The following is a 142,032-nucleotide window of genomic DNA, read 5'->3' on the forward strand; positions in this document are numbered from 1 at the left end:
TTAGGATGGACTGGTTTGATCTCCTTGCAGTCCAAGGAACTCCATGCAGCCAAGTAACCTCTCATAAATCTGGACATTCTCTGAAATGTCTGGGAAAGCCCCCAGGAGTCAGTGTAACATCCCAAAGGTGGGCTTGGTCCTTCCAGCCAGGCGAAGCCTGGTGTGTTCTGATTTCACCAACTGCGTCAGTCCATCCACCACCGAGCATTTGTTGAGTGCTCGCCATTCCAGGCACTGCTCTTGACACTGGAATACAGAGGGGAGCACCTTGGTCCAACATCCTGTCTTCATGGAGCTTCCTTCCCTCCTAGCTGGGAGGAGGCAGCTGCTTACACGGAATGGCCTGGGAAGGTGGCAGTTCCCAAAGTCAGTGAGGGAGCAGGGCCCATGACTATCTTGGGGAATGTGACCAAGGAGAGCAGAGGCCCTAAGAGGGGGCCAGATTTGGGGTGTTCAGAGGGGTGGGGTGTGTGTTTTGGTTTGAAGGAGGGGAGAGCTGAAGGAGAGTTAAGAGGTGTTGGGAGGGCAGTTCCTGTTGGCTCTAGTGGCAACAGAAGGGCAATAGCTCTCGTTCTGGCAGCTGTTGGGGAAGAGACCATGGGCATCAAGGAAGGGCAGAGGAGACCTTCCTGATGTCCAGTGGCAAGAGATGGACCTGGTGGTCCAGTGGTTAAGACTTCACCTTCCAATGCAGGGGGTGTGGGTTCCATCCCTGGCTGGGGAGAGAAGAGCCCAAGTGCCTCACGGCCAAAGCAACCAAAACACAAGGCAGAAACAGTGTTGTAACAAGTTCAGTAAAGACTTTTAAAATGATTCGCATAAAAAAAGAGAGAGAGCCGGACTTGGCCTTGAATACAGCTCTTCTGCTCACGGCCAGAGGAAGCCAAGCAGGTGCCTCAGCCTTTGTATGCTTCCATGTCCTGGAAAGCGGCAAGGGCCACCTCCACGATTAGGTGAGACCAAGCCCAGCACCTGGCTTGCTTAGCGTGCTCACCAGGGCGATTCCTAATTACCGTGATGATTATTAAAGCCATGAGAGGGCAAGCCCAAGGCAGCGTGTGCCTTGCCTTTCACGCTCCCTGAAAATCAAAACAGTCCGCTCTCTGCCCACAGTGCGGGCCTGCGTGTCATCGGCCATCTTCCTCACTTTCTCTGCCGTCACTGCAACTGGGAGTCAGCAGAGCGGGCAGATGATGCCCAAGGCCTTTCCACAGCAGGTGACAGGAGGCTTGGGGCTGGGGGCTGCCTGCTGCTTCTGACAGCTCGTTGTCTCAGCAAGCAAGCTGCTTTGATAAGGAGAGGGTGCTCTCTGGATTCAGACAGGCTGCTCATTGGAAAAGACCCTGATGCTGGGAAAGATTGAAGGCAGGAGGAGAAGGAGGTGACAGAGGATGAGATGGTTGGATGGTATCACCGACTCAAAGGGCATGGGTTTGAGCAAACTCTAGGAGATAGTGAAGAACAGGGAAGCCTGGTGTGCTGCAGTTCCTGGGGTCACAAAGAGTTAGACATGACTTAGCGACTGAACAACAACAAAATCCCAGCATAAGAGAGGCAGAGGTGAGTGGGAGAGATTGAAAGAGGTCACAGGAGAAAAGTGGACCTGGAGAGGTGAGCAGGGCAAACCGGATTCCTAAAGAATGGACTGAGGGGGCAGGACAGGACCTAGGGGTCCGACCAGTGAGGGGGCCCTGCAGGCCCATAGACAGTGAGAAATGATGGGTCCTGGACTAGGAGGCGGCCGTGAGGACAAAAAGGAGATTTCCAAGGTCAACTAGGCAACACTTGACTTGGAGACTGAACAAACTTGGATGGACGCAGAGGGACCCATGAAAACTGATGCCCAGGTGTGTGGCTTGGCAACTGGTAGGTGGTGCTGCCTTTACTGAGCCCCAGCACCTGGGAGGGAGGGCAGCAGAGGATGAGTTGGGTTTTGGTTGAGTGGGAAGGGCCTGAAGGCACCCTGGGGAGACTCTCAGGAGGTCTGGACCCCTGGAGGAAGGTGCAGCCCTGGGTGTGAAGGTGAGAGTCTGGAGATAAACGGAGGAGCATCCTGAGTGCTGAACTGCGTGGGCAGCACAGTGTCGGACTCTTTGCAACCCCATGGACTGTAGCCTGCCAGGTTCCTCTGTCCGTGGGATTTCCCATGCAAGAATACTGGAGTGGGTTGCCATTTCCTTCTCCAGGGGATCTTCCTGACTGAGGGATCAAATCCGAGTCTCCTGCATTGTAGGCGGAGCGACTGAGGAAGCCCAGCAGACAGTGTAGAGAGAGGAGAAAAAAGAGAGGTGTGCATATGAAGAATACCATGGGAGCCTGGGGATGGGGGCAGTGTCCTAGCTTTCCTTGGACTGATGGCTTTGGACTGGGACCTTGAAGGATGTCTGGATACGTGCAGGTGGAGGAGGGAAGTGAATGGGGTGCCAGAGATGGCCATGGCCGAGGAAGGCTGGTGGAGGAGTCTTTTGGGAGAGATTACTGAACGGGAAGTTTGGGCTCTTTATGGTGAAAGGTGTTGAATGTCTCTCTCAAGAGTTAGGGTTTTTTCCCTATGGAAGAGGGGAGCCCAGCATGATTTTGAGCACAAGAGAGACTCAGTCAGAACCGTGTTTAATAGAAAGCTCTTTCTGGCATCACTGCCCAGGCAGGTGTCCATGTGACACTGATGCTCAGTGGAGAGAGGGCTGGGGGCTGCCCTTGCCCTCTCATGTTCTAACTTAAGGAGCCTCAGCCTGGCCATTTTTGCGAAATCAGGACATATGAGCAGAACAGGAAGGCAGCTGTAGGGCTGATGCAGGGCCAGTGGCAGCCCTTCCGCTCTTCGTCCTGAGCCTGGTTGTCCAGGTTGTCACCGTAACAGCTGCTTCAACGCTTCTTCTTACTCGCATTTGGGTGTTACATACTCCTGGCCTCAAGATCATCTCTTGGGTCTGCCCCTGAGCTGGTGGGGTGTTGTCTCAGCAAGCAAGCTGCCTTGGTAGGGAGAGGGTTCTCTGGGGGAAGACACTGTTCTCTACTCTGGGAGCCCCCTTCCGTATGCTCCTACTGCCCACTGCCCTGCCCAACTGGCCTTTGTCCACTTTTTAAAAAGCTTCTGATTTAATAATATCTAATATTTATTGGACTGCTTATCATGCACCAGACTCCAAGTGAAACATATTAAATCTAGTCCTCTTCAGTCTTAGGAAGTGGGTTCTCCTGTTGTACCCATTTCACAGATAAAAATACTGAGGCTCTGAGAGGTTAACTAACTTTCCTGTGGTTTCATACACAGCCAGAGACTATACATTTGGGTTTTTAAAATTAATTATTTACTTATTTATTGGCTGCACTGGGTCTTCATTGTTGCGCAGTGCTCTAGCTTCTCATTGCTGTGGCTTCTCTTGTTGCAGAGCACAGGTTCTAGGGCTTGCTGGCTCAATAGTTGTGGCACACAGGCTAAGTTGCCTCCTGACACGCAGGATCTTCCTGGACCAGGGGTTGAACCTGTATCCCTTGCATTGGCAGGTGGATTCCCAACCACTGGACCACTAAGGAAGCCTGAGATTTTTAATGTACGCAGATAGATAATAAGTTCATCCTTTTAACTCATCACGCTACCATTACTTTCTAAGCAGACCCTGGTCTCCAGGCTCTCCCTGTAGCCCTCTGCCTACCCCATCCTCCATCAATTGAGTGCATGATGACTAAAGGCTAAGTGCCCTTTGGGAGCTGTGGCCCATCTCAGGGCGGAGCAGCTGGTGGTTTTGACCTGGGTGAGATTCCAGCCTGGGCAGTTACTTGCTGTGTGTGTTCTTGGAATCATCACTTAACACCTTCAAATCTGTTTCCTTATCTGCAAAATGGGGATCTCTGGTCCAGAGAAAATGAGATAAGGCTCTTAAGGGCTTAGCATAGTGTCAGGCACTAGGGGAAGGATCCAGTAACTGTGATCATTAGAATTTTATCATAGCCTCGTTGCCTCTTTGCATAGCGGACTCAAAAGCCACCTGGCCAGGATCAAACAGGTGCGGGTGGCGCGTGTGTGGAGCCAGAGGACAGGGAGAATGAATCACTGACTCGCAGTCCCTGAATTATTAATGTCGTTATTCTCAGATTGTAAGGAGGGCCCGGGCGGAGCCCATATATGGAAGATTCGGTTCAGCCTCTGCAGCAGGCGCCTCCCGCTTCCGAGTTGCCATGGAGTCGCGCAGGTGGCCTGGAGGCTGATGCCCGCGGCGATGCCCAGAGCACGGTCCGCGCACGGGTCCTCCGCCCGCGGCCTGAGCGCTGGCGGCGCCGGGTTCCTCCTTCACGCAGATCCTTGACTGCTCCTCTGGGACCCTGGGGGAGCGGGCGTCCTCTGGAGAGTGGGGTGCCTGTGCGGTGCTTGGTGCAGGACTTCACACCCTTCCGTTCCAAAGGCCGGACGCTCCGCGGGGCCAAAGGGACCTGACATCCAGTCCCTGCCGCTCGCCCATCAGAGCGCCCAGCGCGCGCCTGCATCCGGCCGGCTGGCAAGACACCGGGCCCGGGGCGCGCCCATCACCCCGGGCGCGGCCGCCTCAGGGGCGAGCCCCGGAAAGGAGGGGCCCGGCTAGGCGCGCCGGGTCCGGGCGGGAGGACCCCGGGCTCTCTGGCTGGGCCGGACGCCGCGCCTTCTTTCCCCAACGGGCCGGCGGGGCGGGGCGGGGCGCGGGGCGCGGGGCGGGCCCGGGAGGAGCGCGGGGAGGAGCTCGAGCTGCGGCGGCGGCCTCGTCAGACCAGTGCTCCCGCTGCCCGGCTGTTCAGTCCCGGCCCGAGCGCCGCCGAGAACACGCACCGGGACCTGCACTGGCTCGGACGCCGCGCCGGGGGCTCCTCTCGCAGGCGGGGGCTGCGCGACCATGGCGGACAAGGAGGCCGGCGGCGGCGACCCGGGGTCCCGAGGTGAGCGCGCGGCGCGGGGTCCTGGGGTGCGGCGGGGCGGGCCGGGGAGGGAGGGGGCGCGCTCGGCCCGGCGCCCCGCAGCCCCATCGCGGGTCGCGGGAAAGTAGGCGGCCCCGTGCCCGCCTTCCCCAGCCCCCTTCCCTCTTAGGGTCAGGCAGCACCGCGGCGGGGCCGGGAGTCCGGCGGGGGCGGGGGGAACTAGAAGGTGGCCCGCCGGTCACGTGCTCCGCTCCGCGCTGGGGTGCGGACACTGCGGCGAGGACCGCAGCCCCCTCCCGGACACCTCGCTGCCCCCGCTGCGGGATGTCGCTTCCTGCGGGGCCCAGTGCGCGTCTGGAAGAGCACCGTCTCCCCTGTCCATCCCCTGAATGCTCTGCGGGGGATGCCCGCGCTGGCCATTTAAACGGCCGGCCTCGGGTGATACGGTGTCCCCGGCCGCTCATTTTCGTGATTCAGCGAGGCGAGGGTGGGAACCAGCGGGAGTCAGAGATTTGGACCTGTTCTCTCACCCCGCCGAGGCCGGGAGCGGCGCGCTCCGAGTGCGGGCTGTAGTCCGGGCCCTACTGCAGCCCATTCTCAACCGCCGCCCATCCCCCGGGGATTCTCAGGGCCGAGGAGGAGCGAAGCGGCCACCTCTCGCCCGGGATTGCGGCGAGGAGACTGCGCCCGGTGGAGAGGACAGACGCTCGCATTTCGCAAATGTGCCAGGGCTGCTTTCTTGGGGGAAGCGTGGCTCGAGATCAGAAAGTGAGGGAGGGCGGGTAAGGAGAGAGACGGGACCTGAAAGCAGGGGAAAGCAGAAGGGCAGCTCTTGGAGCCCAGAGCTATAAACCAGGGCTTCGCCAGCAGAGGAGACGGACCGGTCAGGATTGCGGGTCCCAAGTGGGGAAAGTTGGGCGCAAGGAGGCTGCCGCGCGTCCCTGACCTGCAAAGCCTCAGCAGGAGCAGCTGCGGGATGGGGAGCGTAGCCCGGCGGCTGCTTCCGGAGCGACTAGGCAAGCCTCTTAGAGCGGATGAAATCGAAATGCCCGAGGCATAAGAGAAAATGCATCCAGCGGAGGAGCGCCCGGCTCTGCGGGGACCCCAGTACAGCTGGGGAAACTGAGGCAGGGGTCAGCACAACCGCCCAGAGAAGTGTCCTCCCGGCCTTGGGGTCTGTGGCGGTGTTCCCCGCCCTCTGCTGCGCTCGGAGCCGCACCTGCCCCCTCCCCAGCCCATTGTTCCTGCGGATCTGGGAGGTGCCTCCGAACTCGGCACTGCAGTGGTGGGGGAGCGCTGGGGGGAGGGAGATCCTGACACCGCTCACTCCCGGGAGGGACGTGGAGAGTCCAGGCGGGGCCCAAACGCAGCATCCCGAATCTGCCCCCCTCCCCTCCTCTTCCTGGGGAGGAGGTGACAAACGCCCGCAGTGGGCTGGAGGATGTCTTTTGTCTGAACATCACTCAGCAACTGGTTTGATTTATCTTTTCCCCACCCGTTTCCTTTAATTTGGAAAAAAAATATATAGGATGAAAGGGAGGGACATCAGAAAGGCTAAGGATTGCTAAAGCTTAAGTTAGGGAACCAGCTTCTTGCTTTTCCTGCTAGAAGAGTGAATGGCTGTACCCAATGCAAGGTGGGCCATAGGGCTTGTCAATCAGAGAGTGAGCAGAAACGTGCACTAACCTCCCCACCCCCACTCTGTCTGGTAAAAATGGAATTTAGCACACTTACCCCACACATGGGCTTCCCAAGTGGTGGTAGAGGTAAAGAGCCTACTTGCCAATGCAGAAGTAAGAGACTCAGGGTTCAATCCCCGCGTCACGAAGATCTGGAGGAGGGCATGGCCACCCACTCCAGTATTCTTGGCTGGGGAATTGTATGGACGGAGGAGCCTGGTGGGCTACAGTGCATGGGGTCACAGAGAGTTGGGACACAATTGGAGCGACTTAGCACACACCCTGCACACACACACACACACACACACACACACACACAGAGGCACTGTGTAGTTGTCTCTCCTCAGGACACAATCGAAGCGACTTAGCATACACCCTGCACACACACACACACACACAGACACACACAGGCACTGTGTAGTTGTCTCTCCTCCCCATCCAGTATGTGGATACATGCTGGGTGTGCTGGGCCACCTGCCACTGCTGCCTGCCCTTTCTAGAGTGTCTTCACTTTCAGGGCCCTGTGGTTCAAAGTGCACGGTGACAATCCCAGGCACATGGACTTGGGATACAGAAAGAGTGTCCCTGGTAGCTCCATGCTTCTCTCTGGCCTCCACCCCTTCATCTATAAAATGAGAGATATTAATAGTATCTCATAAGAGCAAGGTGGGCTGCCATCTATGGGGTCGCACAGAGTCGGACACGACTGAAGTGACTTAGCAGCAGCAGCAGCGTAAGAGCAAAGCCTGCTTAGCCACCACCTGACACACCTATTCCTAAGGCTTCCTCACTGCATATTCTGTGCTGGGCAATGAACATGTGTTATTTTATTTTTTGAAGCTGCACCAGAAACCTGTGACCAGCATTGCCCTTTTACTGGGTAGGAAATCTAAGCCTAGGTAGAATGACTTATCCAAGGTCACACATCTAATAAGTATTGATTTGGACCCAGGCTGTCTGATTCCAGGGCTCCAGCCCTTCACCACCATCCTGTATAGCCCCTGTGGGCCAGTGATTACCAGTCTGTTAGGGACATAAAGATGATTGTTCTTCAGGGGATTATTTCAAGATTTCTTTTGGTGCCAGAGGCATCAAAGTGGTTGGGACCTGTGAGCAGTGGGAGCCCTGGGTGGTGGGGTATGCTAGAAGGGCTGGCCATAAAGCTTTTACCAATAAATCAAGTGGGAATGGTGGTGGGGAGGTGCCTGTGAAACAAGTATGTCAGGTTGGTAGTAATTGAAGCTGGGTGGTGGGTACATGACCATTCATTACTATTCTGTTTGCTTTGCATGTGCTTGCAAATTTCCTTAATAGAACATTTAAATTAGTTAATTTATAAAGTCAGAAGGGCCGCCCTTTAACCCCTGGAGCTTTGGACCGAAAAGGCTGAGATGACCTTCAGTCTTGCCCCTGCCAAGAGCTGAGCTGGTTGACACCTGGAGCCCTAGAAGGATGAGATGAGATGCAGCAGGGCGGGGCTGACTGAGGCTGGACTAGCTCCTGTGGTGACCGAGTCAGGCCTAGATGTGGTCAGTGGAAACCAGGTAGTTGCTCCAGGCTCAGGGGAGGGTAAGAAAATGCAGAGTCAGCAGGGGTTTTGCCAGGGTTGAGGGTAACTCTGGAGGTGGTGCTTTGGAGTTTGGAGATGGGATTCTGACTCTTTGCAACCCCATGGACTGTAGCCTGCCAGATTCCTCTTGTCCACGGGATTTCCCAGGCAAGAACACTGGAGTGGTTACCATTCCCTTCTCCAGGGTATCTTCCTGAGCCAGGGATGGAATCTTGGTCTCCTGTATTGCAGGCAGATTCTTTACTGTCTGAGCCACCAGGGGATCCCACCATCCTGACAGGTAATCATAATATAAGTAACCATTTAAAATAATGATGTTTGCTGAGGACTTAGTTCATTCTAAAATCTAAGAGTGTCGAATTATCTTATTTAGCCCTGATCACGTTTGTTATTGCTTCCCTGGTGGCGCAGTGGTAAGGAATCTGCCTGCCAGTGTAGGAGATGCGGGAGACTCAGGTTGGATCCCTGGGTTGGGAAGATCCCCTGGAGAAGGGAATGACTATCCACTCCAGTATTCTTGTCTGGGAAATTCCATGGACAGAGGAGCCTGGTGGGTTATAGTCCATGGGGTCGTAAAGAGTCGGGCACTGTATGGAGAGAGTAACATGGAAACTTACATTACCATATGTAAAATAGGTAGCCAATGGGAATTTGCTGTATGTTCAGGAGACTCAAACAGGGGCTCTGTATCAACCTAGAGGGGTAGGATGGGGAGGAAGATGGGAGGGAGGTTCAAAAGGGAGGGGATATATGTATACCTATCTGATTCATGTTGAGGTTTGACAGAAAACAACAAAATTCTGTAAAACAATTATCCTTCAATTAAAAAATAAACTAAAAAAGAAGTCCTAACACAACTGAGCGATTGCAGATGCACACACATTTGTTCCTGGATGAATGACTCTATGAGGGGGCCTTTTCCCCCCAAATTTGCTGAGGAGAAAGCTGCCAGGTTAGCGTGGCACAGCTGGAAATGGGCTGAGTGAGGGTTAGGAGGTGGTATCCCAGCACATGCGGGGCCCTCAGGGAATTGTGCTGAGTGTCTGGGTGAGTGAGTGTTACTAATAGAGGGTGACTAGTTGCTCCACTTTCCTGTGGCCACTAAACTACAGGTGGATGTGGAAGCTGCTGGTTGTGGCTCCCAGAGGAGCCGGGAAAAGGCTGAAGTGATGCTCTGGGTATCATTAGGTAGGGCTGTAGTCATGGGATTCACATCCATGTCCATACGTGCCTGGCAGCTCTGTCCCCTGTCACTGTGATGTACCCCTTATGCACGATTGCCAAACCGCCTCCTGCGTTTCCCAGAGCCCTGTCCCCTCCTTTGGCCTTCGTGTAGTTCTGCCTGTCTGGAACATCTTCACTTTTCTCTAGCAAACTCCTGCTCATCCTTCAAAACTCAGTTCAGGTAGCACTTCTCAGGAAGCCCTCCTAGACTCCTCCTTCTGGATGAGATCCCACCCATGTGGTCCAGAGCCTTTGGTACTAACCCTTGGTGATCCCAACTCATGTTCAGTTTTACATGCGAATATTCCGCTGACTTCCCCAACAGCCCTACGTGTGCGTGCTAAGTCACTTCAGTCGTGTCCTACTCTTTGCGACACTATGGACTGTGTCCTGCCAGAGTCCTCTGTCCATGGAATTTTCCAGGCAAGAATACTGGAGTAGGTTACCATACTCTCCTCCAGGGGATCTTCCCGACCCAGGGAAGCCCAACAGCCTTATGAGGTTCAGTTCATTTCTTTTCAGTTCAGTCGCTCAGTCGTGTCCGACTCTTTGCGACTCCATGAATCGCAGCACGCCAGGCCTCCCTGTCCATCACCAACTCCCGGAGTTCACTCAGACTCACGTCCATCGAGTCTGTGATGCCATCTAGCCATCTCATCCTGGGTCGTCCCCTTCTCCTCCTGCCCCCAATCCCTTCCAGCATCAGAGTCTTTTTGTTGATGAGGCAGTTGAGGCCTTTGAGGAATGTGGTATCTTGAATGTTAGAGTTGGAGCCTAAAAGCTTGTGCTCTTTCTCTCAGTCCCTTTTCTCTCAATGCGGGCAGGCACTATGCCTTTCATTTCCATACTCTTAGGAAGGGTTCCGGTCCCATTCCTTCATGGCAGATAGATGGGGAAACAGTGGAAACAGTGGCTGACTTTATTTTGGGGGGCTCCAAAATCACTGCAGATGGTGACTGCAGCCATGAAATTAAAAGATGCTTACTCCTTGGAAGGAAACTTAGGACCAACCTAGACAGCATATTAAAAAGCAGAGACATTACTTTGCTAACAAAGGTCCCTCTAGTCAAGGCTATGGTTTTTCCAGTAGTCATTATATGGATGTGAGAGTTGGACTGTAAAGAAAGCTGAGCGCCAAAGAGTTGATGCTTTTGAACTGTGGTGTTGGAGAAGACTCTTGAGAGTCCCTTGGACTGCAAGGAGATCCAACCAGTCCATCCTAAAGGAGATCAGTCCTGAGTGTTCATTGGAAGGACTGATGTTGAAGCTGAAACTCCAATACTTTGGCCACCTGATTCGAAGAACTGACTCATTTGAAAAGACCCTGATGCTGGGAAAGATTGAAGGCAGGAGGAGAAGGGGATGACAGAGGATGAGATGGTTGGATGGCATCACTGACTCAATGGACATGAGTTTGAGTAGACTCCGGGAGTTGGTGATGGACAGGGAGGCCTGGCATGCTGCAGTCCATGGGGTCGCAAAGAGTCGGATATGACTGAGCTACTGAATTGAACTGAGGAAGGGCATACAGTAACAGTAGGCACTCAATAAATGTCCTACTGTGTGTCGAGTGCATCTCAGTCTGCAAGCTGTGAGGGAGCACCGCAGTAGGGAATGGCATCTACAGTCCTGCCCACTCGACGGGGAAGTGGGCGCTTCTAGAAACTCAGATGCTCAGCAGTGGGCGGAGGCTGGAGAGGGAGGCAGGCGGGGCTCTGTCAACCCTTGAAGAGATGCGACTTTGATTCCAACAAGGCTGTGAGTGACGACTCAATCTTGTGGGGGCGAAATGCTCTCCTCACACAAATAGGCCTCTTTGGTGAGGGAGAAAGCGTCTTTATTATCGCGGCGCATAATTAGGATGGCAGGGAGGAACCAGAGCTTTAATGAATGAGCAGCATGTGGCCGGGAGCGCTCGCCTCCCACCAGGGTCTGGGCCTCACCAGGAGAGCAGGGTGGGCCAACAAGATGATCTGGAAGAGCAAGTCCTGCTCAGAAATGACCCTGACCGCACCGCAACGGACTGGACTCTGCAAATCCTCCCACATACGTTTTATTGCAAATAAGTCCCAGTCCCCGCTCTTGGTCAGATGTACCCTAGAGGTGCAGAGGGCTGGAGGAGCAAAGTGGCTTTGGAGTCCTAAGACTCCGGGTTGGTTCCTCCTCAGCTTTCCTGTCTGGTCAGTGAAAGGGGTGCATGATGCCTGCTGGCTCTGTTGTGGAAATAGTGAAGATCATGGGTGGGCAGAAGGCTCTTTTGAATGCCTTTCAATACCTTTCTCAACTCTGCAGATTCCATTGCTGGGGAGCAAGAATGGGGGCAGCTGTCATCCAGGGTTGGTCTGGAATAGGTGGTGTCAGGAGCCACACTTTTCGGCCACTGGACACTCCCTGGTGTTAGTTACCACAGGTGGTTCTCTATCCAGGCTTCCTATTAGAAGTACTTGGAGAATGTTTTAAAATTCCTGGTGCCCTAGTCCTGATGCCCATCCCAGAAACTATTCTATCCAGACCTCTTTGGGGGAGCAGACAAGTTTGAGAATCAGTGAGTTTTCACATGTCTGCATTTCAGACTTGGGACTTCAGCACATGGTGGGAGGAGAGCAGGGAGCAGCTGACACGGTCCACTCCCCAGTGCTGGACTGTCTGAGTCAGCAGGGAGTTTTTAGCACCAGCCTCTGTTAAATACTTCACTTTTATCATCTCACTTAATCCTTATAAATTCTCCATTAAGTGGGTGGTTTTACACAAGGGGAAACTAAGGCTGAATCGAATTAAGTGCGTCCCCCTCTCTGTGACCTTCCTCTTGTGGGTGTTGCTAGAAGAGAACTCAGCCTCTCAGAAAAGCCTCCTCAGACACCTCCTATCCTCAGGGAACTGTTTCTCAGTCTTCAGTCACTTGTGTGTGTTGTTGTGAGTGTGGGCTCATTGGTGTCCAACTCTTTGCGACCCCAGGGACTGTAGCCCGCCAGGCTCCTCTGTCCGTGGGATTTCCCAGGCAAGACTACAGGAGTGGGTTGCCATTTTCTTCTCTGTCGGCCACTCTGTTCCTTGTTTGTGATTCCACCAGTGTACTGACTGCCCAAACTGTAATGTACTGTATGATTATTTAAAAAATTGACCTACTATTTTTTTAATACACTTATTATAAGAGTCTTATTTATATCACTTCCACAATAGAAAACTTGTATCACTTACCATAAACAGAAAGTAAAGGGAAAGTGAAAGTGGCTTAGTCGTGTCTGACTCTTTGTGACCCCATGGGCTATGCAGTCCATGGAATTCTCCAGGCCAGAATACTGGAGTGGGTAGCTGTTCCCTTCTCCAGGACGTCTTCCCAACCCAGGGATTGAACCCAGATCTCCTGCATTGCAGGCGGGTTCTTTACCAGCTGAGCACCAGGAAGCCCAAGAATACTGGTGTGCGTAGCCTATCCCTTCTCCAGAAGATCTTTCCAACTCAGGAAATTGAACCGGGGTCTCCCTGCATTGCAGGAGGATTCTTTACCAACTGAGCTATCAAGGAAGCCCTAACCATAGCCCAAATGGTTAGGGCTATGGAACCTACACAGAATTAATAAACTTTAGGCAGATGCTGCTGCCGGGAGGTTTTGTACTAAGACTGTGCTCTGGGGGCAGATGGAGACTAGAGAGTTTTACAAGCAGTCAAGGACATGGGATCATTAGACTCTTTCATAGAATCAGACTCACGAGGAACTTGAACAGGATGAGAAGAGCTTTAGGAATCACCTAGGGCAGGGTCATTAGAATTCTCATTCCTGGACTTTCTGAAATTAGGCCCACCAGGGAAATGGGGCCTGGGGATATGTTTGCACAGCCCATCAGTGAGTCTTATAATTGGGTGAGAATTAGTGTGAAATGTGACTTCCTGGTCCCTGGCCACCAGGGGAATTGGGGCCCTCCCTTGGAGTTGGTGTGTATGTCGAGGGGTGGGGGTGGGGGTGGGGGTGAGGGTTGTCTGCACTGGAGTGTATGGCTCTGGGTTGGCCAGGTGGGAAAGAGAGAATGTTCCAGTGGGAATTTACAGGGGAAGTCACCTTGGATTCCAATCCTAGCTTCACTGTGTACCAGTAGTGGGATGCTGGGCAAGTTCCTTACTCCCCCTCCCACCTCAGTTTCCACCTCTGTAAAATGGGAATAACCTTTGTGCCTACTCCAGAGTGGATTTTATTTACTCCTGTAACTCTTGCTAAGTGCTGAGTATACTTCCTGACTCACGGTGAGTGTTTGCTATTGTTCACTATTATGAATCCAGTGGATGGAGTCAGGCAGTTATCAGAGGCTGAGTTTCGCCCAGGAGGCTCAGAGGAAAAGGAGGGCTGAGAAGGGATACTGCTACGATCTCAGTGCTGGGAAGGAGCAGACCCAGCCTGAGCCCTAGGCAGTGTGGCTTCTTGTCCAGCAGGCCCACGACTTTGGAGGAGACTTTGGTGTCTCCACCACGACGTTGGTGTCTCAGGATGCTGGCTGTTTGGTTTCCACTTGGTCCTTTACCAAGGCTCTGAGCTCCACATGGGTTTCTGACTGGGTTACCAGTGAGGAATGAGGTCTGTTTGTATCCAGGACTCTATCCAGGGCTCCCCAGCCTCCGCCCTCAGATGGACTTCCAGACCACCATTGGACACGCTTGGCCCACTGTGCTGATGCCCCAAGTCTGGAGCTTTGCACATTCTGCTCTGGGCTTTGCCAGGACCATGCTCCTCTTCCAGCCTTGACCTAGTCTTGGTAGCTGTGATGTCAGGAAGGGTCAATGGCTGCTTCACAGCACGCCTTCTGGGGAACAGTGCTGGGGAACAGCAACTTATTTGCCTTGTTTTTAGTCTACTGATGCTTTCAATCTGTGGTGCTGGAGAAGACTCTTGAGAGTCCCCTGGACTACAAGGAGATCCAACCAGTCAATCTTAAAGGAAATCAACCCTGAATACTGTTTGAAAGGACTAATGCTGAAGCTGAAGCTCCAATACTTTGGCCACCTGATGTGGAGAACTGACTCCTTGAAAAAGACCCTGATGCTGGAAAAGACTGAAGGCAGGAGGAGAAGGGGATGACAGAGGATGAGATGGTTGGATGGATGGCATCACTGACTCGATGGGCATGAGTTTGAGCAAGCTCCGGGAGTTGGTGATGAACAGGGAAGCCCGGAGTGCTGCAGTCCATGAGGTCGTGAAGAGTCAGACATGACTTGGCAACTGAAGCAACAATAACAACAACGTCTTTAGGGTCGCTGTGTGTCCAGGTTTGCTGGGACAGTTCCTGTCTGTGCCTCTTGTCAGTGACAGTATTAATAATGACTCCATTCACTTTCTGAGTATCTCAGTTTGGAAGATGAATTATGTGGTTGTGTCACTTATCCCCGTCCTTTTCTCAGCCACCTGGACCTCAAGTGGGACGAGGAAGGCAGGAGGGTGTGTGGTTAAATCTGTGCTTTGGCCTCTGACACTCCTGGCTTCAGATGTGTTTAACATCTGGGTGTAACGTTGCTGGGCCTTAGTTTCTTCTGCTAAAAACAAGGATGATTAATAATTCTGCTCCATTGGGGTGCTATGACAATTGGGGTGCTGTGAGAGATGATATGTCCAGGGCTGGGCAGAAGCCTGGTGGGGGCTCAGGAAGTGGCTACAATTGATTATTGTTATTGTTGGTTTGACTGGGGAGATGTAATGGCTGAACATGGGATCTGGAGCCTGACCGCCTGGTTTCATCTCTGGGCTATGTCCTTTAACTCTCATGTGGCCCTAGCAAGTGGGGCTTCCCTGGTGGCTCAGATGGTAAAGAATCTGCCTTCAATGCAGGAGATTCGGGTTCAATCCCTGGGTCAGGAAGATCCCCTGTAGAAGGGAATGGATACCCACTCCAGTATTCTTGCCTGGAGAATTCCATGCACAGAGGAGGCTGGCAGGTTACAGTCCATGGGGTGACAAAGAGTCAGACACAACTGAGGGATTAACACATACAGCAAGTTACATAACCTCTTACAGGCTCAATTTTCTCATCTGTGAAATATAGATTAACTTCATATGGGTTTTATAAGGATTAAATGAGTTTATATAAGAAAAGTACTTAAAGCTAACCACAAAGTAGACACTAAATTAATATTAGCTATTATTATTAGCTGTTATTGTCATTATGAATAATAGTTTCAAGTTACATTCCTGTAGCCCAGAAGAATTATCCAATGTATTTGTTTCCTATTGCCATTGTAAAAATGATCACAAAGGCAGTGGCATAGAACAGCACAAATGTATTATCTTATAGTCTGGAGGTTGGAAGTCATTCCAAAGTGGGTCTCATTGGTCTAAAGTCAGGGTACTGTCAGAGCTGTGTTCTTGTGGAGGCTCTAGGGGAGAACACGCTTCCTTGCGTTTTTTAGCTCTAGAGGTCACCTGCATTCCTTGGCTTGTGGCCCCTTCTTCCGTCTTCAAGTGCATCATCACTCCAGTCTGCTTCCCTTGTATGTCTTCTCCTTGACTCGGCCCCTCCTGTCTCCTTCCTCCCAGGACCCCTTGTAGAGGGATCTCTTATTTAGGCCCATCTGGACAATCCAGGGTACTCCCCCTCTTCCAAGACCCTGAATTTCATTATATCTACAAAAATCCTTTTTTCCTATATTCACAGACTCCAGGGATTAGAACATAGGCATATTTGGGGGACTGTCTACCACAGTCAGAAAGATTTAGGTGCGTTAGTTAGACAGCCTTCAGCGTCACCCAGGAGCAATGTGAATGTTGCGAACTGTCCCTCCTCTGGGTTGTATATCTGTTGGGTTCCTCCTGAACCTGCTGAATGATGCCCTCCTGGGGTTTGGGTTGTTAGTCAGCCCTTGGCCTTTTTTTAAAAATTATTTTTGGCTGCCTTGGCTTTGTTGCTATGTGCAGGCTTTCCCTAGTTGCACAAGTGGAGGCTGCTCTTCAGTTCGGTGTGCAGGCTTCTCACTGCCGTGGCTTCTCTTGTTGCAGAGCATGGGCTGTAGGGTGCACAGGCTCAGTAGCTGTGGTACAGGGGCTTAGTTGTTCCACAGCATGTGTGATCTCTCTGGATAAGGGATCAAACCTGTGTCCCCTGCATTGGCAGGCAGATTCTTAACCACTGGACCACCAGGGAAGTCAAGCCCTTGGCTTCTAACAAATCCTGGTAGGGTGTTCGGAGACACTGCCATTCCGGGGGCTCAATTAGATCCTTCTCAGGAGCCTAAGGAATCACTGATACCTGAATCAAAGACTTATGCCCAAGTAGGGGAAAGTAGTAAATTAGTAACGAATTAGTGAAATGTCTGCAAAATAAGTGGCTTCCTGAGGAGTCTTATAAAATCACTTCTCCTGCATCCTAGTGCTGAAAGCAAGTGACCAGGGCAGCCAGATGCAAGGAGTGGAGAAAGAGACTCCACCTCTTAATGGGAGGTGCTGTGAAAAATTTGTGGTTGTTTTTAATCTAACAGAGTCAGCTTGACTAAAATGTTAAAAGTACAAACCTTAAATCTTGTACATTTTCAAGCAACTTGTTGGTTAGATTTTCTCACTTTGTAAGATGTTCTGTGAGTCCATGCCAATTGTCCAGAAATCAGCCCTTTGTAAATCAGATGTTCAGTTCAGTTCATTTTAGTCTCTCACTCGTGTCCAATTCTTTGCAACCTCATGGACTGCAGCACACCAGGCTTCCCTGTCCATCACTACCTCCTGGAGCCTACTCAAACTCATGTCCATTGTGTCGGTGATGCCATCCACCCATCTCATCCTCTGTCATCCCCTTCTCCTGCCTTCAATCTTTCTTAGCATCAGGGTCTTTTCCAGTGAGTCAGTTCTTCGCATCAGGTGGCCAAAGTATTGGAGTTTCAGCTTCAGCATCAGTCCTTCCAATAAATAGTTAGGCTTGATTTCCTTTAGGATAGACTGGTTGGATCTCCTTGCAGTCCAAGTGACTCTCAAGAGTCTTCTCCAACACCACAGTTCAAAAACATCAATTTTTCAGTGCTCAGCTTTCTTTATAGTCCAACTCTCACATGCATAAATCAGATGTTACTCACAGTCAAATGATCTTAAAAGCCACTTTCAATTATCTTACTCTGGAAATTGTTACAGCATGTATTTCTATGATTGACAAATGGGGAGATGATGTGGGTATAGATGCAAGTTGTGTTGGCTCATTGGCAATTTTTCCCAGTGTGTTTATATTTTGATAGATCAGGGTGGGCTTTCTCATAGTTAAAGATCAATCAGAATTAAGAAAAAAATGAAAATGTATAGAGGCACCTTCCTTTAGGGCAAGTCGTGGCCATTTTCATAGGTTTCCATCCCCTTAAGCTGTATGGGGAAGCTCAGAGAGCAGATGAAGGAGCTGGAAGACATTGTCCTTATAAGGAATCAGTGGTGCAGGTGACCTTCTGGATGGGGCTTTGCATTTTGATAAGATTTGTCTCTGTAAGAAGTGAGTGCCCCTGAGGTTCTCCATCTCAAAGGAGGAACAGGAGCCAACAACTTATTCACTAGGTGGTGTTGGGTTCAGGCCCAGTGGCTGCTGGACCAGGATGTCCCTAGAGCGCTTACTGGTCTTGGAGGGGCTCAGGTGCAAGGTTCTGTAGGTGTTAACTGGTATGCAGCAACCCTGTTTTCCCCCTGCAGCCTGTTATTTTTAGTGTGCATTTTTGTCAAATATGAAGATTTTCAAGAAAATACATGGCAGTGTAGCAGAAATGTCTGTGTTCATTTCTGCTGTGGGATGAGTATCGATTTAAAAATATTGGCCCTGTGGTGGAGAGGGGCTCAAAGGAGTCAGCTAACAGGGAGAGCCTCTGGGTACTGCTTTCATTTTCACCTCATTGCTGAGCATATTAGGTCTTCTCAGGTGGCTCAAGGGTGAGGAATCCACCTGCCAAGCAGGAAACATGGGTTCGATTCCTGGGCCGGGAAGATCCCCTAGAGAAGGAAATGGCAACCCACTCCAGTATACTTGCTTGGGAAAATTCCATGGACAGAGGAGCCTGGTGGGCTACAGTCCATGGGGTTAGAAAGAGTCAGACTTGCACATGCACGCAATGGAGACTGTTTTACTTCCTGAATGCTCTGCATACCTTTTGGGTAGTTTTGCCTGCTAAGTTCCAATATGACCATCAGGAAAACCAAGGCTCCAGGAAGGTAGTGAGTTCTGTAGGATGCAGCTCTTGTTCCTCCAGCCCACTTCCCCTCCTCCCCCCCACCCCCACCTCCCAAGACCTCCGAAGGCAGTGGGTTTTGCTGGTTCTTCTTTGATTGCTATAAACTGCCAGTAACGTGATTTCCCTTGTTGCCTTCTGCTTTTGGTAAACCAGACCCTGTGGTCTTATTGGTTTCTCAGTGACTGGGAACAGATTTCTGAACCCAGATTCTTGGTCCCGTTTGGGATACAGAAGATGTGGGCGGCGGGCTGGAGCCTTCTGATGCAGAGGCCCCAGGCTGGCCTCTGTCTGTTTCTCCCCCAGGTTTCCATGGGCTAAAGGCTGAATTCCTCTGGTCACTTCCTTCCCTTCTGTTCCTTTTCTCTTTGTCCTTGAGGAGCCATCTCTGCCAGTTGGAATAGGAAACTGTTTACGGCACAAATGTCAGGAGTCCTGTTCCCAAAGCGGAGATTAATGTTGTTGAGAAAACAGAGTTTTTAGGTGACTTCTGCAGCCTTTTGAGACCTGGGTTGTCAATGACTGGGTTGGGCCTACCCTTTCATCTTATAGGTGGGCAAAGGTCAGGGAGGGCTAAAGAGACTGCCCCCAAACACTTGGCAAGCCAGTCGAAGAATCCAGATCACTCCCTCCCTCTACACACTTCCCTGCTGAACCTAGAGGTTGCCTCATAACCCTGTTGTCAACTGAAGAATATACACACTCCTGGGCTTGAAGTCCTAAACATTTCGGCTGAATAAAACATGACTCTCTACTTTTAGGCTGTGTGTATGTTTTTCAGTCAACATTCCTCAGCACAGCAGTCCAGCCAGCCTCTCTCCATCAGTCAGAGATGGCACGCTGATCTAAACCTCTTTGCCATTAATAAATTACTCACTTGTCGCCACCCCCACAGCCTTTTCTCTTCCACTTTCTTGCATATTTTCTCAATCAACATTGGTAGTTCCCCATCCTTTGTGTCCTGGTCCTTGGCAGAGTGTTTGCTTTAAAGGAGTGTGGAGGAGGGCTTTTGGTTGCAGGTAACCAAACCTTTTCTCCCTGGAGGAAGCCGAAAAGGACATTTTATAGAAAGGATGTTAGGATGGCTCCTGGACTGCCGCCAGGTGTAAGAGTGAGAGAGCTGGGAGCCTGGAGTTCTCCCCGCTCCTTCCCCCATTTCTTCCTTCTGCTTTGCTCTGCATGGCTTCCCTCCCTGCAGGCCCACTTCTGCCCTCCCCAATCTGTCTTTCTCTCCCAAATCCAGGTTCCCAGAGGAGGTCCCTAGGTCCAGGCATGATTGCTTGTTACCCCTGGCCAGGGGACAGAGCCTCCTTTCCTGTGGGGTGAGCCGGGGAACATATCCTATGGTCAGAGAATGACCCTCCTACAGGTAGTTATGGTGCTGGTAACCAAATACGTCATCTGCAGGAGATGGTTTCTAGGTAAGGGCTATACATCCGTACAGGTGGAGAATAAATGTACGCTCTACTGGAAATTTTACTCCTTTTTCTTTCATGGAGGAAATTGCGTTCTTCCATGTAAGTACTTCATAATGAGTGGAGTAGTTGACTTCTGGGCCTCTCCCATGAAATGAAGTGCAAACTCATGGGGTGTTCTCCTGGTGCACGCTGGGCCATGGTTCAGCCATGTGGTGCTGCCCACCTGGACCCCTCTGAAGGGGCCGTGGGCATCAGGTCAAGCTGTGGTTTCCTGAGTTAGAATGTAGCAAAAGGGACACATCATTTGTCCAATGATGCCAAATACATCAACCGACGCATTTGCTTCAGCATCTGTTCTGTCTTAAGTACAAGGAGTGATGTGAGAACCCTCCAGGGAGGCCTATTACTCAGCTGTGGAAAGGCCCATCAAAGATGTATCACTAAAAAAAATTAAAAATAAAAAGGATGTATCTGGCCAAATCCACAAAGGCCCACTCGGGGGACGCTGGGGCAGACTGATGGAACAAGGCTGGGGCGTGACCTTTCCTCTCTGCCTGGGGTTCTCCTGCAGAAAAAAATGGGGACCTGGGGGATGGCAGCGATGTCTGTCCCTGCCTTGGGAACCCGGCTGGGCCTAGGCCCGTCAGAGCCAGATGTTTAGGGCTACACAGGTGCCCTTGAAAGGCCTCTCTTGGTTTCAGACCAGCCTTGGCAAGATGTCTAAAGATATTAGCAACAGGCCATCCCTTGGGGTGGGCCTCTGACAATCTTGGCCAGGACACCGGCTAGGACAGGTGCTAGGAGGATGGGTGAAGGAAGGGGAGTCACCTGGAGCCAGATAGTCCCTGAAGGGAGGGCCTAGCATGTGGAATGGGGTATGAGGGACCCCAGATGTCCCCCATGGGCAGTAAGGCAGAGGGGCTTTGGAATCAGCTTGTTTCAAAGCCTGATGTCACCTCTTGTTAGCAATATGATCTTTAGGCAAGTCATTTAGTTTCTTTTATGCATAAAAAACACCAAACATACCCTGCCTGGAGCTAGCGTGGGATGGGAAATTGGTGGAGTAAAACAGGCTTAGCTAAGTTAGGAGTTACTGATCTGAGTCCTGGTTCCACACCTTCTGGTTGTATGGCCTGGACCTGAATAGTTTATTCAGCCTCTCTGAGCTCCTGTGACCCTTTCTGTAAAGTGTGGGTAACAACCCCTTACAGGATGGTCTGGAGAATTAGATAAAAGTCAAGTACATGAAGGGTTTTCCCTGCACACAAAACATGCACATTCCGTGTGTGGCAACTTTACTATTTAAAGCACCCACCAGGTACATAGTAGGTGCTCACAAAAGTCATTTAAGGGCATGGGCCTGACGAAGCAGGTGCAACATGGTTCCCTGCTAGGGAGATTTTTTTTTTTTAAGTTGCACTTATTGAGGTGTCATTTACAAAAGGTAAAACTCACAGTTTTTTGGTATCAGTGTGATGAGTTTTGACTAGTGAGCACAGTCATGTAACCACAAGCAAATCAACACGTAGAGTATTTTCAAGTAGGGAAGATTTTGTCATCCAGAAATTGTCCACATAGGATCCTTCTGGTTTGGGATCACTTAGTTGGTGAGGACCCCAAGGCCCAGACCTTGCCCATTAAGAAAGGGACCCCCAAGGTCATCCCCCAAGACCCAAGCCTGTACCTTGGGGCTATCATCTTCTCAGGGCTGGGGTGGGGCTTCAGCAGTCCTTCCCTGCTGGTTCCTCATTGGTTTTGAGAAAGGAGGGGGGAACCTGCAGGGTACAGAGGTCGGGCCCGGGTCTAGGCACTGCTGCCAGGCGGAGGCTGGCATGAACTGAGGCAAGGGCCACATCTGTGTGAAGTGCCACGGCTGGTGTGGCTTGGCCCAAAGTGAAGGTCCCATGGTCTTGCTTGCCAGTGGCCATCTGTGCAGGGATGTGTTGGTCCGTGAGGCTCATTGGCTGGTGCATGAGAACATTAAGATTGGTCCCAGTGGTTGTGGTTTGAGGATGGAGGGAGGTTCTACACCTGACCCTGGACACAGTGCCTGGAGTTGCCGCCATCTTCCTTTGGGTTAAGCATTTCTTCTCCCAAGTTGTCTTTCAAAAGATAACTTCTCTGAAGAGAAAACCCTTAGGTGAGCGATGGAAAGCAGACTTGAATTTTGTGTGCCCTCTCTGGTCAGTTGGGAGGAATCTGGAATGCTGTGTTGGGAGGCATTCTGAGGCCACCTCTGTCTAGTTGGAAAGAAGATGGTAACTGATAGATGCTGTGTTTTCCAAATACCAGCCTTTGGGCTGGAAATGGCTCTGATGCGTGAAGCCTAATGGGTCTGTGAGGAAGTTGCACAGATGACTGTGTTGTAGGTTTCCATGAGGCTAAATCTACTCCATCCAGAAAAGAGAATTTCTGATATGCCCTTATGATATTATAGATTGTTACATTAAAGGTAACCACATTGTTGCACAGTCTCCTCCTGCTTTGACCGGGGGCTTGGCCAAGTGAATTGTTTTGGCCAAACTGACGTCCGCAAACATGAAGCCAGAAGAGATTTGATGAGCATCTGTGCGTTGGGACTCGCCCGCCTGTTACATTGCTGTGTAGGACACCTGGGCTGTCCTGCTGGAGAGGCTACATGGAGGTGAACTGAGCCTCCCCACCCAGCAGCCCGGGAGAACATCAGACACAGTGAGTGAGGCTGTCTTGGATCATTTAGCCCCAGTTAAGCCTTCAAATGACTTTCATGCATGAGTTGACCCCAGGTGGGAAAAGCCCAAATTGCAGAGTTCTGTACAAACAAGTGATTGTCATTTCGAGCCACTAAATTTTTGGAGTTAAAAAGGTTTTTTTCTTAATAGCAATAGATAACTAGTATAGTCCTATTTTCCTTTCTTTTATGGATTGAATATAATAGCAGATAATAGATTTAATAAAAAGTTTTTATGTCTGTCTTTGGCAAAATAAAAACTTAACAATACTTTATTAGGCCCAAATAGGGGGATTTTATTGCTTGGTAAATTAAGCCGTCAGGGAACCAGAATTAGTGGAGATCTCGGGGAGGAGTTGCTGGGTCCTCAGGAGCCATTAGCACTTAGTTAGTGTGACTTTGATGATCAGAGTGAGAAATGGTTAAAGCTGGAGGGTATAATAGGGCTTTCAATATCTGTGAGCCAACCCCTTCAATTTTCCTGATAAAGAAACGGAATCCTGAAAGTGGCAGTCACATGAAGAGCAGACAGTGACCTAGTGGGAGAATGTCTTTCAAGGCAAGGCAAGACTGTGCTTGTCTGGGTTGAGATATGAGCACCGGGAGGCTGAGGGTACGGACAGTGTGCTGGCAGCACCCAGCTTGGGCCCTGGAGGGGACTTGGGGGGAAGAGATGGTCTAGTCCCAAGGGGAATGGTGAACAGTGGTGCCAAAGACCCAGCAAAGACCTGATGTGCTGTGCTGTGCTTAGTCGCTCAGTAGTGTTTCTGAGTACTTCCAGACCTATCTCAGGACAGGCTGCTGGGAGTGTGTGTGTGTGTATGTGTGCACACATAAGTATGTGTGTGCATGCAGATATGGCAGGAGAGGAGGAGGGAACAACAGAGGTGGAGGAGAGGGAAGGAGAGGGACAAAGACAGAGGGAAGGAGAGACTGTAGAAGCTTCTGGTAGATCTTCCCTTGGGTTTTGTATGGTTCGTTAAACATGAACCCACAAAGACTTGGCTAGCTGTGGACACTGATTTTGCCCCGCCACTGCACTCCTTGGGTCTTCCCTGAACATTCACCAGTGAGATCCCAAATTGCTACCTGCTGGGGTCAGAGCCCGAGGTTCTCAGGAAGGAAGATGAGCCCACAGGATGGGATATATCAAGATGCAATAGGAAAGTCGGTTTCACTTTCTCCTACTTATTTTTTGATCTAAGCCTTGTGTGTTGAATGAATATTTATATGGAAAAAGCAGACTTCCTCACTGAATTATATATGTATATTACATATATATTTATCTATCTTATGAAATAGGCATGTATTCCTATAGAGTAAGACCTTAAGATAGAATACAGCATGCTGAAGAATGCAGGGGGCTCATGCTAACATTGCCCCTCAAAAATCTTAGTGGATGGGGGTGGGAAGGGTGAGACCACTTTCTAGTAAAATACTAGCAATGAGGTTGCCATAAGCAGCAAAACATAAACACAAGCCAAAAGTATAATGATCGTGGTGGAGGGGTGGCCCGGCTCATCCTATGACTCATGAGGGAGTGGTCAGGGGTTTCGTGTCCCAAGATAGCAGCACCCCCCCGACCTCCTTCTTCCAGCAAAGCGTCTCCCTCTCCATACTGCTGCCCATGCTCACAGCTAGTTTTGCCATTTACCCTGAGAAGAATTTGTGGATTGGTTTCCACCTGTGAATATGCTTACCACTCAAGGTGACCGTCTCCTGCTTCCCCCGACCCCTAGATGAACCCTCAGGGCCCAGAGCCCACGGGCAGCCGTATGGTCATCCCACGCACACTGCCAGCTCCAGGCGTGTCCCCAAATGTGACAGCTGAACAGCAGGATCCTGACGAGGATGTGACTGATTAAAGCTGAGGGCAGTGCTGGGGGGAAAGTTGGAGCCCAGAGGAGCTAGGAGCTCAGGGTGGTGCCTGGGACCCAAGCAGGATGCCTGCCCCTTCACAGAGTGGCAAGATGTCTGTCTCAGCACTGAGGATGGCCCACTTCAGGCAGGGGACATTTATTTGGGGACATGCTGGGGGTTACCTGGGCTTCCCCTGTGGCTCAGCGGTAAAGAATCTGCCTGCAGTGCAGGAACCACCGGAGACTCGGGTTCCATCCCTGGGTGAGGAAGATCCCCTGGAGGAGGGCATGGCAACCCACTCCAGTATTCTTGCCTGGAGAGTCCCATGGACAGAGGAGCCTAGTGGGCTTCAGTCCATGGGATTGCAAAGAGTCGGACGCAACTGAAGCGGCTTAGTACACACCCACGCACAGGGGATTGACTATTAGAGCCAGAGCAATACCTGTTGAAGTCCTGGGCCTGGAGGAGGCTGAAGTCAAGGCAGTTCAAGAGCTCCTTCTAGGCAGGTCCCTGAGCTGAGCCCTCAGCTGTGAGAGGAGGCAGTGCGGAATCGTGGGACCAGCTCAAGTCCTGGGCTAGCTCTGTGGCAGATGCGTTGTGAGCCTTGGGCAGGCCTAGAAACCTTCTTGAGCTTCTGTCTCCTCATCTCGAGGGTGGAGCTGGGAGATAAAGCTTACCCCATGCGGTCAATGGGGAGATTCGCCAGACAGAAAGTGGCCCCCAGAGTGTGGGAACCGGGTGGTCACTGTGAGCTGATGGAGGCTGGGGTCCTGTTGTGGGAAACAGGAGTAGGTGAGAATTCGTGCAGGAGAACTGAGTACCTTGGCTGAGCAGCAGGGCCCCCGGGGAGGCGGAAGCCAGCCTCGTACCCTGCTCACCCCCCCAACCCCACCCCCAACATCTCTGTCCTCATGATATCTTGCGGAGAAGGCAATGGCAACCCACTCCAGTACTCTTGCCTGGAAAATCCCATGGATGGAGGAGCCTGGTAGGCTGTAGTCCATGGGGTCGCTACTAGTCAGACATGACTGAGTGACTTCACTTTCACTTTCATGCATTGGAGAAGGAAATGGCAACGCACTCCAGTGTTTTTGCCTGGAGAATCCCAGGGACAGGGGGGCCTGGTGGGCTGCCGTCTATGGGGTCGCACAGGGTCAGACACAACTGAAGCGACTTAGCAGCAGCAGCAGCAGCATGATGTCTTGGACAGAGACTGGGAAAAAACTAAGATAAGTTTGGTTCTGGTAACAAAAGCATTACACGTTCATCATGGAAAATCGAATCCAAAGGATGAAAGGCGGAAACAGCCAGGACCACACGCCCACAGGCAGCCCCGGTTAACCCCTTGGAACTCAAAGCTGCCAGTTCACGCGAGACAGAGCCAATAGACGAGCTTTCACAAAACCCAGCTCCGTGGGGAAGGGGGTGTTATCCTCCTTTTATAGACGAGGACACAGAGGCTTGAAAGGATATGTTTCTTGGTTAAGACTCCATGGGAAGAGAGCGGGTGGTGGACCTGATGGTTTCTGAACTTGGATTTTTGTATTCTTCAAAAATCCTTGTCCTGGATAATTTCTCTAACACTCCCTCACGTGCTTTGCCTCCAGCCACCAGAAAACCGCTCCACAAGACCCTTGGGGTCCCTTTCACCAATCATCCAGGGAGCAAGAGGGGCTGGGCACTGCCCCAGTGCAGGCTCTGCATGGGCACGAGTGGCAAGGGTTCTGGAAAAGTGACTGAGCTCTCTGTTCTTAGAGCTCAGGGCTGTGCTGCCTGAAGGGCCTGGGCTGTGGGTGGCTCAGCAGAGCTGTCTGAACCTGGACACAGGTGACCCGGAGCCCAGATAGCAAGGTGCTGTCAGGTGGGCGTCTGGCAAAAAGGCAGACACACCTGAGAGTCCTTCTTTCTGGGAGTGCCTTAGTGGCAGGAGCAGCAGGGACCTCGGGAGTGGGGCCCCTTGTCGCGTCTGGAGTGTGTGTCCCCGTGCAGGAGGCCTCATTGCAGCAGCCTTGTGGGCCCCCTTAGGAGCAGTCAGGCCCCGTCTCATAGAAGCAGCTTTGTGTCCGTCTGGCAGTTTCCCCGCAGGTGCCCACGCCCTGTAGAGAGTTCTAGGGGATGAGGCTGCTGCTTGCTGGTGAGCCTTGAGGAGCAGGTAGGAAGGGCACAATGGCGTGTGCCACCTGTGGACAAAGGTTTGCTCATTCATTTGAATTCATCGCCTATAATTAAAATGAAGGAGAGGGACTTCCCTGGTGGTCCAGTGGTTAAGAATCCACCTGCCAATGCCGGGGACATGGGTTTGAGCCCTGGTCTGGGAAGATCCCACATGCCACGGGGCAACTAATCCTCTGTGCTACAACTATTGAGCCCGTGGAGCTCATGAGCCGCAACTGCTGATCCTGAAGCCCCCCAGGCCCTGGAACCCATGCTCCTCAACAAGAGAAGCCACCACAGTGAGAAGCCGGCACACTGCAACTTGAGAGTCGGCCCCATTCGCTGCAACTAGAGAAAGCCCGCACGCAGCAGCAAAGACCCAGCGCAAACAAAAGTAAAAAAATAAATAAAATGTTGTAGAATGCATGAGAGATTTCACCTAGCCACCTGGATTTCTGATTCTTCCGTTGGGTGGAGTTAAAGCACGGCTGACCCTCTGGACCACACTTGGGGTCCCCAGTGTGGGCCTCCCATCATCTCTACAGTCCCTATCTTGAGTTTTCTTTTCTCACCCCACTCACATGGTTTTCCTTAGGGTGGAGTTGGGGGAATGTTCTTGTACCCACATGTAAGTAAGAGGGGGTCATCAAAGGACAACCGCTCCCCTTAGTTCCACCCTCTGGATCCCTGGGTGTCTTCAGTGATCTTGGGGGGCACACAGAACTTGCATTCAAGTTGCCTTTGCCTTCTTCCAGCTGCAAGCAAAGTTTTCTATCTCCTCATGCCTCGGTTTCTGGAAAGCAGTTGATAATGCAGGGCAGGTGTGGAGATTAAGTGAGATGGTGCCGGCAATGCCATGCCCCAGATGTAACCCCCACAGCCCAGGTTACAGGTGTCCTTCTTGTATGCTGTTTATTTTCATTATTGGTATAATTTACTTACAGTAACCCTACACATGTTAAGTGTGCAGTTCATGGGTTTTTATCCACACACACACATATATATATTTATATACATACACACACACACACACACATATATATATACATACACACACCATATACTTGTGTGGTATACACAAGTAGTAGCCATGTATGGATGTGAGAGTTGGACTGTAAAGAAAGCTGAGCGCCGAAGAATTGACGCTTTTGAATTGTGGTGTTGGAGAAGACTCTTGAGAGTCCCTTGGACTGCAAGAAGATCAAAGCAGTCAATCCTAAAGGAAATCAGTCCTGAAAATTCATTGGAAGGACTGATGCTGAAGCTCCAATACTTTGGTCACCTGTTGTCAAGAACCGACTCACTGGAAAAGACCCTGATGCTGGGCAAGACTGAATGCAAGAGGAGAAGGGGATGACAACAGAGGATGAGATGGTTGGATGGCATCACCAGCTCAGTGGACATGAGTTTGAGCAAGCTCTGGGAGTTGGTGATGGACAGGGAGGCCTGGCACGCTGCAGTCCTTGGGGTCACAAACAGTCGGACACGACTGAGTGACTGAACTGAACTGGTACTCACGTGATGAGCCCAGTGATGGCCCTTCAGGATGTCCATGTCCTACTCCCCGGGACATTCACATGTGGTACCTTGCACGGCCAAAGGGACTTTGCAGGTGTGATTCCATTAAGGGGTTTGAGAAGGAGAGATTGTCCTGGATTATCAGGGTGGGCTCAGTGTAACCCCAAGGGTCCTTATACATAAAGGAGGAGGCAGGAGGGTCAGAGTCAGAGATTAGGAGGTGCTATGCTGCTGGCTTTTAAGAAGGAGCCAGGGGACACAATCCAAGGAACGCAGGTGTCCTCTAGAAGCTGGGAAAGGCAATAGAATGGATTTTCCCCTGGAACCTTCAGAAGGAGAAATGTAGTCCTATTTGATTTTGGCCTGGTGAGACCTGTGTCAGACTTCTTACCTCCAGCACTGTCTGGTTTGAAGTCACTGAGTTTGTGATAATTTTTGAAAGCAGCAGTAGGAGGCAGATACACTGCATAACTGCCATGGTAGGCAAGACAGAGGACATCTTCATCATTCTAGAAAGTTCTCTTATGCCCCATTCCAGTCTCTGTCTATCTCTGCTGTGAGTTAACCATTGTTCTAATGATGACACCTTTCACCTTACATGTGCCTGAACTTCATATGATTAGAAGCTTAGAGCCTCTGTTCTTTCATGTTCAAGGTCTTCCATTCAACACAGTGCTTCTGAGGTTTGTTCGTGTTGCTGGGTGTATTGGATTGTGCTCCCTTTTCATTGCTAAGTAGTATTTCAGTGTACAGCCACACCATACTTGGTTCATCTGTTCTGTGAATGGATGTTTGGATTGTTTCCGGGTTTTGGTAATGATGTAAAGCCTGCTGTGAACCTTCTGGAACAGATCCTTTGGTGGATGTGTACACAGACTCATTTCTCTCAGGTAGAGTCCTGGTGATGGAGTTGCTGGCTCATAGGGTGGGGATGGTCAGCTCAAGCAGAAATGCTGGGGCTGCGAAGCACAAGCGCGGCTCAGCCCGGCTGGCCACCTCGCTTGCCTGCAGTGGTTTCTGGGGTGCGCACGTGGTGCGGGAGGGCCTCCTCTGGTCCAGAGCAGGCGGCTTAGTGGCTCTCAGGTAGAGAACCTCAGCCAGCAGGTGTGTGCCCTGGCCCCAGGGATGATGGGTGTGTCTGTGCTTCTTGGGGCTTCCCAGGTGGCATTGGTGGTAAGGAACCTGTCTGCCAGTGCAGGAGACATAAGAGACATGGGTCCAGTCCCTGGGTTGGGAATGATCCCCTGGAGGAGGGCATGGCAACCCCCTCCAGTGTTCTTGCCTGGAGAATCCCATGGACAAAGGAGCCTGGCGGGCTACAGTCCATGGGGTCGCAAAGAGTCAGATAGGACTAAAGTGACTTAGCACACACACACTCCTGCTCCGCACCCAGCTTGGGGCTGGCGTTTTCTCACAGGCCTTCCCTAGTGGTCTCCACACAGCCCTGTGATGGGGAGTGGTCATTAGCCCAGCTTGCAGCTGTGGAAACAGCCCAGGGCAGAGTCCTGTCTGTGGCAGAGCTGGTGAGGGTGGAACCAGGTGTTCTTTCTCAGCCCAGCTAACTCTGTGACCTTGATCCCATTTCCCACCCCTGGAAGAGTAGCTCAAAGCTGTGCCTGGTTGGAGGTCAGCCACGAGGGTCGCTACTCCTATGGGAAGGTTAGTGGGGGTCTTTTCTCCCTGCACACGGGTGCACAATGGGGCCAGGGGGATGGCAGATGGCTTCCCAGATGGCAGAGAACACAGCCCAGCTGGTGCAGGGGTTGTCTGGGGGCTGTCATGATGGGGGAGGCAGTGATGAGGGGCTAATGGAGCTGTCTGATTGGTTAAAGAGTTAGGTCTGATACGAAGGGCGGAGGAGAGCCAGGGCAGGTGCCTGAGGCTGGGAGTAACCTGATGAGATTGGTGGTTGTGATGCAATCGGGGGGGCAGCCTGGAGGCAGGGTGCAAGGCCTCTGGGAAGCTCTCCACCGCTGTGTCATTGCTTGTGCTCTTCCTTCTGCCTAGCGCTCCCTCCCACTCAGCAAATTTGCCCCTCAAGAGGCCAGTTGAACTCACCATACTGGGCCTGCCCCCTCCGACCTCAGTCCCCCATGGCACTCACCATAGTGTCTAATAAAGAGTTTGTGAGCAAGATAGAAGTTTCCAGTGCTCTTAATTATAACATTTAAATGGAAATCACTTGCTCTGTAGTGGCCTGAAAACTCAGAGTCGGATCCTAACACATTAAATACTCCTGTGATGTGTAACCGCTGGACCAGACGAATGGCAGCCCAGAGCGGGGGGGGGGGGGGCGGGGGGGGGAGGGTGTGCACAGGCACACAGGGGCTGGGGCCCTTGTCTGCTCTGCTGAGGGACTTGCCGGGATGCTGAAGTGATGCCCTGTGGCCCCTGCCAGCTTCCCTGATGCACGGTTAATTTCTGGAAGTTTTCTCGTTCACTAGCTCAGACTGTCCCCTTCACTAGCTCAGACTGTCCCCAGGCTTGTGGCCACACCTTGGGGATCTTCCTGGATTAGGTCTGTGGAGAGAGAGGGGCAGGGAGACAAGGTGGGGGCGGGGGTGGGGAACGGGCTGTGTGGATGTCCCTGTGACCAGCTGCCACTTTCCCAGCCCCAGGCATTCCTGTGGGCCCCTCCCAGAGGTCACTACCCTGTGCTCAGACATTCCAGCTTAGTGGGTGGGGATGTGCGGGGAGTGGGAGGCACGCTGGTCACTCTGCGTCTGGACCATTCTGCTCTGAAGAGGAGGTGGCCGCTGATTAACTGAGTTCCAGACAGAGCTGTTAAAGATAACGATGAAGTCTGAAGCTGTCACGGCGTACGGTTAGACTTAATGCAGTGAGCAGATCTGGGTGCCGGGAGGGACAGAGCCTTGGTGCAGAAGCAATGGAAAGCCAAGAAACACCTCGCTGGGCTTGTGGAGGGTGGGATGGCTTATTAAGCCTGAGGTTGGGCAGCTGGCCATCCATAGGTAGGAGCCAGGGTGCAAAGTCCCATTCCTTAGCCCTCGGTTCTTGCCTGTCCAGGCGCTAGAGAGTGGAACAAGGGATCCTGGGAAGCCACGTGGCCCGAATACCAGGCGTGCACTAGGGTGTGGGCACCCGAGTTGGAGCTGAGTGTTTTGGCATCTGGGGCCCTCTGTGTGGCCTCCTCATGGCCCCTAAACATAATATGTGTATTATTTCCTGGGATTCACATGGTTTTGATGCTTGCTGTCCCCTCCTCAGCTTAGGAGAGGGTTTGGAAGGACTCACGTTTGCATTGCAGTGTGGTGGGGGTGGGCGGGGGGCAGTACGGGGATTAGCAGGGGTTTGTGGCGTGCTTCCTCCTACCCTGCTGTAGCGATTCACACCAGGAGTTTTGTTGTTTTGTTTTCATTATAATTTGACTTGCTTTAAGTTCATACGAGAAAATGGATCAAAGTTCCGTGGTCAGAACCTGCTCGGTCTGGGACAGGAGCTGGCTCTGGTGTCTTGGTGGGGAGGCTCTGCCAGGTCATCATAGCTGCTTGGCCTTATGTGGGTCTTGGGGTGCTCTGGGGGACCCTCTGGGTCCTGGGGCTTAGGGTTTCCTGCTGCTCTGTGGAGTAGCCTGAGGAAGTAAGTAAGCCTCATTCTTGGGGAAAGTACCTAAGATGGTCTTTATGTTCTTTGGGAGAAGAATATTTATACTCTTTGGTCTTTATATTCTTCGGGGCTTCCCTGGTGATTCAGATGGTAAAGAATCTGCCTGCAGTGCAGGAGACCTGGGTTCGATCCCTGGGTCGGGAAGATCCCCTGGAGAAGGGAACGGCTACCCAACCCAGTATTCTTGCCTGGAGAATCCCATGGACAGAGGAGCCTGGTGGGCGACAGTTCATGCCGTCGCAAAGAGTCAGACACGACTGAGCAACTAACACAAACTTCTGAGCAAATTCTATCCTAGGGGAATTGTCCACTAGTTTTTCTTTCTTCTTCTTCTTTTTTTAAATCTCCCATGACTGCTCTGGAAGTTAGATCTATTTTAACTCTTTTCAAGCATAGTTACTCTTGAAATTGTGCCATGTAAACTTAATTTAGCAAAATCTAAGTTCCGGTTTACTGATTCCATCTTTGTGAGAATGTCAGTGCATGAGAAGGTTTTGTATAAAATAAGAATTAGGGAGTTCACACTTAGTCTTAAAAGGTCTCTGGTAGGACTTTCTCTCCCTCCAGCTGACATGAAGTCTTCACCCAGCATATGAGGAGTGGTCTGTGATGGGTGGGTGCCAGGCTGCCTGTGCTGAGGGCATTTGGTTGCCTCCTTGAAAGCCCTGCTTCAGGCTGCAGTGGAGGGGCCATGCTGGACCTCCCCAGGGGCTCTTTTGAGCCCTTTTGTGGTCTTTCTCTTCTCTTTTCCTTTATATTTTGGAAGCAGGAATTTCTCAGACAGATTCCTGAGTACTGCTCAGCCCAGGACCCAGGCCCAGTCCACAGGCACTTGGGAATAATTAACAGAAGACTGTTTTCACTCCGCTGCACTTGGCCCTCTTGCTAAGATGAGGCTGTGACTCCTGTCAAGGGTTAGTGTGGCTGCAGGATATTGGGCGCTTATCCTGCTGTTTATTCTAGAATCCCTTGAAACTGCTTATCTGAGGGGAAGCATCGGCAAGCCCTCTGTCCGCAGTTCTCTGTCGGAATGCCTGGCCCTTGGGAGTCTAGCCAGCCGGCTTCAGAGCATCTAGGGGAAAAGTGAAGACACAGCTGCTGACATGGGGCACTGACCCTGCTCTGTGCCCACATTCTTATGTTGCTAAAGAGTGGGGTGTCTGGGGACAGACCAGTGCCAGCTGTTGCCCCCGGCCTGGCTGTAGTCAGCATGCATCCCGGGAGAATTGCTGAACCCTGCCTTGTCAGAAAGGTTGGCCTCTGTCCAGGGAGGAAGCAGCAGTCAGGGTAGCTGAAGCAGCTGATGCCACCCCAGGAAGGAGCGCTGTGCTCCTGAGGGCAGGCTAATGAGAGGACAGTTGTCCTTACAAGGTGGTTTCCTGCAGGTCTCTGATTTTTTTTTTAATTGGGATATAATTCACATATTATAAAATTCACCTTTAAAACAATTCAGTGGTTTTAGTATATTCACAAGGTTGTGCAACCATCCCCACTATCAAATTCCAATTTCTTTACCCCTCAAAGAAACTCGTGTGTGCATGCTCAGTTATTTCAGTCGTGTGCGCCAAGCTCCTCTGTCCATGGGATTCTCCAGGCAAGAATAGTGGAGTGGGTTGCCATTTCCATCTCCAAGGGATCCTCCTGAACCAGGAATCGAACCCTTGTCTCTTAGGTCCCCTGCATTGGCACACAGGTTCTTTACCACTAGCACCACCTGGGAAGCCCAAAAGAAACTCATATCCATTAGCAATCCCTCCAAATTCCCATTCCACACAGAGCTCTGAGTTTTCACTGCTCTTTGCTGCAAGTTACCAATGGTACAGGTTTGGGCCAGTCCTAGGGTCATGGAACCTCAGGACTGGAAGGTGGTGGAGAGAAGGAGCTTGGGCACTGGAGACAGGTACCTACTAGCTGTGAGATTTGGGGGATATGCTTACCCTCTCTCTGCCTTGGTTTCCTCTGCTGTTAAATGGGACTAATAACTACCTATTTTTTACCTCGCTGGGTTGTTTGTAAAGATAAAATGAGACACCATAAGGAATAATAGTTACCCTTGTTAAGACCTTGACCTGCATTATTCTTATTGAATTCTTATTAATTCCAGGAAGTAAAAATTATTATCTCTGTTTAATATGGAAGGAAAACTGAGCCACAGAGAAGTTTAGTTATTTGTTCAAGCTTGCACACTATGAATCGGTTTTTAGCTGCAAAGCATGGAAAACCTGACTTTATCTTGTTTCTAGAGGAGGAAATCAGTTATCACAATGAATGGGAAATTCAGAGATCTAGTGGGCTCCAAAGCAGCTATTCAGCAGCTCATAGACCCCCGCCCCCAACACGAAGGATAAATGGAGGTTCTTTCTATGCTGGCTGCATCTTGGGCTGGTGGCAAGATGGCGGCCACAGGTACTGGCCTCTTGGGCTCACTTGAGGGTCAGGGCATTTCTTTCCCCAGAGCCTCCTTCATGCTCCAAGCTTCATGCTTCAAGACTTCCCTTCATTCTCCATCAGCCAGAATGGTGGGTCACAAACCCATTCCCACATCCATCATTGGAAGGAGATAGGGGTTCCCATGGTTGGTTCAGACTACTCAGGATCTACCCTGGATCTTGGGAAGAGTCACACCTCCCCCGCCAATCATATAAAATTGGTGTTTAGTTAAAAAGGGAGAGGCTTCTCTGGTGGTTCAGTGGTAAAGAATCTGCCTGCAATGCAGGAGCCACAGGAGACATGGGTTCTATCCTTGGATAGGGAAGATCCCCTGGCAACCCACTCCAGTATTCTTGCCTGGAAAATCCCATGGGCAGAGGAGCCTGATGAGTTATAGTCCTAGGGTCACAAAGAGTCAGACACAACTGAATCGACTTAGTGGATGCGGCTATACACACAGCTCAGTAAGTAACTGAGCTGAGATTTGAACCAGTCCCCACAGGTCCAACACTCCTGAGCTTCACAGCAGTGCCACAGAGCTTCTGCAGCTCCCGGCGGGCAGTGAGGCCTGTGTGCAGTGAATCTTGGTTGAATGCCTTAATCCATACAGCCTGGTATCTACTCCTCCCCAGTCCCAATTCCTTTTTTTCTGACCCTCTGTTGATCTTCTATGGAGAAATGGTTGCCTGGCTTCCACTTGAACTCCTCTAGGGATGTGGAATTCAGTACCTTTCCAGGCATTTCCTTCCCTTTTTTTGAGAATAAAGTGCCATGGCTGCCTTTCATGGTGCTTTTAGATGAATTAGAAATAGATCTGCTCTGGGTGCAAAAATTAGAATAAGGTGTTCATTCTGGGCAACACAGCTCTTCAGTGCATGGCTTTGGAGGGCCCCTTTGTGGTAAGAAAATGGCACCCCTGCCCAGGGGTGGATGTAGTCCTGCTTGAGAGATTTCCCCCAAGGTGAGTGCCTTTGTGCAGGGCACGAACTGCGCCACTGTTTGGGGACATTTCTTCTATCAATACACTCCTTAGAGGGGTGTGTAAGGTGCATAAATCTCAGCTTTCAGACCCTGGCAGAGTGCAGCAGGTTAGTGCTTGGGTTCTGGTTTGGGGAGCAAGTGGACTAAGGGCAGTCCTCCCTGCCTGGAGGTGGCACAGTTCTCTGTATCAGAGGGTTCAGCTAAGGGGAGTGAACCAGCTGTCTGTCTCATCAACCCTTACCCCCATTCTGCTTCTCCCTCTTCTCCCTTCCCCAGGGACAGACGGTGAGCATCTGGGAGGTGAATGATGCCTGTCCAGGGGAGACCAACAAGCTGGAGTGCCGTTGCCCCTGGCTTTAGTCTCAGTAGAGTCAGTGCCAGCTGTGTTGCGGCCTCTGTGGGTTGAGCTGTCCTAAGGCTGTTCACAATAGAAACTGGGGAAGTCTAAACCCTGGCCTTCCAGGTGCCCAGGCAAATGCAGTCTTTTCCTTGGTGGAGAGTGATTCTTTTTTTAACCTGGTCAGTTCAAAAATATGATTCATTGTATTAGGTTGCTTAAAAAGTTTGTTTGGGTTTCTCCATGAGATGTCACAAAAAGTCCGAATGAAGTTTGTGGCCAACTCAACAGAGGCCGAGAAGGCCTGAGTTTAATTGCCTGGTGAAAAGGACCAAGTGGCTTCCCAAGATCTCCTTGGTTATTCTGAAAGTGCCCCTGAGATGAGCAGATGGCCTGAGCAGGAAGTCAGGGCCAGACAGTCTCCCTTACCCATGGCAGCAAAGCCCTCAGGTTTCCCATCATTAAGAGCTTTCCTGAAGGTTCTGTTTGCCAAGTTTCTGTCTGGTGAGACATTTTATCCTTGATTAACAAGCCCAGAGAAGCCTGATGTAAAGGAAATGCATTTGCTGCCCTTGTGCATAAGTGAGGGCTCTGCCTGTCCCCTGGTATAAGCACATGGCTGTTTTTACCTAACAGCTATTGGACCTATTTGATGATGATGGTGGAAAGGATAATAAATACCATCTAGGTAGAGCTTCCCCTGTAGCTCAGTTGGTAAAGAATCCACAACGCAAGACACCCCGGTTTGATTCCTGAGTCTGCTGGAGAAGGAATAGGCTACCCACTCCAGTATTCTTGGGCTTCTCTGGTGGCTCAGCTGGTAAAGAATCCACCTGCAATGTGGGAGACCTGAGTTTAATCCCTGGGTTGGGAAGATCCCCTGGAGAAGGGAAAGGCTACCCACTCCAGTATTCTGAACTGGAGAATTTCATGGACTGTATAGTCCATTGGGTCGCGAAGAGTCGGACATGACTCGACTTTCGCTTTTATAACTTAGGCACATGCCATGCGCCAGGTCTTGTAGACATTATTTCATTTATTCATGTGTTATTTGGCAGTGATCCTCACAATGTATCACCATCATCATGATCCCTCCCCTCTCCATTTTCCAGGTGAGAAAACTGAGGTTTGAAGAGGCTCAGTAGTTCATTTCAGGGCATGTCTCTGGGAAGCAGCCATACTAGGACTTGAGCTGGACTTTCCTGACTCTGAACCTCTGGGTTATCATAGTTCCTCCCACCCTGGTATTTGCATTTGAAGAATTATTATTTTTGAAGTGGAGAGCCCCATGAGGCTATGGAGCCCAAGGAAGGGCAAACCACGCAGTCTTCTAAGCCTGGAGGCAGAGACAGCTGCTGGGGCTTGGAGATGCTCTGTGATTGTGACCCCCTGACTTCCCCTGCTTCTGAAATCGGGATTTACGGTTACACCTCTCTCGTAGTTTCAGCTTTCAAGAGAAACAGTACCTGTGTGGGACCTGGTACTGGGTGCAGGGGTACAGGCTCGGAAGTGGTGAGCTCTGAATTCATTTGGGCCTCATCCGAACAGTGCGGGCTTCTTTCTTAACCTTTTAGACCATACTTAGCCTCTCAGCCATTGAGTGGGAGTGATGACAGTACCTCCAGCCCCCTAAACAGCAGGCTTCCTGCGTGCGTGTATGCTAAGTTGCTTCAGTTGTGTCCGGCTCTTTGTGGACCCCACTGACTAGCTAACCAGGCTCCTCTGTCCATGGGATTCTCCAGGCAGGAATACTAGAGTGGGTTGCCATGACCCCTCCAGGGGATCTGCCCCACCCAGAGATTGAACCCACATTTTTTATGTCTCCTGCATTGGCAGGCAGGTTTTTTTTGTTTTTTGTTTTTTACCACTTGGGAAGCCCAGGCTTCCTCCAGCCACACTTGTAAAACTCTTAAGTGAAAGTCACTCAGTCGTGTCCAACTCTTTACAACCCCATGGACTATATAGCCCATGGAATTCTCCAGGCCAGAATACTGGAGTGGGTAGCCTATCCCTTCTCCAGTGGATCTTCCCTACCCAGGAATCGAACCAGGGTCTCCTGCATTGCAGGCGGATTCTTTACCAGCTGAGCTACAGAGAAGCCCATAGTGAAAGTGTTAGTCACTCAGTCATGTCTGGCTCTTTGCAACCCCACGGACTGTAGCTCTCAAGGCTGTCTGTCCATGCAGTTCTCCAGGCAAGAATACTGGAGTGGGTAGCCATTCCCTTCTCCAGGGAATCTTCCTGACCCAAGGATCAAACCCGGGGTCTCCTGCATTGCAGGCAGGTTCTTTACCATCTGAGCCACCTTTAAAAGCTGCTCTTAGCATGGCATGAAGCTCGCGTTCAGTGAGCACCGACCATGACAGCTTTCCTAATAGATTTCTGAGTTTGTATTCTAATAATTTCAAATTAATAATTTGAGTTTAATAAACTTGCAAAATAGCCTAAATTAAAAAAAAACAAAAACCAGACATAAATATCTGACTCCATGAAGAAGTTCAGCTAATGGTGAGTGATGGTTGTCATCTATTTCCAAGGGTTTACCTCGTTTGTTCATTGAGATAGTAGTGACAGAGGCCCTGAGAACCTGAATTCCCACTTGACGGAGAGAAGATGTGCCTGCGAGGTGAGGTCGTTTCTCCAGGCTCACAAGCCGGCGTCCAGGCTCTCCACCTGCTGCGCCGTGTTCTGCATCCTCACCAGGAGCCATTTTGCTTCTTTATTTTCATCTGAGAACGGCGGCCAAGGAGCCAACTTCAGTGTCACTCCTGTTCTCAAGCCGCCCTGATTCTGGGGAGACACGGCCCTCGAGCCTGTGGCCCAGGCTGACTGCTCTGCCTGAACGTGGAGGACACGCTGCCTGCAGCCCCTCCCCGCGGGACACCCCCTCCCTTTCTGGCGTTTGTTCTTTTAGCACAAAGGGTCACAGGGTGACATTGGCGTTGGCATTGCTGCTGGCCGTTCCTCAGGCGGAGGGAGGAGACGCCAAGGCCTTCACGGAGGCTTGGGAGCCCAGCGCGTCTGAACACAGCTCAGAGGGTGTGTCCTGGGCTTGGAGAAACCCTGCCTATCTACAGGGGCGGCTCTTGATTTCTCAGAGCGTGGAGGGACCCAGAAGTGTGAGGGGGCAGCCCCTGCCTCCTCTGAGACCCCGAGCTTGCAGAACTTGTTTCAGTCTAGGAGGCCTTTGTATCTGAAGCTGGGCAGGAGCCCGCCTCAGAGTGGGAGCCACTCAGCTGGTGGCCGGACATGTGCTTTGCTGCCTGCAAGGGGATCTGGTGGCACCTGCTGAAATTCAGACTCCTTCAAGGGCTGTCCCCACAGCCCCAGCTCCTGAGAAACCACCTGGACCTGTACCCTTCACCCACTGGTGACCTGGGTCTGAAACATTCCTAGGCCTTTAAAGTCCACATACTAGGTTTAAGTGAACATATATTCTTACTCGCTTGCTCATTCACTTGACAAATGTCTGGAGCACCTACCGTATATGGGCCAGGTGCTTTCACTGATAACACAGCATGAGAAAAACATCAGTCACACCCTCTCAGCAGGAGGGAGATGGACATGAAACTGGTATATGAAAACACCTACTCTTTTATCAAAGTTTAAAGCATACAGAAGGAGGGCAAATAAGGTATTCAGTCCCCCATGAATCTGTCACCAGGTTCCATCACTATCAGTTTGTGGCCAATATCGTTTAATCTCTATCCCTCCCCTCCTGTATTATTTTGATGAGCATCCCAGATATCGTGTTGTTTCATCTGTAAATATTTCAGAATGGTTCGCTAGTGGATAACTACTTTTAAAAATTACATAATTCCACCATTAGCAGTAATTTCTTCATGTTATCAGTGTCTGGTCAGGCTTTACATTTCCAGTTGTCTTTTAAATTTTGTTGTTCATCTGAATCATGGTCCATTAAAGCCCCAAGCATTTCAGTGACTGGAGTTGCTTTGTCTTTCTTTTAAGCTATGGCAGTCTATTTCTGGGGCTGATCCAGATGGCCTGCTGACTCATTAGAAATGCCTTTACTCAGCATCTCCAGACCCACCAGAGTAGAAACTTTGAGGGGAGGGAGGTCTGCACATATGTTTTAATAAGTGCACCAGGTGATTCTGATGCACTTCAGAGTTTGAGACCCTTTGATCTATAGTTTCCCCTCCTCCTTGTAACTTATTTCCTGATGAAAACTGGCTGTTGCCCTTAGTGTGTCCACAAGTCTTGGTTTAGCCGGTCAGTCCCCAGGTGCTGATGAGCAAGCTCCTCTCTCCTCTGTTTGGAGAGAACAGAGAAATCTCCTCTCCCACAAACAGAGGGGACTGACTTTCGGAGAGGGAGTTCCCAGGAGGATGAGGTGGAAGTGGGGTGCACTCCAGGCAGGGGAATGGTATGTGCAAAGGTCAGGAGGCTGGATAGAGCACACGTGTTTCAGAGTCTTTAAAGTCCACACAAAAGTGAAAGGACTAGATGGGGTCAGGGCTGAGGGCAATAGAGGGAGATGAGGCTGCAGAGGGTGGTGGAGTGGGCTTTTAAAGGCCCGGGTGCGAGCTGTATGCTAGATTTATCCTGTGGGGGATGGGAACAGAAGGCCCTAGCCTGGTCAAGTAATGTGAGCAGACCTCAGCTCTGACCAGCTGCCTCTGACTACAGAGAATCCTGACTTGGCTGGAGAGACTCAGAGTGGGGAGACAGAGAGAGGTGGTGCGGGAACCCTGATATGGGTCAGCAGGGTCTGGACCAACATTGTGATGGTGAGGTTGCAGAGGAAGGATGACTGTGAGAGATGCTAAGAAGTAGGAATGACAGGGCTTGGGAGTGCGGTGAGAAGGGAAGGAGCAATCTAGGAGATCCCCCTTCTGGGAGCTATGGTGGTTGCATTGACCAAAGGGGACATCTGAGGAGAGATGGATTTCGTCACACATGCACACATGTATGCCTACATTGTTGGGGGTAACGCAGCATGTTAATTACTAATATATCCTGACCCAGGGGAGGGGATGTTTGATGCCTCAATTGGAAAGACCTCAGTGGTCCTCTAAGTCTATAGATTGTCACTGAGTCCACTTTTGGGCACACATAGAAATATCCACCCACCCATCTACCCTCTGTCTACCCACTCAAGCACCCATCTATCCACCCATCCATCCATCCATCTACCCACACAACCACCCATCTATCCACCCATCCATCCATCCATCTACCCACACAACCACCCATCTATCCATCCATTTATCTACACACCCAATCATCCATCTATCCATCCACCCACTCAGCCATCTACTCACCCACCCACCCACCCACCTAACCACTCATATACCCCCTAACCACCTACCCATCCATCCATCCATCCATCCGTTCTTCCATATGTCCATCTATTAAACCATTTATCCATCCAACATATACTGAGTGCCTGTAACAAGTCATGAGCTGAGGAATCAGAGATAAAGAAGGCATGGCTTTGCCCAGATGAGCCCAGAGTCTGTGAAAGAGAAGCCAAGTGGACAGAAGTATCTTAATACTGTGTATGGGGTGATCTGGTGGAGCCTCTCCAAATGCTGGGTCCTAGTGGGCAGGGGCTGTGAGGTTGCCGCATATAATTCGTGAAAATTAATAGGAAAGCTTGTTGGTTTATAAGGCATTTCCTCAGGTCCACATGTGCCTGTGAACTTGTGGTTAAGAGAGAAATTATGAACTGTGCCCCTCATGGTCTGAGGTTGCAGGAACTTGGGGATCTCACTGCCTCTGGGGAAACCTCACTGCTCAGGTCTCTCTCACTGGGGCATCTCATCTCCTCAACCATTTAGTGATGGAGAGGGTTACTGGAAAATGCTGCTCAGTGTCAGGATGGGTTGATGCAGGCCCGCACTGCCTGATGCTGTTTTTTCTGCCACTGTAAATGCTTATTTCTGTAATTATTATTCAGCATTTAGAGAGAAGCTATTTTACACTCAGTGTTCTTTGAAGCTTGGAGGGTCTCCTGGTTCACACCAATAAAATTTCCATTTACTCTGAACATCAACCATGGTGATTAAAAAAAAAAAAACCCATAAATTATTTACTGAAATGGAAGTTGAGTTTACGGTTATAATGCATTAGTTCGGCTAGCCATGCAGTCTGTTACAGGGTAATAAAAAAATTTTATTTTCCTTCTTAAAAGGTATTTGCCAGTAACCTACACATGACCTTGGACTGATCAATTTTCAAAGATGATACTAAAAGGAGGGGATATAAGGAGAAAGAAAGGGAGAGCTTTTTTTTCAAAGAGCCTGATTTTAGGCAATTGTCAGCAAATACCTGTTGTTTCACTGTTACAGGAGAAAAGAAATGAGCATATATATCACAGTTTTAGAAATCGTAAGGACTAGATCTTAAAAACCCTTTGGAAGTTCAGCATTTGTGTGATAGAACATAAATCTGAAAGCTAGCAAGGAGGCCTGTTTGAAAAATCTGGGGAAAAAAAAAAAAAGAAAAATCTGGGGAGTCACCATTGTTTGAGACCACCTGTCATTTCGTATGAGCCTGGAGCCTTGTAAAATAACGTCAGCCCAACGGTTCTGTCTTCATCTTTTAAAATGTATTTATGGAGCAGGATCGATTTAATGTATCTCAGAAAGTCCACGATTCTGCTCACGGCCATTTGCTGACTAATGTCTCCAGCAGAGAACAAGCGCATTCATGAATTATGGCTGTCCCTGAGGTTTTTTGTCGACTATTTTTTATTTTAGGAGCGTCTGCTTTGATTAAAGCCATTAGAGCCAGGAGCAAATAAAAAGGTGTCTGGCTTTTACATGTCTCACGTTTTATAGCAGGAACTCTGATGAAGCCTGTATTTTAATTATTACACCGTTAAGGCAAGTGATGAGTATTAACCTCACAAGTTCAACTAGTTCCTCCTCTGTCACCTGCTTTGGGGTCTAAAAACTCCTGTGGCAGGAGACTTGTTGGTTGAGTCCAGTTTTTGCTTACTGATATCCTCTACTTGGCTGCATAAATATTTTCATTTATTTATATATTCCTCTTTGCTGCAAAAATTATTTTTTAAGTGACTTGGTTGAAGAATGTTTTGGGGGCTGAGTCACAACTCAAGAGCGAACTTAGGAACACGTGTGTTTATTTATTTAAAATGTTACAGATACTCTTTCATTATTTTTCTTTTTTAAAAAATTATTTTAAATTGGAGGATAATTGTTTTACAATATTGTGTTGGTTTCTGGGATACGTCAACATAAATCAGCCATAGGTATGCATATGTCCCCTCCTACTTGAACCTCCTTCCCACCCCATTCACCCCCTCTAGATTGTCACAGAGCACTGGGTTGAACTCCCCGTGTTATATGCAACTTCCCATTCAGTTCAGTTCAGTCGCTCAGTCGTGTCCTACTCTTTGTGACCCCATGAATCGCAGCACACCAGGCCTCCCTGTCCATCACCAACTCTCGGAGTTCACTCAAACTCACGTCCATCGAGGCGGTGATGCCATCCAGCCATCTCATCCTCTGTCGTCCCCTTCTCCACCTGCCCCCAATCCCTCCCAGCATCAGAGTCTTTTCCAATGAGTCAACTCTTCGCATGAGGTGGCCAAAGTACTGGAGCTTCAGCTTTAGCATCATTCCTTCCAAAGAACACCCAGGGCTGATCTCCTTCAGAATGGACTGGTTGGATCTCCTTGCAGTCCAAGGGACTCTCAAGAGTCTTCTCCAACACCACAGTTCAAAAGCATCAATTCTTCGGCGCTCAGCCTTCTTCACAGTCCAACTCTCACATCCATACATGACCACTGGAAAAACCATAGCCTTGGCTAGACGGACCTTAGTCGGCAAAGTAATGTCTCTGTTTTTGTATATGCTATCCAGGTTGGTCATAACTTTCCTTCCAAGGAGTAAGCGTCTTTTAATTTCATGGCTGCAATCACCATCTGCAGTGATTTCGGAGCCAAAAAAAAATAGTCTGACACTGTTTCCACTGTTTCCCCATCTATTTCCCATGGAGTGATGGGACCAGATGCCATGATCTTCATTTTCTGAATGTTGAGCTTTAAGCCAACTTTTTCACTCTCCACTTTCACTTTCATCAAGAGGCTTTTTAGCTCCTCTTCACTTTCTGCCATAAGGGTGGTGTCATCTGCATATCTGAGGTTATTGACATTTCTCCTGATTCAAGCTTGTGCTTCTTCCAGCCCAGTGTTTCTCATGATGTACTCTGCATATAAGTTAAATAAGCAGGGTGACAATATACAGCCTTGACATACTCCTTTTCCTATTTGGAACCAGTCTGTTGTTCCATGTCCAGTTCTAACTATTGCTTCCTGACCTGCATATAGGTTTCTCAAGAGGCAGGTCAGGTGGTTTGGTATTCCCATCTCTTGAAGAATTTTCCACAGTTTATTGTGATCCATACAGTCAAAGGCTTTGGCATAGTCAATAAAGCAGTTCAGTTCAGTTCAGTTCAGTCACTCAGTCGTATCTGACTCTTTGCGACCTCATGAATCACAGCATGCCAAGCCTCCCTGTCCATCACCAACTCCCAGAGTTCACTCAGACACGTGTTCATCGAGTCAGTGATGCCATCCAGCCATCTCATCCTCGGTCGTCCCCTTCTCCACCTGCCCCCAATCCCTCCCAGCATCAGAGTCTTTTCCAGTGAGTCAACTCTTCGCATGAGGTGGCCAAAGTACTGGAGTTTCAGCTTTAGCATCATTCCTTCCAAAGAACACCCAGGGTTGATATCCTTCAGAATGGACTAGTTAGATCTCCTTGCAATCCAAGGGACTCTCAAGAGTCTTCTCCAACACCACAGTTCAAAAGCATCAATTCTTCGGCGCTCAGCCTTCTTCACAGTCCAACTCTCACATCCATACATGACCACTGGAAAAACCATAGCCTTGACTAGATGGACCTTAGTCGGCAAAGTAATGTCTCTGTTTTTGAATATGCTATCTAGGTTGGTTATAACTTTTCTTCCAAGGAGTAAGCGTCTTTTAATTTCATGGCTGCAATCACCATCTGCAGTGATTTTGGAGCCCCCCAAAATAAAGTCTGACACTGTTTCCACTGTTTCTCCATCTATTTCCCATGGAGTGATGGGACCAGATGCCATGATCTTCATTTTCTGAATGTTGAGCTTTAAGCCAACTTTTTCACTCTCCTCTTTTACTTTCATCAAGAGGCTTTTTAGTTCCTCTTCACTTTCTGCCATAAGGGTGGTGTCATCTGCATATCTGAGGTTATTGGTATTTCTCCCAGCAATCTTGGTTCCAGCTTGTGTTTCTTCCAGCCCAGCCTTTTTCATGATGTACTCTGCATATAAGTTAAATAAGCAGGGTGACAATATACAGCCTTGATATACTCCTTTTCCTATTTGGAACCAGTCTGTTGTTCCATGTCCGGTTCTAACTGTTGCTTCCTGGCCTGCATACAGATTTCTCAAGAGGCAGATTAGGTGTTCCCATCTCTTTCAGAATTTTCCATGGTTTCTTGTGATCCACACAGTCAAAGGCTTTGGCATAGTCAATAAAGCAGAAATAGATGTTTTTCTGGAACTCTCTTGCTTTTTCCATGATCCAGCAGATGTTGACAATTTAATCTCTGGTTCCTCTGCCTTTTCTAAAACCAGCTTGAACATCTGGAAGTTCACGGTTCATGTATTGCTGAAGCCTGGCTTAGAGAATTTTGAGCATGACTTTACTAGCATGTGAAATGAGTGCAGTTGTGCGGTGGTTTGAGCATTCTTTGACATTGCCTTTCTTTGGGATTCGAATGAAAACTGACCTTTTCTAGTCCTGTGGCAAACTTCCCATTAGCTACCTATTTTATATATGGTAATGTATATATCAGTATTTCAATGTTGCTCTCTCAGTTCGTCCTGCCCTGTCCTGCCCCTGCTCTGTCCATGAGTCCATTGTTTATGTCTGAGCCTCTATTCCTGCCCTGCAAATAGGGCTATCAGTACCATCTCTCTAGATTCCATATATACGCATTAATACATGACACTTGTTTTTCTCTTTCTGACTTGCTTCACTCTGCATAATGAGCTCTAGAGGAAAACTCAGATTTATTTTTGTATTCACTAAACTAAAAAAGATGCAGAGTAGGTAAGTGACCTAAGTAATGGTAAATCATCTATGACTAATGTCAAAAAGACCTGAGGGTTATTTTCTGGTGGTAGAAAGCTTCCGGTCTCTTCCTCCTCCGCTTAATTCTATGGCTGGTACTTCGCATTCTTGAAATAGTTTGTGTTTTTCTGATTCCATGATTTGAAATCATCAAATCCCTCTATGTTACTGCATTTCAGGGTACTTAGTGCTTGAAATGGAAGATGTTTTGAGGATCTGTTTAATCTAGTTGAAACCAGAGTAGATATTTCTTAGAACTCCCAGATGCCTCGGCTCTGCCCTGGACCACACTTCTGGTAAAGCATTTTTTCTTTAATCTGTTTTACCAGCACCTATCCCTACCTCTGCAGATGGGCATCAGTTTTATTTTCATCCGTTTCCTTTCTCTCTTCCAAACCTGCACTCTAAAATTCTCTATTCTTGTCAGACTTTTAGCATTGCCTTTCTCCTCTGCTCCTGAAATGCCCAAGTCACTCCGTGTGTTCTGAACTGGAATATCGTGTAGGTGGGAGGCATCTCAGGGCAGATGTTATTATATAGGCTTTACAGAGAAGCTTAAACAGGGTCACAATTAATGACAGTTGGTGTTTCTTACTGTAGATAATGGCCCAGGTTTAACTGGTAGCCAGAATACACAGGACGTACCTTGTACACTAGACATTCCATGTTATCAACTCTCTCTTGCTGCTGCTGCTGCTAAGGCGCTTCAGTCGTGTCCGACTCTGTGCGACCCCATAGACGGCAGCCCACCAGGCTCCCTCGTCCCTGGGATTCTCCAGGCAAGAACACTGGAGTGGGTTGCCATTTCCTTCTCCAATGCATGAAAGTGAAAAGTGAAAGTGAAGTCGTGTCTGACTCTTAGTGACCCCATGGACTGCAGCCTACCAGGCTCCTCCATCCATGGGATTTTCCAGGCAAGAGTACTAGAGTGGGTACTATTAGCTTAGATCTGCCAATTATACACAGAACAACAGATAATATTCCACTGACCCTGTTGTGTTTCTTTTTAATCACCTATTAAGTGAAAGCTCTCAAGATTGGTTGGCATTGAAGCATAGGTAGCCAGTGGAAATTTGCTGTGTGCCACAGGGAGCTGAAACCCAGTGCTCTGTGACAACCTAAAGAGGTGGGATGCGGTGGGAGGTGGGAGGGAGGTTCAAGAGGGAGGAGACATACCTGTGGCTGATTCATGTTGATATATGGCAGAAATCCACATAACATTGTAAAGCAATTATCCTCAAATTAAAAAGAGATACATTTAAAAAAAAGATTGGTTGGAATTATTAGCACATCAGAAAACAACACATCCCTCAGGGGCTAAAGTAGTCATTTCTATATTCTTTTCCCTAAGAATCTTTGAGCACCTTTGACATCTTAAATAGTTAAAAGAAATATTAGCTTGAGAACAAAGTCGTCACTGCAGACTCTGTATATTCCTGTGGTGGATCGATGCACATAAACTGGTGAATTATCGTTGATTTGGGATCTATAGAGCTACAGATATGGGCGTGCTTCATATGCAAATGTCTATAAAGATCTTACTCCTCCATACTCTCCATGCAAATCAGTTTTAAATCATCACACAATGTAGCTGCGTTTTAATTTCTAATGGAGAACAGCCGTGAAGTTCAATTGCCTCTAGGCCTGGCTGAGCGATCATGCCAAATGATTTATTTCCCCTGAACCAGAGGCAGGGTGGGAGGGAGATAGAAGGAGGTACTGGGAGAACCAAAAAAAAATCTTTGATTCTTGTCCTCACATATCCCGGAGTCCTCCTGGGGCCCAAGGCATGTGTTCTGGGTGTGGCCCAACACATGTTCTTTTACAAGTCAGTGGGCCATGCTCGGAGAAGGGCTGAGTGATGGGATAATTAGAACCAAGCAGTCAGCGGGGTGGATAGTTTGTCTGCTGATAATAGCTTGTTTGCTAATTGCCAACACCAGATTTTCTGGGCAATTAGACATTTGGTTTCCTCCAAGACCTTCTGTGCAAATATGGACACATGGCCCCAGGCCTTCCAGGTAGCAGGTGGAGAGAGGGTGGCTCCCGGTACAGGATGGCATCTCTCTGATGCCACCTGCCCCAGGGGTGGTGGGGGCAGGGCAGACTTCTCAGTAGTAGAGATGCTGAACTTCTCCTGCTTTTATGGAAGGAGGTACCCTGTGCTGGGTGATGAGCAAAGAAGCTGAAGTTTGTGGGCTGGTCCAGGAGCCAGGCTTATGTCTCCATTTTCTTTTCAAGAGCATTGAGCCAGGATGCTAGTCGAACCTGAAACTACTTCCTCTCTCAGATGAGCAAGTTGATTTTTTTTTAATAATTTTTTTATCGTGGTAAAGCATATATAACATAAAATTTTCCATTTTAACCATTTGAAGGTGTGCAAATCAGTGGCATCAATACATTCACAATGTTGTGTAACCATTACTGCTCTTTCTAAAACTTTTTCATCATCCAAAATGGAAATTTTGTATTCCCCATCCGTCTTTGCTCCCTCAGCTCCTGACTACCTCTAATCTACTGTCTGTCTCTATGAATTTGCCTATTCTGTTTTCGTATTGGCTATCTACATTTCATTTGCCTGTTCTGAGTAAGAGGTGATGTTTGTCCCTTTTGTGTCCAGCTTATTTCACTTAGCATAATTTTTTCTGGTTCATCCACAGTATATCATCTATAAGAATTTCATTCCTTTTTGCAGCCGAATAATAATCCATTGAATGGATGTACCATATTTTTGTTATCCATTTATCTGTTGATGTTTGCTTGGGTGGTTTTCACTTTTTGGTTTTTGTAAATAATGCTGCAGTGAACGTGCACATACAAGCATCCTTGTTTTCAATTCTTTTGGGTAGGTACGCAGGAGTGGAATTCCTAGGAAAGGATTGGGTCTATGGTAAGACTATATCTCACATTTTAAGAAACTACCAAACTGTTTATCACAGCAGCTGTACCATTTTGCATTCCCACAAGATATATACAGGGGGTTTCAATATTTCCACATCCTTGCCAGCATTTGCTATTTACTTAAAAAATATATATATTGTAGCCATCCTAGTGAGTGTGAAGCAGAATCTCATTGTGGTTTTGATTTCCCTATTGACTAATGAGTTTAGCCTCTTTCACGTGCTTATCAACCATTAGCATATCTTCTCTGGAGAAATGTCTGTTTAAGTCCTTTCCCCCACAGGTTGATTTTTGGTCTCTGTACTTAACTTGCTTCTGCGCCTTTCTCCCAAAGGTTGGAACTGAGCCTCATCGGGAGGAGAGGGAACAGATGCCTGCAGAGTGGGGAGGTGGCTGTGCAGATCCGAGGCTTTGCATTCCCTCGTTCATGATTCCTTTTATTCCCTCAACTCGTTTGGCACCCACTGTAATGATGCTGTTTGAGTTCTCACCAAGCAGGAAAAGAGATCAGTAAGCGCGTGGGATTAACCAAAGTGATTTGGCAGCAGACGCAGATGGAGCCACTCCTGGTGCCTCCCCAGAAGCAGACAGGTCTTTCTCAGATACCTCATAGACTCTGGGTTTCCTTGACCATATATTGTTGTAGCAAATTACTCATTTTTTCCCAGCAAGTAATTAGTCTATATACTGAATGGAGCAGTATTTGCTGAACTCCTTGGATGGTACCTGGGACTTGTCGATGCCAAGAGCCTGGCCATCACCTCTCCAGGGGAAGCCCACCATCCTTGATCTGCTGCCCTGAAGGATCCCAGTCCCGGGCAGTGGGCAGGGAGAGGGGATGGAGCTTCCAGCACTGACCAGGGCCGGGGACGACTCCCCCGTGGGAACTCATCCCTGGGGGAGAGCCATGGGGCTCTGGCAGGGTTTCAGAAGTTGTCTGAATAATTGGAAGAGCAGCAGGGGAATCGACCAAATGATGTTCAGGCTGCCTCGCTCCTGGCTCTTTTCTCTCTTGACCTCTGTCTGTTCTGGGACCCTGACTGTGGGCCCAGGAACGCTAATCTATCTGTCTTTCTGCTGTGGTTTTTCTTACTGAATGTCCAAACCCTTCAGCATTGCTGAAGCAAGCGAGTTCCCTGTGTTCTGGCAGGGCCTCATGCAGGAAGGAGGGAGGAGGTGATGCCTCTACTAAGCAAAGAAGTTTTGGAAGTCGAACCACTGTCCTCTGTTCTGGTGATTAGGGTTGTTAATCTTGGATGGGGTCCCATAACCCTTTGGAAACCTGAAGGCTGTGGATGACCTTCCAAGAAAATGAACGCAAAATTTGCACATCATCTCAGGGGGGCTGCAGTCTTCTCTGGTCCATACAGTGGTGCCTGGGTTAAGAATGGGCTCTACAGAAGGTAGGTTTAGGGACTGGGCAGCCTCCGTGCTAAGTGCTGAGAGACTGACTGCACTTAGTGAGAGGCTTGGTGGTCACTGGGAGAAGAGGAGCATCTCATTTGTTCAAGTTTTAAATACCAAATATGGGGCAACCAGATCAGATACCCTATTGTTCTGGGTGGAGTTCAGCCTGGCCCCACATAAGCTGGCTTTCCAAGGATGAGAACACTCCCTGCAGGAGCAAAGCCACGCAGTCCTCATTTCAGCTCTCCAGTTCAGCCTGCACCACCTCTAAGGATGCACTTGTCTTTCCTTTCAGAAACGGCCCCCACGTCTGCATATTCATCTCCGGCCCGGAGCCTGGGGGACACAGGAATAACACCTCTGTCCCCTTCCCACATTGTGGTAAGAAGCATGTATGTGTGTGGGGGGTAGGGAGGGGGGAATGTATGTGCTGATCACCTTTGCTTTCTGAGTCAGCTTTCCCTACTCTGGGTCAGAAAAGGCTTTCCGTGGTGTGACTGGTGCTTCTGCAGCCATTGGCCTGGGTGTGGATAACATGAGCGGGCAAGGGGGAGCAGCTCTTTAAAGATTCAGGGTTCAGAGACTGCAGGGCACCCTCTTGGGAGGATGCAGCCACATCTGGCCGGTGGGCGAATCAGTGAAAAGCAGTGGTTTTTCCAGTGCAGTTAAGTGCTGTGACCAAAAGCTGTGGCTGTAGCTGCTTCTGTACCAGCTTGCCTGGGCGGTGTGGGGGTGGCTGGAGGGGGTATTGGGAGGGGGGCGCTGGAGACTGGGCATTGGTTCCCACGTTGCCCCAGATGGATATTGTGGGGCAGCTGTTCAAGGTGCTCACATGTAGCCAACCAGAGAGAAGTACGTGGAGGGAAGGGCGGTTTTATACGAGCTGCTCAGACCTGCAAAGAAGACACTGCTGAGAACTTCAGAGCCATCACTGAGGAGGGACGCCAGCTTGTCCTGGTTTTCCCGGCACTGTCCTGGCTTCCATGGAAAGGCGTGCATTCTGGAACTCCCTCTGGCTTGGGAAAACTGAGACGCTTGGGCACCGAAGAGCCGGGTCCTCTGGTTTTCAAACTCTGTACCCCGAGGGTTCCCTGGAAAAGCTTCAGGGTCACCTAAGGGGATGGGGCGCAGTGTGACGAAAGGCCAGGTAGGTGGGGCTGTCACCCCCTGCTCTAACCAATCAATACTCTTCAGATCCCAAGTTGATTGGTATAATTTGAAGTTCTGTGGGTGCTGATAAGGAAGTCTAAATCTGGAATGACTTGACCTACTCACTTGACAGATGAGGAGAGGCTCTGGGCCCCAAGGGTCACATGGCTGACTGTAGCAGGACTGGGCAGGGTTCCTGGTATGCTGAGCCCTACACCCCTGCCCCACACACCCAGGCAGATGGAGGGGTCATCTGGCAGGTACACAGGGCACAGCTGAGCAGGGTCTGGAGGTCTGTGTAGGGCCTGGGGGAGGCCAGTGGGGGGAAGGGGAACCACTGGCTTCTGGTTCAAATGGAAGCGTTTCTGTAATTTGCCACGTTCATGCCTGGTTGATAAAGGATGTGGTGCACATGTGTAGGCAGGTGACCTCCCCAGTGACCTGGCCTGGCCCTCCACTCAGGAGGACCCTCCATTTCTCTCTGAGTTGGTCGGGGGTGGGGGTGGGCAGCGTGGACAGGAGGCAGGCGTGTCCTCTCCCCAGGGCTCACCACGTGGCAGACTTGAACCAAACGTGGAATGTCCTTCTGTCTGCAGTGGGTGCACAGTGGGGCAGGGTGGAACCTTCCAGAAAGCTGGGCTTGACTGCCCCCACCCACATCCTGTACCCCACTTGGTGTATCTGCAGAATGATACCGACCCGAACGTCTCTGAGCAGCAGACATTTCTCGTGGTGGTGGCCATTGACTTTGGGACCACGTCCAGCGGCTATGCCTACAGCTTCACCAAGGAGCCAGAATGCATCCATGTGATGAGGTGAGCATCAGAGGGGCAGGGGCTAGCGCCAGTCACTTGTCACTATGGAGACTTGGGGGAGGGCTCTGGGGGAGGGGAGAGGGAATAATCCAATGAGCAGATGAATGGTACTTAGTAGGCAGGTCTTTTCCTGGATTCTGGCCCTGCTTGGCCTAATCTCACCATGCCACTTTGGGCAAGCCACTTCTGATCTCTGGGCTCCAGGTTCCTGGTCTGTAAAGTCATTGGTTTAATTCTGACTTAGTTGGTTTGGGAAAGGGCCTAGAGAGTATGTTGGAAACTTCCAGCATGCCACCTTGGCAAGAGGCACTGACTTACAGGATGTTTGTGATGGAGGAGATCCAGGTCTCTCTCTGTGTGACCTCAGGCAAAGGACTTCCCTGGTGGCTCAGACAGTAAAGTGTCTGCCTACAAGGTGGGAGACCAGGGTTCGATCCCTGGGTTGGGAAGATCCTCTGGAAAAGGAAATGGCAACCCACTCCAATAGTCTTGCCTGGGAAATCCCATGGACAGAGGAGACTGATAGGCCATAGTCCATCGGGTTGCAAAAGGTGGGACACGACTGAGCAACTACACTTCACTTCACTTTCAGGCAATTGATGAACCTTTTAAAGCTCAGTTTCCTCATCTGTGAAATGGGGATAACGCAGTACCTGCTTCTCAGAGTGTGTGTGCAAATGTGGTGAGATTTCCTATCAAGTGCTTTCTTATTGTTTAGTCACTAAGTTGTGTCCAACTCTTTGTGACCCCATGGACCATAGGCTTCTCTGTCCATGGGATTTTCCAGGCAAGAATACTGGAGTGGGTTACCATTCCCTTCTCCAGGGGATCTTCTCGACCCAGGGATCAAACAAGAATACTGGAGTGGGTTACCATTCCCTTCTCTAGGGGCTCTTCCCAACCCAGGGATCAAACCTGCACTTCAGGCAGATTCTTTACCATTTGAGCCAGCAGGAAAGCCCCCATAAACTAGAATCAACATTTATCGGCTTCTGTATTGTCGTTTTAAGAAATTTATCTCTAAAGGGAGAGTCATACAGTGAAAATTGACAAAAGAGAAAGGAGCAGAAATAACTTTGAACTTGCTGGGGAGGAATTCTTACAAAGCCTTCACAGAGTTCAGGGTCTCTAGGGGTGTTATCTTAGTAATTGTAGAGATTTTGGAGGAAGGTTCTACCTGAATTTTATTTCAGTCAGAACATATTAATATCACTTTGATCCAGACTGACAGAATTATGAATGAGAAAGTTTAATTTTTTATATTTAAATAGGAATGGAGAATTGAACATTTGAAGGGCAAAAACTCTGGAATTCCATTACCTACTGGAAATGTCAGTGTTCATAGTCCTGGAAAACCTATTTCTGAAAGGTTGTGTGTGAAACGCATTCCTGGTCCAGGCACCAGTGTCAGCCTGGGACGGTGATCATCTCTGCATCTCAGCAGGGTCACCATGGGGACTTGGCTCCCTGGGTGGATGGGGCTTGACTGGGAAACTGGCCAGGGATGACTCCGGCCCCATCTGCGTGGCAGGTCTAGGTGAAGGTTGGCTCTCCATCCGGACTGTGATGGCGGCGGCAGGTGTGAGCCCAGCCAGGAGAGCCGCCACCTCCCCCAGAGGGCAGGCTGGGGAGAAAGATGCTCTTCCCCTAGTGCACTGTGTCTCCCCCAGAGGCTGCTTGTAGGGGTCACGTGGCAGGACTGGAGCCACCTGCTGAGCCAGGACCTGTAGAGGAGACAGCATCCTGTCCCCTGGCAGCCAGGGCTTCGCTGCCATGGCCCCAAAGAAGGGAGAAGCATCCAGTCACCTGTCTTCTCCACTCTGTTTACTTTTCTCCTTCTTTCTGTCTGTGAGGAGGATGGAAGCTTTTCTGGGGCTCAACCTACCCGCTGCTTGCTCCATCACACTTCCCATCAGTTCCAGGATCTAATCCCGTCGCATCTTCCAGTCTGTATTCACCCCTCCTGGCTTCTGGCTCCTCTTCAGCACACAGACATGGAAGATATGGTCCCTTCCCTCCATCAGAGCCGTTCTGATGAGAGCCGTTCCAATCAGCGCTCTCATCCACCTGCCACTGTGACTGTCACCCAGGATGGGGGCGCCTGGGTCTGTTTCTTGCCTGAATCTCTTCCTGGCTTGCACCTTCAAGCCCATCCTGGGAGTTCAATGCCAGCACTTTCAAATAAAGCTCTCCATGTTTCCTCCTGCCTACTTCTTCTGCCAGGACTGCTGGCATCTGTGAGGGGCACTCTCTCCTCCAGACTCCCCACCTTGAAACCTGTGGGGTGCCCTGGCGCCTGCTCACCAGTGAGGCCATTTGGCTTGGTTCTCCTTCTGGATGGTTCCTCCCAATCATCCCCTCTCTGTCTTCCCAGGACTCTCTATCCTTGTACGAGCTCCCTCACCTTGACACCTGAGCCCTGTTCTCAGCCTCCTGGCTTCCAGTCTCCCTCCCTTTAGTCCAGTTTGCTTTGGGTCAACAACAGCTCTGATTCTGTCCTGCCCCTGCTCTAAATCCTTTAGTGGCTCCTTATTACTCACTGATTAAATCTCTCACTCTTCAGGGTTCTCACCACCTTTCCAGTCTCGTTTTCCCCACCCGAGCATAATCACTCTCCTCATTTACACGCTTTCTCCAACCCACACAGTCACCTGGCATTCCCCATACATGCCCTGTGCTTGCCCCTCTCTGAACAGCCTGCAGTCCGTCCCTCTTTCAACATCCAGCTGTCTGTCCATCCGTCAAGTCTCTCCTGAAACCTGCATTCTTTCCAAGGCCCCCATCTCTCTGCCTCCTTTGACCTCTCTGGGCTATCTCCCTGAACCCTTCATCTCCATCTGATGAGGCAGGTATTTATGTGTGTGTTTCTCCCCTGCCTGTTTCAAAGAGAATCCATCTGCTATGAGGGCACCTGTAGCAGCCACTGTGAGCACCCACATCTGTACCAGCCTTGCACACAGTAGGTGCTCACATCCGTGCAAGAAGGCCCATAACCTCTGCCTTTCCTTCACGGCAGGCGATGGGAGGGAGGCGACCCTGGGGTGTCCAACCAGAAGACTCCGACCACCATCCTGTTGACTCCAGAGAGGAAGTTCCACAGTTTCGGGTATGCTGCCAGGGACTTTTACCACGACCTGGACCCCAATGAGGCCAAGCAGTGGCTGTACCTGGAGAAGTTCAAGATGAAGCTGCACACGACTGGGGTGAGCCAGCCTCTCCCGGGCCCCAAGTGCCCGAGAGCTGAGGTTCCTCCAGGCTTCCCGACCCTTGGGGGCCCTCAGGTTTCTCCCGAGCAGAAACAAACATCCACTCACCTGATTTTAGAAACAGCCTGGGGCACACCACGCTTTGGACCACATGGTACATTTTCAGATGCACACACGGACAGGGAGATATTCAGACTATTTAGCAACTTGTTTGCTTTGGAAATCGACCCGTCAGAGAGACACTGGCTGGATGGAGCACAGGCATAGGGGGCTGGGGGGGCCCTGCTGTTCTGGGAGATCCCCCTTCAGTTGCTGGATTATGGGAAATCAAGGGGTCCTGAAGGAAGGACTCGGGGGCTGGGAGGCCTTTTAGGGGCTCAGGGTAGTGGCTATTAATGAACCAGTTTGGAAGTAACAAAACAGCTAGCTCATTTAACCCTCTGTGTGGGGAAGGAGGTGGCTCAGGAAATCAAGCCTCCCCCCAATAATTGGAGGTTCAGTGCCTGAAGCAGTTTTGCTCCTTACTTTCCAGGGTTCAGTAAGATGGCCAAGTCGATTAGGACCCTCCCCTGAGCTTCATCAAAATGTTGGTCCATAGGATACAATTTTTCAGTTTAAGCATCTTATCCCTTAAATTTTCCTTAACATGCACAGTTAGAGATGCAGGATGCTGATCGTGTTTAGGACCACAGAGCCTGAAGCCAGATGGTCTGGGTTTAGATCCCGCCTCTGCCACCTTTGCGATACTTAATCCAAGTCACTGAGCCTCTCCTGCCTTGCTTTACCTTATCTGTGAAATGGAGGCACCTCTTGTGCTTTTCTTATGGGGATGTAAGGATTAAAGGAATCAAAATACACAAAGCCCTTAGGACCAGGCCAGTCCTTAGCAAGTTAAAGTCAATTGCTACCTTCTATTAGTATCGCTTTTATCTGTCTACTGTTAAGGGTTTGCAGATGACAAAACAGATGTGACTGGGGAGATCCTGCAGCCAGCACTCAGCCTTCCGGGGCTCTGTGCTCATCCACGTGGTGGTCTCTCTCTCAAGCAGGCCAACATCTGCTCAAAAAGCATCCTTCCTGTTTCACCTGATGGGATTCGGTGGCTTATAGCAGTCTCCTGCAAGTGGAAGCCCAGAATTTCTTCAGTTTGAATTTTTCAATTCCAAGCCCATGTCTTCCTGGTGGCTGGAAGCGGCCTGGGAGACACCATCCCAAAGCTGGGGTGTCTTTGCTTAACCCCAGGTGTTGGAGTAGTGAGCTTGTGCAGATGGGTTGCGATGACGGGCAGGTCCCACAAGGCCAGTTTAGCACTTGATATTCCTTTATGCTCCAAAGGCAAAGGCTAATTACCCAACCTGGATCAATCCAGAGGCCACACTGATTTTTTTCCCCCAGTGGGGATAAGTCTGCTGGTTCCAGGAGACTTAAGGGCTTCCTCCTGGTGTTTGCTCTGCCCATTCCCACTCCCTGGGGATTATTTTCATCATTTTTTAACGACCTCAGTCCATCTGGCATCTCACGGAGCATCTTCCACCCGAGGACCACACGCAGCAGCTGCTGTGGCTTCTGGCAGGGGAAGAAGGCAGCGATGCTGGGCTCCCAGTGGATTAGACAGCACAAGCCTTAAAATAGAAGCCCTTCTATTTTTGTGACTTGGTTGGCAGCTCATCGGGTAGTGAAAGCTTCATGCCTGTTTAGTGCCATGCACATCAGCGAGTTGGCGTAATTATCTAGGCCTCGATTAGGAGGGTTCCCAAGGGTGACCATGTGTGTCCACGTGTGGAAATAGTATGTAAATTGCATCAGGAGTGGCGGCTGCTGCCTTTTCTTTCTTCCCCAGCTCTGTTGCTGCCTCAAGACCCAAGAGGGTCAAAAAGAGGGAGGGAGGGAAGCAGTGGAAATGGGATTTGAGGGGGCAGCCAGGGCCTCCTACACAGTAAAGGGGCGATGCTGCCAGCCCTGTCCTGGGGGCATGCCATCCTAGTCTGTGGGAAATAAACATGGTTCACTGGCGTTCCTGGGCCTCCGAGTGGCAGTGCCTAAAGCCAGAAGGGAGGCTTTCTTCTTCCTGTCTCACTTCATTCTCCCTTCCAGGACCTCACCATGGATACAGAGCTGACAGCAGCTAACGGCAAGAAAGTCAAAGCCCTTGAAATCTTTGCTTATGCCCTGCAGTACTTTAAGGAACAAGCACTGAAGGTAGGCACATACCAGAGCCTGTACTGGGAAGGGGCACCTCCCGCTAGACCGTTTCTGGGGAGAGAATGTGGGCTTCGTATTCAGAAACCAGGATGCCCCCATGTGTGCTGCTGGTGGGGAGGGAACATGGGGCAACTGCTGTGGAGAACAGCCTGGCAGTTCCTCAAAAGGCTAAACACAGGGCCTTCCCTGGTGGCTCAGTGGTAAAGAGTCTGCCCGCCAGTGCAGGAGACGGGGGTTCGATTCCTGGTCCGGGAAGATCCCACATGCCGCAGAGCAGCTAAGACCCGTGTGTCACAGCCTGTGCGCTAGAGCCTGGGAGCTGAAACTGCTGAAGCCCACACACCCCAGAGCGCATGATCCGCAGCAGGAGAGCCCGCCGCAGTGAGCAGCCCCACACCGCAAGAGAGTAGCCCCTGCTCCCCGCAAGGAGCAAGAGAACCACGCAGCAAGGAAGACCCAGCACAGCCGAAAACTAACTAACTAAGAAAAAAAGGTTAAACACAGTGTGAGCTGGAGGCTCCAACCCTAGGTGTGTTCCAAGAGAAAAGAAAACATGTATTCACGTAAAAACCTGTGCATGAATCTGCACAGAAGCACTGTTCATAATAACCAAAAAGGCAGAAACAACCGACACGTCCATCCGTGGATGAATGGGTAACTAAATGGGATCCACCCATACACTGGAATATTATTCAGCCTTAAAAAGGAATGAAGAACTGATATATGCTGTGACGCAGATTAACCTTGACAACATGATGCTAAGGGAAAGAAGCCAGATACAAAAGGACACTTAGTGTAGTATTCCATTTGTAGGAAATGTCCGAAAGGGGCAAATCCATGGAGACAGAAAGTACATGAGTGATTGCCAGAGGTGGGGGGGTGTGGGAGTGAGGAGTGATGCCAGGGGGTATGGGTTTCTTTGGGGGGATGATGAAGTTAGACAGTGGGAATGTCACACCACCATGTGAACATACTAACACCCACTGAACTGTACACTTTAAAGGTGAGTTTAATGGCATGTGAATTATATCTCAGTAAAACAAACGAAAGAAAGAAAGATAGGAGACCCACGTCGCAACTGTATGATCCTGGGCAAGGTGCTCAACCTCTCTGATACCCATGTACCTAATGTGAAGAGGGAGGCAGGCAACTACCTTGGTGGTCGTTTGATAATAAGTGAAAGATTGAATGTCAGATGCCTCCCATGGGGCTCAGGAAGGAGTAAACACTTAGCAAATAGTTGCTGCTGTTTCTCTCCATGGTTCACACCCCAGACCCCATGGAAGAAGCTGACCCAGTGAATAAGCCCCCCTTGTTTGGCCCTTCGCAAAGGTTTGTTCAATGATGGCTCAGAATGAAGAAAACAGCTAGTGTCCCAGTGGAATATAGCGGTCTGCTCAGAGTCCCCTCCCATGGGCATAGTGACGAGTGGGTGTAAATCAGGGGATTAAAAAGCCTTGTACTGTGCTCTGTCTCAAAAGAACTGGGAACCCGAGAAGCATTTGGTATTATGGGATCACTAGAAGAAGTTTGGGGCTTCTTGGGTGGCTCAGTGGTAAAGAATCCACCTGCTAAAGTAGGAGATGTGAGTTTGATCCCTTAGTCGGGAAGACCCCCTGGAGAAGGAAATGGCAACCCACTCCAGTATTCTTTCATGAAGAATCCCATGGACAGAGGAGCTACAGTCCACGGGGTGGCAAGAGAGTTAGACATGACCTAGTGACTAAAATAACAAAACAAACAGAAGAAATTTAGTGAATTCTTGAAATAGAATAGAATTCTAGAAATAGGACTGCGTACGTGCATGCTAAGTTGCTTCAGTTGTGTCCCCAACCTTATGGACCGTAGCCAGCCAGGCTCCTCTGTCCATGGGATTCTTCAGGCAAAAATGCTGGAGTGGATTTCCATGCCCTTCTCCAGGGGATCTTCCAGACCCAGGGATCAAACCTGCGTCTCTTAAGTGTCCTGCGTTGGCAGGTTATTTACCACAAGCGCCACTTGGGAAGTCAGAATAGGGCTGCTGCTGCTGCTGCTAAGTCGCTTCAGGAGCCAAAGCAATGAAAATGTGACACTGCTTTCATCCATTCAAGTGCCTTTTGTTTTGAGTACTTCCTGTGGGCCAGGTCCTATGTGAGTTCTGGTTGTGTGGAAACAAACTGCAGTGGAATATGCAGTCGATTGGTGGGTGTTGGGGATTCAGTGAAGGCAGAGATTCTACCCAACGACAGCAGCAGGGAATCCCCCCAGCGGAGAGGGGTTGGGGGCTTCTGCCACACAGCAGCTGGCAGGGCAGGTGTTTCACCTGGTAGAACGGCCCAGGAATAGCTCAGGGGAAAGAAAGCATAGCCAATCGCTGCGGGAGCAGGCGGTTTGGAGCAGGCGAAGGGCAAGGCTGCAGAGAGAGCGGGAACAGTGAGCGGGGGACGAGATTGTGCAGAGTCTCGAATGCCAGCAGAAGGAATCCTTCCTGGGTCGTGGGAGCCCTCACGGGACTTCTCTCAGGGCAGTGAGTGGCCTCAAGGCAGTGTTAGAGGAGGGGAGACTGCTGTGGTCCTCAGGGCCCGCAGTGGGAGAGGAGTGACCTGTTGGCAGGTCTCTCAGACGCTGGCGCAGGCCCTAGAGCTGAGGGCGAGGCTGACACGCCACCTGCGGGCTCATCTGAGGATCATGAAAACCAAGGAGATAAACCGATGTGATGGAGGGAGGGAGTGGGTCATTCTATGAAAGAGGGTGGGGAGAGGACTCTAGGGAAGGGAGTGGGAGGGAGACGGAGGTGGGTTCACTTCAGGAAGCAGGTGGCGACCAGTCAAGAGACAGAAGCAGGGAGGCCAGTGGGGACCCATTGAAAGGGAGCTGCCCTGGGTCCAGTTCAGTTCAGTCGCTCAGTCGTGTGCAACTCTTTGCGACCCTATGGACTGCAGCACGCCAGGCCTCCCTGTCCACCTCCAACTCCCAGAGTTTACTCAAACTCATGTCCATTGAGTCGGGGATGCCATCCAACCATTTTATCCTCTGTTGTCCCCTTCTCCTGCTGCCCTCAATCTTTCCCAGCATCAGGGTCTTTTCCAATGAGTCAGCTCTTCGCATCAGGTGGCCAAAGTATTGGAGTTTCAGCTTCCGCATCAGTCCTTCCAATGAATATTCAGGACTGATTTCCTTTAGAATGCACTGTTTGGATCTCCTTGCAGTCCAAGGGACTCTCAGAGTCTTCTCCAACACCACATTTCAAAAGCAACAATTCTTCGGTGCTCAGCTTTCTTTATAGTCCAACTCTCACATCCATACATGACCACTGGAAAAACTATAGCTTTGACTAGACGGACCTTTGTTGGCAAAGTAATGTCTCTGCTTTTTAATATGCTGTCTAGGTTGGTCATAACTTCTCTTCCAAGGAGCCAGCATCTTTTAATTTCATGGCTGCAGTGAAAGGGAGCCACCATAGGTCCAAGAAGGCCTCAGAGCAGGGGAGGAGGTGGCCCTCTGGGTGCCTGAAGAGAGGAATTCCAGAGGGGCTGACTGAGTGCCCAGAGGAAGATGCAGGCATGAAAGGAGGCCGGTTGGGGGCAGGGTGTCTTCAGGTTAAGATGAGGAGCCACGGGAACTCGGCGAAAATGTAGGACTTGAGAAATTCTGTGACTCTGGAGTGTGTTTCAGGTTGGCCATGATGTGAGGACAGGCCTGAGCAGCCCATCTTTCAGGGGAGGGAGGGATGGGAGGGGGCAGAGGTCATCAGACACAATATGGGTGAATGAGGGGTGGTTGTGTACCTGTCGGCTCAGCCAGAGCCTTCAGGAACTTTCTCCCAGCAGGGAACACATTGTGAAGAAGTCTGAGGAGATATATAGGAACTGGGTCCTTCCCAAGAGGCTGGCTGGTGTTCAAAGGGCAGGTGGATTCAGAGCAGCAAACTGCTGCATGTTGGACCTGAATAAGCTCGAGTAGATGTTCTCAGAAATCGCATCCCTGGGGCGGTCTTGTTGTTCACGAGGGACAGTCGGTGAAAGTATCATGACAGGAAATGTTCAGTCAATGCCAGCTTCCTTCCCTTCCAAGCTGGTCTCCACCCTCTGGTGAACAAACAGCCCAACCAGACAACTTTCCATATGGCTAGGAAAGCCCATCGTTCATCTTTGAGCCTTTTCCTGTTTAAAGAGTTTAAAATAGGCTGGATGGTTAATATAGGCGGCACCCTTAGAGTCCCTCTCAACCCATTACAGTCTCACCTACTTTTATAGCCCAATGCAGACCTGAAATCAGTTCAGTTCAATTCAGTTGCTCAGTCATGTCTGACTCTTTGTGACCCCAAAGAGTCTGGACTGCAGCAAGCCAGGCTTCCCTGTCCATCACCAACTCCTGGAGCTTGCTCAAACTCATGTCCATCGAGTTGGTGATGCCATCCAACTGTCTCATCCTCTGTCACCCCCTTCTCCTACCTTAAATCTTTCCCAGCATCAGGGTCTTTTCCAAGGAGTCAGTTCTTCACATCAGGTGGCCAAAGTATTGGAGCTTCAGCGTCAGTCCTTCCAATGAATATTCAGGACCGATTTCCTTTAGGATTGACTGGTTTGATCTCCTTGCAGTCCAAGACTGTCACCTTGACCTCCTGTTAGAAAGTAAAAGTCACTGTCGTGTCTGACTCTTTGTGACCCCATGGACTATACACTCCATGGAATTCTCCAGGCCAGAATACTGGAGTGGGCAGCCATTCCCTTCTCTAGGGGATTTTCCCAACCCAAAGATCAAACCCAGGTCTCCCAAACTGCAGGTGGATTCTTTACCAGCTGAGCCACCAGGGAAGCCCTCAGAGAAATAAAACATGATCAAAAAAATAAACACAAAAATAGACACAAACAGAAAATGACTGTTTTACTAGCAATCCTACTCCTGGACATATATCCAGAAAAGATGAAAATACACATGCAAATTTAAAAAGATACATGCATCCCAAGGTTCATAAGAGCATTATTTATTATACAATAATAAGGACATGGAAGTAACCTAAATGTCCATTGACTAGATGAATAGGTAGAGAAGACGTGGTACAAATATACAATGGAATATTACTCAGCCATGAAAAAGAATGAAATAATGTTATTTGCAGCAACGTGGATGGACCTAGAGATTGTTGTATTAGTGAAGTAAGTCAAAGACAAATATCATATATCACATTTGTGTAGAATCTAAAAAATGATACAAATGAACTTCTGTATAAAACAGAAGCAGATCCATAGACATAGAAAACACACTTATGGTTACCAAAGGGGAGAGGGGTGGGGAGGGATAAATTAGGAGTTTGGGATTAATAGACACTGTGCTGTGCTATGCTTAGTTGTTCAGTCATGTCTGACTCTTTGCAACCCTGTGGACTATAGCCCGCCAGGCCCCTCTGTCCATGGGGCTTCTCCAGGCAAGAAGACCAGAGTGGGTTGCCATGCCCTCCTCCAGGGGATCTTCCCAATCCAGGGATCAAACTCAAGTCTCCCATATTGCAGGGGGATTCTTTACAATCTGAGCCACCAGGGATGCCCAAGAATACTGGAGTGGGTAGCCTAACCCTTTTCCAGGGGATCTTCCTGTCCCAGGAATCAAACTGGGGTATCCTGCATTGCAGGCAGATTCTTTACCAGCTGAGCCACCAGGGAAGCCCTTAGCAGACACTACTGGGGTATCCTGCATTGCAGGCAGATTCTTTACCAGCTGAGCCACCAGGGAAGCCCTTAGCAGACACTACTATGTATAAAATGGAAAAAAACAGGACCTTTGTATAACACAGGGAATTGTATTCAGCATCTTATAATAACCTATAATGGAAAAGAATTTGAAGAAGTATATATTTATCTATATACATATGTATATAGATATCTTTATACATATGTATATAGATACATATATATATACATAATATGCATGTATATATTTCTGAGGTAGCTCAGTGGTGAAGAATCTGCCAGCCAAGCTGGAGACATGGGTTCAATCCCTGGGTCAGGAAGATCCCCTGGAGAAGGAAATGGCAACCCACTCCAGTATTCTTGCTTGAGAAATCCCATGGACAGAGGAGCCTGGAGGGCTACAGTCCTTGAGGTTGCAAGAGTCGGACATGACTTGGTGACTAAAACAGCAGCACTGGGTTTGATTTCAGATTTGCCTGGGGAATGTGGCCGCGGGAGGGGAGGGGCAGGTGGCGTGAGCACTGATGAGAGGTCTTCTTTTGCCTTCTTGGGCCTGGTTGAGACCTCTGATGCTTCTACCCATCCTGTTTATCCAGGTGGGTCTCACTGATTTTTTTTTTTTAAGTATAGTTGATTTGCAATGTTATGCCAGTCTCTGCTGTACAGCAAAGTTATATACATATATACATTAAAAAATATATATTATTTTCCATTATGGTTTATCCCAGGAGACTGGATATAGTTCCGTGTGCTGTGTAGCAGGACCTTATCGTTTATCCATTCTAAATGTAATAGTTTGCACCTACCAACCTTAAACTCCCAGTCCATCCCTCATCCTCTCCCTCTTCCCCTTGTCAATCATGAGTCTGATCTCTGTGTCTGTGAGCCTGTTTCTGTGTGTAGATAGGTTTTACGTTAACTGAAAGTCAAGGGCAGCATCATTCTTGCTAGGTCATGTTGCTCATACCCTTCCCAGCCTGCCAGGAAAACCCCCCCTGATGTGCTGGGCTTGCAGTAAGGTGAGTGAGTGACAACTCTGATTACAAATGCCACCAGCTGCTAAACATTCCTGTAGGCCAGGCACTATTCAGATCTGAGACCAAAAGTAACAATTTCGTTAAGACCTTTCTTGGCCTTTAGCATCAAGATAGACCCGGGTCTGGGTGCAGAGTTTGGCTCTGCCGCCTCTCTAGCTGGTCAGTCATCACAGAGATACTGAACACGTCTAGGCCTTAGTTTGCCATCTGTAGAAAAGGGGCCATGCCTGCCTCTTCCAGACAGGATTCTCATATGGGTTCATGGAGATGGGATAAGGAAAGAGCTTAACAAGATTGACATGGCAGAGGAAGCTGTCAGGAAGTGGAGCTCTGAGAAAACGATCAATCCTCCCAACAATGATATGAGCTTATTATTATCCCCGTTGTGCAGATAAGGAAGCTGAGGCCTGAGAGGTGGTCACTTGCCCTAAGTCACAGGACTAGGAAGTGACCAAAAGCCTCAGATCTGCCCGCCTCCACCTGTAGCCACGTCCAGTGAATGAAGGAGCCAGTTAGCTCTGTTTGCTGAAAATTCAGACAACAGATTCTTGTTCCTGATGCTGGTTAGTTTCAAGGGGCTGCAGAATAGACGACCCAAAAGTTTGTGGCCAAGAAACCTGGATTTTTCAACGAAGCCGCGGGAGGACCAGTTCTGCCCACTTGACCTGCTGCATTTTCTCTGGCTTCAGGAGCTGAGCGACCAGGCGGGTTCGGAGTTCGAGAACTCTGATGTCAGATGGGTCATCACAGTGCCCGCCATCTGGAAGCAGCCAGCCAAGCAGTTCATGAGACAAGCTGCCTACCAGGTGAGTGCGGGGTTGGGGGCAGGCGGGGGGCCCAAGATGCACACGGTGGTGGCCGTCACCCCACTCAGCTGTCCCCCAGCATTCACAGGCCTCCTCAGGAGGCAGCAAGAGGTCACCCACAGCCAGGAGGTCAGGAGCCTTCTTATTCCTCAGCTTGCTCCCTGGTGAGGATAAGGGGTCTGATGGAAAAGGGGAGGGGCTGGCCTCGGTTTTCTTTCTGGCTTCATTCATTTCCAGGTCTTGTTGTCAAGGCCTGTCTCTCTAAGGTCAAGGGCTGCCTCTCTGAGTGGGTAGTGGGGGAGTGTAGGGAGAAGCCCCTTACACTGAGGAGGTCAAGGGGGATGCCAGGCTATGGGGCAGGAGGGGTGGTGTCCTTTGGGCTCTGGCACCTTGGGCAGTAGGAACACCAGCAGCGCCAACGGCAAGCCCATCCTTCATGGGTGCTGGAGGGCATCACTGGGGCCACAAACCCTCATGGCCTCCACCCCTCACACTTGCAGACAACTTGTACCGTGGAGGGGCTCCCATGAGGGGGTGACTTCATGGCGGGAGTGGCCAGCCATACTGACCTGCTATTATGATCCCAGGACAGAGTGGGATCCTTTGTGCTTAGTCTCCTGGGTTAATAAATGAGTGCTCACCCTGGGAGTCAGCTTCCAGAACCTTCCACCTGAGCAGGCTGGGGAACATCACCCATGTCTTCTGCCATGCCTCCTGGAGTGAGCTGCCCTTCCCAGGAGACACACCTCTAATGCTCAGTGTGTGGCCACAGACTCAAAGGACCTTTTCTTTCAAAAACCTCAACTGAATCCACCCTGAGCACTAACCCTGGAGAAGGAAATGGCAACCCACTCCAGTATTCTTGCCTGGAAAATCACGTGGACTTCCCTGATGGCTCAGACAGTAAAGTGTCTGCCTATAATGTGGGAGACCTGGGTTCAATTCCTGGGTCAGGAAGATCTCCTGGAAAAGGAAATGGCAACCCACTCTAGTGTTCTTGCCTGGAAAATCCCATGGACAGAGGAGCCTGGTAGGCTACAGTCCATGGGGTTTGAAAGAGTCGGACACGACTGAGCGACTAACACACACACGTACTGAGCTCCAGTCAGATGGCCCTGGGCACCTTAAATTGTCCTCCATGCCTGGGGCTTTACTCCAGGTGGCTTTACTGCAGTTCGGGGAAGGATAGTGTCCCCTCTTCACCCCACGCCTGTTCCCCTCCTTCCCGCCACTGCCCCAGCCTGTCTCCTCTGCTCTCCCCTTCCTCTGTTCAGCGTGAGAATCTGGTTCAGTCTATGCATCTGCCAAAAATAGATTTGTTTTTATAGGGATGAGGAAAGCGGGTAGAAGTTCCAGAAACAGACAACTTCTTTAAATAGGAAGAGATTCAAGTGCAGTTTCACTGCCCATGGGAGCCCTGGGCATCAGGGAGCTCTTCCTAGGTGTCAGCCCTCAGGCAGAGTCCAAGGATCCAGAGACGGGACCCAGGGACCCGGGTGTCTGCTGAGACGCTGTCCAGGGACCTGAGTTTTCCCAGGAAGGATCCTCAAGATTCATCATTTGGACTTTTTTCATTTTCCAGCCCTCAGGAAGACTTCAGCAACAAACATGTGACCTGGAAACGGGACAGTTCTTATTTTTAGCCTGAAAAAGTAAGAGGTGCAGAGACTGGTAGATTCATCAGGGCTGTGGAGTCCTGGGCTGGCTCTTTAAGGGCTGCCTGTCTGGGTGGGTAGCAGGGGAGTGTAGGGAAAGACCCGTTACACTGAGGAGGCCAAGGGGGGGAGCCAGGCTGGGGTGGATGGGATGTCCTCTGGGCTTTGGCTCCTCGGGCAGTGGGAGGGCCCACAGTTCCTGGGCAGGGCCCAGGTGACAAGCATGGATGAAGGGGTGGGAGGATTTGCTTCCTGAGGCCAGGAGATGCCCTGCCAATGGATCTGTCCTCTCCTTACCGGGTAACGTTTGTCCAGGGCACTGTTTGTGCAGCTTAATTTGGGGCTCTTTTTGATACTTGTGTTCAGTTTACAGTCACTGGATGGATTTGAAGATGGCAGGGACCATTTGTTCATTCATTCTTTGTTCACTGTTTCATTTATTCATTAAACAAGCCTGTGTTAGCAGCCTTCTTTTCCAGGATGCATTAGGTGCTCAGGTCATGGGACAGGGGCCCTGCTCTCAAACTGCTCACATCCAAGTGGCTCATTGAAGCCATTTGTACTTCCGGGAAGGGGTCTGTAGCATGTTAGGGGCACCCTTTTTAGCCTGTCTTCTGGAAGAGTCTTCAGGACAAAGTGAACGGAGTTTGCTACTCTCCCAAGTTAGCATTTCTCCAACTCTTCCTTCCTCACCTCCCGTTTATTATACAGAGTGAGCATGGTGGCTGTTAATTTTCTTATGTGTCAGCTTGACTGGGCTTAGGGGTACCCAGATATTTGGTCAAATATCATTCCAAGTATTGCCATGAGGGTGTTTCTGGATGAGATTAACATTTACATTGATTGACTAAATAGAGCAGATTGCCCTCTCTAAGGTGGGTGGGTCTCATCCAATCAGTTGAAGGCCTGATTTAGAACAAAAGGCTGAACCTTCCTAGACAGAGTAAGAGGGAATTCCTCCTGCCTGCCTGCCTTCACTTTCATGCACTGAAGAAGGAAATGGCAACCCACTCCAGTATTCTTGCCTGGAGAATCCCAGGGACGGAGAGGAGCCTGGTGGGCTGCCATCTATGGGGTCGCACAGAGTTGGACATGACTGAAGTGACTTAGCAGCAGCCTTCAAACTGGAACATTGTTTCCCCTGCTTTTGGCCTCTAACTGGACTCTTGCTTGGTCTTGAGCCTGCTGGCAAGGGGATTATACCGTCTGCCCTCCAGGGCTTCCAGCTTGACTGAAGTCTTAGGATTTGTCAGTCTCCACAATCATGTGAGCCAACTCCTTAAAATAAACCCCTTTCTACATATACAAACATTCTACTGGTTCTGTTTCTCTGAAGAAATCTGACAAATACAGAACCTGAGCAAAAAGGACAGTTCCTGGCCCACCCAGCTTCTGAGACCTGAGCCTTCCCAGCAGCCTTCCACCAGAAGCGTGGCCCATCGGCCTGGCTTCATGCAGATGAGCAGGCAGGGTGAGCAGGATAGTTTTTCATCAGGGCAGCTGGGAAACTGGTCAGCCCACCCTGCTTACATGTGGCAAATGGAGCCCCTCCTTCCAGGCTCCTGGGTCCAAGTTCATGGCACTGTCACATGGCTGAACATCAACTTCCCATCAGCCTAGTAGAGGAGGAAGAGGCCTGGATGAAGAGAGACAGAAGCAATCCCTGGGAGAAGCAGGCCTGCAAGGGGTGGGCCTGGGACCTGAACTTGACGTTCTGTGACTCATGGCCCGTGAGGGCTGCCCAGCACTTGACATGGGAGCAGCTTCATCTGTGAAACCCCCCAAACCCCTCTTGCGTCAAGTGATTGCTGAAGAAGTGGGTTAAGCTCCATCTTTTGTGATCCACCTTCTTGGGGCAGCTTTAGACCCTTTAGGAGCATTCACTGGAAAGATGGCAGCAGAAAGAACAGCTGATGCCTCTTCTGAGGCCCTCAGAAAAGAGCTAGAATAAGAGTTAGTTCCACTCTGTCCTGCGTGAATCATGGATAGGAAGTAGTCTAGTGTATTTCTAGATGAATTTTGCTTAAAATGTGTGACTCTCATAGGTTCCAGAAACCTGTTAAATAAATTATATTGCCATACCCATGATGATCTCATCTCACAGAGCTTGCATTTGCCTCCCTTTCTGAACAAGCCACAGTGAAAGATAATCACATCAAGAAAGAAACCCAACCCCGAGACACTCAGAAGCCCTGCAGCTGTAGCTCTTTGCAGCTCGATGCCAGGCCAGCACAACTAGTCTGGCCCTTTTACGCAGCTGTGGACACAGCCCCTTGGCAGATTTTCCTGGCTGACTGCAGGGCCGAGGAGCAGAGAAGTTGGGGTGGTAAACACCCTCGTCCTTGGCCTCCCTGGAGTGTGGTTTTCTCACCCTGCCACCCCTCCCAGTGGAGCTTGTGACCAGGAAGCTGAGCTCTAAAAACTAATACTACGACGGAGCTGTTGCTGGCCCAGATGTGGAGAGTCAGATGGAGTAGCCTGCTCTTGATTCAGAGGCTTTCTGATTGTAAAATCCTCAGGTCATGCCTGCAAAGCTCTCTTGAGAGGGGCCAGAGGATCGCAGAAAGCCTAGCTGGAGGGATGGGCGATTGTTTCATCCGGCAGCTACCCTCTCAGCACCTACTGTGTGCTTTAGGCCTAGAAGACCTGACAGCTGCCCTTAGAAAACACCCCTCCTTACAGGACAGGTTAGACAGGCCCGCACGGATCGACGGTGGGAAGCAGAACATGCCACGTGCTGGGCCGGGGGCTGAGCAGAGGGAGAGCTCACATCGAACAGAACCATGGCCTTGGGATACCAGCTCCAGGGATAGAGTTACCGGGAGCGGAGAGCAAGCTCTTCCATCCTGGTTGACCCCGAACAGATCCCAGGCAAAGACCCCTGGGGTCTCTTGTAGCCCCTAGGCCAGGGGGCTTCTGCTGAGGACAGGGAGTGGTTTTATAGACAAACTAAGCTTGCGTTTCAGCGCGAGGCAACCTTCTGCTCAGAGAGAAAGACATCTGGGTTTGTAAGAGGCTGGCAGAGATATCTGCATTTCCTCCTTTACTCAGAGTCTCCCGGCAGCTCCGAGAAGCCTCCTGGGGAGACGGAATCTGTGTGGAGACAGCTGTCTTCTCTGGCCTCTCTCTCCGCTCTGCCTGTGGCCTCCCTGAGCGTTGGCTGGTGGGGACATGGCGCCTCGGTCTCGCCAGGGAGCGGGGACGGGGGCTGGTTCAAGCGGAGGAGTGTGGTTACTTGGTCCTGGGCCTCCCAGGCACTGCCGGACCACCCCCCTCACCACCCCCGCCCCCCGCCACTGACCTTGCCTTTTCCTCCCCTCTGGTTTGGGGGCCTCTTCACTTCCACTTCCATCTGCATCCTCACCCGGGTACTGTGGGGAACTCCTCACGGAAATGGGTCAAAGCTTTTGCTGTGGAGCTGAGCCAGTCCAGCTGGGGAGGGACAGATGGATGGTCCCCCTAGGGGTGCAGCCCCAGCTCTTTGGGGGCAGATTCAGATCAGTCTGCTTGTCTTTCACATCTTCAGGATGTGGGAGCATCCCGGTGGGAGGTGTTCTCAAACACCAGGGACCCTCGGACGCCCTTGAATTGTATCATTTTACTCAAGAGTCCTCACTCTGGACTTGATGTGACTTTCCATGGGCATTTCACATGTAGGTTAGCCTGTTCAGAATTTCCGGGAAGGCTTGGACAGGAATGAAGGTGTCTGTCTTCTCTGCTCCTTTGTCCCCTGCAGTCCCCATTGCCCCAGACAGGCCCTGGACCCAGCTATTCTCACCAGCCACGTGGGCACCGCCTGACCGGCTGACGGGACCCGGAGACAGGAATGTGCCTTTCCTCCTTCACACCGAGTCCCGGGCGCGCTCTGCTCTGCCCTCCCCAGCCTCCTCCCATCCCGAGCTTTGCAGGAGAGGCTTGTGTCTCCCAGGCCCACTGTTGCTTTGCTGTTCACCTGTCCGTCTTCCTCAGTCCACGTGGTGCGAACCAGGCCTGTGAGCTCCTGCTCTAGAAGGGTCTCGGCTTTATGAGGACGGAAGAGCCAGTCCACGAGCACTGCGCTGCAGACTGGGCTCCTCCTGCTGTCACTCTGGAGTTTTCCTTCTGGGATCCTGGGGAGAAAGGTTCAGAGGTTTCCCTGTTCCTGGCGGCACTTGCCATGGGTAGCCTGTGGCGTCTTTCATCAGGCACTTTAACCCTTGACTGCCTTTTTACTGAGGCTGTCTGATGAGATCCTGTGAGAAAGTGAGGCTGGGGGAGGGGGCACTTTAATCCCTGGGACCGGAATCTTGGCACACACCTGCGCCAATCACCCACTGACCCGGGTAAGCTCAGGGCAGACCTGGCCTCTTCAACCTGGGGGCCAGGCCGATGGGCAACAGATCCTGCTTGTGTGGTTGGGCTCAGCTGAGGCAGGAAGGAGGCGGGTTCCTGGTGGAGAGTGAAGGCATGTATGGTTCCATCTGGTTTTGTAAAGGACAGTCTTCCAGAAGGGTTCTGCCCTTGGCAGACATTTAGTTTTGGCAAAGTAGAGACTTTGTCACCTGCCGGCTGATGGTATCTGAGACCTAGTTGATTGGTTCATTTGGGATAATACGGTTATTTGGGAGAACAGATGGCAGCAGGTATAAGGCAGTCCTGGCCCAGACTAGATGAGTGGAGATCGCACCTTCAAACCAGTTCAGGAGGGGAGTGTTAGGGGCACCCAGGAGTTCTGTCAAAGCATGGAGGACTGGGCCCCACTTCAGTAACTGGAGTTACTAAGAGCAGGAGAGCTCAGAACCAGTTCAAGAGCTAGTCTGTGAGGCCTGGGCTGGCTCTCACTTCTGTTGGCTACCCTGGAGCCTAAGACTGTCCCAGTTTGGGCACTGAGAGATCAGTGTCCCAGGAAACCCAGGACAGTTGGTCACCCTACCTCTCTAAGCCTTAGTTTCTTTCTGCATAAAGTGAAGGAATTGGACGAAAGGTGTCTGCAGTTTCTAACCTCAACTCCCCTCCCTTCCTTGCCCAATAATTGACCCTCCAAAGCCCCTTCTGCTCATGACCCTAGGCTGGCTTTTCCCCAAGGGCATTTACAAGTGTGATATTAGGCAGACCTTTGTCCCTGGCTGACAAGATGAGCCTGGGGAGGCCCCTGGCTGCCTTCTCCTGGGGCCTGGGGAGAACTGGGGGCCTTCTCCAAAGTGGATGTTGCACCCGGGGAGCATCCCGGGTTCCCTCGGAAATGGCAGCAAAGACAATAAACACAATGGTACCAGAACGAGCTAGTTTTAGTTTCTCGTTGTGTTGGCAACCAAGGACATCCATGCCCATGGGCAGCTTCAACAAGCAAGCCACACCTCATGCTCCAGGTCAAGGCCAAGCCAGTCTGTGTCTCTGCGCACCCTCAGAGGGGTGTTCCCGAAGCCCCCTGGCTGCCCTTCGAGAGGCCTGAAGGGGTTGTGGCTGGAGCAAGCCAGGCGTCACAGGGCAGACGCACGTCTGCTGTGAACAGGAGAGGGGCTTTGCACAGGATAACTGCCAGTGGGCTTTCCTCTGCATCTAGGACCTGGGGACTCTGTGGATTCCAGGGCGGGGGTGAGGGGCTTTCTCCTGGAGCCCCCTCGGTGTTCTGGAGATAACGGATCAGATGCCCACATAGCAGATTCAGATTCTTGCACAGCTGAGGCCCGACAATGGCCTTTCTGTTTCCTAGGCCACCGACCATTAGAGTTTGCTAGGCCTCAGTCCTACCATTTGGTTCTGGAACCGGAAACAGACCATCATCGGCCTTCCATCCTGGGTTGGTTTTCTAAGTTTTGGGTCCTTTGCCCCTTTGGGCTTCTCAGCTGTGGGCCAAGCGGGCCAAACATGCAGGCAGCCTTGAGGCTCACAGAGCCTGGCACTCACCAAGAATACTTGTATATTGGCACCCCACTCCAGTACTCTTGCCTGGAAAATCCCATGGACAGGGGAGCCTGGCAGGCTGCAGTCCATGGGGTCGCAAAGAGTTGGACACGACTGAGCGACTTCACTTTCACTTTCTTTCTCTCCTTTGCCCACCCTGTGATGTTTGGGTACCTGGCTTAGGGCTCAGCACCCAGTCACCCCCGATTTTAGGCTCTGCAGGGGCCTGTGGAGGGAGTTTCCCCAATAAGCACCCCTTCCTTGGGGGTGCTCACTCCCAGGGTGGGGGTGTCCTCGGAGGGGTCCCAGCCTTGCCTTCTGTCTTCCAGGCAGGCCTGGCCTCCCCGGAGAACTCGGAGCAGCTCATCATTGCCCTGGAGCCCGAGGCAGCCTCCATCTACTGCCGGAAGCTGCGGCTGCACCAGATGACTGATCTGAGCAGCAAGGCCGCGGTCAACGGGTACAGCTCCAGTGACACAGTAGGAGCTGGGTTTGCACAGGGTACCTGCTCTCTCTCTCCCCTCCCCGCGACCCGCCCCTCCGCCCTACTCTGGCCCCCTGCATGTGTCTCTGCCTCGGAGTTTGCGAAGGCACTCAGTGTGGTCTGGAGACCTCAAGATGCTTCTGGAGGAGGCTGGAGTTAAGTACCTCTGTGCTCAGTTCCCCCCCTCCCCCAACCTGGCCCCTCCAAGGACACTGTAAACTCATCAGTGGTTACCCTCGTTCATCACCCACCCTAGTGCCTAAGGGGAGGACCCTTCTCTCCCAAGCACGTGAAGCAGTCCAAGAGTGGCTCTTGGCCGTGCATTTTACTCCGCTTTTAAGTCTTTCCTGTCTATTAACTGATTCTTAATCTAATTCCACTGGCCTGTTATTAATGCCTCCATTAAGACTGTTGGTTTATCGCTGACTCATTCATTGGGGCTGCTTTGTACGTGATGCGCTCATTGTGAATCTTAACTATAAACCTGGTGAGAGTTGAGGCTAGAGGTGAAAAGGGCAGACTTTCCCTGAGGGGTTGACGCTCATTTAACTGTGGGAAGGAACACTGCCCAGAGAAACCCAGGTTGGGCATTTTAAGGGCCTTTTTTCTCTCCAATATTGGGTTGGCCAAAAATTCTGTGACAGTTTATGGAAAAACCTGATATTGACCTATATGCAAGTTGCTCACAAGCTTGCTCCTCAGAACTGTTTTCCCTGGAATGTAGGGCTCTTTAGATCTGTCCAGAGCCATGGAGTCTGAAGATACCCTGGGTCAGTCAGAGCCACGCGGGTGAACACGGATGCTAAGGAGCTGTGGGGGGTGGCACTGTGCACCCCAGCTCTGAGCTCTCTGCCTAAGTGAGGACTTCAAGGGCACCCCCCCGCCATCACTCCAGCCCGTCTCCATCCTGCCCTGGAAGGCCCAGGTCCTGGCCCCGCCCATCACTCCAGCCCATCTCCATCCTGCCCTGGAAGGCCCAGGTCCTGGCCCCGCCCATCACTCCAGCCCGCCTCCATCCTGCCCTGGAAGGCCCAGGTCCTGGAGGAGGAGAGGGATGACGTGAGTGAGACTGTCACCAGTTGGTCCGGAGCTTTCCTTGTTCCGCAGCTTGAAGGCTGTTTCTGCACTGCCTGGGGGACTGGGCCCCAGGCTCACCCTTGGAGGGCACACATTCCTGTCCAGACAGAGCTCTCCTCCCCTTTACAAGGTGACTCTGCCCCAGTGGCCACTGCTCTGCATTTTTAACCTAGGATGGAGGAGTCTGTGAACCTGAGCCATGAGACAGTGGCAAGAAGTTCACTTGTCACCAGGCTGCTGCCCCCTCAGCCTGCCAGGACCATGTGTTCGCCACCTGGATCTGATTCACCCAGAGCAAACGGAAACAGGCTTCCCTCCAAGTCTCAGGGCTCGATTTGCCTTTTTCTCACAAGGCTAGCTAACGTTCACGTTTTACATATTCAGGATCGTTGTTTTAATTGGAAGAAAGAGGAATGTCTGCCTGGGCTCTCTATTTCATATACTGATCTTTACTCATTGTTCATAGATAGCCGCTCATGCCAGAATTAGCTGATTGAGCACAGCTTTCCTTGACACTTCTTAAGCACAACATTCACATAGAAGGGAACTGTTAGAATGCCTGCCCTTCCCAAGAGCTCAAGAGGTTTTGTTTTTCTTTCCTTTAATGTATCCTGTCATGCCCACACTGCTCCATGTCTGTGTCCTGTGCCTTGTGGGATTTGCTGTTTTCTGTGCTCAGAGGGGTGTCTTTGGTTTTTGAAATCCTCATGTTGTTGGCCACCATCCCTCAGAGGGTCAGTGAGGCAGGGGTTCCATCTTAACCTTGCTTTTTGGTGAGAACCTCCCTCCCAGAAGGACAGAGTGCTGTGTGGGAAGGCCTGGCAGAGTGCTTAATCAGGGGGTACCCAGGATGGCATCAGTAGCCTGAGTCCCCCATCCTGGGCCATTCTCTGCGTTCTGATGCCACTCCCGGATGGACGTCCAGTGGCCACCACTGAGGAGACCAGAGCTGGCACTCTGTCCCCAGTGCTGCAGGGGCCACTGTTGGCATTATTTGACTCCAAAAAGACTTAACGACATTAGTAAAGGCTACATTTTTCACAATCTTTGGCATATTTGCCTGCAAAACAGGATTTTCTGAGCGCTCAGAACATGTTTTATTAGCTTCACTTGGCCGTTTTTTACACATGCCATTTTCTTGGCCACCTAGACTGTTTTGGAAAGTCAGTCCCCACGGCAAAGTGTTCAGTGTAAGTTCATCTGGAGCTGGGCATAGGAGAGAAGCCCTGAGTCCGGGGACCCTGCAGGCCTGCCGGAGCTCTTTAATCAGGGGTGGCCTGAGGAGCTTAAGGCTGGCCCGATGTTGATGTTTGCCGTTCTAATCCCCAGAGAAGATGCTGCTTTGTGAACACTGTGCTCCTTGCTGAAGGAAGCTGGGGGGTCAAGGGTCCTTTATTGGATAACAAGCAGCAGATGTAGGGCTGAGAGACTAAAGATTTGGTGGGGGGCAGAGCGGTGGATTAGAGCCTTTGTCTGTAAAACCAGGATTGCTCTAAACTGTTCACAGTAGGGGTCATTTGTTGGGTTCACTGTCTCATACTTGGTGCTTTGCCTTCCTCATCATCTACTGTGTGCCTGGTGTCACAGTGGGGTGCTGACAACAAATCAGAGGGCCAGTCCCTGCTCAGCCTGTGTGGAACTTGGGCCAAGTAGTATCATCCCATTTTATGGATGAGGAAACTGAAGCTGAGAGAGGTTAAGTGATTTGCCCCAATCCCCATCGTGCGTATGCTCTGGTGCTTCCCAGGCTCCCTCTCACAGCGTCTTTCCCTCCTCTTAACATTCCTATTCAGCGTTTTCAGACTTCACTCTAAATTGTTAAGTCTCAAAGGCAGGGGTTTGCCGTCTGAGGGTTCATTTCAGGCTGCAAGAGAGAGTCGTGGGAACGGCAAGTCCCTTGACCTCCCTGACATGGTTTCCTCGTCTGAACACAGGACGATGATCTGGGCCCTGTCCGTCTCACGGGGCTGTCGGGAGCCAGCGGGAGATGAAATACCTATGCATGGCATCACAGCCACTGAGTACCCCAGTCACCCCTAGGTTGTCCCGCATTGTGCAGGAAAAAGGCGGCGTCGGCTTTGCTAGGTTCAGCCGCGCCACCTTGTGGCGGAAGAGCATATCGACTTCAACGGAGTCTGGAAAGGGCTCCTGGCCGGTTTATCCCAGATCCAGTTAGGAAAACATACCCCGCATTCCATGTAACAGACCAAGTTCCTTGATGTGAAATTATTTAACCAAGCGCACTGCAGGCCATTTGGCAGACAGCTTCCTCCCTAGGGCAGCAGAGCCAGGAAACTGACCTATTTTATTTCCATTCCCCTGAAACTGTTCCTGGAGGAAGGGAATCTCACCACGGTGAGCTTTTCAGCAGGGCACTGGCTAGCTCCAGGCAGATGAATAGATGGAGGCTGGTGGAAATAAGCTCCTTGCTGTGGAAGAGCTGGCTTTGTCATTCCCCCGGTTGTACTTATGTAATCACTCCGATCGAGATCACCGAATGTTCTGTTCCCAAACCTCCCATGCTCTTTCACCTCCGCTGACTTCAGGGACTGCGGCTCTTTCATGCTTTCTCACCCGTTGTTATTTTCTTTGTGTTGGCCACTAGCTAAGGAACACATACGACGTAATCGGCAGAGTCGGACCTTTCTGGTGGAGAATGTCATAGGAGAAATCTGGTCCGAGCTGGAGGAAGGTAGTGACCTTGAATGTCCTTTGCCCCTGCTGGATATTGTGTGTGCGCGTGTGCGTGTGTGCGTGTGCGCGTGTGTGTGCGTGCGCGTGTGCGTGTGTGCGCGTGTGCGTGTGTGCGTGTGCGCGTGTGCGTGTGTGTGCGTGTGTGTGCGCGTGTGCGTGCGTGTGTGCGTGCGCGTGTGCGTGTGTGTGCGCGTGTGCGCGTGTGCGCGTGTGTGTGTGTGTGTGTGTGTGTTGGCAAAAATGCATTCCTATTTATTCCTTTTACACTTTAGGGAAATGTTCCAGATCAGTTGTTTTCACAGACCTGCTTGCCCAGGGAGAGCTCTTTTTGGAGCTGTAACTTTGCATGTTCTAAAACCGTATAGGCTCTTCAGAAGAAAAGTAGGAGCTGGAACGCACCAGTTCCAGGATAAGCCTTGGGTTATAAACAGCAGGGCATTCGATGGTGCTGTTACTTGGTCGGCTTGTATGTGCCAGGTATGCAGTGTCGTGTGACATGAATGCTTTAAAGATTCGTTCATCTGTGTTCACAGTCCATGCTAACCAGCACTTCTGGGCAGACGTTATCTCATTCTCTTTGGTCATGAATAACTCACTGTGCTCCTGATTAGCAAAACCATTGTACTACTGGGTGTTGATGGAGCTTAGCTAGGTACACCGTCATCACCTGCCAGATTGTTCCAGGACACAGTGGACAAGTGGTCTGTATAAAGGATGGCTGTTTTATACCAGGTGACAAGTATGTGGTGGTGGACAGTGGCGGTGGCACCGTTGACCTGACAGTCCATCAGATACGGTTACCAGAGGGGCATCTCAAAGAACTGTACAAAGCAACAGGTAAGCCTGAGAAAATGAGGGAAGTGGCTAATGTTCTCATACCTGAGCTGTTTTACTCATTTCTGATTTCTCTCAGCATCTCATTCTTTCAATGCCATCAGCACGTGGGATTATGAGCAATATGGATGTGTGAGACCAGAAAGCAAAATGCCATTAAATGGCCTTTAAGCACAAACCGCCATAACTTGGGTCTGGGCCTAAAGTGAGCCTGTTTCAGATCCTGGCCATGATCATCACCTGTGATTTGGTGCTGTGGCTAAGCTTTCCTGGGAGGTCCCAGGATGAGACCACCAAACCAAAGAACGTCTTGTCCTCTTAGGATGGAAGGGATGAGTAATTAGTAGGTCACAGAGACTCGGTGAGGTCTGCTGGCTTCACTGACTCTGTCCTTAGATTTCTTGGACAGGAATACCATGATGCTCCCAATTAGCTAAATGCATTGGTTTTATTTAAAATGTAAATAATTTTAAACCGATTTTTGATGAGTGATTTTTATAGGAAAGTTTTCCCATGTGGAATAAGAAGAACCTAAGTGTTTTAAAGAGTAAGTAAAAACACACAGCCATGGTCTGCTGGCTAAGTGGGCCCACGTTTGGGCTACTGTCTTTGGCAGAACCCAGGGTAGGCTGCTACTCAGACTTCGGATTCTGTTTCTGTTTTTGACAGAGTGGTCTCCCATTTTGTTCTTGACCCAGGTGGACCCTATGGATCTTTAGGAGTAGACTACGAATTCGAAAAGCTTCTGTGTAAAATATTTGGAGAGGATTTTATTGAGCAATTTAAAATCAAGCGTCCTGCGGCCTGGGTTGACTTAATGATTGCATTTGAGTCTCGAAAAAGAGCAGCTGCCCCAGATCGAACTAACCCGCTGAACATCACCCTGCCCTTCTCCTTCATTGACTACTACAAGAAGTTCCGGGGACACAGCGTGGAGCACGCCTTGAGGAAGAGCAAGTGAGTCAGCTCACATTTGGCTCAGGACAGTCCAGAGGGTAGAACATGTTGATGGGAGGGAGGAAGGGGGTGTAGACTCTGAGTTCCAATCCTACACGCTTGCTGTGTGACCTTGGGCAAGTGACTCAACTTTTCTGGTCCTTAGTTTTTTCATCTGGAACATGGGCATGATAATTCCACTTACCTCAAAGGGTTGCTGTGAGGATGAAATGAATTCATATACGCTTAGCACAATGCCTGGGACCTAGAAGGTGCTGTCTATGTGTTAGCTATGATTATGCACTAAAAAGATAAGCTTTACGAAAGCAGGGAAGTTTGGCTCCTGCTTTGTCCCCAGAGTCCACAACAGAACCTGTTGTGGGTTCTGTTGTGGGTTACTGAGCACTGAGTAGGTGCTCAGTAAATATTTGTTGAATGAATTATCACCCTGTCTTTTGCATTAGACTTTGGCTTTCACTGTATCAGGAGAGGGTTGGCCAGAGCCCAAGGTAAAGAGAAATGGAAGAGGTTGTGCCTTAGCTTTTAAGCTCCTAAGGGTCTAGATCCTAGTGGTTTAGGGTATTAGTAAGGGATCTTTGGACTTTCAGACCCCCTTGCCCACTCAGACGTGACAGCTGTTCTGCCAGGGCCCGTGACTTGGGTATCTTTCTACACTCTCACTCTCTCTCTGCTCGCCCCACAGTGTGGATTTTGTCAAGTGGTCCTCGCAGGGGATGCTGAGGATGAGTCCAGACGCCATGAATGCCCTTTTTAAGCCGACTATCGACAGCATCATTGAGCATCTCCGTAAGTGATCAGCCAGGGCTTGGCCACTTGGTGGGGCAGAGCCAAGAATGGGGACTGGCATTTCCAGCATCACCCACCAGTATATGTGAAATCGGGATGGCAGGGGGTCCAGGGTTTGGCGCCACGGGTCAGGGCCCTGGCAGGAGTGGGCAGGGCCTGGGCATGTACGAGGGTGGCTGAAAGCCCCTACTCATCTGGGCTTTCTGTCTGGCTTCAAAAGTCAGAGAGCTGGGACATCTAAAGCAATATTATCATCGAGTGACTGGCCTTAGTGAAGGGATGGTCCTTGCTTTATCAGAATAAACTGGAAACCATAACCTCTGCTGGGATGGAGGAACGGTTATATAAACCAAAGGTCTATCCCCACCTCTCCCACCACACACACACCAGGGCCCTCACCTGGGGACACAGTAGACTCACCAAGGTCTCTTCCAGTATCCAGGGCCTCTTCCAGTATCCAGGGCCTCCACTTCCCACTCCATACCTAGCCAATCAGAACCCCCAGGGATGGGATGGGAATTTGATGAAAACCAAAGAATAATATTTCTAACAGCCTGCCTTGACTCATTTAAGAGAACCGCAGGTTTGGAGAGGGCGAGGGGTATTCATTTACACCTAACAAAGAACTACTTAAACTGATCACCATCTAGCTGTGAAATGGGTTTCTACTTAGCAGTAGCTTGAGTTTTCATTCCTGAGCATACTGATGTACAGACCTCCTTTCTTTAAAAATAATCTATACATACATTTACTTTTGGCTGTGCTGGGTCTTGTTGCTGCCTGAGGCCCTTCTCTGGTCGCAGCGAGTTGGGGCTGCCCTCCAGCTGCGGTGTGCCTGTGGGCTTCTCCTGTTGCCAAGCACAAGCTCCAGAGTGTGCTTACTAGTTGTGACACACGGGCTTAGTTGCCCTGCGGCAGCTGGAATCTTCCTGGACCAGGGGTCGAACTGGTGTCTGCTGCATTGTGAGGTGGATTTTTAACCACTGGACCACCAGGGGGCCCATCAAACCTCCTTTCCTTAAAGGACTAGCTCTACAAAAGTAATCTGTTCGAGTTCAGACCAAGAGTGTCCTCCAGTTGGTCCATTCCCCACCTCCTCAGGCCACCCAGTCCCCCGTGGCTTCTGGTGACAGGTCGCTTGTCCCCTCCTCTTCCCTTTCAGGGGACCTGTTTCAGAAGCCAGAGGTGTCCACGGTCAAGTTCCTCTTCCTGGTGGGCGGCTTCGCCGAGGCGCCCCTCCTGCAGCAGGCGGTACAGGCTGCCTTTGGCGACAAGTGCCGCGTCATCATCCCCCAGGACGTGGGCCTCACCATCCTCAAGGGCGCCGTCCTCTTCGGCCTGGACCCCGCGGTCATCAAGGTGCGCCGGTCCCCACTCACCTACGGGGTGGGCGTGCTGAACCGCTACGTGGAGGGCAAGCACCCGCCCGAGAAGCTGCTGGTGAAGGACGGCACCCGCTGGTGCACCGACGTCTTCGACAAGTTCATCTCCGCCGACCAGTCCGTGGCCCTGGGCGAGCTGGTCAAGCGCAGCTACACCCCAGCCAAGCCCTCCCAGCTGGTCATCGTCATCAACATCTACAGCTCCGAGCTGGACGACGTGAGCTTCATCACCGACCCCGGGGTTAAGAAGTGCGGCACACTGCGCCTGGATCTCACCGGGGCCAGCAGTACCAATGTGCCCGCCCGCAGGGAGATCCAGACCCTCATGCAGTTCGGGGACACCGAGATCAAGGCCACGGCCATTGATATAGCCACTTCCAAGAGTGTCAAGGTTGGGATCGACTTCTTAAATTACTAACTGGCCCTCCCCACCGCCAGTCCCCGCCCTGGACTGGGCTCACCCGCGTCTGCTGACCTCAACCCTGACTGTTCTTTCCCTGCCCTTGACCCTTGCCATTACCCATCTGAATTCCAGTGGGGAAGATGAGAACAGCCAGGGCTAGACATAATTAGGGGATGTTTCTGAGGGCACACTGGAGTTAGAAAAGCTGTTGGCAGTGAAGATGGAGGTTGGGGAATAGGAAATTTGAGCATCCTGGAAGAGCAGCTAGTGTTCACAGGTAAAAAGTGATGAAACGCCCACCTGACAAGGGAATCAGTACATTTCTGCAGCAGTGATTGGGCTGGGATTGAAGAGATCTCCCTTCCGCAGAACTTAGGATGCCCTATCACAACCTTTCCAGATTTGAAATAAGATCTTTGAGCCAAGAGGAGACTCTTCATCTCTCTGAGACTTTTCTTTTCACGTATTTTGGATGGCAGTCCATATAAAATACCATCCATCTGCAGTTAATTCCTTTGCATCATCATGTGATTGAAAGCGGTGACTCGGTGTGAGCATGGAGGGTGTTTTAAGCCGGTGGGAGAAGCCTGCCTACACTGGGCACTATTTTAGGTTCTCATAATTTAACTTCCAAATAGGCTCAGTGAAGAATAACTGCAGCTTCAGCTAATCCGCTAGGATTTGTGAGTGGGAGCGCTGACACCTCAGCTTTTCAGCAGGTGAAAATTTGTTTCGAGGGAAATGGATATCAAGCTACTGACATATCCCAGGTTATTTATATGCTGGGAAAGAACTCCCCAAAGCCCAAATCCTGATTTCTGAATTCATAAGTAATTCGAGTTAACCTCAGTAGGATTCTGTGTGAGAAAATGAAGTCGCAAGTTGCCTTGTTCACATCACCAAGCCTGGGTGTGAACATGGGAACAGGCTTTGAAACAGCCTCTTTCCTCAAAGAGCACACATATTTTCAACTAACTCCCTCCTCCTGGCTCGCCCTCATCTCCCTAAGAGTTTTTGGCCATTTAATTCCACATTTTGGGAAGACTACATTAGTGATACACAGGCAGAGAATCTGTTCTACGAAATGTTTCGTTAAAATCTTCCATTTCTAAACTTAAACTGAAGATTCTACCTACAGGCATTCAGAGATCGATACTGAACGATTGAAGCTGGTTTTTGTTTTTGTTCAAAGCAGATCTGTGGATCTCCCATGCAGGAACTGCCTGGGGGCTTCTTAAAAACAGGTTCCTGGATCCTCTCCCTTTTATGAACTTGAGTCTTGGAGAGGGAACCTGAATCTGCGATGTTTAGTAAATGCCGAAGGGGACTGTGGCTGAATTGGAATCTGGAAACTCCCAACTTCAGGTTTTTCGAAAGCTGGGGCACAGACTGCAGCCTCTGGTTAGGTTCCTTGAGGGAGAGGATCTACAAGTGAAGGGCCAGGAGCCCACCCCTTGCCCTCTGGGGAGTGGGGCTGGAGCTCCACCTGGCTTGGGGATGGCAGGACCTGGGAGGAAAGAGATTGGAAGAAAGGCAGCCGGAGAATGGGGCAGATGAACCAACTGGTGTGTGTGCCTGCTCCCCATCCTTCCCCACTTGCAAAGCCAGTCTTCCACTTCAAGGAGCCAACTGCAGGAAAAGAATCCAGAACCTGACTCACAACCCGTCTGATCTGTTCAAAGCTGTCTTTTCCACCTGCTGGAGTTCAGTCAGTTTTAAATCACCGGAGGCATGCATAATAAAAGAGGGGAAGATGGCTGAGCCACTAACTTTGAATGCGAGTTGGATTCACAAACCCATTATCACAGCCTATTATCATATGCAGATTTTAAACAGCATTTCCATTTCATTTCAACGTGTCTCCTTTTTCACATCGCTTGCTGCAGAATTCCCTACTAGACTGTGAAACACGAGCACACCAGAGAACTGGAGAATGCTAGACACATCCTTAGGAGCCGGGTTTTGCATCCAGGCTCAAAGTTGTGTGCATCTGGGTCCTCTTGCTGCCTGCTCTGCTTCAAAAGCTTAATGTTAGGGGTCATTCTTTGGTGTTGCCAGCCATACTCTACAAACAAGACTTTTCAATTGAGTTATAATATAATTTTATGTACATATAATATTAGAAAATTGTACAGAATCTTGATTTCTACAATGTGCTTTTCTTGTTAAAAAAGAAAAAAGGGAAAATGCTCTTTGAATTTTGTTGATGACATTGCTGCCTTTAATTTTCCATGGCTTCATTTCTTGACCATGCTTAATTTATACTGATGCTAAGCTATGGACTGTGTGTGTAGACTCAAAAATAGACAGAGGTGCCTAGGGTCAGAGTACTCTAAGAAATAGACCAGATGGGTCGACAGCTTCATCAGAGCTTTCTACACATGCATATCCTTCCCAAAGGTTCACAGTTTATATTTAAAGAAGCATAATAATGTTTTGATTCTCCTGTCCAGTCTTTGAGAGCTGAACCGTCTGGCTCTGTAAGCCACATGACTGTTTAGAGAAACCTCCAAAAATTGTGTCCTGCAGGGTTGTCAACCTCTCCTTTCGGGGCAACGCAGTCACTCTGAGGGCAAAATGGTGATGTTTTCAGGACACCAGAATCAAAGGAAGGAATCGGGTAGTACACAAATTCCGCCTTCCTACTGGATTAAGTGTGAGTAACAGAGTCAAGTCCTTTTTGTGGCTAAGGTAAGGCCTTTCCCACCTTGCGTGTTAAGGATGTCTGCTTTTCCACTATTTCTCTTCAAGGAAATGGTTAAAATTTGCAATGTTGGCAAAAAGATAATGGAGAGGGGGTGATGATTTTACTGGATTTTCTTCTGGCCCCAGAGATGCAGTCCTAATAATCACACTTAGAATCCTCAAATCCATCCCTCCCCTCTCCACGCCACCCCTGCCTCCTGCAAATATTCCAGAGTAGGAGCACCGGATAGGTACACTTGGGCACGTTTTCTAATCTTAGAAAGTTTCTAAAAGGCCTGTTGTCTTGACCCATTATTCAGTTGTCTCTGGCCTATTATCTGAGGTTCAAGTTTCTTAGAAGAAGATCTGTCTAAGGATTTCCTTTGTACACAGCAGGCATTAATAAATGTTGAATGACATACAAGTTACAGACAGACACGATAGGAAAAAGGAGACATACAAGTGCTTTTGCAGACTGATGGCTAAGATGAGTCCAGATTACAGAGCCTGCCCTACCCCTAGAATGTTATTTAGATCAAGTTTAGCTTTTAGAGTCCAGGTCTGGTTAATTGCCAGGGTGGCAAAGAATCGCATGCACCAATATAAACAGGAGTCAAAATGCATTATTAGTTGAAGATCGAATCACACATTGTAGAGATGAAATAGCTGTGATTAAACTGCATATTTATGCTGGGAAATGGCTTAAGTGGATGACTAGTATAAAAGTTGTTGGCCATAACATCACATCTCTCATCTGCTTGGAATATGGAACTGTATTCTAAAATATCAGCCATTGGGGTCTGTTCACTAAAGGATAAATTAAAACTTCAGAGAACTTTGCAGCAGTTCACAATTTGATTGTACCTGCAAACTCTTCTTCACAGATGTCTAATAAAGCAAAACTCTGGATCTCATGTGGCCTGGACTTTTTTTTTTTTTCATTAAATTTGTAAATGGAATTATAGATACATTACTGACCTTCCCCTCTGCCCCATCTCCAGTGGAAATTGTTTATCACGTCCTTTCTTAGGTGTTACAAGCTTTATTAACTTTCAGTCCAATAAGACAGGCTTTCCCCGATGGCTCAGTAGGTCGAGAATCTGCCTGCAAAGCAGGAGACACAGGAGACATGGATTGGATCCCTGGGTTGGGAAGATCCCCTAGAGGAGGAAATGGCAACCCACTCCAGTATTCTTGCCTGGAAAATTCTATGGGCAGAAGTCTGTTGTCTTGACAGTTGCTTCTGGAATATTATCTGAGGTTCACATTTCTTAGAAGAACTGTCAAAGGATTTCCTTTGTACACAGCAGGCATTAATAAATGTTGAATGGCAGACAAGTTAGGGATCCCATAGATGGTGGGCTACAGTCCATGGGGTCGCTCAGAGTTGGATACAACTGAGTGACTAAGCTCACACACCAGTAAGACTGGCTCCTCTGTTTACTGGGAACCAAACCTTCATCAACATCCATTAGCCCCCTTTATCCTGAAGCCAAAGAAAGCAGCCCCACCAGAAAGAAGGCAGAAAAGCCACAGTGACCACTGACAACCCCACTGCACCTAAAAGAAAGTCATGTAAAAAGAAAAGCAAAAGGCCAAGGGTGGATGACTTGGCTTGTCCTCTAGTGTCCCAGCAGGCACACCTAGCTGGCTGCTGAATCTAGGGTTTTGTGCTTATTACAAACTCTAAGTCTGGGTCAACCTCCATCCAGAGATGGCTCTAAAACTTCCGGATAGCCAAAGGTGAGCCCTAGGACCCTGTTGTTGTTTAGTCACTAAGTCGTGTCCAACTCTTTGCGACCCCATGGACTGCAGCACACCAGGCTTCCCTGTCCTTCACCATCTCCCGGAGCTTACTCAAATTCATGTCCATTGAGTCAGTGATGCCATCCAACCGTCTCATCCTCTGTCATCCCCTTCTCCTGCCTTCAATCTTCCCCAGCATCACAGTATGGGTTCTTCCTAAGCGGGTAGCTCCACTGAAGTTTCATCTGAAGTTCAATGGCCCTGAGGAGAGGTGGGGAAGTCTGGGAGGCGGAGTGAAACATGTATCGTGAAAGTAGGGCCATCAGGCCGTCTGGATGCAGTTTCCTCATCTGTAGAGGGAACAGCTGGAACTGGCAGTCTGTTCAGGCCATGCGATCCCTGGTCTGGGTCACACAGTGGGCATCTTGGTTTCAGTCCAATGTGAAAGTTCAGCTCCCATAAAATAAGGCTGGTCAGAAGGAGTGTGATCCTGCCTGCCCAGCATCCTTCATTGGGTGCTTGGTCCCCTTCTCACGCTTACCTGTCCTGGTCCACCTGGAGATTCTCCTAGTAAGGGACACCAGGCTGTGGGTGCAGGGGGCTTCCCAAGGGAAGCCGCCTGGACAGAGCCTCCGCTTCCCTCCCAGGCTGCTCCCCGCAACCCTGCCAAGGCCTGTTCCCACCAATCCTCTCCCCCAAGCCCAGGCTCCCCAGTGTCCACATAAGAAAAGCTGCCTTTGAGACGGATTCCTTACTGCACTCCCCGGCCCAATTTCCACACCCAGAGCAGCCTCACCGGCGGGAGACCATATACCCCAACAGAGAACAGCTTCCGAGGCAAAATCCTTGCTGGGAAAATCCCTGGATTTTACCCCAAGAGCAGGCGCTGAGCAAGTCTCCTTTGACTCCTGGGGGGCTTCCAGTCGAGAGGCAGAAAGCTGAGGAAGGGGGAGGGGCAGGCTGGGGGTGCGACTCCGCCCCCTTTCTCCTCCCTTAGTCCCGCGGTTGGGGTGAGCGCACAAAGGCCGGGAGGCCGGGTGGTCCAGTGGAGGCCAGGCTTGGGCAGGAGGCCCCGTGGGGCCGTGATCCAGGCCGGCCTAGGTGAGGACCCTGGAGTTGGGCAAGGGTGGGGAGGCGGGGTGTCCACGCTTTCTGATTGGTTTTCCGGCCCCACCCCCAGCATAGATCCTCCCCAGCCTCTTCCCTTCTGCCTCCTCCAGGCAGGCCTCCAGGCGTGGTGAGCAGCCCACCACCCACCCGCGCAGATCGCCGTCTTATCCCCAACCACGCGCACGCACTCCTGTCCCCACCGTGCTTCTCAGGTGGCTCAGCAGTGACGAATCTGCCTACCACGCTGGAAACGTGGGTTGGATCCCTGGGTTGGGAAGATCCACTGGAGAAGGAAATGGCAACCCACTCCAGTATTCTTGCCTAGGAAATCCCATGGATAGAGGAGCCCGGCAGGCTATAGTCCGTAAGCAACTAAACCACCACCACCACCAACAATCCTGCGCCCAGAGTTTAGACTGTCTGACCTCCTTGGCCATTGACTGTGTAGATCACAATAAACTGGAATATTCTGAAAGAGATGGGAATACCAGACCACCTCACCTTCCTCTTGAGAAACCTACATACAGGTCAGGAAGCAACAGTTAGAACTGGACATGGAACAACAGACTGGTTCCAAATAGGAAAAGGAGTATGTCAAGGCTGTATATTGTCACCCTGCTTATTTAACTTCTATCATGAGAAACACTGGGCTGGATGAAGCACAAGCTGGAATCAAGATTGCCAGGAGAAATATCAATAACCTCAGATATGCAGATGACACCACCCTTATGGCAGAAAGTGAAGAGGAACTAAAAAGCCTTTGATGAAAGTGAAAGAGGAGAGTGAAAAGGTTGGCTTAAAGCTCAACATTCAGAAAACTAAGATCATGGCATCTGGTCCCATCACCTCATGGCAGATAGATGGGGAAACAGTGGAAACAGTGTCAGACTTTATTTTGGGGGGCTCCAAAATCACTGCAGATGGTGATTGCAGCCATGAAATTAAAAGACGCTTACTCCTTGGAAGGAAAGTTATGACCAACCTAGATAGCATATTCAAAAGCAGAGACATTACTTTGCCGACTAAGGTCCATCTAGTCAAGGCTATGGTTTTTCCAGTGGTCGTGTATGGATGTGAGAGTTGGACTGTGAAGAAAGCTGAGCGCCGAAGAATCAATGCTTTAGAACTGTGGTGTTGGAGAAGACTGCTGAGAGTCCCTTGGACTGCAAGGAGATCCAACCAGTCCATTCTGAAGGAGATCAGTCCTGGGTGTTCTTTGGAAGGAATGATGCTAAAGTTGAAACTCCATTACTTTGGCTACCTCATGCGAAGAGTTGACTCATAGGAAAAGACTCTGATGCTGGGAGGGATTGGGGGCAGGAGGAGAAGGGGACTACATAGGGTGAGATGGCTGGATGGCATCATTGACCCGATGGACGTGAGTCTGAGTGAACTCCGAGAGATGGTGATGAACAGGGAGGCCTGGCGTGCTGCGATTCATGAGGTTCCAAAGAGTTGGACACTACTGAGCGTCTGAACTGAACTGAACTGACCTCCTTGGATGCAGAAATCTTCAAACAAGTTTCTTAACCTCTTTGTGTCTTATTTTACCACCTGTAAAATGGGGGCTGAAATAGAAATTAACCCTGAGGGTGGCAGTGAGGATTTAACAAGGCTTCCCTTAGTGGCTCAGATGGTAAAGAATCTACCTGCAGTGCTGGAGACCAGGGTTCGATCCTTGGGTGGGGAAGAACCTCTGGAGAAGGAAATGGCAGGAATGCAGTCCTGCCTTCAGCTGTGTGGTGGCAAGTGAATGTCTGAACTGTTAAAATTCCCATCACTGCTGAATATACCATGATGGAGACCCTCTCCTCTACCCCTGAGGCCATTTGTCCTGGCCACGAAGGTATCACTTTTGAGATTAATTGGCTGGGCAGGGTAGATGCCAGATGCAGGATCTGGCTTGTACTAAGGCAAGCACAGGCCATCCCAGAAGGAGGAAGGGGTCTGGATCCAGAGACAGCATCCACGTAAACTGATGCTGTGTGGTACCCCACCCCGCTGACCCCTGCAACCGCAGCTTGGACTCCATTTCAACTTTAGAGACTTCTGATCCTTTCCAGCCACAGCTTACTCTGATTCTTCATTATGTCCTGCACATTGAATGTTTAGTGGCATCCTTGGCTAATGCCGCAGCTTTCTCTCTGTCCCAATTCCCTGGCAAGGTTAGTCTTACTCCCAAGGGCTCGGGCACATGTGCAGTGAGTTCTCTAGGAAGGGGCTTCTGATGAGATGATTTCATTCCCTCTTCCCTTCATTAACAGAGAGCAAAATCATGGAGTCTTCCAAGACCTTCATGAGACAGATGCCGATCACACCAGGCTACAGTGGTAAGTGGTGACAGGCCTGGCAGGGGGACCATTTCTGTCTCTTCCTTGCCCCATTGTCCATGTCTGACCGGTTTAATGGACCAGTACAGGCACTTCAGCATTTAAGAGACTTGTTGAAAGTGCTCCATTGTTGAAGATGGCAGATCACTGGGTTCTGATAAGTGGAGAAATATAATCTAGGGAGAATTCCATGGACTGTTCCATGGGGTCTCAAGGAGTCAGACATGACTGAGCAACTTTCACTTTCAAATCTCCCAGGAGATGGTCTGGTATCCAGGAAGAATTTATCTCATGCATTTGGACCTGGGGAGACACAGATGAGTAAACTGAGGCTCTGTTCCTCTCTCTAGGTTGTGCTATTCTCAAACACTAGGGCTGTCCTTACGGTCCCATTTCTTCCTGTGTCCCCTAGAGGGAGGCTGGCCAATTACTCTGGTTTGTTGGGAATGGTCACAGTTTTAGCACCGAACGTCCTGCATCCCAGGAAACCCGTCAGCCCTTGGCAAGTCAGGAGAACTAGTCACTCTATCCTGAGGCTTCTCCTTCTCAGCCTTCTCGGCTACTGAGAATTTACTAAATCACATCACAGTGGGTGATGAACCTAGTGCTCCCCAGAAGCCCTCTGCTCTCACATACAGGTATTCTCAGGAGGGGAGATTCATGGAGAATATTCCAAGGTTGCTCATCCTTGGTCCTACTGGTTGGTTAAGAGAATAAGCTTTGAGTTTTAATAAACTGGGATTCCAATCTCTTCCTGGCCATTATCTATGTGATTGTAAGTAGGTTACATACCTCTGTATGGTAAAAAGAAATTTCTATAAAATGGTTGTATTAGTTTCCTAGGGCTGTTGTGTAAAGCAGCAGATATTTATTCTTTCACAGTCCTGGAGGCCAGGAGTCTCCTGAAATGAGGTATGGGCAGGACCACACTCTTTGACGGGCCCTGGTGTTCCTTGCCTTGTGGCAGCATCACTCCAGTCTCCACCCCCATCTTCTCGTGACACTTCTTGTGGCCATCTGCTCAGTGTCTCTTTGTTTCTCAGACCTCCCTCTCCTTTCTTTTAGAAGGAAGCTAGCCGTTGGATTTGGGAGTCCATCCTAAATCTAAGATGATCTCATTTCCGAATCCGTAATTACACCTGCAAAGACTCTATTTCCTGATAGGTTCACCTTCACAAGTTGCAGGGGTTAGGACTGGGGTAGATCTATCGATTCAACCCACTATATGGAGTAGGGATATAAGATTCTCATAAGATTATAGAAGATATAATCTTCTCATAAGATTATTGTGAAGATTAAAGGAGCTTTGTTGCTGTTCAGTTGGTAAGTGATGTCTGACTCTTTGTGACCCCATGGACTGCAGCACACTAGGCTTCCTTGTCCTTCACTATCTCCTGGAGTTGGCTCAAATTCATGTCCATTGAGTGGGAGATGCTGTCCTACTATCTCATCCTCTGTTTTCCCCCTTCTCCTTTTGCCTTCATTTTTTCCCAGCATCAAGATCTTTTCTAATGAGTTGGCTATTTGAATCAGGTGGTCAAAGTATTGGAGTTTCAGCATCAGTCCTTCAAAATTCAGGGTTGATTTCTCTTAAGACTGACTAGTTTGATCTCCTTGCAGTCCAAGGGACTCTCAGTAATTTTCTCCAGCACCCTAGCTCAAAAGCATCAGTTCTTTGGCACTCAGTCTTCTTTACGGACCAGCTCTCACATCCATACGTGACTACTGGGAAAACCATAGCTTTGACCATACGGACCTTTGTTGGCAAAGGACCATACGGTCCTTTGATGTCTCTGCTTTTTAATATGCTGTCTAGGTTTGTCATAGCTTTCCTTATAAAAAGTTCAGTTCAGTTCAGTCACTCAGTTGTGTCCAATTCTTTGAGACCCCATGAACCACAGCACGCCAAGCCTCCCTTTCCATCACCAACTCCCGGAGTCTACCCAAACTCATGTCCTTTGAGTCAGTGATGCCATCTAACCATCTCATCCTCTGTCATCCCCTTCTCCTGCCCTCAGTCTTTCTCTACATCAGGGTCTTTTCAAATGAGTCAGCTCCTCGCATCAGGTGGCCAAAATATTGGAGTTTCAGCTTCAACATCAGTCCTTCCAATGAACACCCAGGACTGATCTCCTTTAGGATGGACTGGCTAGATCTCCTTGCAGTCCAAGGGACTCTCAAGAGTCTTTCCCAACACCACAGTTCTAAAGCATTAATTCTTCTGTGCTCAGCTTTCTTTATAGTCCAACTCTCACATCCATACATGACCACTGGAAAAACCATAGCCTTGACTAGATGGACCTTTGCTGACAAAGTAATGTCTCTGCTTTTTAATATGCTGTCAAGGTTGGTCATAACTTTTCTTCCAAGGAGTAAGCGTCTTTTAATTTCATGGCTGCAGTCACCATCTGCAGTGATTTCGGAGCCGCAAAAAATAAAGTCAGCCACTGTTTCCACTGTTTCCCCATCTATTTGCCATGAAGTGATGGAACCGGATGCCATGATCTTAGTTTTCTGAATGTTGAGCTTTAAGCCAACTTTTTCACTCTCCTCTTTCACAAAGCAAGTGTCAATTTGATGGTGCAGTCACCATCCACAGTGATTTTAAAGCCCAAGAAACGGAGCTGGGATACATTTGAAATATCTTGGCCTTTAGCAAGACTCAATAAAAGTTGTTTGTATTTCTGTGTGTGTGTGTGTGCGCGCGTGCGTGCATATATATACACAATCAGGTAAAATCTATGCAGATTAAAGTAGACCCTGATGAAGAAGAACCATTATGATGAGGTCCCTGGGTGTCTAGGGTCTCCTCCATGTTGTTAGTGTATCTTTTAATTGTCTTAATTGTCTAAAGTGTCTTTTAATCTCCCAAGTCCAACTGGGAGCCTGGCTAGTGGATGGAAGGCTTCCAGCACTGTCAAGAACAGCCTAATAATTCGAGTCCTCCAGAGGAGACTTCTTGCCGGTGCAGAGGGTGAGGGTTACTGCCTTCAACTCTGAAGCCAGCTTTTCTTACCTGGGGATAAGAGCAAAAATGTTGAGTTTCAATAATGAGACTTATATATTTATTTATTTATTTGCAATTTTAAGCTAAGCCTTAACCAATTTTTTTCCCATTCTTTGTTCTTTTTAAAAATGGCCTTATTATGACAACATTATAGTACTTAGGATTCAGCATCCAGTTTAAATAAATAGTTGTGTTTTACCCATACTAATTGTAATAATGATATGTTATTTTGTGGGAAATGCTGAAAAATTGTGCTCAGGGTGGGTCTCACAGATAATGAATTTACCTTTTTGTGTAATAGGTCTCAGCTTTTAATAAGCCCGCAATTTTCTGATGGTCCGACAAGAAAGATCCCAAATTGCATTTGGAAAGTGTCAAGGAAAATAAGCTTTCTCTTTAAAAAGCTGAATAATTTCAATTACTCCTCAGACTATCATTTTGGCCCATTAAATGCTTTCCCCATTTGCCATACGGGCTGACATCGGGGGCTTTGCTATCAAAGAACATTACTGTCATCGCCTTTGTGGAAACAGGCCTTCCCTCCCCACTCCAAGGTCATTTTTTGTGGCCTTGGGAGGACCCAGCCACAGTGGAAACAATAGCACAGCTTGTATTCATGGCCTTTGGGAAAATGCAGCGTTGTCGGCCAAGGAAGAAATGGCCAGGGCTGGGCGGAGATTCTGGGGGTTTGGGCAGAATCTGAATCTCTTGCTACAGATTATGATTCCCTCCTCGACTCTTGCAGGCTTCGTGCCCTACCTGAGCTGCCAGGGCACCTCCAGCGAGGACAACATGGCCCACTGTCTGAAAATCTTCCAGGAGAACACACAGCGGTATAAAGACCAGCTGGAGGAATTCCACTGCTCTGTGGCCACTGCTCCCAAGCTGAAACCTGTCCGCTCGGAAGGGACGGTCCTGCGGACACTGCACCAGTATTACCGGCAGTACCATCCCTTGAGTCTGGGTACTGGCCCCCCCCTTCACGCTGGGCCCCATTGCAGGGCCTGGCTGGCTCGCTGAGTGGCCACCAAGAGTACTGTTCCAGATCCCCAGGCGTCTATGCAAAGTGGAGAGGCTCAGTTGCTTAAAAGGATAAACATATCCAGGGGGAGGGGGAGACAGCTAGGGGAGAGGGTTCTGGTACTCACCTCCCTGGGTGGTCATCACAGAGGTTCAGAGAGCAGCTGTGGTCTCAGTGTGCATGTGTGCTAAGCCACTTCAGTTGTGTCCGACTCTGACCCTAGGGACTGTAGCCCACCAGGCTCCTCCGTCCATGGGATTCTCCAGGCAAAATATACTGGAGTGCGTCACCACACCCTCCTCCAGGGGATCTTCCTGACCCAGGGATTGAATCCACACCTCTTATGTCTCCTGTACTGGGCGGGTTCTCTACCACTAGCGCCACCTGGGAAGCCCCTGTGGTCTCAGTAGTTACGGCTTTTTAGTTGCTTTCTCTGTGCCCAGCATCGTTATTTCATTAGCCACCCATGAGAGCCGTATGAAGTCGATACTATTATTCCCACTTGAGCACAGTGTCCCTTGTCTGAGGTCAGACCTGGGGTTTGAATCCAGCTCCTCCAGGTGCTAGCTGGGTAGGAAGGGGTTTTGCACTGAATAACAACCATAATAACAGTGAAAAAACCAACTGATGATATGACTGTATAATGTTAATCATCAAAACAGTGATTTATCCCAGCTGGTTTTTAAGGTCTAACATCCAACAGGAAAAGTAATGGACTGATTGCCTTTAATATTATTGCTGTAATGGGGGACTTTTCAGCACATTCTAACACATGTTTGTCATGCTTTAGAAATTTCCCAGACATTATAAGAAGCACCAGCCTAAGTGTTTGGGCTTTAGCCCAGCTTTGTGACTCTTTGCTGTGTGACCTAGGGCAGGTGACTTCCCCTCTCTGGGCTACAGTTCCTTCATCTAAGGCAGGGAAGGATGGACTAGACACTCCCTAGGGTGTCTTCCAACTTTGAGGTTCTGGGACTCTTGGGTCTAATTCAATTCTTACAGCAACCGGAGGAGACAGAGGCAGGCAGTTATCTTTCATCTCACAAATGTGAAATTGCTGAAGGTCAGCCCACCAGGCAGCCAGAGCCAGGTGTGATGTGCCTTTTCCTGACATACATGCTTCTCTTGATTCCCTTAGTTAAATCATCAAGGAGCATCAAACACCTGAAGCTTCTGTGTTGTTGTTGTTAGTCTGAGAAAAGAGTGGGATCCATTTAAGAGCAATAACTTGGGAATCAGAGAAATGCAGGTCTAAATCCTGGCTCTGTCACTTCCTTGCTATGTGACCTTGGCCAAGATTCCCTTCACCTCTCTGAGGTGTCAATGTCCTGCTCCACGAAAGTGTTGGTGATAATAGCACCGACTTCTTAGAGTTTGTAAGACAATGAGATGAGAGAGAGAGCCTATGTAAATCCCCACCAAATGCAGACACACAGAATAAACCAACCAGTGGTAGTTGTCCTCATCACGTCTCGGGGCCTAGGGCTCTCTCCAGGGCTGATTGCTGGGATGCTGGTTGGCTTTGGAGTGCCGCCCACTGGATGGCTTCTCAAAGCCCTCAAGGAAGCATGGCATCTTTTTCACAGAATGCAAGAACATAAAGAAACCTCTCCATGAGCCCCCCATCCCTGGCTGGGCAGGCTACCTGCCGAGAGCCAGGGTCACTGAATTAGGCTGCTCCACGCGGTACACCGTCATGGCCAGAAACTGCTACAGGGACTTCCTGGACCTCATGGAGCAGGCCAAACAAGCACACCTGAAACCATATGAGGAGTAAGTCTGGCCTGGGTGGCAACTGCAGAGAGCGAGAACCAGGGGGAGAGCCGATCAGGGGGTCCAGATGCCCCCAGCCCAAAGCTAGGACTGATTTTGTTGTGTGTCTGATTTGTTTTTGCAAGGCAGCCATGTTTATAATTGCAGGGTCTTCCAAGTTGGCCCCCATGTCCTGCCTCCCCAGCTCCCCACTTGCGCCCAACAAGCTCCAGGAGCCCTGCTTCTGGTCTTTCCTGGTTTGCAGGGAGAGGCTGGGAGTAAAAACCAACAGGGCCTCCCCATTCTGGCAGCGACCTGAGGCTCAAGGTTGCTGAAGAAAGGACATGGTAGGACACTGCTGGGAGTGGGGCTTTTGTGGCCTCAGTTTTCTATCTGTAAGATGGGGATGACGATCCTTGAGGGTAAATTGTCAGGATCGGAAATGAATATACCATGCTCCTATGGGACCTGCATAGATTTTACTTATTTTTATCAGTAAAAGAACTAACTGTGACTTTTGTTCTTACTTTAGAATATATGGAGTTAAGTCCACACCACCTCCTCCTACTCCTCCTCCAAAAGTTTTGTTGCATGAAGGGCTGCTGCCAAAATATCCGGATTTCTCTGTTCCAGGTAAAGAGGGACTTTCTTTCCTGGCCTGCTGTTTTTAAAGCAGGACAGGATGTTTGCAGTAGCCCCTCTGCTTTGCTGGACCACCTGCCTGCAATGCTTGGGGCTGGTTTCTTTTCCAGGTGTGAGGTGTCCTACCCTCAGCCGAGCCTTGATGGAGGACCCCAGACCCCAGATGATGTGTGGCTGTTCTCAGAGGCCAAGTGTTTGGTGCAGCGGGAAGATTTACTTAGAGCCGCTGTGTGCAAGAAAGGACATGGAAGTATAGGAGTGGGGAGCTCCCTAAGGAGAGGCGGTCATTACCCGGGGATCAGAAGCTTCCCGTCCTCACACAAGAGTGCTTCACACACCTGACAGACATGGGAAATTTCCTAAGAATCCTTTTCACTGCCACCTGCATCCTGACCATTGAGCAATAACATGTCATTCTTGATAAAGGCCTTTTATTGTCGTGTGAGTATAAAGAGGTATACTGCTCAGCCTTCTGAAGCTTTCTGTGGATTTTCTGCAGGTTCCGTTCACCTTGATGGATGGGACTGTCTCTTCCTGACCCCAGGGTAACATGCTGCACTTGGTAACATTGTGGCTGAAGCTCTAGCCCAGCCCTCTAATGAGTCAGTCCCCGTCGGTCACCTTGGGTCGTGGTGTGGCAGTCCCCAACATGGGCACAGAACCGTGCCCACCCAACCCCAGTGTTTCAGAACCCCAGGCCAGGAAAGCCATTGTACTGGTTTCCTAAGGCTGCTGCATGGGTACCGCAAACCAGGTGCGATAAGACAGCAAAAATTTATTGTCTCATAGTTCTGGAAGCTAGAAGTCCACTTTCAAGGTGTTAGCAGGGTCAGGCACCCTCTGAAACCTTGGGAGAGAATCACTCCTTGCTCTTCCTCACCCCCTGGTATGTGTGTGCGCACGCATGCACATGTGCACACGCGCATGTGTGTGCTCGGTAGCATCCAACTCTTTGCAATCCTAAGGGCTACAGCCCGCCAGGCTTCTCCATCCATGGGATTCGTCAGGCAAGAATACTGGAGTGGGTTGCCATTTCCTTCTCCAGGGGATCTTCCTGACCGAGGGATCAAACCCGAGTGTCTTGCATCTCCTGCATTGGTAGGCGGATTCTTTACCTCTGAGCTGCCTGGGGAGCTCCTGAGGTTTGCTGTTAATCTTTGGTGATATTTGGTGTGTAATTCCAGTCTCTGTCATCGTGTGGCTTCCCTGTGAACCTGTATCTTCACATGGCTGTGTTCTGGTGAAGACACCAGTCATACTGCCTGAGGGCTCACCCTTCTCCAGTATGCCCTCTTCTTAATTACAGTTACACCTGCAACCATCGTGTTTCCAAACAAGTCACATTCTGAGGTACTGCAATTAGGGCCTCAATATATCCTTTTGGGGGAGGGTGGGAACCGGGGGTCAGGGGGAGACACAGTTCAACCCTTAACACTGGCTGAATTTTTTTATCACTGACAGGCCCTCTCACTGACTTTACTCTGAAGCCGTTGGCACAAAGAAGAAATCAAAAGCAGTTCCTGGGGTCATGAGGCCATTGTTATTAATATCAAAATTTCAAAACTGCCTGCCAGGCCACGAACTTCCCCAGTTAAGACTTTGCCTTCCAGAGCAGGGAGTGTGGGTTCAGTCCCTGCCTGGGGAACTAAGATCCTGTATGCCTCATGGCCAGAAACCCAAAACATAAAAACATAGGAACAATATTGCAACAAATTCAATAAAGACTTTTTAAAAAAACTGCTGGGGCAAAAGATGAACTGAGCCACTCTTGGGAGTTTTCCCCCAAGGTGGGAATTTTCACCTGGGCTCTCTGGATCCCCAAGTTTCCATGGGTAGAAATCAGTAGTCATGTCTTTGATTCTGATGGGAAATAAAGAACTGGGATGAGAAAAAAGTTACACCTTTGTTTTCTCTAACCTCCAAGTGGAATATAATATTTCCTTTGTTGATGAATGTAGGCAACAAACCACAGCTGTACCTGTCACCTTGGCCCAATATAAATCCCAGATCTTTTCATATCATATGACATTTGTTGCAAACAGCTTGAAATAATGTTGATCAGTACTTGTAATTATAGTTGTTATTGAAGATATTGTATCTACTCTCTAACATTGTTTTTCAGTGTATGTATAAGCAAACACTTATCACAAATTTTTTCTTTTTAGTTTCTTGATAGTATTTCAATATGATTAGTTTGCTAATTATATTTTTCATGTATTATACTTTACACATTAAAAAACATTGTTATGAGAAGAGGTCCAAGTATCACCAGACAACCAGAGGGTCCAGGGCACAGAAATGGACTTTAAAAATAAGGTCCCCTACCTGGGGAACCACTGAAGACGTATGTAAAAGATGAGTGTAATACAAAACAACACCCCAAACCCAATGGGACGTGACATTACAATGCATCCTGTTATTAAAAGATAATGTAGGACTTTCCTGGTAGCACGATAGATAAGACTCCACCTGCCAATGCAGGAAACACAGGTTCAGTCCCTGGTCCAGGAAGATCCTACATGCCGTGGGGCAGCTAAGCCCATGCACCGCAACTACCGAGCCTGCATGCTGCAAATACTGAAGCCTGCATGCCCCAGAGCCTGTGCTCCATAACACGAGAAGCCCCTGTAATGAGAAGGCTGTGCCTCCCAATGAAGAGAAGCACCTGTTTGTCAAAACTAGAGAAAGCCACAAAGATCTATAGCACAGCCAAAAATAAATCATTAATTTAAAAAGATAACATGATAGAAGAATGCTAGTGTGAAAAAATATTTATGGTAATAGTACATGAAAAAAACAGCAAACAACAAAACCATGAGTACACACACACACACACACACACACACACATGCAAACACACACAAAATAATTCTGTTTTTCTGTTTAAAAATAAGGTCGGAGGGCTAAAGGGAGCTAACCCATAATACTTGTCAGGAGCCGCATTAGGCATTACTTGACAAAATGGAGGCACGACCCCAGACCCCTCTCCTCATTCTGCAGGCACGGTCCCGGGATGAAGGAGTTAGGCCTTGTAATTCTGACTTGTCTTTTCCTCTCCTCGGCTGAGTTGACTGAAAAGGAATATTAAGGTGCTTAGTGTTCTTGAGAGGAGCATGAGAAGGCACAAAGCCTTTTGCAGCTGTGCTCAGAGAATAATTCATAAAGTTAATCATTGACATTTGTTTAAGGATTTTTACAAAAGAGTGTTCCAGGATGAGCACATAGGCCGCAGCTTGAGGCCATGGGAGGAATTGCTATCTGAAGCTTATTTGTGAGGAAAATGTTTATGTCAAAGGAGTTTACTGAATTTAGGGCTTAGAAATAATTAAAATAGTTAGAAGTTAAAGATTTAAGGAATGTTGTAAAGTTAGCATATTTTACTATAGCTTGTAGAAGTTAGGATGTCTGGCTCTAGATGAGTGATCACACCATCGTGATTATCTGGGTCGTGAAGATCTTTTTTGTACAGTTCTGTGTATTCTTGCCACCTCTTCTTAATATCTTCTGCTTCTGTTAGGTCCATACCATTTCTGTCCTTTATCGAGCCCATCTTTGCATGAAATGTTCCCTTGGTATCTCTAATTTTCTTGAAGAGATCTCTAGTCTTTCCCTTTCTGTTGTTTTCCTCTATTTCTTTGCATTGATCGCTGAAGAAGGCTTTCTTATCTCTTCTTGCTATTCTTTGAAACTCTGCATTCAGATGCTTATATCTTTCCTTTTCTCCTTTGCTTTTCGCCTCTCTTCTTTTCACAGCTATTTGTAAGGCCTCCCCAGACAGCCATTTTGCTTTTTTGCATTTCTTTTCCATGAGGATGGTCTTGATCCCTGTCTCCTGTACAATGTCACGAACCTCGTTCCATAGTTCATCAGGCACTCTATCAGATCTAGGCCCTTAAATCTATTTCTCACTTGCACTGTATAATCATAAGGGATTTGATTTAGGTCATACCTGAATGGTCTAGCGGTTTTCCCTACTTTCTTCAATTTGGGTCTGAATTTGGTAATAAGGAGTTCATGATCTGAGCCACAGTCAGCTCCTGGTCTTGTTTTTGTTGACTGTCTAGAGCTTCTCCATCTTTGGCTGCAAAGAATATAATCAAACTGATTTCGGTGTTGACCATCTGGTGATGTCCATGTGTAGAGTCTTCTCTTGTGTTGGAAGAGGGTGTTTGCTATGACCAGTGCATTTTCTTGGCAAAACTCTATTAGTCTTTGCCCTGCTTCATTCCACATTCCAAGGCCAAATTTGCCTGTTACTCCAGGTGTTTCTTGACTTCCTACTTTTGCATTCCAGTCCCCTATAATGAAAAGGACATCTTTTGGGGATATTAGTTCTAAAAGGCCTTGTAGGTCTCCATAGAACCGTTCAGCTTCAGCTTCTTCAGCATTACTGGTTGGGGCATAGACTTGGATTACCATGATATTGAATGGTTTGCCTTGGAAACGAACAGAGATCATTCTGTCATTTTTGAGATTTCATCCAAGTACTGCATTTTGGACTCTTTTGTTGCCCATGATGGCTTCTCCATTTCTTCTGAGGGATTCCTGCCCGCAGTAGTAGATATAATGGTCATCTGAGTTAAATTCACCCATTCCAGTCCATTTTAGTTCACTGATTCCTAGAATGTCGATGTTCACTCTTGCCATCTCTTGTTTGACCACTTCCAATTTGCCTTGATTCATGGACCTGACATTCCAGGTTCCTATGCAATATTGCTCTTTACAGCATTGGACCTTGCTTCTATCACCAGTCACATCCACAGCTAGGTATTGTTTTTGCTTTGGCTCTATCCCTTCATTCTTTCTGGAGTTATTTCTCCAGTGATCTCCAGTAGCATATTGGGCACCTAATGACCTGGGGAGTTCCTCTTTTGGTATCCTATCATTTTGCCTTTTCATACTGTTCATGGGGTTCTCAAGGCAAGAATAGTGAAGTGGTTTGCCATTCCCTTCTCCAGTGGACCACATTCTGTCAGACCTCTCCACCATGACCTGCCTGTCTTGGGTTGCCCCACGGGCATGGCTTCCTTGAATGTGAAGTCAAGTGGGCCTTAGAAAGCATCACTATGAACAAAGCTAGTGGAGGTGATGGAATTCCAGTTGAGCTCTTTCAAATCCTGAAAGATGATGCTGTAAAAGTGCTGCACTCAATATGCCAGCGAATTTGAAAAACTCAGAAATGGCCACAGGACTGGAAAAGGTCAGTTTTCATTCCAATCCCAAAGAAAGGCAATGCCAAAGAATGCTCAAACTACTGCACAATTGCACTCATCTCACATGCTAGTAAAGTAATGCTCAGAATTCTCCAAGCCAGGCTTCAGCAATACATGAACCGTGAACTTCCTGATGTTCAAGCTGCTTTTAGAAAAGGCAGAGGAACCAGAGATCAAATTGCCAACATCCGCTGGATCATGGAAAAAGCAAGAGAGTTCCAGAAAAACATTGATTTCTGCTTTATTGACTATGCCAAAGCCTTTGACTGTGTGGATCAGACTAAACTCTGGAAAATTCTGAAAGTGATGGGAATACCAGACCACCTGATCTGCCTCTTGAGAAATCTGTATGCAGATCAGGAAGCAACAGTTAGAACTGGTCATGGAACAACAGACTGGTTCCAAATAGGAAAAGGAGTATGTCAAGGCTGTATATTGTCACCCTGCTTATTAACTTCTATGCAGAGTACATCATGAGAAACGCTGGACTAGAAGAAACACAAGCTGGAATCAAGATTGCTGGGAGAAATACCAATAACCTCAGATATGCAGATGACACCACCCTATGACAGAAAGTGAAGAGGAACTAAAAAGCCTCTTGATGAAAGTGAAAGTACAGAGTGAAAAAGTTGACTTAAAGCTCAACATTCAGAAAACGAAGATCATGGCATCTGGTCCCATCACTTCATAGGAAACAGATGGGGAAACAGTGGAAACAGTGTCAGACTTTATTTTGGGGGGCTCCCAAATCATTGCAGATGGTGACTGCAGCCATGAAATTAAAAGACGCTTACTCCTTGGAAGGAAAGTTATGACCAACCTAGATAGCATATTCAAAAGCAGAGACATTACTTTGCCGACAAAGGTCCATCTAGTCAAGGCTATGGTTTTTCCAGTGGTCATGTATAGATGTGAGAGTTGGACTGTGAAGAAGGCTGAGCACCGAAGAATTGATGCTTTTGAAGTGTGGTGTTGGAGAAGACTGTTGAGAGTCCCTTGGACTGCAAGGAGATCCAACCAGTCCATTCTGAAGGAGATCAGTCCTGGGATTTCTTTGGAAGGAATGACGCTAAAGCTGGAACTCTAGTACTTTGGCCACCTCATGGGAAGAGTTGACTCATTGGAAAAGACTCTGATGCTGGGAGGGATTGGGGACAGGAGGAGAAGGGGACGACAGAGGATGAGATGGCTGGATGGCATCACGGACTCGATGGACGTGAGTCTGAGTGAACCCTGGGAGTTGGTGATGGACTGGGAGGCCTGATGTGCTGCGATTCATGGGGTTGCAAAGAGTCGGACACGACTGAGCGCCTGAACTGAACTGAACTGATCTGAACTGAACTATAGAAGTTAGGAATTTTTAGAGACACTATAGCTAGAAGCCTTTTTAAGAGATAGTGAGCTCAGGATGTTAGGGGCAAACAAGATTTAGGAAGATAAGTAGTAAACTGAGGAATGTAGCATGAGTTACAGAGTAATCACAAGTTAACTATAGGACACATTAGAGGAGGTAGATAATCATGATAAGGCTAATTCCCAGAGAATCACTGAAGCAGGAACTCTGAAGAGCCACAATGATTTATGGAGATAATAAATCTGGGAGAGGGGGAACTGAAAATGTCAAACCTCTGACCTAATGTTTCTGTAAAAGTATAAAAGAGAATCTTAAGCTTGAAATAAATAGGCAGTCCAAAAGAAAAATGAGACGCTGTCTCATTCGCTGACACTGTTCACCTCTTCAGGTTGAATCTCTGGCTGCTGGAGCTGGACTCCGGCAAATACTAACAGTGATTATTTGGCTGATGGTATTACTGTTGTTTTTTACCTTGTGTTTTTCCCAGTTTTCTACAGCCAACAGGTATTGTTTTCACATTCAAAAAATATTGTTTTCCTTACTTGAATTGATAAAATCCTCTTTTGAAGCGATTAATAAATAATCTTTTAGAGATTCCATGTTTAAAGGAAAAAGCTACTCAATAGAAAGTAGCTGCATGATCCTTCAAAGGCTAGGACCAAGTTAAGTGAATAGTTGGGAGTTTTTCCAGCTTTTTTTTTTTTTAATACCCTGGGAGAATGATCCCACAGTCCTGGGAAGGAGATCGATCCTTCATCTGCTGCAGGCTGCTGCATATGTACTGGCCCCTCAGAAATGAAGAACACAGGAGGCAGTTATGCCTGTTCCACTCTCCCTAATGTACAGAGTTTGCAGATGTCTGTTCTGGACCTAAAGTTTTGAAGTCTCTGCCCATGAAATTAAGGGATCAGTTCAGTTTGGTCACTCAGTCGTGGCCCATTCTTTGTGACCCCATGGACTGCAGCACGCCAGGCTTTCCTGTCCATCACCAACTCCTGGAGCTGGCTCAAACTCATGTCCATTGAGTCAGTGATGCGGTCCAACTACCTCATCCTCTGCCATCCCCTTCTCCTCCTGCCCTCAATCTTTCCCAGCATCAGAGTCTTTTCCGATGAGTCAGTTCTTTACATCAGGTGGCCAAAGTATTGGAGTTTCAGCTTCAGCTTCCAATGAATATTCAGCACTGATTTCCTTGAGGATTGACTGGTTTGATCTCCTTGCAGTCCAAGGGACTCTCAAGACTCTTCTCCAATACTATAGTTCAAAAACACCATTTCTTCAGTGCTCAGCTTTCTTTATAGTCCAACTCTCACATCTGTATCTGACTACTGGAAAAACCATAGCTTTGACTAGATGGACCTTTGTTGGCAAAGTAATGTCTCTGCTTTTTAATATGCTGTCTAGGTTGATCATGGCTTTTCTTACAAGGAGCAAGTATTTTTTAATTTCATGGCTGCAGTCACCATCTGTACCATCTGGAGCCCCGAAAAATAAAGTCTCTCACTATCTCCATTGTTTCCCCATCTATTTGCCATGAAGTGATGGGATCAGATGCTGTGATCTTAGTTTTTTGAGTGTTGAGGTTTTTTAAAATTAATTAATTAATTTTAATTGGAGGCTAATTACTTTACAATATTGTAGTGTTTTTTGCCATACACTGACATGAATCAGCCATGGGTGTACATGTGTCCCCCATCCTGAATCCCCTCCCACCTGCTTCCCCATCCCATCCCTCAGGTTCATCCCAGTGCACCCATCCTGAGTGCCCTGTCTCATGTATCGAACCTGGACTGGTGATCTATTTCACATATGGTAATATACATGTTTTAATGCTATTCTCTCAAATCATCTCACCCTCGCATTCTCCCATAGAATCCAAAAGTCTGTTCTTTACATCTATGTCTCTTTTGCTGTCTCACACACAGGGTCATCATTATCATCTTTCTAAATTCCATATATATGCATTAATATTCTGTATTGGTATTTTTCTTTCTGATTTACTTCACTCTGTATAATAGGCTCCAGTTTCATCCACCTCATTAGAACTGATTTAAATGCATTCTTTTTAATAGCTGAGTAATATTCCATTGTGTATATGTACCATAGCTTTGTTATCCATTCATCTGCCAATGGACATCTAGATTGCTTCAATGTCCTAGCTATTGTAAACAATGCTGTGATGAACATCAGATGTACATGTGTCTCTTTCAATTCTGGTTTCCTTAGTGTGTCTGCCTAGCAGTGGGATTGCTGGGTTGTATGGGAGCTCTATTTCCAGTTTTTTAAGGAATCTCCACACTGTTCCCCATCGTGGCTGTACTAGTTTCCATTCCCACCAACAGTGTAAGAGGGTTCCTTTCTCCACACCCTCTCCAGCATTTTTGTTTGTAGACTTTTTGATAGCAGCTATTCTGACTATCGTGAGATGGTACCTCAGTGTGATTTTAATTTGCATTTCTTTGATAATGAGTGATGTTGAGCATCTTTTCATGTGTTAGCCATCTGTATGTCTTCTTTGGAGAAATGTCTGTTTAGTTCTTTGGTCCATTTTTTGATTGGGTTGTTTTTCTGGAATTGAGCTGCATGAACTGCTTGTATATTTTTGAGATTAATTCTTTGTCAGTTGCTTCATTTGCTATTATTTTCTCCCATTCAGAAGGGTGTATTTTCACCTTGCTTAGAGTTTCCTTCATTGTGCAAAAGCTTTTAAGTTTAATTAGGTCCCATTTGTTTACTTTTTCTTTTATTTCCATTACTCTGGGAGATGGGTCATAGAGGAACCTGGTATGATTTATGTCAGAAAGTGTTTTGCCTATGTTTTCCTCTAGGAGTTTTATAGTTTCTGGTATTACATTTAGATCTTTAATCCATTTTGAGTTTATTTTTGTGTATGATGTTAGAAAGTGTTCTAGTTTCATTCTTTTACAAGTGGTTAACCAATTTTCCCAGCCCCACTTGTTAAAGAGATTGTCTTTTCTCCATGGTATATTCTTGCCTCTTTTGTCAAAGATAAGGGGTCCATAGATGCATGGATTTATCTCTTGGCTTTATATTTGGTTCCTTTGATCTATATTTTGTCTTTGTGCCAGTACCATACTGTCTAAATGACTGTAGCTTTGTAGTATTGTCTGAAGTCAGGTAGGTTGATTCCTCCAGTTCCATTCTTCTTTCTCAAGATTGCTTTGGCTATTTGAGGCTTTTTGTATTTCCACACAAATTGTGAAATTATTTGTTCTTGTTCTCTGAAAAATACTGTTGGTAGCTTGATAGGGATTGCATTGAATCTATAGATTGCTTTGGGTAGTATACTTATTTTCACTATATTGATTCTTCTGATCCATGAACATGGTATATTCTTCCATCTATTTGTGTCATCTTTGATTTCTTTCATCAGTGTTTTATAGTTTTCTATATATAGGTCTTTTGTTTCTTTAGGTAGATTTATTCTTAAGTATTTTATTCTTTTCATTGAAATGGTGAATGGAATTGTTTCCTTAATTTCTCTTTCTTTTTTCTCATTGTTAGTGTATAGGAATGCAAGGGATTTCTGTGTGTTACTTTTATATCCTGCAACTTTACTATGTTCATTGATTAGCTCTAGTAATTTTCTGGTGGAGTCTTTAGGGTTTTCTGTGTAGAGGATCATGTCATCTGCAAACAGTGAGAGTTTAACTTCTTTTTTTCCAGTCTGGATTCCTTTTATTTCTTTTTCTGCTCTGATTGCTATGGCTAAAACTTCCAAAACTATGTTGAATAATAGTGGTGAGAGTGGGCACCCTTGTCTTGTTCCTGACTTTAGGGGAAACACTTTCAATTTTTCACCATTGAAGATAATGTTTGCTGGGGGTTTATCATATATGGCTTTTAGTATGTTGAGGTATGTTCCTTCTATGCCTGCTTTCTGGAGGGCTTTTTTTTTTTTAAATCATAAATAGATGTTGAATTTTGTCAAAGGCTTTCTTTGAATCTATTGAGATAATCATATGGTTTTATCTTTCAACTTGTTAATCTGGTGTATCACATTGATTGATTTGTGAATACTGCAGAATCCTTGCATCCGTGGGATAAAGCCCACTTGGTCATGACGTATGATCTTTTTAATATGTTGTTGGATTCTGTTTGCTAGAATTTTGTTAAGGACTTTTGCATCTATGTTCATCAGTGATATTGGCCGTAGTTTTCTTTTTTTGCAGCATCTTTGGTTTTGGTATTAGGGTGATGGTGGCCTCATAGAATGAGTTTGGCAGTTTACCTCCCTCTGCCATTTTCTGGAAGAGTTTGAGTAGGATAGGTGTTAGCTATTCTCTGAATTTTTGGTAGAATTCACCTGTGAAGCCATCTGGTCCTGGGCTTTTGTTTGTTGGAAAATTTTTTATTACAGTTTTGATTTCCATGCTTGTGATGGGTCTGTTAAGATTTTCTATTTCTTTCTGATTTGATTTTGGAAGGTTATACTTTTCTAAAAATTCATCCATTTCTTCCAAGTTGTCCATTTTATTGGCATATAGTTGCTGGTAGTAGTCTCTTATGATCTTTTGTATTTCTGTGTCATCTGTTGTGATTTCTCCACTTTCATTTCTAATTTTGTTGATTTGCTTCTTCTCCCTTTTTTTCTTGATTAGTCTGGCTAATGGTTTGCCTATTTTATTTATCTTCTCAAAGAACCAGCTTTTGGCTTGTTGATTTTTGCTATGGTCTCCTTTGTTTCTTTTTCATTTATTTATGCCCTAATTTTTATGATTTCTTTCCTTTTGCTAACCCTGGAATTCTTCATTTCTTCTTTTTCTAGTTGCTTTAGGTATAAAGTTAGGTTATTTATTTGATTTTTCTCTTGTTTCTTGAGGTAAGCTTGTATTGCTATGAACCTTCCTCTTAGCACTGCTTTTACTGAATCCCATAGGTTTTGGGTTGTTGTGTTTTCATTTTCATTCATTTCTATGCATATTTTGATTTCTTTTTTTATTTCTTCTATGATTTGTTGGTTATCCAGAAGCATGTTGTTTAGCCTCCATATGTTTATATTTTTAATAGTTTTTTTTTCTGTATTGACATCTAATCTTATTGCATTGTGATCAGAAAAGATGCTTGAAATGATTTCAATTTTTTTGAATTTACCAAGGCTAGATTAATGGTCCAGGATGTGATCTATCCTGGAGAAGGTTCCATATGCACTTGAGAAAAAGGTGAAATTCATTGTTTTGGGGTGAAATGTCCTATAGATATCAGTTAGGTCTAACTGGTCCATTGTATCATTAAAGTTTGTGTTTCCTTGCTAATTTTCTGTTTAGTTATCTATCCATAGTTGTGAGTGGGGTATTAAATACTATTATTTTGTTACTGTTAATTTCCTCTTTCATACTTGTTAGCATTTGCCTTACATATTGCAGTGCTCCTATGTTGGATGCATATATATTTATGATTGTTATATCTTCTTCTTGGATTGATCCTTTGATCGTTCTGTAGTGTCCTTCTTTGTCTCTCTTCACAGCCTTTATTTCAAAGTCTATTTTATCTGATATGAGTTTTGCTACTTCTGCTTTCTTTTTGTCTCCATTTGCATGAAATATCTTTTTCCAGCCCTTCACTTTCAGTCTCTATGTGTCCCTTGTTTTGAGATAGGTCTCTTGTAGACAGCATATAAAGGGGTCTTTTTTTTTGTATCCTTTCAACCAATCTTTGTCTTTTGGTTGGGGCATTCAACCCATTTGCATTTAGGGTAATTATCGATAAGTATGATCCCATTGCCATTTACTTTGTTGTTTTGGGTTCGAGTTTATACACCTTTTCTGTGTTTCCTGTCTAGAGAAAATCCTTTAGCATTTATTGAAGAGCTGGTTTGGTGACGCTGAATTCTCTCAGCTTTTGCTTGTCTGTAAAGCTTTTGATTTCTCCTTCATATTTGAATGAGATCCTTGCTGGGTACAGTAATCTGGGTTGCAGGTTTTTCTCTTTCATTACTTTAATTATGTCCTGCCATTCCCTCCTGGCCTGAAGAGTTCCTATTGAAAGATCAGCTGTTATCCTTATGGGAATCCCCTTGTGTGTTATTTGTTGCTTTTCCTTGCTGCTTTTAGTATTTGCTCTTGGTGTTTGATCTTCATTAATTTGATTAATATGTGTCTTGGGGTGTTTCACCTGGGGGTTTATCCTCTTTTAGACCCTCTGGGTTTCTTGGACTTGGGTGGTTATTTCCTTCCCCATTTTAGGGAAGTTTTCAACTATTATCTCTTCAAGTATTTTCTCATTGCTTTCTTTTTGTCTTCTCTTCTGGCATGCCTAAGATTTGAATATTGGGGGGTTTAACATGTCCCAGAGGTCTCTGAGGTTGTCTTCATTTCTTTTAATTCTTTTTTCTTTTTTTTGTCTCTGCTTCTTCTGCCTCAGCTATTCTACTGTTGGTTCCCAGAATGCTTTTGATCTCATTTATTGCATTATTCATTATTGATTGACTTTTTAAAAATTTCTTCTAGGTTCTTGTTAAACGCTTTTGCATCTTCTCAGTCCTTGTCTCTAGTCTGTTTATCTGTAACTCCATTTTGTTTTAAAGATTTTGGATCATCTTTACTACCATTATTCTGAATTCTTTTTCAGATAGACTCCCTATCTCAGTTGGGCCTACGTTTTGTGCCCCCCGGCCCCCTCCCCAGGTCCAGGGAGCTCAGGCAACCAGTGTGCTTGGTGAGCACACTCTCCCAGGTGTGCAGTGTGTCTTATCACCTCCCTGCTCCCAGCTGCTCAGTTTCCTGGGTGCACCACAAGAGCACCATCTCAGGTGTGCCATGTGTCTCCTCTGGGGGCCTCATCTCAGGCTGCAACCCTCCTGGCAGATGTCAACCATCCAGGATCCCAGGAAGACTTGGTTAGCAACTGGGAGCCTGCTCACAGTTTGGTAGAGGATGCCATCTCTGGGGCCGAGATTGCCTCCCGCCTTCCGACTCTGGCTGTTGCCCGCCTGCCTCTCTGCCTCCAGTGGGGTGATGGGCCTGTCTGCAGCCAGCTCTCCTTTGGTATTCACTCAATCCTTTGTTCTGTGAGCCAGGCAGGCTTGTGCCTTAGGTAAGAGCTTTTTGCAGGAAAGTTCTCTCTCTCTCTCTTTTTTTTTTTCTCTCTCTCTGGCTGTCCCACAGTTTGGGTTGCTATCTCAAGTTAGCTCCTTCAGATTGTCCTCAGGGCATTCAGGCCCAATCCTTACCCTAAGCATGCAACCCGCACCTCCCCCACTTGCTGGTGGCAGACATGAGCGTCTGGGCTATTTCTCTACTGGGAGTTATGGTTAAGGCATGTATTCTGTGGGTTTTGTTTTGTTTTCCTTCCTGGTTATATTGCCCTCTGAGATTCCAAAACTCCCCACAGACCCGCTGGTGAGAGGATTTCCTGGTGTTTGGAAACTTCTCCTTTGTGACTCCCTCCCTGGAATGGGTCTCTGTCCCCAACTCTTTTGTCTCTCTTTTTGTCTTTTATATTTTGTCCTATCTCCTTTCAAAGAGAATGGGCTGTCTTTCTGGGTGCCTGGTGTCCTCCACCAGCATTCAGAATCTGTTTTGTGGAACTTGCTCAGCATTCAAATGATCTTTTGATGAATTTGTGGAGGGAGAAAGTGGTCTCCCCGTCCTATTCCTCCGCCATCTTAGGGCTGCTGTCAAGTGTTGAGTTTTAAGCCAGCTTTTTCACTCTCCTCTTTCACTTTCATGAAGAGGCACTTTAGTTCTTCTCTTTCTGCCATAAGGGTGGTGTCATCTGTGTATCTGTGGTTATTGATATTTCTCCAAGCAATCTTGATTCCAGCTTGTGCTTCTTCCAACCCAGAGTTTCTCATGATGTACCCTGCTGCTGCTGCTGCTAAGTTGCTTCAGTCGTTTCTGACTCTGTGCGACCCCATAGACAGCAGCCCACCAGGCTCCCCCGTCCCTGGGATTCTCCAGGCAAGAACACTGGAGTGGGTTGCCATTTCCTTCTCCAATACATGAAAGTGAAAAGTGAAAGTGAAGTCGCTCAGTCGTGTCCGACTCTTAGCGACCCCATGGACTGCAGCCTACTAGGCTCCTCCGTCCATGGGATTTTCCAGGCAAGAGTACTGGAGTGGGGTGCCATTGCCTTCTCCCTCTGCATATAAGTTAAATAAGCAGGGTGACAATATGGAGCCTTGACATACTCCCTTCCTGATTTGGAACCAGTCTGTTGTTCCATGTCCAATTCTAATTGTTGCTTCTTGACCTGCATACAGATTTCTCAGGAGGCAGGTCAGGTGGTCTCGTATTCCCATCTCTTGGAGAATTTTCTACAGTTTGTTGTGATCCACACAGTCAAAGGCTTTGGCATAGTCAATAAAGCAGAAGTAGATGTTTTTCTGGAACTCTCTTGCTTTTTCCATGATTCAGCGGATGTTGGCAATTTGATGTCAGGTTCCTCTGCCTTTTCTACATCCAGCTTGAACATCTGCAAGTTCATGGTTCATGTACTGTTGGCACCTGGCTTGGAGAATTTTTAACATTACTTTGCTGGCATGTGAGATGAGTGCAATTGTGCAGTAGTTTGAACATTCTATGGCATTGCCTTTCTTTGGGGATGGAATGAAAACTGACTTTTTCCAGTCCTGTGGCCAGTGCTGAGTTTTCCAAATTTGCTGGCATATTGAGTGCAGCACTTTTACAGCATCATCTTTTAGGATTTGAAATAGCTCAACTGGAATTCTATCACCTGCATTAGCTTTGTTCATAGTGATGCTTTCTAAGGTCCACTTGACTTCACATTCCAGGATGTCTGGCTCTAGGTGAGTGATCACACCATCGTGGTTACACAAAGATCTTCTTTGTATAGTTCTGTGTTACTCCAGGTATCTCTTGACTTCCTACTTTTGCATTCCAGTCCCCTATGATGAAAAGGACACCTTTTTTGGGTATTAGTTCTAGAAGGTCTTGTAGGTCTTCAGGGAACCGTTCAACTTTAGCTTCTTTAGCATTACTGGTCGGGGCATAGACTTGGATTACTGTGATATTGAATGGTTTGCCTTGGAAATAAACAGAAATCATTCTGTTGTTTTTGAGATTGTACCCAAGAACTGCATTTCGTACTTTCTTGTTGACTATGATGGCTACTCCATTTCCTCTAAGGGATTCTTGCCCATGGTAGTAGATACAATGGTCATCTGAATTAAATTCACCCATTCCAATCCATTTTAGTTCACTGATTCCTAAAATGTTGATATTCACTCTTGCCATCTCCTGTTTGGCTACTTCCAAATTACCTTGATTCACGGACCTAACATTCCAGGTTCCTATGCAATATTGTTCCTTAAGCATCAGACTTTACTTCCATCACCAGTCACATCCACAACTGGGTGTTGTTTTTTTTTTTTGCTCTGGCTCCTTCTTTTCATTCTTTCTGGAATTATGGCTCCACTCTTCTCCAGTAGCACATTGGGCCCCTACTGACCTGGGGAGTTCATTTCAGTGTCATATCTTTTTGCCTTTTATACAGTTGACAGGGTTCTCAAGGCAAGAATACTGGAGTGGTTTGCCATTCCCTTCTCTGGCAGACTATGTTTTTTTAAAAATTAAGGAATACCAGGACCGAAATCTGGGGCATACCTGGTGGCTGGGGCTTCCCTGGTGGCTCAGATGGTAAGTAATTTGCCTGCAGTGCAAGAGACATGCTTTTAATCCCTGGGTCGCAAAGATCCCCTGAAGAAGGGCATGGCAACCCACTCCAGTATTCTCGCCTGAAGAATCCCATGGACAGAGGAGCCTGGTGGGCTACAGTCCATGGGGTCACAAGGAGTCAGACACGACTGAGTAACTAACACTTTAGGACCAAAACCACTTTGTGCAACAGCCCTCATCTTAATTTCACTCACGGAACCAATTCGTGTCAATATTGAAGTCACTAGCTAATTCATTTGGTACTGACCTTTAAAAATGACTTGAGCAATAAAACAAAATCAAAAACCAACAACCCAATGGCAGAAATAACAAAATTGAACAAAGGCAATTAAAAGATTGTCTAATAGTATGTATCTAATTCTTCTACAACTTCATGATTAAGATCATCAAGTTCAATATGCAAATCAAACTCCTTTTGTTAAAACAGTTCCGCATTGCAATTCTTTCCCTTAATCTTTATCCTTTCTGTTTCTCCCTAGCCTATAATTTCTGGAGCGTCATCTGTCAGGGGAGCGAGAGGTGATTTTACTGCATAGCAAATTATCATTATTAGCACAAGCTGCATCCGTAATGAGCTCACTCTTGCCGCTAAAAACAATTCTATTACCTGATGAGACAAAATCCTTTGGATCTGGAAATGCTGAAGAAACGGAGGGTATGGGTTCGTATGTTTTCTTATGACAACGGGACCTTTGGTGGGGACCGTTTGAATTCTGTGGCAGTTAAAGTGCTCCTTTGGGGTCCCTTCTCTCTCTTTCTGTGGGAGAATTGACAGTTTCTCTGTAGTCTGGGTGTTGGGAGGGGATGCCTGGGTTTCTTGTCCCCATCCCATGACTGGTGGCTCTAAACAGGATCTCAGCTATGTGATTAACCTTGTTCCAGCATGGCCGCAAAGCATGTGGCCAGGAGTCAGAGGTTCCTTGAGTTCAGATCTCAACTCTGTTTTTTTTCTTCCCCTGGCTATGTAACTCTGGATATTTTCCTTAATCTCTGAGCTTTATATTTCTATCTAAAAAAACTAATGATTTTATTTATTTTTTGGCTGTACTGGGTCTTCATTGCTGTGTGGGATATTCTTTAGTTTCAGTGAGGGGGCGTTATTCTCTACTTGCAATGTGCTGGCTTCTCATTGCAGTGCTTCTCTTGTTGCTGAGAACCTGGGCTTCAGTATTTGTGGCATGAGGGCTCAGTAGTTGCCAACCCTAGGCTCTAGAGCACAGGTTCAATACATGTGGCCCATGGGTTTAGTTGCCTTGTGGCATGTGAGATCTTCCTGGACCAGGGATCAAACCTGTGTCTCCTGCTTCATCTGGCAGATTCTTTACCGCTGAGCCACTGGGGAAGCCCAGATTTCTATTTTGATAGAAACAGAAGATAACAGAAGAGCCAACCCAATTTCATGAATTTGAAGAGATTAGGTATATAAATCTGAGCCACCTATGCTCAGTAAATATTATCCCTTACCTTTGGGGTGAAGGAACCTGGGGTACACTGCTAGAGCTGACGTGGATTGAGGGTGGGCAAGTGATGAGTCCACATACTGGGTTCTCAATGGAAGAGGGTTCAGAACTTAGGGCTCCTAGCCCCTAGTGAGGTGCTCTTTTCACTGCTGTGCTTTTCTTCCAGGTATTCTAACCCTGCGAGGCAGGCAGAACAGATGTGATTGGCCAAAAATAAAACAGCAGCAACCACCCCATTAATATGCTTGCTCACGTCAGATTCTGGTCCTTTACCTGGAATAGTTTATTTAATTAGTATTGTTGTTGTTTAGTTGCTCAGTCGGACTCTTTGTTACCCCAGTGGACTGTAGCCTGCCAGGCTACCCTGTCCATGGGATTTCCCAGGCAAGAATACTTAAGTGGGTTGCCATTTCCTCCTCCAGGGGATCTTCCCGACCCAGGGATCGAACCCCATCTCCTGCATTGGCAGCACTGGCAGGTGGGTTCTTTACTATTGAGCCACCAGGGAAGCTCTTAATTAATACGACTTAGTATATATACTTTCATTTAACAGATGAGGAAACTGAGGCACACAGAGGTTAAACAATTCACTCAGGGCCATTTTTCCCAGGGAAAAATGCTGGTGGCTGTTCAAAGGCACTGATCCATCCCCGATAAAAGTCACATGTCAGTATTTGGATTCAAACTGGGCTTGTCTGGATTCTCCAAAGACTGAGAAGAAGCATGTGCCTGTCCCCCCTTTCCTGACCAGCATAGGGAACCATCAAGAACAGGCACCAGGCACTCCATGACCTAGAGGAGCTGGCCACCCAGCCCCAAAGTCCTCAGACCTTGTTTCTCGTTTGTGTTCCCCTGAAGGTCACACCAAAGGCAGCTTTCCCCAGGTCTCCCCTGTCTGCCTTGGACACGCCCCACTGCCCTCCACACTCCCAGACTCCAGCTTCAGTTGACCTCAAATCACTCCTATTTGCTTAAGCTCAACCCAATTTTGGCATGTTCTCTTAAATTAGTTAAAGAGCATTTCAGACTAATTTTATGATTTGTGTGCACATTTATCATATCTGCAACTTTGTAACATTTTATTTCCCTTGGTTGTCCTTTTCCTCCTTTTACCTACTTTTGAACATTTTGAAGACCAGTGTCTTGGAGAAGGAAACGGCAACCCACTCCAGTATTCTTGCCTGAAGAATCCCACAGACAGAGGACCCTGGTGTGCTATAGTCCATGAGGTCACAAAGAGTCAGACAGATTGAGCGACTAATACTACTACTAACCAGTGTCTGAAAAACCTTTCTATGAGGTTTATGGCCATGAATGTAGTCTTTTGTCTGGTGCTACCTCAGCCTCCTGCTCTGAGGGTACTCATCCTTTCAATGAGCAAAAATCACTGCAGCCCTTCCTTCTAAACCTGGGGGCTGAATACTTTTTCTGTAAAGGGCCAGATAGTCAATATTTTAGGCCATATGTTCTCTATTGCAACTATTCAGTTCTGCTATTTGCACAGGAAAGTCGAGATAGACAATATGTAAATGTATGTGTGGCTATGTTCCAATAAAACTTTATTTATAGACACTGAAATGTTAATTCCATATCATTTTCATGTATCAGGAAAGATTACTCTTTTGAATTAACAAATTTTTAAATGTGAAAACCATTCATAACTAGTGGGCTGTACAAAACCAGGTGGCCCGTGGCCCCAAGTCACTGACCCCTGCTCTAAACCAGAACTTAACCCAAATGTTTGATGCTAGTCAGGATTAAGTTGTAAGTTCTTTCTTTAGTAAGCAGGATAGGTCAAGCAAGTGCCCTTCTGAGAGAGAGATCCCTCAGGAGGATCACAGATCGATCCCCTTGTGCCCCAGAAAACACAATGTAATTCAAACTCACTCCCAAGAGGGAGAGGACGGGAGTGATGTCAATCTCAGATTAGTCAGGAGAAGGCTTGTGGTTGCTTGAGAGAAAAGGTAGAAATAAAAACCTGTAGAGGTTTTTCATACCCTACATTAAAGTTAAAATCTAATTTAGATGAAAATGGATGCATAGAAATTAACCATGCATGCAAGGCTTTCGTCGTTAGGCTGTGTACCCTGTAACGATAGCTTTACCAAATTTGTTCCCTTGGCTTGAAAATAAAGATGCTTTTTGAAATTTGATTTTGTTGTTTTACAAATCATTTTAGCTTTGTGAATCGTGCAAACTCCATTTCTGATCTGCCTCAAACAAAAACAGAGCATTAAAGTGTTTAAGATTCAATCAAAGGCTCGCTGCAAGCGGCACAATATTAAAATAACAGAAAAATCAATTCAATTTTTATTTGGAACATGATTTGTCACAAATAGCATTCTAATAGATAACACTGATTATATGGTAGCAAATGTAATTTATATATACCGAGGTCTGTGCCTTTGTCAGAGTCATCATTAAGGAATTTGACACGTATGCAGGAGAACAATAAATGTCAACTGAAATATATACCAGTTAGATATAAATGGGATGCTGAAATGAGTGATGCTGGCATATGCTATACTTACAAGTAATAATACACAGTCTAAAGTAGCTTGCGTTTTCAAACAAGAACTCTTTTTACGTTGTCATTTAAAATATCTCATCTTCCTGAAGGTCAGGAATAAATGGCACTATTAGCATTAAAAGCTAGTCAAAGAAAAAGTAATTTGTTGTTCATTTAACATACCATTTTGCAAAAGAGCTTTGTAAAGTATTCACATTTTTTCCCCCTACGGAGGCTTAGAAGACAGGATGAAGATGCTGGTTCTTAGTGAAGGGCTTTGTGCTGCCTCTTTGTTGCTGTTAACATCCTGGCTCAGTGAGATCTTTGTAGAATTATGAGGTTTGTGCCTGTGGCGGTAAATGCTAAGAAATAGAGCTGTTACTTAAGCGTGGTCTTGGCTGGCTCCATCAGGGTGCTGCCTGGGTGCTGGATGTGGTCCTTATCAGTAGTGGCCACCAGCACAGGGCTGACAGCCAAACACTGAGGACAAGACTGTCCGGAGCTGATGATGGAGAGTTTTGGTGCAACAGACACAGGTCCCCAAGAGTAAGAGGAGGAAGGCTCTTCCTCTGTGTCTTGGGAACAGTAATAGATAAGTCAGGGTTCAAGTCCAAATGCAGACGGGGACCATCTTGGGGTCTTAGAAACGTTTCATCTGCGATGCCTCCTACCAGCCACAGATCCGGAACTCCAAATTATTGTAACTCCCCTCTCCTTTTTCCTCTTAAATTTGGATAAAAAGTGAAAACTACGAAAAAATAACGACAACACCATTGTAATTACCACCTGGAATTAGCCAAGATAAGCCTTTTGTCATAATCCTTCAAATCCCTTTGTTAATCAAAAATATGACACCACCAATAAAGAAGGATTTTAAATAGCCTTGTTTTGATATTTTGGACCACATCTGTGGCAGAGAATGAGATGGTTAGATAGCATCAGTGACTCAGTGGGTGTGAATTTGTGCAAACTCCAGGAGATAGTGGACAGAAAAGCCTGGAGTGTGTACTACAGTCTATGTGGTCACAAAGAGTCGGGCATGACTTAGCGGCTAAACAACAATAACAACCACATCTGCAGTGAGTAGCTGTATTTTGTGAACAGAAATGTGTATAAATGGTAACTTCTGTGTCTAGATGCTAATCTTCTTGATGCTTACTTTTCTCTTCAACAGAACATTTGGGAGATGTGCTCATGGTGATATATGTGGACCCCAGCTCCTTCTCTGTTGTTACTGAAGTTGTATTTTGGGTAATTGGATGGGTGCAAATTACTTCCCTGGTGGCTCAGATGGTAAAGCATCTGCCTACAATGCGGGAGACCCGGGTTCAATCCCTGGGTTGGTAAGATTCCCTAGAGAAGGAAATGGCAACCCGCTCCAGTACTCTTGCCTGGAAGATCCCATGGATGGAGGAGGCTGGTCGCAAAGAGTCAGACACAACTGAGCGACTTCGCTTAAATGTACTTAAAAAAAAATTCATTTGCATTCCCTCAATGACTAGTGGAGATGAATCTCAAACATTTGTGATCCAGGTATCTCTTTATGTGTTGCCTGCTTATGTCATTTTGTCCACTTTTCTATGTGGCTGGTCTTTCCCGCCTGTATTCTGAATACTAATCCTTTGTTGAGTCCACTTCAAATACCTTCTCTGAGGCTATGCTTGTCTTCAGTCCTGATCTTTGGTGTCTGTCACTCTTACAGAAGAGCTCAGGGCTGCCTGCCCTTCCTGCTTCTTTTATTGATTGTTTATCATGTGCTGGGCACTGAACTATCTTATTTAATCATTGCAGCCACCCTGTGTGGGGGAGAGGGGATACTGTTATTCCCCGGTGCGCTGAGGCTGAGAAGGGAAGGAGCCAGCCCTGGTGATACAGGCAGAGAAAGAGCTGGGAACCCAAGGCCAACTCCCTCTTCCTTCAGAGCCAGGCATTTAAGTCCTGTATCACTTAAAAGAGGAAAGATGGGAAAGTGTCCTTACAAACTTTTAGAAGGAAACACATATGGCATTTCTCAGCCTTAGCTGTGCATCTCCCAGGAGTTTTACAAACTGCCGATGCTGGGCCTCAGCTGGGTGTGGCTGCTGATGCTGGGTGTGGCCTGAACGTGAGTTTTTTTTTTTTTTTTTTTAATCTCTCAGAGCAATGCTGCTACGTAGTCAAGGCTGAGAACCTTTGTTCTTTAATTTGTAGTTTATTGAGATTTAGGAAGTCTAGGAGGTATCAGACAAGGACCTATTTCACAGCATCAGGCTGAGAGCATACATGCTGTATAGGGCTTCAAGAAAAAACATTTTTGAAAATACAAAGAAAAAAGGAGAATGAAAGAAAACCCCCAAGGTACTGAACTCAGACCCTTTAGTTCTGCTGCAAATAAGAGGCTTTCTTATAAAAGGAGGGGCAGACTCCCTCTGGCCTCTTTCTTAGAATCTCAGGGGCTGAATCACCTGCCATTCTCTTCAATCCCAATCCCTGGGACCACGATGCCATTCACAAAATTCCTAAAGGAGCCATTTCTGCATTCTCAGAACTGAGTGGTGGCTATACCCACTCTGCCCGATAAGTGTGCCCTCCTCTGCCATCCCCAGGCCCTGAAAATGCCTCCCTCTTCCTCCAACCAGCCTATTTAGTCACGGGGGCCCCAGGATTGACGGGGCAGTTCAGCTGGGGGCCGTTGGGAGGCCGAGCATGGGCAGGAGGCCAAGATGGAAGGGCCACACTCTGCTGCGATCCTGGCAGCTCTGCCCGTGGCAGCACTGAGCCCCCTAAGTTCTGGGCGCAGACTCCCCATCCACTCATTGGCCTTGGATGAAGACCACAAAGGCCAAGGCCTTAGCCGGCTCAGGAAGGAAAGCTGAAACCTGACCCTGACCAGGTGTGAGGTCAGGGAGGTGAGTCCTCTGAGTAGTCCAGGGTTATAGCATCTGCAGAAACTTTGTAGGACCTGAGGCCAGGCTGCAGTTACAGGCCCTGTGAGTGACTGCTCTAGGCCTTCCCACTGACTTTCTGGTTTTCTCCCAGGGAGAGGGATAAGTTGGGTGAAGTATCTTCCTGCGACAGAACAATCCAATTTTCTTTTTTCTTCTGGCCCTGCCCCATGGCATCTGGGATCTTAGTTCCCCAACCAGGGGATTAATTCTCATCCCTGCATTGGAAGCGCAGTCCTAACACCGGATGGCCAGGGAAGTCCTCCAATTTCTTAGTATTATAGAATTCTTTAGAGTAAATATATTTTAAAAAAATCTTAAAATCAACACACAGTTTGGACAATTCACAGGAAAAGAAACACAGAAGGCCATTAAACACTGACAAAATATTCACTTTTCATTTATCACAAAACAATCACAAATTGCAGCAAAAGGAAAAGCACATTCAGGTACCTAATAGACAAAAAGCTTGACAATTTACCAAGCTGGTGAAGGTGCAAAACCCTGTCGTATTAGAACAAACCATGTGGAATTATCAATATTTGACTGTTTTGGCTCCCAAGAGCAACAATTTCATACAGTTTAGCCTATCGTGTTGTTGGTCAGTGTGTAAATTGGAATGCAATTTGGCAACACTGATCAAAATAAACATCCTAAGCATTTCTTGGACAAATTTATATCATGTTAGAATAGCATAAAAGGATCATTGCATGAATATTCCTAATAGGAAAATTTTGTGTGTCCATCAGCAAAAACAACCACACCACATACATCCCTCGACGGACTCTGTGAAGCCACACAAAGAATGAAGATGCCCTTTCTGGACCATTAGAGAATAATATCCAAATTTACTATTAGTGAGAAAAGCAAGGTGAGAACAGTGTGTATCGTATGTTTCCAATTGTTTGAAAAGAGAAGTGACTAAGAAAGCTAAAGTACAAAAACTACAGACTATTGTCCAGAATAAAAGCTATTTGGCTATAAGGCTAAAAGACCAAGATTTGAGAGATTCAAGGCAAGAAGCAGGCAAAACCTTCATTCAGAATTATTTCTATGATCCTGGAACCAACAGAACTACTGTAAACAAGTTTCTGTCTCTTGATAACTAGAGGTTAACAGTAAAAAAAAAAAAAAAAAAAGGGAGGGGAGGGCTGCAGCCCTGTTTTTGAGTAATGCTTGGGGATCCAAGAAAAAAAAAATGCCAAGAGGTTTATAAAATGTTGGATGTCCAGAAAGATGAAAACGTCTAAGAAGCAAATCAAAACCAGAAGAACAAATACCTTGTATGTATAGGACTTATACTTACTCAGAGAATTTAATTTTTCTGAGAAAATTAGTAGAACACTTGTTTTTCAGCTGCTCTGCCATGTCAGGCTCTTAGTGATCCCTTGAACTGCAGCATACTAGGCTTCCCTGTCCTTCACCATCTCCCAGAGTTTACTCAAACTCCTGTCCATTTAATTGATGATGCCATCCAACCATCTCGTCCTCTGTTACCCCCTTTTCTCCTGCCCTCAATCTTTCCCAGCATCAGAGTCTTTTCCAATGAGTTGGCTTTTCACATCGGGTGGCTAAAGTATTGGAGATTCAGCTTCAGCATCAGTCCTTCTAATGAATATTCAGGACTGCTTTCCTTTAGGATTGACTGGTTTGATCTCTGTGCTGTCCAAGGGACTCTCAAGAATCCTCTCCAGCACCACAATTCGAAAGCATCAGTTCTTCAGCACTCAGCCTTCTTTATGGTTCAACTCTCACATCCACACATGACTACTGGAAATACCATAGCTTTGACTAAGGGAATCTTCGTTGCTGTCTACATTTGTCATAGTTTATAAATTCTCTCTCTCTCTCTTTTTTTTTTTCTTAAAAAGAGAGATATAGGGCTGGGATATGTGAGATAGGTGTGCAAATATTCTGTACAGAGACTATTTCAGGGAGAACTTGAGCTGTCTCTGGGAAGAGGAAGTGAGAGGCCCTAGGGCAAAGCTGGAAGGACAGGATCTTGGGTAAAAGCTCACTTCTGAATCGTTTGCATTTTGTGCCATGTTTGTGTAGTAAATTCTTTTAAAGCTCCTCTCCCTCCATGGTGGAGGCAGATTCCACCTAGATTACTCCCAGAGTCACTCATGCCACAGGCTGCTCTTACATGGGGTCTGCTCTCTACCCCAGGATACTGTAAGCTGAGTGGGCAACATGTGGAAGCAACGTTTTCAAGCAGGACAGAATTCCACTGTCTAAGGATATAAAATCCATTAGGACAGACCACACAAAGTATCCTGGAAGAGAGATGGCGGAGGAGGTGGACCTGTAGAATGTTTTAGACATTATCTTGTGGCCAAGTTGGCTCCAGCCCCCCAAATCTTTTCTAAAATGTGACTCAGAACATGACGAATGTCAAACTAACAACATCAGAACAAGGCCATTGAAATTTTATTATCACAAAGATAAAAGGGACACCACATTTTTAACAAGGGTAGAGGGTTTGTAATGCATCTTCTTGCACTGTGTTGTTGCTGCAAAAATTATACCTGCGGAGGAAAACATTTCTGGCATGAGGTTCTTTTGCTTGTTGAAAAGCGGCTTCAGGTGAGTAAACAGTTTTTGGCTAATCCGCTGGAATTCAGACCCCTTTGACTGAAAAGCTCTCCTACCCGAGGCAGAGTCCAAGTGATGCTCAGAAAGCAAACCCCCTCAAACAATCTCCTCTCTTCCTTGGACTTTTAAAGAGCTGAGAGTGAGTCAGTGGTCAGACCCAGGATTTTCAAAACCCAAGGGGTTATCCCCGAGCTCTCTGTGCTATGCAGCAGCTTCCCACTGATTATCTGTTTTACACATGGTAGTGTATAAATGTCAATGCTCCCCTCCCAATTCATCCCACCCTCCCTTTCTCCTCGCTGCGCCCACATGTCTGTTCTCTACATCTGTGTCTGTATTCCTGCCCTGCAAATATGTTCATCGGCACCATTTTTCTAGATTCCATATATGTGCATTAATGTATGATATTTGTGATGACCTAGAGGGATGGGATGGGGCTTTCCAGGTGATACTAGTGGTAAAGAACTTGCCTGCCAATGCAGGACACTTGGGAAACTTCCCACAGTTTGATCCCTAAGTTGGGGACCCCCCTCTAGAAGAAGGTATGGCAACCCACTCCAGTAATTCTTGCCTGGAGAATCCCATGGACAGAGTAGCCTGGCGGGCTACAGGCCATAGGGTTGCACAGAGTCGATGAAGTGACTTAGCACACACGCACGGAGAGGTGGGATGGGAGTGTGGGGTGGAGACTCAGGAGGGAGAGCGGTATAGGTATGCATATAGCAGATTCACTTGGTTGTAGCAGAAACTAACACAACATTGTAAAGCAATTATACTCTAATAAAAAAATAAAATAGCAAAAGCAAAGAAAAGAAAAAACCCAGAGGGTTTTGAGCCTGGCAATGATGATCTTTTTAAGGTGGACTTTTCTCTTTTCATATTTTTAGATACAGCTGGGTACCCTCCCAGCTCCTACCAGGTAAGGTTCTGTTCCCTCTGAATGAGAAGAGTTTGCCACTATGAGCTAGATCCGATACATGCCATAGTCTCCAAACAAAGCAATTTACATTCCTAACTGCTCCCCAGCTGAAATTAACTCAGAGGTTTCCGCCAAGTACTTCCCAGGTGTCTTCCTTATTGTTTAAGATAAAACAGTTTCATATTTGCCCGTTTCTTTTTTTTCATGGTTCTACATGATTTTGTTTTTCTTTTCTTTTTTAAAAAGTTTATTTATTCTTAATTGAAGGATAATTGCTTTACAGTATTGTGTTGGTTTGTACCAAACATCAACACAAATCAGCCCTTCTTGAACATATGCCTAAATACTGATGCCTTGCTCCTGCCAACGTGAGTTTGGCTTAAGGAAATCATTTATTTTTCAAAAGTAAATTGATGGATAGATGGAGAGTTGAGGTGAATAGTTGGGTAGATGAATGGATAGTTGGCTGGATGGCCAGAAGCATGAGACGACAGGTGTCTGGATAGATGGCTGGATAGATGAGTGGACAGATAAGTGGATGAACAGAAAGGGCTGGATGCATGTATTAGTGGATAAATGCATAGATGCATAGGTTGGTGATTGGATGGATGAATGGATGGGCTGGTGAACAGATTGATAGCTAAATATAGAAAATAAAACTTTAGATGGAATAAAAGATACGCACTCAGTCCTATCTTCACCACCTTGCACTGTTATTCTGGAAGCCCCTAGTTTGGGCCGGAAGAGATTTATCACATTGTTGTTCCAAAGGAACTTGACCTTCTGGACTTTTCCAATATTGAGGTCCACATCAATGTCATGCATATGAGTTGCATCTGGTTGGAGGGATCCTCTGAAAACATAGACATAAAATATTTTATCAGGTGTATATATAAATACATAGGTTGATAGCAATCTATTGTTTTTCCAAACAACAGCCACTGTTGCTGATTTTCTGCAAATAAATTGTATAACTTCATACACATCCAGGGACGGGTAAATCACAAAGGTGTTTGTAAACAATACAACTTTTAAAAATATTAGACTCTAGATTTCCATTGTGTTTTTCCCTGGGACTCCCAGGTGACACAGTGGTAAAAAATCTGCCTACCAATGCAGGAGACTCAAGAGATGCGGGTTTGATCCCTGGGTCAGGAAGATTCCCTGGTGTAGGAGATGGCAACCCACTCCAGTATTCTTGCCTGGAAAATTCCATGGATAGAGGAGCTTGGCAGGCTACAGTCCATAGAGTCGCAAAGAGTCAGACGTACCGAACGACTAAGCACACACACACAGTTTGTCCCTAGAGGGAAGTTAAATATTTGGAGTTGCATATTGGGGTTGCATATTAACCCTGTTGGAGAAGGCAATGGCACCCCACTCCAGTACTCTTGCCTGGAAAATCCCATGGATGCAGGACCCTGGTGGGCCGTGGTTCGTGGGGTCGCTAGGAGTCGGACACGACTGAGCGACTTCACTTTCACTTTTCACTTTCCTTCATTGGAGAAGGAAATGGCAATCCACTTCAGTGTTCTTGCCTGGAGAATCCCAGGGACAGGGGAGCCTGGTAGGCTACCGTCTATGGAGTCTCACAGAGTCGGACACGACTGAAGCGACTTAGCAGCAGCAGCATTAACCCTGTTGGTTTACTGTGGGACTAATTAATGCAATATCTTATGTTCAAAGATGCCTGCGGGTCAGCTGAGGTCATTTGTTATCACCTCATATGTAGCACAGGAAGTGGTCAAAGAGTTTTAACATGAAAATTATTATGTAGAACTTAGTGCAGAAAACAGTCTATCTTTACAGCGTTGGGAGTGTGAAAGCGTTAGTTGCTCAGTCGTGTCTGACTCTGGGACCCCGTGGACTGTCGTCCACCAGGTTCCTCTATCCACGGAACTCTCCAGGCAAGAATCCTGGAGTGAGTTGCCTTTCCCTTCTCCAGGGGGATCTTCCTGACCCAGGTCTCCTTACAGGCATGTTCTTTATATGAGCCACCAGGGAAGCCCTTTTACAGCATTGGTATGCATTTGTCCAACATCCATTCACCAAACACCTCACATACCCAGCAGAAGTAGGCACGGAGGCTGCTACAGCGATGAGAAGGCGGCCTCAGGCTTCCTTTGTGTGTATGTGTAGGGGATGAAGTGTGCGTGTTGGTGAGGAGGGAGTTGCCACACAAATGCGCCTGGCCTGAGGAGAATTGGATATTCATAAAACCTAAGCCGGGAAGCAACAAATGACAGTTCAGAAGAAGTCCGCATTTGTCTCATGTTAAATAGTGACTTCTCCCTCTTTTCACTCGTCTGTAAATAGGGTGATTGAACCAGATCCTAGACTTCCATCCAGCTTCGACATTTCAGGATTCAATGGTTCCGTATCATAGGTGGCTAGGTTTATAAAGCAGTTTATACCTAATCTCATACGAGTAATCTACCATGGAAAGTCTGGTCATTTCCCTTTACTATCAAACTTACTTGAAAATTTGATATTGTTTTGAGTTTCCATTACTTCCATACAAAGCAATTCTGATGGACCCCCTCACTTTCTTTGTTCCAGCCAGTGTGACGGATACCCTATATCTCCAACCTGTCCAAAGAAATGCAATCATTAAATTAACTCATCTTGTTGAAAAAAATGACCCTATGGAGGCAGTCTTGTTCCAAGCTGAGTCTTCTGTGGGTGAGGGGTAGGAGTGAATACACATGATGCTTTTCTTCAGTGAGGATTGGTGTCCTAAGATCCAGGTTGCTCTCCCTGGCCTCCCCCAACCGCCAATCTTCTGGTATTAAAAACAATGATGCAGGGTCCATTCTTGAGCACATATGCTCATTCACACATGCAAGTATTTTTCCTAAGCAAATTCTGAGAAGAAGAAGAATGACTAGGTTAAAGTCTTATGCATATAAGACATTATAGAGACTGCCAAACTGTGATCTTTCATGACAAATATTGTGAAGATTACATGAAGTGTTTTATAAAGTGCTACATAACTTTTTAAAGTTTGAAACTCCTTTGAACAACAATTGTTCTTCATTCGGTTACCATTACTTATAACACATGAATCTTGATCATTTCACTATCTGGTATTTTTTAAATGAGAAGCTGGGCAAAACAACAAAAATACAACCTGATTATGTGTATGTAGGGGGACTGATATGACATAATTAGTGGGGAGACTTCTTGACTTACAGCAACTTTGCCCCACGTCACCTAAAGAAAATCAGTCCTGCATATTCATTGGAAGCACTGATACTGAAGCTAAAGCTGCAATACTTTGGCCACTTGATGCAAACAGCTGACTCATTGGAAAATACCTTGATGCTGGGAAAGATTGAGGGCAGGAGGAGAAGGGGAAGACAGAGAATGAGATGGTTGGATGGCATCACTAACTCGATGGACATGGGTTTGAGCAAACTCCGGGAGACAGAGAAGGACAGGGAAGCCTAGCAAGTTGCAGTCCATGGGGTCACGCAGAGTCGGACACGACTGAGCAACTGAACTGAACTGAACGCTCTCCTTCTGTTATGGATCCATCCTTCTGGCCACAGGGTTGAGTGAACTTGTAACCCAGCTTGGGCCAATCACTGTACTTTATTCCACTGACCGGGATTTTTGGTTAAAGGGTGAACTTGAGACCTAAGACAAATGCCATTCTACTGTCTTTCATTATAGCTTAAAATGGTTGGAGCTGAGTTTCTGTTAAATTGCTACCGAGGGTCCTATGAAGGCTGAAACACCTTTAAAATTATTTGCAAGAATTTTTAAATTCGTAAAATGGAAACTTACTTGTAAAGTTACCACTGCTCCCTGTGTTCAGGAAAAAGGTTTGTCCCACGGCACTGGTTTTCCCCTGGAATTGGTCAGCATAGTGCCCCATTTTGGGACATCCTCCCGCTGGACAAGGAAAACAGCCACCCTAGTGAAAGAAAACAGTTTGTCTGTGGTTCGTAGTCCTTGGACTCATCACTCATTCTATCAGTCAATTCATCTTCTATTCCATCCATCCATCCATCCCTCATCCATCTTCTCATCTACCTATCCATCTTTCCATTCAGGTATCCATTCTGTGCCTGCTCCCCAGGACCCCACACTGATCCATGCATGCTTGCATCCATCTACCCATCCATGCATCCACTGGGAATTTTCCAGAATGAAAAGCTGGGGATCTAGGGAAGTCCCAGTACAGTTCAGATCTGTGCTGTTCCTCTCCTGTCCCTCCTACTCCTAGGAGGAAGGCTCTCTTCAGCCACAGAGTTACATCTCTACTCTGTTCCAAGTCACAGGGACAAAACCACCACCACCACCATCTTCCCTGGGCCCCTGGTGTGCCTTACCTCCTGAAACTGTTCGTAGGAGGCACATGGGTAGCCTAAGAAGCCATCAGGGTTGAGAATACTGCTTGAGTAGTACTTGTAGCTTCTTAAGTGACTGCATGCCACGAAGTCTTGGACTCCTGGGAAACCAAAGGCCACAGAGGCTCACAAGAGGCATTAAACTTTTGAAGCCTGAACCATTCTGACTGAGAGAGGAATCACCTCTGCATTTCACAGGTGGGTATCACTGCTCCTGAACACCTTGGCCACAGTTCAAAACTTCTACCATTGACCTTGACATACTTGGCAAGTAGAAAATTTGGGGGCTTGTTTGTAGTGGTGGTTGGCTGGAGTTGCTTTCTTCTCCCTGGTACTGTCCATTTTCTGGGGAGGTCCTCCTCAGGGCTAGGCAAGTGTTAGGGAGTGAGAAGTTCTAACAAGCACCTTTATCTAATCCTCCAGGGCCAGGCATGTATTGTAAATGATTGATGAAAGCTTGGGGGCTTTGGAGGTGTGGCTAGCAAAATATATATATATATATATATATATATATATATATATATATATATATATATATATATATATGGGCTTCCCAGGTGGCTCACTGATAAAGAATTCACCTGCCAATTAGGAGACCCAAGAAACACAGGTTTGACCCCTGGATCAGAAAGATCCCCTGGAGGAGGAAGTGGCAATCCACTCCAGCATTCTTGCTTGGACAATTTCATGAACAGAGAAGCCTGGTGGGTTACAGTCCATGGAGTCACAGAGAGTCAAACAGAGAGTCAGACGTGACTGAGTATACATATACGTATATATTTCACCTTTCACATGAAGCCAGCTTTTCTGTCTACCGTCTCAGGCTGAGAAATTTCTCCTTATTCCTCTAGGCACAAGGTAAAAGCAGTGGAAGGTAAGGTCACCGTGGCCTCTGACCACTCTCACTGCATTTTATGATCACCTTTCTCTTTAAACCAAAGTCCTCTTGTTGGGGAAATTGCTTTTTTTTTTTTTTATCTCTCCAGCTATTAATACGTGGTACAAAACTTCCCATGGAGTGATCCACAGTGACCCTGACCTACCTGGTGGCCACGGCTGGGAGGTCTGCTGGGCTTTATCCCTCAACACGGGGGAAAGGAAGGTTGCACTTTGTGCTGGGGGAGAATTATCACCTCATAGTGCCCCCAGTCCTGCGTGTCCCACACCAGCACTCATTACCAGACAACAGAACCTGTTTCAAACTTAATTGTTTCTTTCATCCAAAATTGCTACCCAGGGATTGCATAATAGAGGAGCAAGTGGAGGTAATTGTTCCTCAGTGCCTGCGCCAGGGTGACCCGGTGTGCGCACAATAGAAACCCGCTCCAGCATCTAGGCTGTTCTCTCTCTCCCTGTCGTCTCTCTAATTAAACCTGGGCTCCTTCCTATTATGTGTGCCCAGCCTGCCACTGCTGGGAGACGGCAGCCCTCATTGTGACTCTGGTGTTCATTCTGAGAGCAGATCAGCAGAAGAGCACACCCCACACACACACCCCACCAGGAGGTGCCTGGTGCTGAGTAGCTGCTGCTGCTTCTGCTAAGTCGCTTCAGTCGTGTCCTACTCTGTGCGACTCCATAGACAGCAGCCCACCAGGCTTCCCCGTCCTTGGGATTCTCCAGGCAAGAACACTGGAGTGGGTTGCCAGGTGCTGAGTAGAGGGGAGGTCAAACGCTCCACCGACTGGCGATGGATGCTGGCTGTTGTCTTACCGACTCTGCTCTTTCACATGAAGTATAAGCAATATTAAGATGCCACAGGAGGCCACTCAACTCAAGGTAATGGTGGACTAGAGCTTGCTCTGGACCAGCACAAGGTACCGAGGAGAGGCCCGGAGGCCCGGAACACAGCCTTTGGCCTTGGGGGATCTCCCAGCTCGGAAAAATAAAGACTGAAATGAGATGATCGCAGACTCAGAGTCTCTACTTTCAGGGAGGAGAGGGAAACCTGTTCTCACTGAAGTGGTAACAGGAACAGCCCAAAGCAGAAAAAGGGACGGCTGGCTGACGGCGATGGTGCTTCAGGTCATGTAACATTAGGGGCGCTGAGCCTGATTTCTCAGATGAGCAGAGACACACACAAGGTTAGCCCCCTCTCCCAGACCCCCAGCCTCTGCCTCCTCACAAGCGCCTCCAAAACCCCAGGGCACGGCCTCCTCCCTCTCCCCATTGTCTTCTTGCCAGCTCACTTCCTTTCCGTTCCTAGCATCTGATAACAGCAAATGGCAAGAAAGTCAAAACCCTTTCACATCTTTGCTTCCACCCTGCAGTTCTCCAAGGGGCCGACCCTGGAGACAGCATGGGAGCCAAAGCCAGAACTGGGTCCTAGCCGATGGGCAAGGGCAGCCCATGTCTCAGCATCCTGGTGCAGGGCAGGGGATGGCACAGGCTGGGCATGTGGTTGGGCTTTGCAGCCGGAAAATGGCCTTCAATATAAGGCGGACTTGGGCCAGTTTTATCACTTTTCTGAGCCAGTTTCCTTGTCTGTAAAATGGGGCTAACCAGAGTCACTATCTCAGGCCACTGTGGTGAAAATGTCTGTCAACACCACACACCCTGCCTTCTCTCTAAGTGGAGCAGCTGGGCTCATTTCTCTCATTCACGTACCTTGCCATATTCCATTTATATCTATGATGGTTGACAGGATGTTTTTCTGACATCCAGGCATTTCCTTTCCTCCATTTGGGTAGAAGTCCAGGTGGCCCACTTTTTGTCTTATTCCCAGACCTGAAACATTGGGAGCAGAGGTGAACAGGGAGTGGGAGGAAGGCGGTCCCAGAGTCAGGTGATGGCTACAGAAAGCATTCAGCTCCTTCCAGCGGGAGCAAGAAACTGCTTGGCAAATTTTGTCCTTGGCACGGCCACCCTGTCTCTGGCTCTGTAGAAAGTTCTCAGAGATAAGCACTTGGCAAGACAAGGGAGGAGAGAATGGAGCACAGAAGATGAAGGGGAAGGTAGGTTCTGGGTGAGCAGGCACACGTGTATTTGTGTGTGTCTGTCTGTCTGTCTTGGAGAGACTCTGAACAACTTGGATACTATTATTGGTGTCCTAATACCATTATGCACCAGAAGACACATGTCAGGGCTGGTGCAATTTTTATGACTTTACTCATTTAAAAATTTTGGTTTCTACATGATAGTGTTATGCTGAGACCACATAAATTATGTTGCTGTATTGAGAACCAGAGCATAGTGGCTAAGTGGTTTGGATTTTGAAGCCCACAGGCCCATGATCGCATTCTGGTTCTACTTATAGATCTGTGATCCTGGGCAAGCATTTGACCTTGTTGAGCCTCAGTTTCCTCAGCTATGAAATGGTAATAACAATACTCACTTTTTAGGGCAATGAAATCACAATGATTAATGAGTGAAGGTGTACAAAATGTTCAATGCAGCACATGGTAAATGCTCCATAAGTGATAGCATCATGAAAACATATTCTTCATTGGCACATTTCATGAGTTGATTTTAGAAGAATTAAGGATATTTAATCTCTGACAAAACAAACTTTAACCACAGCTTTGCCATAAGAAGGAAAAAAATTCAAAAATTCACTTTGCTTTTTGCAAGTACAGGTCAAACGTCGATAATAAATACATCTGCCACTCTCGATATTGGCAGACCAAGGAAGAATGCAGAGATGTAGACTGAGTGAGCCTCCCATGGCCTATAGACGTCTGCTGTCCGACCAGGGGCCTCGGGTTGTTATCACTGGCACTGAACTTTTGGTTTGTGACTGACACCTATTTTGGCTAGTCAGTGCCCAAACTGTTTCCTGTGGCTACCTGTTTTGTATACCACCCTGCGGTATGCGTTGGGGGTTGGGGGAGGGGGGCAGGGGTTGCACGCCTGGGCCTGGAACTGCTCCCTTCAGTTACAGCCTTGGTCCCTGAGAGGTGAGGTGAGGGGACTCACTCAGGAAAGGGATTATGGAGGCAGAATCCGTGTGAATCACATCCACAAACATGGCATCGGACGGGTCCAGCCGAACCTCCTCGGGCGTGCCCTCGAAGCATGGCTGTGCAGGGTCCAGCCCTGAGAATGGGGAGGGGAGGTGGACAGGGAGGCCGCACTCTAAGACCAGCCAGGATCTAAACCCTGTACCCGCGAAATCCACGGAGATCTCTGGACAAAGGGTGCTACACCCCAGCAGTCATAGTTGGAAGGATTCAGAAGGCTGCCAGTGGGGTCGTTGGCTGCCAAAGAGCATCAGGAAGTCCCCACTGTCTGGCTCCATGGAGGATTGGGGTGGCGCCCTTGCTCCCCTTGTCTCCCTTTTTCTTTTTCCCCTCACTTCTTCCTGTGGGGCCGCTACTCTCCAAGTCTGATCTCCTGGGCCTGACCTGGTCCTTGCCCAGCCTCTGAGTCCCACACAGTCTGTTCCCTTGTGTCTTTGCTCAGGCAGCCCCAAGCCTGCAGCTCACCTCCCCACATTCTCCCCTAATCTGAACCTCGCCCCTCCAAGACTCCCTCAAACCCCAGCTCCTCGTGGAACATGTGGCCTCTCCTTTCTCGGCCCATCCCCCCTCCTTGCTGTATAGGCTTCTTCTGATGTGTTAATTCTACTTTGGATTTTATTTGCCTACTTAGTCGTCTGTCTGCTGCACTAGACTATGAATTTCCTGAGACATTGAGTGAAAAGTCGCTCAGTCTTTTCTGACTCTTTGCAACCCCATGGACTATCCAGTCCATGGAATTCTCCAGGCCAGAATACTGGAGCGGGTAGCCATTCCTTTCTCCAGGGATTTTCCCAGCCCAGGGATCAAACTCAGCTCTCCTGCATTGCAGGCAGATTCTTTACTAGCTGAGCCACCAGGGAAGCCCTTCCTGAGGCAGGGGCCATGACAATTTCATCTTCAAATAGAAGCTGAGGGTGGAAGAAGCGGGGCACCCAGGACTCGATGACCGACGTCTAGTGCTGGTGCGGCTCAGTGCCTGTTCTCCCTGAACTTGGAAAGCGGGGATAATAACAATAACCCCCCCGCCGGCTGGGTTACCCTCCCTCTTCCCCCTCCCATCTCCTACCCCATCCTACATCACCCTGCGCCCCTACCTGTGATCCTGCCCACTTGGCCCCCCAGCCTCCTGCCGGCCTCAGCTGCCAGTTGTGCACCTAGGCTGTGGCCAATGAGATGCACGTTCTCGGGGCCATAGCCCAGCTCGGTCTGCAGAGGGGTGGAGCATCAGTTACCAGAGGAATGAGTAGAGAGATGCGCTGGCTCTGGGGGAGCGGGGATGAGGACAGAACCCGGCCTGGAAGCTTGGGAGGAATAACCTCTGGATCCAGGCCGCCACCTAGGACAGCATGACTCGGCCTCCCGCTGGCCACAGTCTGCAGGTCCCGGGGTCCGGCTGGCTTGTGAGGCACTGGTGCTGACCAGCAACCACCGTGTTGTCTGCAGGCCACCTTGGCCAGGACTGGCTGTGTGCACAGTGAAGTCCCATCCATACCCCACCATGGGCCTCCCTCCTGGACTCCCCCATAGGGGCCAGTTCACAGCGTAGTTCATGGCCTTCCCGAAGACTGTAAGGGACCTTCCCTAAGGATGAAGACTCTGCTGGGCTGAGAGCTGCTGGGCAGCCCAGCTCACTCTCCAATTCCCAGACCAACCTTCAAGGAAGGCTTATCTCAAAAAGGAAAACTGAGGCTCAAAGAGGCTAGTCTTCCCCGGGCCTCACAGCTACGGATCTTCAGGACAGCCAGGGAGGGAAGTTTGCAGCTTCCTGAAGCAAAGGCCTTCCTTGACTCCTGGCTTCCAAGCTCTGCCTGACCCCATGGGTCCCCAGGCTGCCTCTGGGTGCCCTGGGGTGCTGACCTGGCCCCCTCCCTGCCCCCTCCCCACAGCATGTGTCCCGGGCAGGGGTTTACCGACAGCCCTTGTACGAAGAACGCTATCTCCGCTCCCACGACCCGAGTGTTGTGGACGGCCTGGGTGTATTCTGTCCACGCCCCATGTTCCCAGTCCACACAGATGCAGTTCACCTTCTCCACTTTAAACATTTTCTGGGGAAGAGAAACCAGTTTATTAACAGCCACCAGTTGCACACTCCAGAGACAGGAATTCGCATCTATCAAGCACCTAGCTTGTTTGCATCAAGGCTTTAATATTCCTCACTTTTGTCCTGGTCCTCACCACAGCCCTATGAATTGGGAATATACTTATTCCCACTTAGCAGACGTGGAAACTAAGGCCTGGAACAAAGTGACCTGTCTAAGGCCTTACAGAAGGTCATTGACACAACCATGTCAGAAAGATGACTTACTAGGTCAGGGATTAATTAGTTTAGTTAAGTCACTTGGTCAGTCTTGTCTGACTCTTTGCAACCCCATGGACTGTAGCCCACCAGGCTTCTCCATCCATGGGATTCTTCAGGCAAGAATACTGGAGTGGGTTGTCATTTCCTTCTCTGAAGGATCTTCCTGACCCAGGGATTGAACTCATGTCTCTTGTCTGCATTGTCAGGTGGATTCTTTACCACCACACCACCTGGGAAGCCCAAGAGTTTTATTGCAAACAGTCACATCCATTTGTTTACCTACTGTCCACCCCTGCTTCATAGCCACAAGAGAAACCATATGAACTACAGTCGTGCGACCCACAAATGCTGCAGTATTTATTACCTGCTCTTCTACGAGAAAGTTTGCAGACTCTTATACTAGATAGTTGAAATTACAGAGAAGCTGCTTTCATATTCCCAACAATGCTTTGTATTGAGGGACGAGTCTGATAAGATGAAATTTAGACAGAGGCAGGATATCACTCTACCGGATACATGCATCTTTTGTGTCATGTGGTATCATCCAAGCACAGATACTGGTCCCTTCGGAGGAAAAAGAAACAACTTCCCTGGTGGTGCAGTGGCTAAGAATCACCCCCCGGCCAATGCAGAGGACAGCAGTTCAATCCCTTATCAGGGAAGATCCCACATGCTGTGGGACCATTAAGCCAGTGGGCCACACTCCTGAGCCCACGCTCTACAACAAGAGAAGCCACCGCAATGAGAAGCCCGCACACAGCAGTGAAGACCCAGCACAGCCAAATAAATAAATAACAGAAAGTGAAGTCGCTCAGTCATGTCCGACTCTTTGCGACCCCATGGACTATAGCCTACCAGGCTCCTCTGTCTATGGAATTTTCCAGGCAAGAGTACTGGAGTGGGTTGCTATTCCCTTCTCCAGAGGATCTTCCCGACCCAGGAATTGAACCCAGGTCTCCCAAATTGCAGGCAGACGCTTTACCATCTGAGCCACCAGGGAAGCCCAAATAACAGAAAAGGTAACACTATTTCCTTTGTTCATTTGGGGAGGCCTCCATTTCATAGAGGAAATGAACACTATTTCCTTTGTTCATTATTGTTCATTGAGGTTGGGAAGAGCTGGGTAGTGGTTAGGATGACATGGTGGATTGCATGCGCCAGGCTCTCCAATTTCCAGGCCTACACAGCCTGATGGGCCTCAGGAGACACTTGTGAACATCCAGCCCAAGGGGAGCAGAGAACCTTGAGAAGGAACTGCTCAGGTCCATCCCAGTGCAGCCTAAGCCTCTAAGAGCCATGTGTGGGCACCTCTTACAAGCTAAAGTTGTAGACACATGGAGTTGTGGTAACTTGCACGTGGAAGACCTGGTTTTGCATTCCACCTCTGGATTCAACTTTGAGCAAGTACCGAATTTTGGGGGGGCCTTAATTTCCTCATCTATAGAGTGAGAACCATAACTGTACCTACCTCACAGCCAGGCTGAGAGGGTTAAACAGGACAAGGACTGACTGTGGAATGATTAGCACAATGCCAGAGTCACGGTAACTGTTCAGGAACTGGATGGTATGAATAATAATTCATTACCAATATTCATGATCTCTTTAAAGTTGCACTGCCCGGTACCATGGCCACTAGCCACTCGTGGCTCTTCACAATTGATTACAAAGAAATAAAATTTTAAATTCAGTTCTTTGGTCACATTAGCCACATGTCAGTTTCTCGATAAGCCCAGGTGGCAAGGGGCTCCTGATTTGGGCAGCACAGATATAGAAAATTTCCATCATCACAGAAAGTTCTACTAGATAGCAGTGCTGTAGGAGATAATGCATTTTTTATGCCACACAGGGGTTTTTGCAGAAACCATCAGAGACAAATGCCAAGTAATTGGCTGTCATCTCCACCTCTGGGACTTTTTGATTGAACTCTGGGTCTTTTCAGCATCATAAGGAGATATTTGGCTGGAGGTTGGTAAGTTGGGGGAACTTGAGAGTGGGTGCCTCTGAGAATCTGAGTTTTCCTCGGTGGTTTTAGAAAGAACCTGTCTTTCCCTGAAGGTCATTCTTTCCCAGCCTTCGGGGCTGCAGTGTTTGACTCTGTTGGTGGCGTTTGTTTCACCAGATGAGGAGGGTGGGTGCCTACCTTGCACATGTCAGTAGGCCAGCCTGAATTCCCATCATCTATAAAGCCGTGGATGACGAAGCGTGTCTTGCGGTCCAGTTGGAAGTTTGAAGCCTTGACAGTGGCTAGGTCAGTGATATTGATCCGCTGATTAAATGAGAAAAGATGAATTTAAATGTTGGTCTTTCCAAGCCACAGGCCCTTTAGAGCCCATTCCCATAAGATGAGGTCACATGTTCAACTCCCATGAACCTGGGTAAGTCTAGAAAAGGAGTTCCTGACTTATTTGGGTTTGAGGATAGAATTCAGAATGTCCAAGTTTACAGATGTTTATATACTGAAATACAGTGTTTTTTAAACTGATGAGCAACAAACCACAGTAGTCTTAGCCATACTCTGTCACCAACAGAAGTCACAGGTATTTTCATTTAATATTATAGTTGTTTTAGATGTTTGAAAATATCATTTGTACTCATTACTATTTAAAATGACTGAAGTTATTAGACCAACCCTTAGGCCTTTTTATTTAGCAAGATAATAAAGCAGCTAATTATTACCATGTACTAGCTTTGGTAGGCTGCAGTCCATGGGGTCGCAAAGAGTCGGACATGACTGAGCGACTTCACTTTCACTTTTCACTTTCATGCATTGGAGAAGGAAATGGCAACCCACTCCAGTGTTCTTGCCTGGAGAATCCTGGGGATGGGGGAGCCTGGGGGGCTGCCGTCTATGGGGTCGCACAGAGTCGGATACGACTGAAGCAAGTTAGCAGCAGCAACAGCAGCAGCAGCATCAGCAGCAGCAGCAGCAGCAGCTTATTTTACCATATCCCACATTCATCTTTTTAAATGTTCTGATAACTGTTTTCCAATATAGTTAGTATCCTTTGTGAAGTGAAAATTGTTCAGTCGTGTCCAACTCTTTGTGATCCCATGGACTGTAGCCTGCCTATTCCTCTGTCCATGGAATTCTCTAGGCAAGAGTACTAGAATGGGTAGCCATTCCCTTCTCCAAGGAATCTTCCCGATCCAGGAATTCAACCTGGATCTCCTGCATTGCAGGCAGATTCTTTACCATCTGAATCACCATGGAAGATGACTCCTTTGGGTCCAATGCATTTTATTTTATGTATTTAAAGCCCTTTCTGCTCCATGAAACTGTATCTCCCGTCATGCCTGCTGCTTTAAGCCCAGGGGTTCCTCAGCTGTTCTCTCCCAGGACCTCTTTGGTTATCTGCAGACATCTACCATACCCTTTCAGGATTTTTTTTTTTTTTTGGCATAAATTTCATTTTTTTTTTAATCTACTTTTTTTGTAATGGGGACTCTGAGTGCCGGGTTTGTTACTTAGAATCTCACAGTAGGTGACCCTGGGGACCTATATCCAGACACCGTGCTATCTCAAACTTGGTTTGGGGCCAGAGCTGTGAGCTGCTTGAGTTCTGAGCAAGCTAATTTTTAAAATCTTAATTTTACAATTTTTTTTTCCATGCAAGCGCTTATTGCACAATCGGGTATATTGCCTTAGGAAAGTCATTCCCTGGTGGGTCAAGTCCATACATCCTGATGTGCTAGAAGGACTGTCATGATCTTACCCTTTCAGGGGCTCCAGTCTCATTCCCTATTTTTTAAAAAAACTGTTATTAGAGTATAGTTACTTTACATGAGCACCTGGAGTAAGCTTGCTGGTCTTCACCTGGCAACTTTTTGGGAACTGAAGATTGCTCCGAGGGTCCCCAACTTTTCTCCTTTGTCATTAAATGTCCCCTGCTTCCCTTCTAGCTCCTAAGGAAGGATTTCTGTCTCCCGGTCCCCACCATCTGAGGGGCTTCGCTCCCTCTACTTCTTGGTGCAGAAAGAAACCAGACCCTCCCAGGGACACAAAGGCCTGGGTTTCTCCATAAAAGCTACTCATACCCACTTTCTCCCCCAAACAAGGTTCTAATCCTAGGAAGTCCTGAAGTTCTGTGCACAAATGTGTGAATATGTCAGTTTCCAGGTTAGGCATCCATCGATTTCATCAGATCCCTAGAGTTCAGACAGTTCTAACTCTATCACTGGTGAGGAAGCACCTTCTGGAAAGTTCCAAGGCCATGAATTATTCCTTAGGCAACCACATGAAGACTCCAGTGTGGGTGCCCAAATCCTCTCCCACCCCACCACCACTATACGGTCACTTTACGCCCCTCTTACTTGGTAGTTATTTGGGTTCTCATTTGTATATAGAAGAAAGTGAGCATCGATGTCCTCAGGGGACCAAGGAAATAACTTTAAAGGCCGCTGAAGGGTTCCAGTCCATGGTTTTTCATCAGAAAAGCAGCCAAAAGGTTCATAGCAAATCTCCTTTCCTGGGGCAGGAAGAGGAACAAACAGGACCCTTGTGAGGTTCTAAGAAGGAGCAATGTCAACTCAGCTGCTTGCGAGGACCCTTCAGGGCACAGCCCAGGGCTGACCAAGGCTAATCTCATCTTCATCTTTGCTGTCAGTGTTCCTCAAACTTTTGGGTAATAAGAACCACCTGGATGCTGGGGGTGAATGAGCATATACACACTCCCAGGCCCTTCCCTCAGAGATTCTGATTTGGAGGGTTTGGGGTGGGGCCCTGGAAACAGCATATTTAATAAGTGCCCCTGTTCATCAGGCAAGTTGGAGAACTGCTGAAAAATCTGGGAATCTTTGGCCCTATGACTACCTTTTCCAGGAAACTCCCAGATAGCCCTTTCTAGCCACTCACCCACCGTCAAGTATTTATCAAGTGCCTATGAATGCCCATGGCACAGAGATGCTACGTGATGAGTCTTGATGTCTCCCTTATATCCAGCACAGGCCGTGCACACAGTAGGCATTCTCAGGCATTTGTTCAATCTACATGTCTTCATGTCATCCCTTAATGCCCCTTTTCCCCTCAAGTCATTCTCTACCATTTCAGATTTCCCTGCTGTTCTTTGAAAAGGCAAATGCCCTAAGAACAGAGAGAATTTATTTTCACATCGTACTGTATAGAGTAGACGCTCCATGCATGCAACTGATGACTCAAATAACCTCATCTAAATCTGAAGGTCCTTTCTCCAGTCCATGAGACATTTTCACAGTTCTGTCACCCCTGGTATGATCAAGGGTGACATAATTTCAAATCTAGAGGATTACAGTGGATTTTTTCTCTTAGGCTTCCTCAACTGATGGTGTCAAATGTTGGTCATTCATTCAAAAACTGGTTATAGTTAATAATTGTTGTTTGCAATGTACAAGATACCACACCAGCACTTTATCAGTATTAGCCATTTTAGCCTCCAAACGGTCCTATGATCAAAGAATTTACCTCTGTTTGAAAGACGAGGAACCCAGGGCACAGAGAGGCAAAGGAAGCTCCCCAAGGTCACAGCCAGTGGTGGATCCATGATTTGAACCCCAGAAACTTAACTGGGAATAAAGGTAGGAGCTGGGGTGTGTGTGAAAGTGTGAGAGTATTAGTCACTCAGTCGTGTCTGACTCTTTGCGACCCCCTTGACTATAGCCCGCCAAACTCCTCTGTCTATGGAATTCTCTAGGCAAGAATACTGGAGTGGGTTGCCATTTCCTTCTCCAGGGGATCTTCCCAACTGAAGGATCAAACCTGAGTCTCCTACATTGCAGGGGAATTCTTTACTGCCTGAGCCATCAGAGAAGCCCAGCAGCTGGGGAGCCACAAAGACAAATCAGATCAAAACCCTGCCCTGAAAGAGAGGAAAGGTAACAGGGAAGGAATAATGATAGCATTGGATACACTGTGGGAAGAGAGAACAGTCCTGCCCGAAGGGCCCAGGAGACTAAAGCAATCTTTGCTTCAGGTGATAAAGATGGGGGCTTCGAGGCCAGGTGAAGACACCTGGGCTGTTGGGTGGATGGTGGGGAAGTGCTGGGGATGCTGAGCTGGCCAGTGGGGTGGGCAGGGCTGTGCTCCCAAAGGTGTTCTAAGGAGCCAAGTATAAGAGGTTGGCAGACAGCAGAGCCTGGAGTGTGGTGGCTGTGGGGGTGGGCGTTCAGCTCTCTGAGGGGAGTTAAGGCAAAAGTAGGGAGCTGGAGGTGAGGGTGATGGCTGAGTGTGGTTTGGCACAAGTGAGTCTGAGGAGTGGGGGATGACCCTAGTGGAGCTGCCTGGAACTTGGGAGGGCTAAGAGGGTGTTGGAGGAGACTAGGCAAGGGGTTGACCCTGAGGAAGAGAAAGATGAGGAGGGTGTGTGGGAGTGACCTTTGGGAATGCCTGCCCCTAGGGCAGCAGGAAGCAGCAGAGCAGTGGAGGAGACCACGAGGGGTCCAGAAGGCTGGAGGAATAGCCAGATCCCACCCAGGACTCTGCTGTTAGGGGTCAGGTCTTGCTGCAAGGCCAGGGTGGAATTCTAGAGAGGTAAGAAAGGGCTGGGGACAAGCCGAGGAGACAAGGGACAAGAGTCTGGCTGCAGAAGAAAGTCCTCGAAAGGACTGGAGGAGACCACATCTGCTCTTGGCGAGAGTGTGCTCAGCAGGGTTTGGGGGCCTGAGCCAGGCAGTGAGGGGTTCTGACTGATGGGATAGGAGGTGCAAAGATGGGACAGCTTGGGAAAGAGAGCACCTGGGAGGCACCCCTGAGAGGAGGTGCGGGGATAGGAATAAGCAGGTTGGGGCTCGAGGGGCCTTTGGGAGGTTTTAGGACAAGTAAAAACTTGGGGTTCTGCATCTCCCCCAGGCAGGAGGTGGGCCAGGATGGGAGTTCTCAGGGGGACAGATCCATGCCTTTCAGTCTGCAGAAGAGCCCTTGTCCATGCCCAGGGACTGAGGGTACTGGGGGCCTGAGAAGGATCCCCCACCCCTCCACCACACTGTCCACCTGCCCCAGTGGCCTGCCATCTCTGTCACCCGCTCCAGACACTGGAGAAATGGGACCAAGCTGGATGATGCTGGGTCATCTGTGCTGAGCCGGCTGCCCTGTGTTTGCCATAGAGTCAAACTCCTTGAATGGTACTGATGGTTTTATCAAGAAATAAGGATACTGTTATTAAGATAATGGTGACAATGATGCCTCTTGTCTGTCTCAGCCCAAGCAAGGCCACCCCAGGCATGGTTACCAAGGGGTGGTGACCGCATCCTCACCTCTGACTGTGGCCAGCAGGAGAAGACCGATGGTCCAGGAGGGCAGCATCTTCGTGGATGAAGCCAGAGATGCGCACGGACACCCAGATGCACGGGCAGGAGGCTGGTGAACATGGTAAGTGCCCCTCAGTACCCTCGAGGCCCTCCCCAGGAACCCTGAAGCCTCCCAGCACAGGGAGGCGGGTAGCACCTCTCTCCGATCCTGAACTCAGCCTCAGCACCCCTCTTCTGGGCCAGGTCCCTCTGGCAGCCCCAGCCCCTCCCACTCTCCCTGCCCTCACAGGGCAAGTGATTTACCGTGTGGCCCCAGGGCTTCCAGGCACAGCCCAGCAGGTTGGTCAAGGCTTTTTATAACCAGGCTTGATCCTTTGGATTCCTCAGGAAAGGACCAGAGGGCGGGGTGGAGGGGGGCTGGGGCAGGGAGCTGCTGCGAGGCAGGGTGGGGGAAGGGGGGCAGACAGCGCTCTGCACATGCCTGCTTTGAACCTAGGTTATCATAAACACACAAAGCCAGCTCAACCAGGGGAGCAGGACTGTTTTTGAAGTGAGATTCGAGGAAAGGGAAACTGACTTTGTGGGATCTCAAAGGGCTCTGTTAACCTGAATTCAAGGGTACAGTTGCCCAAAGGTTGTGCTCCCCTAGGGATAACAGGGAAACGCCAAGCTGCAGGGCTTCCTGTTCAAAAATCCCTAGGTAAACAGGAACCCTAGACTCATCTCATTGCCCTGCAGACCCTGGCAGAGCCATGCAGAAGCGGGTGGCTTATGCAGACAGCCCTTGGTTACTTTGGTGGTAGAGTGGGCGGGGAGCATCCTTCTAGAGAACCCGGACAGAGTTATAAAAGCCCTGTAGTTGGAGGCACTCCAAAGAGTAAAATAAACACTGTTCAAATACAGCTTTGTTTGGAAACAGTATCGTCTAAGACCCAGAGATAAGATTGGAGGTGTTTTCTTTCCTTCAGGGCCAAGAGGAGATCCTGGGTGAATGGCCAGGTGCCATCCCACTGTTTTAAAAATTGACATATAATTTAGATGCTCCAAAGTGCATAAATTCTATGTTTAAAAACTCAAGTATAGTTTAATGAACTTTGACACATGTATGAAGATGAAGTGTTAGTCGTTTAGTTGTGTCCAACTCTTTGCTACCCCATGGACTGTACCCTGGCAGGCTCCTTTGTCCACGGAATTCTCCAGGCAAGAATACTGGAGTGGGTGGCCATTTCCTCCTCCAGGGGATCTTCCTGACCCAGGAATTGAACCTGAGTCTCCTGCACTGCAGGCAGATTCTTTGCCATCTGAGCTACCAGGGAACAAATGCATATGCACCAGATTGAAAAACATTTCTGGCAGCCAGAAGTGTCTTGGGATCCCTCTACCACCACTCCCATAACCATGCACCTGACAGATCCTAGGTGATCCATAAACACTTATTGGATGAAAGAATAGGACAGTGGAAGCTAATGGTGAGCTGAATGCATTCCAGATCTTTCCTGCCTTCTCCTTCCTGCTCTGTGCCCTAGAAGCTATCTCAATGACAGCATCTCTGCACCACTTGCCCTTGGCCTTCTGATTGGCTTCCATTAATGGTAAGGAGGTGGGAGGAGGGAGAGTTTGGGGTATTTCTTCCCCAGGCTCTTTCCCTTCTGTGCTGTGATCCCGTGATGGCTGCCCCTCTCTCCTGCCAGCTTCAGCTCCTCAAGCAGCTTGTCATCTGACCCTCAGTTCCTTCTAGACTCTCATGACAGCTCCCTCCAGCTAAGCTTCAGACTTTGGGAAAGTAGAAGCTTCCAGGGGCTGCTAATCCCTGGGTGATTTAGCCTCCCTAGTGGATTCCCTTGACCCTGTCCACAGCTCTGTAAACAGTCCCTCTGATCAGCCCTTGGAGTGACTGTCTCTTGCCACTGGGGCTCTGGAAGGTGTGCCTAGCCACTGGACCTCCCCTGAAAGGAGACAGTCCCAGTCTCAGTCTCAGAGGCCCATGGTCCTTCTGGGGGCTTAGCTGGGTCTTAGGCACTGCCCCTGCCCTCTCTATTCCTGACGACCTTTCCATCCTCATTAGGAAAGTTTGGGATTGTGTAGTTCTTTGGTTTCACTACCCACACTAATAGCAAGCCTTTCTGTGACTAGATTTAGTTTTTGACAAAGGTTTAGTGAAACACATTCAGATAATCCCTGGGTCCCATCCTCCATTCTCTCCTGGTTCCAGCTACAGTTTGGTCAAGGAATCCAGGAAATCTTCTCCCCAAAGGGACCA

General features: G+C 48.3%; 3 protein-coding genes across 5 annotated transcripts; 2 read left to right on the forward strand and 1 right to left on the reverse strand.

Moving 5' to 3' along the window:
- Nucleotides 4,723-84,617, forward strand: HSPA12A (heat shock protein family A (Hsp70) member 12A). Its single transcript, XM_018041491.1, has 12 exons — nucleotides 4,723-4,908; nucleotides 50,275-50,360; nucleotides 51,816-51,943; nucleotides 54,960-55,146; nucleotides 57,244-57,348; nucleotides 64,747-64,863; nucleotides 72,731-72,902; nucleotides 76,568-76,654; nucleotides 77,389-77,493; nucleotides 78,189-78,447; nucleotides 79,130-79,233; nucleotides 80,396-84,617. Exons 1-12 carry the CDS (start codon nucleotides 4,866-4,868, stop codon nucleotides 81,031-81,033), a joined length of 2,031 nt encoding a protein of 676 aa, XP_017896980.1. The 5' UTR covers nucleotides 4,723-4,865; the 3' UTR covers nucleotides 81,034-84,617.
- Nucleotides 88,832-95,783, forward strand: C26H10orf82 (chromosome 26 C10orf82 homolog). Its single transcript, XM_018041132.1, has 5 exons — nucleotides 88,832-88,889; nucleotides 92,642-92,860; nucleotides 94,504-94,690; nucleotides 95,202-95,302; nucleotides 95,422-95,783. Exons 1-5 carry the CDS (start codon nucleotides 88,835-88,837, stop codon nucleotides 95,565-95,567), a joined length of 708 nt encoding a protein of 235 aa, XP_017896621.1. The 5' UTR covers nucleotides 88,832-88,834; the 3' UTR covers nucleotides 95,568-95,783.
- Nucleotides 120,839-140,167, reverse strand: PNLIPRP2 (pancreatic lipase related protein 2). 3 transcript variants are annotated; one of them, XM_005698515.3, is made up of 13 exons: nucleotides 140,076-140,167; nucleotides 139,779-139,881; nucleotides 136,866-137,020; nucleotides 134,695-134,820; nucleotides 132,166-132,300; nucleotides 131,350-131,461; nucleotides 130,212-130,331; nucleotides 128,904-129,023; nucleotides 126,282-126,400; nucleotides 125,734-125,863; nucleotides 124,422-124,533; nucleotides 122,630-122,797; nucleotides 120,839-120,958 (listed from the first exon to the last, which is right to left on the reverse strand). In XM_005698515.3, the coding sequence occupies exons 2-13, from the start codon at nucleotides 139,825-139,827 to the stop codon at nucleotides 120,895-120,897; spliced, it is 1,410 nt and encodes a 469-aa protein (XP_005698572.1). In that variant the 5' UTR covers nucleotides 139,828-139,881; nucleotides 140,076-140,167; the 3' UTR covers nucleotides 120,839-120,894. The 3 variants fall into 3 exon arrangements, with proteins under 3 accessions (XP_005698572.1, XP_013830755.1, XP_013830756.1); XM_013975301.2 differs by lacking the exon at nucleotides 140,076-140,167 and having other exon boundaries at nucleotides 139,779-140,011; XM_013975302.2 differs by lacking the exons at nucleotides 136,866-137,020; nucleotides 140,076-140,167 and having other exon boundaries at nucleotides 139,779-139,993.

Source organism: Capra hircus, chromosome 26, assembly GCF_001704415.2.
Source record: "Capra hircus breed San Clemente chromosome 26, ASM170441v1, whole genome shotgun sequence".
NCBI lineage: Eukaryota > Metazoa > Chordata > Mammalia > Artiodactyla > Bovidae > Capra > Capra hircus.

Bases quoted from the DNA above. Each gene is read 5' to 3' on its own strand.
- HSPA12A (XM_018041491.1), top strand. From the start codon at position 4,866: ATGGCGGACAAGGAGGCCGGCGGCGGCGACCCGGGGTCCCGAG. The intron at 57,349-64,746 runs GTAGGCACATAC...CTCTGGCTTCAG, and splicing joins TTAAGGAACAAGCACTGAAG to GAGCTGAGCGACCAGGCGGG. The intron at 76,655-77,388 runs GTAGTGACCTTG...GTTTTATACCAG, and splicing joins CTGGTCCGAGCTGGAGGAAG to GTGACAAGTATGTGGTGGTG.
- C26H10orf82 (XM_018041132.1), top strand. From the start codon at position 88,835: ATGGAGTCTTCCAAGACCTTCATGAGACAGATGCCGATCACACCAGGC. The intron at 88,890-92,641 runs GTAAGTGGTGAC...CGACTCTTGCAG, and splicing joins GATCACACCAGGCTACAGTG to GCTTCGTGCCCTACCTGAGC. The intron at 92,861-94,503 runs GTACTGGCCCCC...TCTTTTTCACAG, and splicing joins GTACCATCCCTTGAGTCTGG to AATGCAAGAACATAAAGAAA.
- PNLIPRP2 (XM_005698515.3), bottom strand. From the start codon at position 139,827: ATGCTGCCCTCCTGGACCATCGGTCTTCTCCTGCTGGCCACAGTCAGA. The intron at 137,021-139,778 runs GTGAGGATGCGG...TTCCTGCCCCAG, and splicing joins CCTGCTGGCCACAGTCAGAG to GAAAGGAGATTTGCTATGAA. The intron at 134,821-136,865 runs GTAAGAGGGGCG...TCATTTAATCAG, and splicing joins AGAACCCAAATAACTACCAA to CGGATCAATATCACTGACCT.